The sequence below is a fragment of the Polyodon spathula genome, chromosome 1, assembly GCF_017654505.1.
Source record: "Polyodon spathula isolate WHYD16114869_AA chromosome 1, ASM1765450v1, whole genome shotgun sequence".
NCBI classification, from domain to species: Eukaryota; Metazoa; Chordata; class Actinopteri; order Acipenseriformes; family Polyodontidae; genus Polyodon; species Polyodon spathula.
The window spans coordinates 2,132,003-2,276,181 of NC_054534.1; the positions used below are offsets into that span (position 1 = coordinate 2,132,003).

Below are 144,179 nucleotides of genomic sequence, written 5' to 3' on the forward strand. Positions count from 1 at the left end.
ATTATTATTATTGTAGATTTTTTGCATTTAATGATTTCCGCCAACTATAATGCACAATTTACTTTTAAACGTACATGACAATGTGCATTATATATGCCAAAGATTTACGGTAATAGTTATACGGTATATATATATATATATATTATAATATGTTGTATATATTATATATAATATATATATATATATACTATATATATATATCATAATATATCATGAACATAATTTGATCTTTATTTAACACCATAATAATGGGTTTAAAAGACTTAGTTTTTGATGTGTGGCGTATCACAAAAAGTCTACCAGAAAGTCCTTCGGTATTGAACAGTTGTTAAAGTACAATGTACATTGTAATAAGTTGTACAAAGAACTAACACTTCGTTTTAATAATTTTCTATAGGGTGATGCAAAATGTTTGGCTATAGCTTTACAATAAATGCATAACATTTTATTTAAACTTTTTATGTACTTGATTGGTTGAATATTTTACATTTAGAATTTTGAATTATTTATTTATCTATTATATTTGAAAAAAAAAATATTGAAATAAAGAATTGTTTGTTCTGCCCTAGAATAAAGTTTTATAGCTTCTGGGTTCAAACATACTGTGTATGAAAGAAGCGCATTTAACACTGGGATTACACATGTACAAATGTAGTTACTATGCAACTAAATATGTAATCACAACATATGCAATTACTGTTCTTTAATTGGCATGCAATCTATGAAAACATTTTCCCGTTAACATGCCCATCTTTTACTATCTGTGTTTGGGAGCTGTTTCATGAATAAGACAAGCTATTGACAAATAAAAGCAGGCTGGCACGGGGAGCCTATTTTAATAATCTGCACAATGACGGCATTTACATCAACAGACCCCCATAGAGAGTTTCAACAATGTTTTAAATCTAGTGTACTGTCTGACAGTGAAAAGGAAACTTTTCTGAGAAACTTGAGCTGATGTGTAAAGGCAAATGTTCAGCACTTGCCCTACATAGAGTTTACCGCATTAAACCTGAAACTAGCAGGTGCACAGTACAGCTAGCAGGAGAGACCACCATGTGTAACCCCCACCACAGAGTGTAAAGAAACAAGGCAATGGGGTGTGTAACAATAGAGATCACACAGCTTCCTCTACAGTGTGTTCAGCACTCAGCTTGTTCAATGCATCAGCACTGCACACTGACAAATCCTCCATCACTTAGTTATTTAATAATGTTTCTGTAAAGTTTTGAAAACTTCCCTCCTGTTCTTTCAGGCAGCCATTGCTCTCCCCCCCTCCACACACACACCTAGTCATGCGGTGAAGGCTGCGGGTTTGATGCGGTCCCTTTGTTTGTGACAGAGCTGCATTCAACTGGAGCCTCGTGGGAAGGCAAGTTGAAAAAAACAAACATTACGTATGAATGCGATAATGAGGCAAAACCCGAGTGACGTGGGATGCCCCCTAGCCTGGAGGTCGCCGGTTCCTGTTCTGGTAATTTCCCTAATAAACAGCTGTTGCATTTTGATTGACCACCTATTTCCATCAACTTCAATGCAGGGCTCATCATGCAGTTGGCATTTTACAAACAACAATAATATAAGTTATATATTTATTTACATTCCCAGATATAGTGCTGAGGGATATTAACACTGGCTGAGGCACCTTAAAAGCAGCTTCTGGATGTGAAATATCACAGTTACTGATGTATTTTTGCTCATTTTAAGTTGACTTTCTACATCATCTTCTGGTTCAGTCACATCATGGTCTTTTTAAAACTCAGGAATGCCTCAATATAGCTGTGAAACATACCTTCTCTCTAAGTACAGCTGGTACAGCAGAGTGTATCCATTAGCCATGCTCACGCAACAGCCTGCCTCTGGTAGAGATAAGAAACACTTAATTAAGAGATACTACATGGAACAAATGGACTATTTCTCATAGAACAAATGGTCTATTTCTCACATCTGCTGTTGAAGACACAGGGGTACTTTGAACTACTGAATTTTAAAGGCACCAGGATGTGATGACTCAAAACAGAAAACAATATTCTAAGTGATTCTAAACAGCGAGAAAGATCCGTTAGTATTATGAGTGACATTTCAGATCAGTATCAAGTGCCTCTTTAACCTTTAATAGGGGTGTGCCGATACTAGTATTTCCCAAGTAAGTACCTTTAAAAGGTATTTGTCGCCAGGTATGAAATAAATCCAAACACAAATATTAATGAATGTGTTGATTTCAAAACAAGAAAAGCTGTCCTTCCCTCACTTTTACACCTGAGTACCAATCAATGGCAATTAAAAGTCAATTGGAAGCAAATTTTCCTCTCTCCGGGGTGCTGGCGTTTTTACTGCTGTACTGCCGTACTGAGGCCATGAACTGTCAATGAAAATATATTACAAAACTAGCAAAGGAAACTGATTCATCACACGAACGTGACCGTTCCTTAAACTCCTGAGCTATCATTGTGGAAACTGGGGCATGTATTTTTTGTCAAGTTTATTCAGAGATTTTGGCCAGGACTACAATCCCACAATTCACTACAGAGATGACGCATTTCTAAGGAAACTAAGAAAAGTGAAAATAAAAAAATATATATTTAATATCAAAAGGATAAATGACAGGTAAGACAAATAATCCCTTTTTATTAAAAACAGTTTTAGTTTGATCAAGACAGGTTCTATATCACATAACATTGATTGCTGATCAGTGATTGTGTAAACAGGCAAACCAAGGCACTGCATTGTTTTGTGCTGAGTAATTCATATGTTTTATTGCATGTAATTCATGGGAGGAAATTGAAAGTACAGCTCCCTGTCCTCTGAGCAGGGCTTGAACCCAGGCCTCCAGATCTCAACTAAACGAGAAGCTCCTAAAGCAGACACCTAGGGGACCCCAACCCAGCTGTTATTTGAACCAAAGATTGAGGTGGGATCTTCTTTGGAAAATGTTTTTTTTTACATTTACAAAAACCCAATGAAACCATCCTCCCACTTAGATGAGAAAGTCTTGCATTCAATCCCACCCACAAACTGGAAACAGGGTCTGTGCAGTTCTCTGTTTCAGTGTGAACAACACAGCTCCTTTCTTTGAAGCACAGGACCAGAAACTGGCCACCCAATGCAAACAGAGAGGAGCTTCCCCTTCAGGGTTACCATCTGAGGAGGAGGCATTGGCAGTGTGGCTCTTCACAGGCACATGTATACCACACTGTGGAAACTCCCCTCCACACCCCAGTCAGGGCTATTTGAATGATCTAAGCAGTAGTAGAAACAGCTGCACTCGTCACCTCTGCGTTAATCCTGCTGGTGTTCCCTTCCAGCCAGTACTACTGACCCTCTTATTGGCATCCAGAAACAGCACACAACTCCTGCGGAAAGAGGTCTGTGATGGAGCAGGCTTACAGGTGTTACTGTAGAGCCACTAGATCATTACAGCAGACCCCACTGCATGCAAGAGGACCAGGTCTATACAGAGACAATTTGGCTACAAATAAAATATGCAATATGGAAGCCCTTTCACATTGATAAAAGTTTACCATGGTATTTTTGCACAGTATTTTTGTAGTTTCGCCATGCTTTTACCCTGGTTATACTATTCATATACCATAGTTTACCCTGGTTATACTATTCTTTACCCAGGTTTGCCATGTTTTGAATATGCTTTACCATACCTCGCTATTCTTTACAATGCTCACCTGTGCTTTATTACGCTGTGTAATTCTTTTATAAAGGTATTTAAAGATGGCATTAAAAAGGGTGGGAAATTACCTTAAAATTAGCAGAAAGACATACAGGATACATGTAAAAAAATAAGAATATGTAACCGACAAGTTCATTTCTGCAAATGTAAACTCTATGGTAGTTCACTTTGTTTGTAAAATCTGTCTGTATTTTTCCCCGTGTCACTGAGCCCAGTTATTGCTGTTTTACATCTTTCATATTTGTTTGTTCATTTACATGGAGCAAAAGGAATGACTGTGAGGCCCCTCTTTGACATGTTACAGTATTCAGTGAAAAATATTTCATTAACATCACCATGCTTTCTTTTTTGTTCACTGTGATTGTGTTTCATGTGCAATATTCACAGTGCTTTCTTTTCTGTTCACTATGATTGTGTTACACGTGCAGTATTCACCGTGCTTTCATTTTCGTTCACTGTGATTGTGTTTCATGTGCAGTATTCACCGTGCTTTCTTTTCTGTTCACTATGATTGTGTTTCATGTGCAGTATTCACCGTGCTTTCTTTTTCATTCACTGTGATTGTGTTTCATGTGCAATATTCACCATGCTTTCTTTTTCATTCACTGTGATTGTGTTTCATGTGCAATATATTTTGTCTTGTGTGATGCAATGTGTAATTAAGTACCGTTGCCCGAGCTTTAAGAACATGGGAGGGCTTAACTAACCATACATAAAATGAATGTAGGTGTAAAACTAAGACCCAGGCTGTTGCAGAGGGACCACCCTGTTGTTTGAGAATACAGTACTGCTTTATTTTTTTTTATATTGTTTTCAGATGGTTTGGACATTTAAAAGCAGTTAGAACTCTAGCGAAGCTGCTGCAGACACCCATTGTAAACAGCTGCTCGTATTTGTTTAGCACTGCTGAAACCCAACTAAGTTGTTGTAAAGACCACCTGGTTATATATGTCAACCATGTCTCTGAACACATATGTAGTAAAAATTATAAGCTGAACTTACCATGACTAAAGCAATTGCTGAAACACGTGTGTAGTGGATGTTGTTTGCTTGTTATGTCTGAACAATTTCTTATGATAAACATCCTGAAGAGAAGCCCTCAGTCTGAAGCACCATGGAAGCAGGTTTGATTGTGTGAATTACTATATGTTTAATTCTGTGTAACACTCACTGCTTCTCCAGCTGCGGGAGTCTGCAAGCTGCATTAGACTAAAGTAACCCATCACCGCAATGTCAGTAGACCATTTCCAGGAAAGCCGCTGAGAGCACTGCATGTGTAGAATCCTGTCAGGGAGCCAGTGGCTGCCGTTCATCTTCATCACTGCCCGCTCTGTTTAACGTGCTGCACAGTTCAGAACTGTACTGACTTCATACAGCATGCTGAGTAAAATTCTACAATTCTAGAACTATAAAGAAACAAAAGGATCTCAATCATGAAACTTTAAGGCCTGCTTTTTGAAGTGTGTTTGTAAACTTCTTATCGTCATTAAAACAGTTATCAGTGGGTTTTGTGAACTCCATTTTTTATTTTATAAACAAAATGGGCTTTAAAAAATCATAACATTCAATTCCTTAAAACAGTTCTAAGTTTTGGCAGTTATTTCCACATGTGCCTCTTTCAGACATTGGAAAGGAGAAGACATTTCATCTCAACTTCGACTTGGAGCATTTCCAGTGTACACATACAAACTAAACACAAAAAAATGACAGCCTTCCATGCCCCGGGGTGAACCACCCTAAAGTTTAATAGATTTGTGGATGCTATCTTTAATAAGGTTCTGATGGAACATCATTCTGCTGTAATCACAAATACATTCAATGGTGAGAAACAACAGTAAAAAAATAAATAAAAAAGCATTTAAAAACATGTATTTATTTATTTATTAAAAAAACACAAGTATCATTTTCTGAAAACAATTTACAAGTAGTAAAATAAAGAAAAGCGCATTTTCTGAAAATCATTGGTAGCAGCAGCTATTTATAGATACACAACTGGAATGCTATGCATAGGTTAGTAAATGGAAAGCAATAAAGAGTATTTTTAAAGGAATACTGGTCACATTTTAGTTTAAGGACTTGCTCAAATGAAGAAATGTGTTATTAATACATTTAGATTATTAACAAGGAATAGCAGCTTATTGCAAAATACTGGCGTAAAGCTTTACTGAATGTGTTGTAAGCCTTTTTTTTTTTTTTTACAATGCTGTAATGCATTATCATGTTATGCATTTTAAACACAGCCAAGGGAATCTACAATGAAGCGTCACGATGGTGCTGAAACAGGAGTCCCAATCACGTGCTATCTTTGGGGGGCCACTACAGTGGGTATAGGCAGTGAAGAAGAGAGAGTGGTATTAATGAAGCTCTATGGAGGGTCTGAGGATCAGACTGCACGCTGGTATCTCATCACAGCCCTGTCTTCAAACGTAAATACCCAGGAGATGCTGTGCCACACGTGAAGCAAGGGCAAGCCATGGAAATGACACGAGCTATTGATAAGGTAACACTTTACAGTAAATGCCTCTAACTACAATGAAATTACCGGGAAATCTCTTTGTTAAAACACAACAGCTTCCGTAAATACATTGTAATTGAACAGTGCATAGTAACTACATGACTACAGTATGTGCCATTGCTGTGTTATTAAAGTGCAGATAAAGGCACAAAGTAAATTGTTACCATGTATATAATTTCTTTGAACTATCAGTATGCATTTCATTATTCATTAACAAGAAACTTGATAGTATTCTGTAAAGTTCTAAAAATTCAGAAGACAAGGTCTCAAGGGTTGTAAGTAGTATAGTCATCAGGACAGAGTGTCCTACCGTTTGTTCCCCCTGGACCTAATCCAAACAAAACTCCAAGGTTTTTTATATTTATATATATATATATATTATATATATATTATATATATATATATATGATATATATATTATAGTATATATATATATATATATATATATATAACCCTCTGAGAATCCAGCCAAACTGTCCCTAATAATGTATCATGCATGTAATAGCGTGGCTGTATTCACCAAGCTTCTATACACGGATACAGTGTGTTTACACCACGTTCTTTCTAAAAAGAGAACTAAATTAAACATTTTTTAAATTAAACTGCTGTGAATAAGAACCATCACTTCAAACATAATTACTGTTCTGGCATATAATATCCTTGCATGATATGCCTATTAAACAAACAGAAAGAAAAAGCTTGAATTTACACCGAAAATATAAACCCTTGGTGCCTGTTTATTACACTATTTGAGTTTGGACTTCTGTGTGTAGGAAAACAGTTGACAGTCCGGTCTGTTTACATTCCGTAAGCTTTTTATTCGAAATGAAATAGGATATAAAAGGGACATGAATACATATTGTCACGTATGTTTAAGTGTAAATCGGGCATTATAGTTCCCAGAAATGTAAAAATAATTAAAAATAATAAAAACTCAACAACAATAATAACAATACTAGTAATTCCATCTGTTCTCTCTTTATAGTAAGTAACAGTTTCTGGTGTGTATTATTCACCGTGCGGTGCTCCACAGAGGGACAGCATTTCTGTTCTACTTTGTTCTGACCTGGTGTTTTTTTTTTTTGTTTGTTTTTTTTTGCCATTTTTATTTATTTGAGCAAGAAAAACTAAGTAAATGAAAAAAAACACCCTGCAAAATCGCAATTTTGCAACTCCTGCTCTGCACTGCGCTGTGGTTCTAACTAATCCTCTCTGAGACGAAGCGGGGGAGGGGGGGCAGGGAGTGTTTCATGTTTCCGGAATTAAAAAAAACAACAACATATAACTCTGTTCTTTAAAATGCAGTACCATCAAATCCTTGTAAGATGTTTCTGCTTTAACTTTACATGCGTTGAATTGGAAGGTTATTGTCCTTTCTGTGCATTACTGAGCTCAGCATCTGCAGTGCAATATAACGTATGTAAAAACAGACTGAACTACTTTATATTATGCACATATCGATATAAATTAAAAAAAAAAAAAACTTGCCTTGATTGATGGCCCCCAGGAACCCCAGAAAAGAGATGATTCATTGCAACAGCTTCTTCCTGTTTAAAATAAAAAAAGCAGATGAATAAACTAGCAGACCATGTTACGGCAACAGAAATGAGGAAATGATGCAAAACTCAGCCTCCTCGCACTGTGTCTGCACTGTGGAGTAGTGAGCAAGGAGCAGTGGTCAGAACAATGCAGACTCCTCTCCAGCTGTAACCCAGCAGGTATGAAAAAATGTTGTAAAGTAAGAATGCTTTCAAAAATGGACATGTTAATAGTTTATATTGATCAATTAACAAAATGCAAAGTGAGTGAACAGAAGAAAAATCTACATCAAATCAATATTTGGTGTGACCACCTTTTGCCTTCAAAACAGCATCATTTCTTCTAGGTACACTTGCACACAGTTTTTGAAGGAACTCGATGGTAAGTTGGCCAAAACATCTTGGTGAACTAACCACAGTTCTTCTGTGGATTTAGGCAGCCTCAGTTGCTTCTCTCTCTTCATGTAATCCCAGACAGACTCGATGATGTTGAGATCAGGGCTCTGTGGGGGCCATACCATCACTTCCAGGACTCCTTGTTCTTCTTTACGCTGAAGATAGTACTTAATGACTTTCGCTGTATGTTTGGGGTCATTGCCATGCTGCAGAATACATTTGGGGAATCAGATGCCTCCCTGATGGTATTGCATGATGGATAAGTATCTGCCTGTACTTCTCAGCATTGAGGTGACCATTAATTCTGACCAAATCCCCAACTCCATTTGCAGAAATGTAGCCCCAAACTTGCAAGGAACCTCCACCATGCTTCACTGTTGCCTGCAGACACTCATTCTTGTACCGCTCTCCATTATACCTGTTTGGTATAATTGTTTAATCATACACCTGACTATATGCCTACAAAATCCCTGACTTTGTGCAAGTGTACCTAGAAGAATTGATGCTGTTTTGAAGGCAAAGGGTGGTCACACCAAATATTGATTTGATTTAGATTTGTCTTCTGTTCACTCACTTTGCATTTTGTTAATTGATAAATATAATCTATTAACATGTCTATTTTTTAAAGCATTCTTACTTTACAGCATTTTTTAACACCTGCCTAAAACTTTTGCACAGCACTGTATATATATATATATATATATATATATATATATATATATATATATATATATACGGTATTATATATACTCTCACGTAATATTTCCCCTCGGGAGCGCTGTTATATAATGTGGTGTCACTGTATGTGAGTTAATAGACTGTATATATATATATATGTATATATATATATATATATATATATATATATATATATATATATATATATATATATATATATATATATATATATATATATATATATATATATATATAGATAGATAGATAGATAGATAGATAGATAGATAGATAGATAGATAGAAAAAGTTTTAGGCAGGTGTGAAAAAAATGTTGTAAAGTAAGAATGCTTTCAATATATACAGTGCTCCCCCTTTATAATGCTGTAGTGAGGAGCCATAGTTAAGAGACCGTGCTGTTTGTGTTCCACCTTATAACAAGAATACTAGTGTTAGTGTAATGGCATTATGGGGCAAATGGGAGCCATGACCATACCGCCTTATAACCTGTTCTGCAGCACACTGTGTATATATATATATATATATATATAATATAAGATATATATATATAATATATGTATATATCGTTATACATTATATATGATATACAGTTATGACATACAATGAAATGTTATACATGTGTATAAACTGCATTTTCTGTTTTTATTTGTTTCTAACAGCTGGTTGTTTTAGTATAATTCACTCATCAGGTAGGTGTGTGCTCTCTCTTGTCAGTGAGCTGTCTTGTATTTGGTGCAGCCTGTTTAGCAGGTGATGTGCTGCAGGTTTGTCTTGGGTTCGACCCCTGATAGGACTGAGTAAGCTGAGCTCCTGACCCAGTAGTGTTTCCACAGTGCCCTTGCAGCTGCTGCTACAGCTGGGTTATCAGGTAGACTGGCTTTCCTGTTCAGCCTGTTCTTTCCTTTTCTTTCCTCCTCAGTCTGCTCTTTCTTTTGCTTTCCTCTTCAGCCTGCTTTCTTTCCTCCTCAGTCTGCTCTTTCTTTCCTCCTCAGTCTGCTCTTTCTTTCCTCCTCAGTCTGCTCTTTCTTTCTTTCCTCAGTCTGCTCTTTCTTTATTTCCTCAGTCTGCTCTTTCTTTCCTCCTCAGTCTGCTCTTTCTTTCTTTCCTCAGTCTGCTCTTTCTTTCCTCCTCAATCTGCTCTTTCTTTCTTTCCTCAGTCTGCTCTTTCTTTATTTCCTCAGTCTTCTCTTTCTTTCTTTCCTCAGCCTGCTCTTTCTTTCTTTCCTCAGTCTGCTCTTTCTTTCCTCAGTCTGCTCTTTCTTTCTTTCCTCAGTCTGCTCTTTCTTTATTTCCTCAGCCTGCTTTCTTTCCTCCTCAGTCTGCTCTTTCTTTCTTTCCTCAGTCTGCTCTTTCTTTCTTTCATCAGTCTGCTCTTTCTTTCCTCCTCAGTCTGCTCTTTCTTTCTTTCCTCAGTCTGCTCTTTCTTTCTTTCCTCAGTCTGCTCTTTCTTTTTCTTTCCTCCTCAGCTTGCTTTCTTTCCTCCTCAGCTTGCTCTTTCTTTTTCTTTCCTCCTCAGTCTGCTCTGTCTTTCCTCCTCAGCCTGCTCTTTCTTTCTTTCCTCAGTCTGCTCTTTCTTTCCTCCTCAGTCTGCTCTTTCTTTCTTTCCTCAGTCTGCTCTTTCTTTCCTCCTCAGTCTGCTCTGTCTTTCCTCCTCAGCCTGCTCTTTCTTTATTTCCTCAGTCTGCTCTTTCTTTCCTCCTCAGTCTGCTCTTTCTTTCCTCCTCAGTCTGCTCTGTCTTTCCTCCTCAGCCTGCTCTTTCTTTATTTCCTCAGTCTGCTCTTTCTTTCCTCCTCAGTCTGCTCTTTCTTTATTTCCTCAGTCTGCTCTTTCTTTCCTCCTCAGACTGCTCTCTCTTTCTTCCTCAGTCTGCTCTTTTCTTTCTTCCTCAGTCTGCTCTATTCTCCTCAGCCTGCTTTCTTTTTCTTTCCTCTTTCTTTTTTAACCAGCTTTACACAACTCACAGCTGCACAGGCTGGAGACACAACTGCCAGAAGAGATTTACCCTTTCTAGCAAAAAAACAATATACAAAATAAAATAAAAAATTCAAACATAACTATTTATAGTCACAAATATATACTATAGGGCTAGATTCACAAAGCTCTACTTTAAATCTTCATTAGCTCAAAGTGACAGAGAGAGCTGTGCTCTTTACTCACCTTCTAATTCTGTGACGACACTTCTTGGGCAGCCCTGGGTACAAAGACAAACAGGAGAGTTTAGACAAGCTTTTTATAACATCCTTCATAATTTCTACAACTATGAGACTGCCCCTCGAGTTCCACACTAATAGAGGAGAAGCCGTAGACCATACCAGCAGTGTTGTGTTGTGAACCACCTGAGCAGTGGGTTGTATCAGTACAACACATGCCCTGGAGTGATTTATTGAGATAATTATTTTGAAGCTGTGATCTGAACCACTGGCTGTACTCTTTTAACCATACTGGCAATGGAATGTTAACAGCCAATCAGGATGAAGGAATATCCAAGCCATTCTATAACCATGTACAGCACACATCGTAAATATGAAAATATGACTAGTGATTCACACATTGGCAGGTCCAACACGTTCCTCTGCAGCAGTGGTGCGCACACTTTTTACAATTTGTCGCGAGCCACCCCCACACGCATATTAAAACGTTAGAACTTACCTTTATATCTGAACAGGTGTTTTTTTTTTCATGATTTAATGTAAATCATATATTTTTTTCCTAGATTTAACCTCAAAAAGTCCAGATTTAACAAATTACTGAAGCATATCACAAACTCAACATTTAACATCAGTCTATCATTTTTTTTTTTTTTACACTTGGTGAGTCAACATTCAGCTGACATGTTAAATCTGGCTTTCTAATAAATAAATCAGTGATTTTTTTTTTTTTTTTTTTTACACTTGGTGAGTCAACATTTAGCTAACATTTCTAACAACTAAATCTGTGAAAAAATACATTTACCTAACAGATACCTCTGAAAAACTTTATCGTTCAGCAATTAAATCTATAAAAGATGATCTGAAAATATAAATCTGGGTTTTCACAAAAAATATATATATATATATATTTTGTTAGCTAAATCTGAAGCTAGCATGCAAGCCCACTCCCATGGACGTGATTGATTTGGCATTGTATGCTGCAGAGTTGCTGTTACACTCCGACTTTTAAGAATGTGTTTATTAACATTTATATATTTTGCTAAGTCGGGACTTTTTTGGTTAAATCTAGGAAGAAATACGCAATTTACAATAAATCTGCGCCCCCTTACTGACTCTCTGCGCCCCCACTTTGCATACCACAGCTCTGCAGTCTCAGTATGGCTTTCACTGCGTAATGAGAGGTGTACTGAATTCTACCCTGAACCTTAATGCAGTTATTCTATAAATGAGGATGACCGAAAAATGGACTCGTCCCTGAAAGGGGTGAAAGGCCATCCAAGTTCTGTTTTTTGCACTGCATGGAGAGGAAAGCATGTTTAAACCAAAATGACACATCTGAATCCGCTTAGCAATTACATATGTGTGTGAGTGTGTTAAATCCATGCAATTTAGGATTAATTTCACATTAATGAACTTTATTAATTGTTATTTTCATTAGCAATGCCCCTTGTCCCTAACGGACCATGTTAAATCACAGTCATCAGTAAGAATAAGCATCAAAGCAAACTCTGCATGAAGGCTTAAGCAGATCCAGATGCATGTATCTGATCCAGTAATAACAGCACTTACTGCTGAAATAGTACAGGGTGCTGACCACAGCAACAAGCAGGGCGGCAGCACCTCCAGCCAGGGGGCCCAAAACCAGAGAGCCACAGGAGAAGCCTGCAAGAAACAATAGAGAACCTGTTACAAGCACAGTGACTTCAACCCAGTGCAACACAAGCCCAGCTTCATTCCATCTGTCTACAACCCTTAACCCTTGAGGAGCTTGCTGTAACAATGAGAGTCCTTGCCTGACTCTGCAGGCAGGTTCGTTTGGGTTTTAAGTAATAATGGTCTACAAAGTTTTTAATAACTAAAGACCAATCTCTTTCTCTCTCGTTAGCCTGCAAACTCTATGCAATGTAAATTTTAAACATTGAGTTGGTAGGGATACAGAAAATACAGTGTTACGTTTAATCAGGCATGCCCTAGAAGGCTGGAAGGATGTCAACAAATTATGCCAGGAAAACAATAACTAGCTTGTGCTTTAAGATTTCAGAACAGTCAGAAGTGCACTTTGGGAAGAAGTAATTTGGTCACCTTGCCCACTTTTAGTCTTGGAACATCGTTCAAATTAAAATGAAGACCAATGAAAATAGTACGGTGCAAAAGAACCTGGACTAGCCAAGTTTACCCTTCGTCTTCAGATTCCCACTGGAACAGGGGCAGAGTTTTCTTGGCTTTGGCTTCGTGGGCTTGGTGGTTGGGGGTGGAGGTGGAGGTGGAGGAAGCTCTGAAAAGGAATACAAATATTGAAAAATACACAAACATAGTTATAAAACTAGATAGGATGTTTTACTGGTGTTTGTCAACATCTTTAGTGCAATAATAAAACCGGCCAAGACAAGGACTGTGTCAGTGACTGTAGCAGAAGATTTTGAACATATTAACATGTGTTGCTTCCCTGAGTTTGAAGAGAGCACAGTTAAAGCTCAATGCCCACACTTGACAAACGGGTGTGTAGAAATCATTGAGTTCTTGTTTATAAGCCTTAGCTGCGGAAGTCTAAAACTAAAGGGACCACAAGAGCCAACATTTCCTTTTGATTAAAGCCGGTTGAAACAAGTATCGTGTTTGGTACAGCAGAGATCTGTATAAGAACGAGTAGACCCTTCCTATAAGGATAGGAGGGGCCACCATTGCATCATTTCATTATTGAGCATCCGTTTGCTTGTAAACCATGATGAACAAAATACAGAATCATCAACTTTGTAAACCAGATTTAATGCAATGGCAACACTTTAAAATAATGACTGCAAATTCATAATGAATTCCGACTTAATACCACAGGAAGAACACTTGAGTATATTATGCACTTCCTCTGAGTTTATCATTCTGCCCTGGATTTCATTACCCGGATTCATTCCATGTTCCTTTGTAACAATGATGCTGCTCACATGTATAAGGCATGCATTATGCATGAATGAGCAGATCGTGAGACGTGTTCATTCGTGTGATCAGCATGACTTATTACAAAGAAACATGGAATGAACGTAGTGAGAGGCACACATTTCGAATCAACACACTTCAAACCCATAATTTCCCTGTCAGAATAGGAGAATTGGAGACGTTACTCGAATTGCCAGTAACCTGTCCTAATAAAACATCCTATTTCAGCACTGATTTTTGTTTTTTGTATTTTTTTGGTCCATCTCCTGAATCTTTAAAAAAACTGTAATTTCGTAAAAGCTTAAAGCGCTTCATTCATTGTGACGGTTTAAGGCAGAAAGGTGTTTATTTGGGGTTTCTTAGAGTTGCAGTGGTTACTGTTCTCCAGATCAGTACTTACTGACGGTAAACACCAGCAGAGGCAGTACCATATGTAACTAGTACAGCAATTCATACACTTCAAATCTAGATACACTACATTATAGTCACACTGTAATAATTGCCATATGCCCTCAGGCTAGGCAATTGTCATCTGATGAGGAATACTCTAGCAATATCTACACGGAAACAGCACAACCACGTGTACAGCCCTTCAGCACAAGAACCGATCGTACACATACATTCCCAGTATTTCCAACCCAGACACACATCTTGTGCTACACAACAGAAGCTCAGGGCACTACAGAAAACAACAAGCAAACAGCAACCTAAATCGGAAAGGTATGGACCCCGAGCCCTTAGTGAGGTTCAGTTTGTCTATGGACACCCCTGATATTCCAGGAATGGACCCCGAGCCCTTAGTGAGGTTTAGTTTGTCTATGGACACCCCTGATATTCCAGGAATGGACCCCGAGCCCTTAGTGAGGTTCAGTTTGTCTATGGACACCCCTGATATTCCAGGAATGGACCCCGAGCCCTTAGTGAGGTTCAGTTTGTCTATGGACACCCCTGATATTCCAGGAATGGACCCCGAGCCCTTAGTGAGGTTCAGTTTGTCTATGGACACCCCTGATATTCCAGGAATGGACCCCGAGCCCTTAGTGAGGTTCAGTTTGTCTATGGACACCCCTGATATTCCAGGAATGGGCCCCGAGCCCTTAGTGAGGTTCAGTTTGTCTATGGACACCCCTGATATTCCAGGAATGGACCCCGAGCCCTTAGTGAGGTTCAGTTTGTCTATAGACACCCCTGATATTCCAGAAATGGACCCCGAGCCCTTAGTGAGGTTCAGTTTGTCTATGGACACTCCTGATATTCCAGGAATGGACCCCGAACCCTTAGTGAGGTTCAGTTTGTCTATGGACACCCCTGATATTCCAGGAATGGACCCCAAGCCCTTAGCGAGGTTCAGTTTGTCTATGGACACTCCTGATATTCCAGGAATGAACCCTGAGCCCTTAGTGAGGTTTAGTTTGTCTATGGACACCCCTGATATTCCAGGAATGGACCCTGAGACCTAAGTGAGGTTCAGTTTGTTTATGGACACTCCTGATATTCCAGGAGCCTCTTCCACAGGACTAATCTACAACGTGCTTATGCTCACCTCCTACTGTCAGGTTGGTTCCATTGGCCACTGTGAATGTTCCACCATGTGAGACGGAGCAATAATACATCCCGCTGTCTTCCTTCTTGAGCAGACTGATCTTCAAGGTGCAGAGTTCGGGTCCAGTTCTCAGAGTAGTTTTGAACCGTTGATCAATGCCTTCTGCGTGCGTTTCTCTGCCGCTGGTGCTTATATGCACGAGGAACTGAAAGTCATATATTCCATTGGTCTGCCGGTACCAGAAAATTCCCTTTTGGGCGATTTGGGCTTCCCCTTTGCAAGTAATGGAAACAGACTTGTTTTCTGGGATAATTATGGAGTTTGGGATCTGAGTCAGGATTGAGCTGTTGGCGGCTGTTAGGATAAATACAGAAAATACAAATGAAAACATTTCATCAGAAACTTTTGCCTACCAGTTCCATTAATGGCACAGGTTCCATTCCATTATGTCCGGTCACAGACTTGCATGTTAAAAACTCTTCCCTACTTAAAAACAAAAAGTATTAATACGAAAAACTTTCCTCCTGCTGACAAAATATATATTGCCCTAAAATAAATCCTCCCTTGTTTAAGAAGCTCAATTTGAAAGTGAGAAATGCATCTAAATAGAATCTGCATGAATAAGAAGACGATATCATTTTCAAAAAAGAAAGATTTCTTCCGACTTACTGTAGATCAGATAAAGTCAAAGAAAAGTAAAGAACAGTTTATATAAAACAAGAAATGAGTGGGACATGTTAAAACGGTCTGGGTGAGCATCATTTCAAGGGGTTGCTTCTGCTCAGCTTCATCACTAAGCTTTGCTTTTCTTTGTTCTGGAACAAGCCATTTTATATTAACAATAAGAAAGCTGAAGATGTGTGTTGTTGTGTAATTACCACAAAATGTGTGCTTGCGATACTTGGCTTTGCCCTGCGCTAAACAACACATCCAGTAATGCGCTAATCAAGCTATAACACACCTTGTGTATCTTATTGCTGAAACATGTCATCTGTCTATGGAAGGCCGTTCAAGTCAAAAACGCGTTTTGGAGTACACCTTTCAAATATCTAGTTCTTGTTCTAATTTGACTTTAGTAAGTGCTGTAATTCTAATTATAACACATACTAATTTGGCCAATCAGATCACTGAAAGTGAAATGAGAACCAATAAATTTAAAGAAAATAGTATGTGTAATAAATTATCCAATTAAAAGTCACCTTACATCTGCCATTCCTGCCCAGTTCATGGTGGTACATGGACTTAGCATTGGGTAAAGACTCGTGAAAGATGGACAGACCTGGACCCTGCGGGAGGAGCATCAGTGGATGGTTCAGAGCCTCCGAAATCACTTTAATACAGTGCTAACCCCACTGGGACTAACATGCAATTTTAACAAGTGTTGAAAGATCTGACATTAATTCTAATATCAGCTATGGTAACTCAATATTTGAGTGTAAAACTGAAGTGAATATAATTAGAAAATAAAAAAACTGATTGTGTACATTGCTAATACAAACTGAACCGTGTCACAGTCAACACTGTCTGTCAAGAAGTCGGCAGCACTCAGCAAATCTATATTTTTCACAGCAGAAGAAAATGTCTCACAATCTGATTTGCAATTTTCCTTGTTTTTGATTTTTTTAAAATTGTATTTCATGTCTGAAATTAAAAAGATGTTATCTCGAAGGTAGTTGGCTACTGTGGTAATTACGCTGCATGACTGTAAAATGACCAGCCCCTGTGTAGACACTACTGTAAAATGACCAGCCCCTGTGTAGACACTGCTGTAAAATGACCAGCCTCTGTGTAGACACTGCTGTAAATGACCAGCCTCTGTGTAGACACTGCTGTAAAATGACCAGCCACTACATAGAAAATGCGCAGTTTGTATACATTTATTTAGAACACGTAGTATTTTATGTATTCTGATTGGTCCAAATGAATCTCTGTACTAAATATTTGAAACGCGTATTAAATAATGCGTTTTTGACCCGTCAGCGCTGTGAATGCGATCACTCACACTGATACATTAAAGTGTGAACATTAACTGTGCTACTGACGTTGAATTCGGAGAATAACATTCCCTCAATTAAAAAAAAAAAGAACTCGGGTTTATTGAAGAAGAAAAAGTCATTCAATGCTATAACATTTGTTGCATAAATTGTATTACCTGATCTCTAGCTATCTAATGCCCAGTATTTATATTGTGGTTGAATATGCATACTTCTACTACCACTAATAATATAATACTAATCTTTATTTTGTACAGTGACTTTCATGTACACACATCACCAAGCACTGTACCGTTCTTTGTATTGTAGGGGTCTGAAACATCACACACCATGTATATGTTACGGTAAAAGTCAGAATATCTTAAGATTTACTGGGAAATGTCGACATTTACCAAGTAAAGTGGTGAATCTCTGAAATAAACATGATAACACTTTACTGCGGACATGCACTGTTAAATGTCAAGAATAACCAAGTGCCTTTATCAATAAGCTTCCAGCAAACATCTAAACAGCAGTATCATTCTTCCTACTTCTCGACACTTGGCATCGTACTGGTGAATGTTCACAGTTCCCGGTACGGCTTTAGATTGACCAGTTTCTAGCTTACTGTAACATACACACTCCATTTTATTTGATTGTAAAAAAGCGATCCATCTCAAATTAAGGAAACTGGTTGTTTGTTTTCTAAAAGAGGATTTATTTTTTTTACATGCTGTATGTGAACTGCAAGTTATGAGTATGGAGTATACGTTTCAGAATGAGCCAGATTCTCAAAGCAAATTGTCATTATATATATATATATATATATATTATATATATATATATATATATATATATATATATATATATATATATATATATATATATATATATGGCAGCTTTTCGTATCCCAGCTCTCTGTTCATTTATTCAATTGTAGTACTCTTGTTTCGAATCTCATTCTCATGTTTGCATTTTATTTCTTGATTGATGTGTGAGTTAATCTAAGATGAACACTCATCATTATTTTGCTTTCTTTAGTCAGGGTCGTGTACCTGCAATGCAGTCATTGCGTTTGTTTAATTGATGTAACCAGCAAAATCATTCCGTCTGCCTCATTATTTATTTCCTTTTAATAACGATGTAATTACATATCAGCTAACTTGCGATTTCCTTTTAAAAACTATTGTTGAATTCAGCTTGAATTCATGATGTATTTGCTGTTCCTGTTCTCAAGGGATTTGTGTTAGGTTTGCTGACGTTTACTTCAATTGTTAATTGTTCTGCTATAATCAATGGAACTTGCAATAAATCAATTCCCTCCTTTTTATATAAAACTTATAGTGGCCTGGTAATTACTGAAGCACAGTTGAAATCCAGAAGACAACTCCTGCTGTCATTTTTACTTTTGTTTGCACTTTCACAACCTCTGATGAGTTTAATATTTAAGAACTGGAGCAATATCAATTGAAATAGATTAATATAGAAATAGAAACATCATTAATTACTCAAACATATTAGTAAACATAAATACATGCATACATATACACAGTGCATGCGTAGAGACATCTATACTGTTCTGGTTTTAACTTCTCAGGACACTTCTGACAACATTTGTAATAGTCTATCTTATTGTTTTGTTCATCTTTCTATGAGGCAGTCAAAAATCTATAGGGCACTGCTGTTGGTGTTGTTGTCATCGATGGAGACCATGTTTGATAGAACTAGTAAAAAAACTGAACAGTTACAGTCTTTACAGCTGGCGAACATACAAATAACAATAGGCAAACACTCATGCAAAGCCTTCCTAATATAAATTATGATTTATTACAGACAGATATGCACCCAAGACTCCCATGCACTGTTAGATATTTAATTTTCTTAACCTTGTCTCCCAGTTTCTAGATTTCATTCTGTAAAACACATGGGCAGTGTACAGAGACCACCAGCCTATGAAGACCGCTTTTGTAGGATCAGGTTTGACAGTATAAAAGGATCAAATAATCCTTCTGGGGATTATTTTGTCATTTTTATTTTTAATACAGATGTGATGTTATTTAAATAATGTGACTGATTCGGCATGTGTGTTTGGAATTAGTGGATATTGATTATTCTAGGAAACACCAGCCATGATTTAGTGCAATACGTTTCAATGGCTCCTGTTAATCACTATCCCTTCAAAGAACACTCTAAACCAAGCCTAGCCAAATGATGAATTCAGGTTTCTTGTTAGGAAGAAACCATATTTTTTACTAAAAGTTCTCTAGTATGTAAATAATGTTTTGTGCTTTCTGTATGTGTTGAAAACTGTACATATTAAATACACTATCATAAAAGCATATAAGCTACTCTGCAGTATAACAACATGTCTGTATTTCTTCATCATGACCAAACTAACTTTTTAACAAATGAAGCAAATATGAAGCGAATATTCAAATTACACCTGTAAAACAAAAGTATAATTTGTGCAAACTTGCAGTAAACTAAGCCCGGTTCCCTATGAAATGACCGATTTAAGAAACAACGCAGCGACTCTTGCACTGTCGAATGTGTGTTACGGGTGTTTATTTCGAATGTTGTTCTTGCATTGCTTTCCTCTGCAGAACATCTTTTCCATACAGGCGTTTCAAAATTCTGAGATATGAACGAATATGAATTCAGTTTTGCCACTGAACAGATGTCAAGCAGTGTTTGTTCAAACATTCGAATGTTTTTGTCCCAGCTCTAGAAATGATTTCAACTTCTTCACTAACACTGGAGTGATTATACAGTCAGGAGCCAGCAATGATAAAAAAGAATACACAGTGTTTGAACTACACACACACACACACACACACACACACACACACACACACACACACACACACACATATATATATATATATATATATATATATATATATATATATATATATATATATATATATATATATATATATATATATATATATATACATTAACTTGCCGGCCAGGCCTTGAAAAAAAAAGGAACATCTAAAAATAAGTGTGTTCAAACCAGTTAGTGTATTAGATGATCTGCCAATAAATAAATAAATAAATTCATAAATGTGGGGGAATGGCAAAGACATCTCCTCACCTGCCATCCATGAAGCAGCCACACAAAGCCAAGCCAGGAGCCTCATCTTAGTTGTGTTCAAGGAGTATTACAAGGCTGACACTGTGCTGCTTCTCTCCCAAGTTCGAATGCTGGTATCTCTATCCAGTCCCCCCTCTAGAGACAAGACCATGTCACCTTCGACCAATCAGAAGAGGCGACAACATTTCTACTGGTGTGGAACCTTCTGGCTGCTTTAAATTGTTAAACTAAACTAAGAGTTTAGAAAAAAAAGCTATAGACCTGATAAAAAAAATACAGTCACACACAAACCATGTCTTCTGTGCTGTCAGTGCAGCTGCTGTCTGTCTTGTGAACTAAAAGGTTCTCCACGAGCTCTGTGTAGGATGAATGTACATTGGATGCTGTGGTCTGTTTTGCTATGTGGTGGAATTCTATATGAAATGGCACTGTGCAGGTAATTCTATCATTATTATAATTGTATTATTACGATTATTATTGGTCTTGTTAATTATATATTGAAAATAAACTATTTACACATTAATATGAGAATGCTGAGATGAAACACTTCAACTCTATGCAGATCTGCAGCTGGAGTTTGTTGGTTGCAATTCAACACTTGAAAGGGGAGACCACAAAAATACTTGTATTGTTCGGTGCCAGCACAAGGTGCTGGGTGCACACGCTGAACTTATTGTATCCATGTTGCTTAATGAGTACCGAACCTTTAAAACGGTGTTGTAATACCCATAAACAATATATACACAGGTACCTCAAATGACATTTCTCAATACGTGAAACCGTCAGTTTATTGAGAAACAGACGGCACATTTCCCAGTGTTTTAACACAAGTGCTGTTTCCCTGCTGTATCATTTCTAAATAACATTTTGAGAAGCCAGTTACAGGTTCGTAGTTACAGTGCAGCACAAAGAGTCTGGTAGCAATGGAAACTATGGGCCCTGTTAATAAAATTAAATTGTGACGTATTTCAAATGAAAACGATAAATAAATAAAACCAACTGAATGGATTAAATAACACTTGATACACACTGACCCCTTACACACTGGTGTTGATGCCTTCATCTGCAGTCACTTGTTGGTGTCGTCCATGGAGAGAGTAGTTGATAGAACTTGTTTTAAAAAGTTAACAACTAATGGATTACATTTAACCCATCTAGAGGTAACCAATGGATTTACATTAATGTACATTCACTTTATTTAATTGATGAAAGCAGTCTCAGGAAACCAATGGGCTTGATTTCAAAGGGTTTCCAACACTGTGCAGTTTGCTCCTAATTTGAGAATGGAGATGGAATCTGAGTTAATGTTTCAAGATGAGAAACAAGCCACACTCAAAACTAACCAACTTGACAGAATGTGATGCTAAAATAAGTCATGCATTAGTTTCAGTGTCTTATGCTAAAAAATGATACAGTACTGTAGACATATACATATTAGTATATGAGATAAATGTACTGCTCTGCTGTGTTGAATGGTATTTGCTATACTATACTTCATAGAGCTGTTTACAATTATATATGATATAATATATCTATATATATATATATCTATATATATATATATATATATATATTAGATATATATATATATTATATATATATATATTATAATATACTCAGTCTCATATATATATATATAAAACAGATTTGTGTTCGGGAGTGAGACCTGATTTAACATTATTTGAGTAGTAACATTAATACAAACATAATAGATAAATATACTCAGGCAGCTGTTAAAGAGTTGATGGTATTCTTTGTTATACTAACAGAGCACTCAGCTGTTCAGTTTGAGAGGAGTGCAGACCTGTATTTATGTTGCTTGAGTTACTTGTGTAATTATTGTGTTATTAACATGATCCTCTTGTATAGCTCCAGAGCTGTATTACCTCAGTGTGGATAAAACAAACACTGTAGTAAACGGGCAGCAATTACAGAGTGTTTAATCAGGAAATGGCCTTATTAACATGTTAATAATTACTAGGTTATAGTTACAGCAATGTTAACTGACTTAATTGAAATCTTATAACAATGGGTATTACTGCTACTTGTTGTGCAGGTGATAGGGAGTGTTATTAAGTGGATTTGTCTTTCCTAGTGTCTGCATGAATATTCATCTGTGCAGCTCCAGGTTGTATTTAATCAACACATTGCAGGCTGCAGGAAGATTTAATAGTCTTGAATACAATCACCAATATATATATATGATATATATATTATAGTCTTATCATAAATATATATATATATATATATATATATATATAATAGTATATATATATATATGTCTTGTGTGTATATATATATATATATAATATATAATATATATGTGTGTCAGCTGCGATATATGTATAGATATATTATATATATATATATATATATATATATGTGTGTGTGTGTGTGTGTGTGTGTGTGTGTGTGTGTGTGTGCGTGTGTGTGTGTGTGTGTGTGTGTGTGTGTGCGCGCGTGCGTCAGTGTGCGTCAGTGTGCGCGTGCGTCAGTGTGCGCGTGCGTTTCTGTAAAGATGTTTTGGCATCTTGAATATCTTTCTCTTTGGGAAATGCATGCAGTACGTATCTCTTTGCATGTCTCTTCTCTGATCGTTTGCATCTGAGGTTTTTCAAACAGAAAGGCAGACAATAGCCAAGTGATGCTGGATTTTAACTGAAAAATCAAGCATTATCAATAAAATATATATTATATTATATATATATATATTATCTATATTATATATATTATATCATATATATTGCTATATAATATATATATATATATGATGGAAATGCATATTCAAACACATTACAATGTTTGGAAGTTTAAGACCTTCATTCATTTGGGTAGTATTGAATACTTGTGTTTTTTATTGGATTTGTATTAAATGCATCAATGTCACCTGTAATCAAACATTAATAAAAAAGAATATATATTGTACTTTTTTTTGTTTGTTTTTAGTGTAGTGTTAATTTTCATTATTATAATAGATAATCTCTTGTTTGTGAAAACTTTCAATGGTCAATTTTTTATGTTGTTTTTAAATCCAATTTAATTTATACAAAAAACAATCGCTAGTCAACTGGTTTATAGCTCATCGCGAGTTCATGTTTCATCTGTTTTATCACTTTATCATTAAACATGGTCATCAGTCTTATACATCTATTGCAGATTGAAGAAAGGAAACCAGTCTACCACACAATTCAGGTACCAGTGTTAAAACATGTTTTCACAAATTCTGTGAAAACAGGAGATTTTTGAGTTGTGTTATGCAGCCAGAAAGCACAAGAGGTTATCACATATACATGTGCTATAGTGAAAAATTATCATTTCAAATTGTATGTGTTATAAAAAATAAAATAAAAAAGTGAGCTGGCTTGTCGATGCCCACAATATACAAACATACTTTTGGAGTTCTTACTAATCTTCAGTGGTCCCAAGCAAACCAATTTAAATATTATGCCTACTTTGGATCATTAATACAATGTAAACAATGTCTTAAAGTTGCAAAAGACAGAACAGCAATTATAAAAATCGGGAGTACCAAGTATAAGCAGTCCAATTACTGCAACACCTGCTTCCTGTTTTACAACATTTCAGATTTAAAAAATGGAGCAAAGCTGGTGAAAACAAAATGAAACGCAGCCTCCTCCATCTTACACATATTTAAACAATCAAAGTTATTGTCATTGCCAGACTTCTCTGTACCATACCAGTGGATTCGTATTAGAAAGGGGGCAAGGCCGTGGGTTTGCAATGAGTCTCTACAGTGTGCATTCCTCCTCTAATGTGATCATCTCTTGAGAGTAAGAGGGGGGTCTCGTGTCTGACATGCCATGCCAAGCATACAGGGGAAGCCTTTGTTATGACAGCAATAGCCGACACAGTTTCTTAGAATTTAAAAATGTACATGTATTAGGCCCATGGAGTCCCCTTGATAGCGCCCTCTCCTGGTGGAAACTGAGCTCTTACCAGTGTGGTGCAGTTCCCCCTCCTCTCTGCTAGGAGGCACAGTGTTGCTCACTGTGGAACAGCCTGTGTCTACTCCTGCTCCAGCAGCTCTCCTTTGGGTTTCACAACCTCATCAAGAGGCTAACAGTCTTCCTACACAGTTATATTGTAACACATTAAGAAATCATTAATAAAACTTAAAACTCTTTAAATATTATGCCTACTTTGGATCATTAATACAATGTAAACAATGTCTTAAAGTTGCAAAAGACAGAACAGCAATTATAAAAATCGGGAGTACCAAGTATAAGCAGTCCAATTACTGCAACACCTGCTTCCTGTTTTACAACATTTCAGATTTAAAAAATGGAGCAAAGCTGGTGAAAACAAAATGAAACGCAGCCTCCTCCATCTTACACATATTTAAACAATCAAAGTTATTGTCATTGCCAGACTTCTCTGTACCATACCAGTGGATTCGTATTAGAAAGGGGGCAAGGCCGTGGGTTTGCAATGAGTCTCTACAGTGTGCATTCCTCCTCTAATGTGATCATCTCTTGAGAGTAAGAGGGGGGTCTCGTGTCTGACATGCCATGCCAAGCATACAGGGGAAGCCTTTGTTATGACAGCAATAGCCGACACAGTTTCTTAGAATTTAAAAATGTACATGTATTAGGCCCATGGAGTCCCCTTGATAGCGCCCTCTCCTGGTGGAAACTGAGCTCTTACCAGTGTGGTGCAGTTCCCCCTCCTCTCTGCTAGGAGGCACAGTGTTGCTCACTGTGGAACAGCCTGTGTCTACTCCTGCTCCAGCAGCTCTCCTTTGGGTTTCACAACCTCATCAAGAGGCTAACAGTCTTCCTACACAGTTATATTGTAACACATTAAGAAATCATTAATAAAACTTAAAACTCTGTGGCTCCACCTTTAGTACATCTCCATTACATGAACAGCTTAAAAGCTACCCTTAATAAAAGGCATCTGAAAGTACTATTAATGTCATTCTGTATTTCAAGTAGAGTTTGATCTTGTTTCTATTTAAATCATCCCTGTTAGTTTTTGGTTGTGTTTGGTGCATACACATGTTGTGGTGTCCTGAATTTTTTTAAGTATACATGTTTTATTGTTTTAGGCTCCTTGACTCCTAACAAAATACAAACATGAATTTGGATTCATGCTCAACCCTATTGTGATTTTTTATTTTCAGCACAACCACAAACTGAATCCCAATATAAAATGCAAAGGCAAACATCACCTAGCAATGCAAACATGTTAATATAAGTCAGCAAGTGAAACCATTCCAGTTCTCCCAGTGTGTACACTGGGATCCAGGAATCTGTGGGGAAAGATTACACTGTAAGTAATAGGACCTGAAACCTAAAATACCTTTGACATTCCTACTAATTTTATAGTGGAAGGCTAAGGCACTGAAGTGTTTTATATTCACTGGACACCATCTGTAATGGAACTTTGATTGAGAGAATCATAGAATACAGCTGTGTACCAACTATAAAGACCCATGTGTTAAAGCATGTGGTCTGTATCAATACCACTACCACAAATGGCAGTGAGGCTGACATAAGGCTTTGACACTGTGGCAGGGGGCGCTTTGCAAAGCAAAAACTCACAAAAGGGATCGAATCACAGAATATATATTTACGAATCCATTACCTCAAAGTGTTATGTCTTTATAATCCGGAAGCCAAAAAGTCACATGATCTCAATATGGGGGTCATCTTAGGTCTCAGATCAAAGTGAAACGTGCGGTTAGATATTGCCAGAGGAGTTTCCATAATGGTACTTAACAACAGGTTTAAGAGGGTTAATCTTAAACATAATGAATAGATCACAGATAATTGCTGTGCACAGGAGTGTCAAGAAAAGCGTTAAGCCATCAGAAATGATGTGCTTCTGTGACTGGGTACCCTGTCCCTGGGTGTATTTTTTGTTTATTTTGTGTAAGTTTAGGTTAAGTATCACAGGGGGGTCAATGTATATTGGTATGTGAGCTCAGGGATGTGGGTTTGTGTGTGCGTGTAGAATAGTGGGGACAGGGAGACAGTTAAAATCCTTCCTGTAAAAACACGTGGGAATGTGGCTGGAGCTGTGAATTGAATAAATGATTAAATATTTAATTAAGGCTCCAGCAGCAGGTGTATAAACAGGGTGATCATGGGTGAGAAAGTAGTAGAGTGTTCAGAGGTGGAACGAGAAAGCGAGACAGTAAGAACTAGAAACAAATAAGCAATTGCTACTCGAGCTGGCTTTAAACAGCTCGATACTTGATTTAGTGTTTGCTTTATTTTGTGTTTTGTCTGTTTGTAATGGCCAACATGCCTTTTGTTTTGTACAAGTGTTTTGTTCTGTTTTATTTAAAGTTTTTATTTATTCATTAAACCGCGCAAGCAGCACATTCATACCCCAATCTGCTGTTGATTTTCATTCATTTCCTGGCCTGACGTCATCCACAAAGCCAGCCGTCACGGCTTCCTAAAAAACAAATATACAGAATACTTCCATAATCTATTGTAAGCGATCTTGCTTGTGGGTGTGTGTATTCGCTGCTGAGTGACAGGCAGAAGATCCAGACAGAGGTTGACACGCCTCCCCTCAGAGGCGCAGGATTTATTTGCACAAACACACACAGTGAGAACAGCTCACGTGACATTACCAACCATGATAGCTCACTGAGTACATATGGCCAGCATCCAAAAACACAAAATAAACACAATACAAAAAACTATCAAATAAAAGGTGCCATAAAAACAGGACCTCTTTATACCTGACACCATGCTGGAACACACCTACCTGCTGATTATCCCCAGCTGGCAATCTAGGAGTGACAGGTACTCCATTAATTAATTACAACAATTACACACATTTACACAATACTATTTACAGTGTATACACAACCCACTCTTCATGGATGTACCGTGTATCATTACACTAAACGCGGATGTGCTTCCTCGAACCAGTTCTCTCGCCATCCAAGAGGTTATATATGACCTCCCCAGTGAAACGCACAGAGCCATGTGAACAAGAACAGATTTTTGGAATGGCTCATTGAGCAGTCTGGGCTGTATGACCAAACAAGAGGAACACACTGCAGAAAAGGAAGGTGGAATGGTTCAACAAATCAGATTGTTCAGGTCTGTTCGTATTCATAAAATGACATAGTTAAGAACATAAGAACATAAGAAAGTTTACAAACGAGAGGAGGCCATTTGGCCCATCTTGCTCGTTTGGTTGTTAGTAGCTTATTGATCCCAAAATCTCATCAAGCAGCTTCTTGAAGGATCCCAGGGTGTCAGCTTCAACAACATTACTGGGGAGTTGATTCCAGACCCTCACAATTCTCTGTGTAAAAAAGTGTCTCCTATTTTCTGTTCTGAATACCCCTTTTTCTAAACTCCATTTGTGACCCCTGGTCCTTGTTTCTTTTTTCAGGCTGAAAAAGTCCCTTGGGTCGACACTGTCAATACCTTTTAGAATTTTGAATGCTTGAATTAGGTCGCCACGTAGTCTTCTTTGTTCAAGACTGAACAGATTCAATTCTTTTAGCCTGTCTGCATATGACATGCCTTTTAAGCCCGGAATAATTCTGGTCGCTCTTCTTTGCACTCTTTCTAGAGCAGCAATAGACTTCTCCAGTCTTGATATTCCTCATCTCCTCCCCAATAAATAAGAAGCCAAGTTCTTAAAGCAGACAGACAGGAGTTCAAGTCATTTCCGCAAGCACATTAAAAGCCCACCTAATTCAGACACGGTTTAACGCAGAGCTGCTAAAAACAAAGGACTCAGAGCATACAAGCGTCATGCATGGCGTGGCCTATATAGCACCCTAACCACATGAACAGCTGGGAGGCCGTCAAGAGAAACCAGAGTGAGGGGGGTGCATGTTTGTGGTCTGCCTTCTGCCTTTGACATGAGATAACATCTTGCTTCCCTCATTCACTCAGTGACAGATACAGTGCACACAGATACCGATGCACACATGAAGCTGGAGCTTGGAATTCTGCTGTTCATTTTAAGGAATCTGGAAAGACTGCTGCAGCACTTGCTTGTAATGTAGAATAACTGAAAGGGTAGTTTAGTCTATAATTGCCAGTTGTGGTACCTCCATCCCACACACATTCAAACAGAGACAAGATGGCAGTACTCCACCCACCTTCCTTGCCTTACTGTTCTTCTATCGGTGCATGTGCCATTGGCTTACTGCTGGCACAAACCAGGGCACTGTTGAAACAGCCTTATGTTCTTGTGTTCCTATTGGTTTTACACCTACCGTATAATTGTGCAAACAGGAGCATGCTCTTATGCAACTGGAGTTTGCTAATATGCATGATAAGACATTGGGCTTGTATGCTGGACTATTCTAGAAAAGAACTGAAGAGAAAGTGAAAATCTATTAGAAATGCTATTACAAAGTCTTGAATGTGCTCTTGTGTCAATGTTGTCATCACAACTTATCTTGCTGATGTATAATAATAAAACAGATTTACAAACATCTTGGTCCCCATGCATTGCGTTTACATCTATCTTCAGTGGACAGGTGTATAGGTAACAAGCTCAGGTCATGCTAAGCATCTCCACTCCCCTCGAGTCACTACATGGAACTTGTAATGACTCTTACTGCAAAAGTATGTCAACTGAATTATTTCAACTTTACAAAATACTTTTACAGTCTACATAAATATATTTAATTGTAGGTTGTAATGCTTCTACAGTCTACATAAGAGGAAGATTACCTGTAATATGGTTTCTTCGTAGAAAAATAAACTCCACACAGAGTGAACTCCCAGTTTTGCTCGGGTCAGGAGAAAAACCAACCAAATTCTCCCAGATATCCTTGATATACTCATTTTTGGCACCAAAGTCAGTGTCCCTCCTCAATAAAACCTCCCACACCCCTTAGTACTGTTGTCCAAATTTCCAAGCAATTAATCCTGTGAACAGATTCCAGGTAATCTTTGTTTTCTTACCTCATATGATGAACTCCACACACAGAGTGGACTCTACCAAAGGCAGTAGATAAAGGGTTGCAGGGCAGATGAAGAAGCCACAGACAACACAAAGCGAGTAAAGGTGGGCTGAGAGCAAGACACATTTAAATTGTAATGTTTTAGAAATGTCTCGAAAGAGATATCAGGTCCTGGACTGGGATGGATTTTAATCTTGCCCAAGTGGTAGCCACTCCTCTTCCTGAGTGGGCTTTGATAGGTCCTGGTACAGGTTTTTATTTTATCAAGTTTATAAAACTCGATACGAGATGTAATCCCCATAGAAATGGTCTGTTTTGACACAGGTTTGCCCCGAGTTTGTGAATTAAACAAAAATCTGTGCTGATGCTCTTATTGCAGATTCTGTGAATGTAGAATTCAGCGCTCTCCATACACTAATTAGGTGGTGCCTAGTCTCCTCTTCTGATTGACGTGGTTTTGGGTAAAAATCATGGAAAGTTATGACCTGGTTAATATGCAAACTTGTTTCCACTTTAGGTAGGAATTGGGAATTTGGTCTACAGTCCTGCCCCTGAATGACTGGCAGTAGGGTGCATCAATCACTGCTGCTTGGAGCTCACTTACCCTCCTTGCTGACATCACTGGCACTAGGAACGCTGTTTTCCATGTCATGGCTCAAACGGTGGTCCCATGAGTTTATTCAGTACTAGACTGAGGCTCCACTGAGGAATGATCTGTTCCCTTGGGGGCCTTAGGTGGTTCATCCCTTTATGAAATCTGGATACCACAGGGTGGGAATCTACCAGGTGACCTTTCCACCCAGGTAAAATACTGGAGATTACCACGATATGCACCTTGACGGAGGATATTGAAAGAACAGGTGACTAAAGTAGGATGACAATGTAGATAGAGATATAGTTGTGTGGTGCAAATGCTTTGAGCTGCAGCAGAGAGCAAACTCTCTCCATTTTCCTGTATAGGCTTGAAAAGTGGAGGTTTTCTTTGACACAAGTAATATATTGACAATATTATTCAGATAGCCCTTGATATGTTAGTTTTTGACATTCAAATCACCAAGCAGCAAGCCATAACCATGAAGGATCGTTGTGCAATATCTTCCCCTTGTTCTGAGACAGCAAATCGCAGCTCACCATGACTGCATTGCAGGTACACGACCCTGACTAAAGAAAGCAAAATAATGATGAGTGTTCATCTTTGATTAACTCACATATCAATCAAGAAATAAAATGCAAATATGAGAATGAGATTCGAAACAAAAGTACTATAATTGAATAAATGAACAGAGATCGTATTTTTTTTTTGCATGTTTTTTTTTTTCAGAAAAGAAGAGCCCACCTTATTAAATTTACCAAATCAGAACATCAGAAAAATCATACATTTAGGGTCTTGTTTTTATTATGAATTTGTTTCTTATTTGTTATATATTTTATTAATTAATTTATTTTTGCTAATGACAATTTGCTTTGTGAATGTGGCCCATTCTAAAATGTATACTGCATACTCATAACTTGCAGCATGTAAAAAAATATAATCCTCTTTTACAAAAAAAACAAAAAAAACAACCAGTACCCTTAATTTGAGACTGATCACATTTTTACTATTTCCAAAGTTTCTAAGAACCAGAACCTCTTGACCCAGTAAGGGGCTGCTAGAATGAGAGTGGCTTTGTCTCTCTTTATCTTTGCATACATTAAGCTGCTTGACCATGAAATGGACAGCCCGTCTGTTGTCATGGCTACTCTTTCACACAAACGGAAGCAAAACAGTGGTAGCTCCTTGGTGGTTTATGTATTTTTACAGCCGTGGTATTGTCGGTAAGAACTAATACCACCTCTTGTTTTAAATATGGTGCAAAGTGTTTCAGTGCTAGGAAGACTGCTAACAGCTCCAGATGATTTATATGGAGGTGTCTTTGCCTTGGTGACCAGAAGCCTTGTACCTGGGTTTCTGAGAAGTGCGCTCCCCACCCTAGTTGGGAGGCATCTGTATAAAGGCAAAATGTCAGGGGTAATTGTGACAGTTGTAGCCCCATCTTCACCCGAGGTGAGACTCTCCACCACCTTGCCTCTGATGCAGCTCCTGGTGAAACCTTGATGTGGTGGGAATCTGGAAGGGTTGGGTTCCATGATGAAAGGCGACACCTCTGTCTGCCTCGTGTAGTTTTGCTCCCCTTACCAGGTAAACTGCTGCTGCCATGTGCCCCAGAAATTGTTGAAAAATGTGTGCTGTTGTTTTGGCTCCTTTGTTGTAGTGACTTGCCTTTTGACAAACGGTGGTCGCCTTCTCATCCGTGAGATACACTCTTCCTGAGATTGTGTTGAAGTGTGCCCCCAGGAACATTAACGACTGTGCCAGGAAGAGGGATGATTTTTCCTTGTTTACCAGCAGACCCAGGTCCTGAAAAAGGTGAAGAATCCTGTTGCTGTGTTCCAAAGCCTTTTCCTGAATGGAGCCTGTACTAACCAATCATCTATGTATGGGTGAACGTGGATGCCCCTACTCCAAAGATGTGCTGCTACTTTGTCCATCACCTTGGTGAATACCCTGGGGGTTGTGGAGATACAGAAAGGAAGTACTTTGAACTGGTACTGGCAGTCCTTGATGGCAAATGGTAGGTATTTCCTGTAATCCTTGTGTATAAGGATATGGAAGTAGGCAGAAACTAGCCAATCCCCTGCTTGAACTGTTTGGTGGTGGCTAGTGAACCATCTTGAAAATCCAACTCTTCTCCCTACTGGCAGATGTGAGGAGGTGGGAAGATACAGGTTTATGATCGGACAATGTCAGGAAGATGTAGATGACCTTTATTTAAGCCCCAAGAGGATCTGTATGGCCTGAAACCTTGGCTCCATTGAAACCGGTTTTGTCCTCCGGAGGATGATTGGTTTGGCTGCTGTCTAAATCTTTGCCTGTTGAAATAAGCCTTATTGAAGGATGCACCTCTCCCGGCTGCTGAGCAGGACCTGATAGCCTATCTTGCCTCCTACATCTGTGCCAGGGAGTCTGCGAGGCCAGTGTCGAATAGCAAGTTCCTTTGAAAGGGTAGCTCCAGTACTTTCAGGGGTTAAAGCCTCTGTTTTCACAAGCAGATGTCTTGCAGAGACAGCATTCGCACACAGTCCTAGCAATGGTATCCATGCTATCGCATGCCACCTGTAACTGGATTTTCACAGCATTTTTGCCCTCTTCTGCAATCTGCATGACCAGTTTGATGTTCACCAGGGTAGGGGTCTGTTAGGAAGCAGTCAGCTGGCTCCACATCTTGTGCTGGTATTTTGCAGCATGTATTTGGTAAGAACATAAGAACATAAGAAAGTTTACAAACAAGAGGAGGCCATTTGGCCCATCTTGCTCGTTTGGTTGTTAGTAGCTTATTGATCCCAAAATCTCATCAAGCAGCTTCTTGAAGGATCCCAGGGTGTCAGCTTCAACAACATTACTGGGGAGTTGATTCCAGACCCTCACAATTCTCTGTGTAAAAAAGTGCCTCCTATTTTCTGTTCTGAATGCCCCTTTGTCTAATCTCCATTTGTGACCCCTGGTCCTTGTTTCTTTTTTCAGGCTGAAAAAGTCCCTTGGGTCAACACTGTCAATACCTTTTAGAATTTTGAATGCTTGAATTAGGTCGCCACGTAGTCTTCTTTGTTCAAGACTGAACAGATTCAATTCTTTTAGCCTGTCTGCATATGACATGCCTTTTAAGCCCGGAATAATTCTGGTCGCTCTTCTTTGCACTCTTTCTAGAGCAGCAATATGTTTTTTATAGCGAGGTGACCAGAACTGCACACAATATTCAAGATGAGGTCTTACTAGTGCATTGTACAGTTTTAACATTACTTCCCTTGATTTAAATTCAACACTTTTCACAATGTATCCGAGCATCTTGTTAGCCTTTTTTATAGCTTCCCCACATTGTCTAGATGAAGACATTTCTGAGTCAACAAAAACTCTTAGGTCTTTTTCATAGATTCCTTCTCCAATTTCAGTATCTCCCATATGATATTTATAATGTACATTTTTATTTCCTGCGTGCAGTACCTTACACTTTTCTCTATTAAATGTCATTTGCCATGTGTCTGCCCAGTTCTGAATCTTGTCTAGATCATTTTGAATGACCTTTGCTGCTGCAACAGTGTTTGCCACTCCTCCTACTTTTGTGTCGTCTGCAAATTTAACAAGTTTGCTTACTATACCAGAATCTAAATCATTAATGTAGATTAGGAATAGCAGAGGACCTAATACTGATCCCTGTGGTACACCACTGGTAACCACACTAGGTTTTTCCTCTAATCAGTACTGTTTTCTACATGTTAACCACTCCATAATCCATGTACATGTGTTTCCTTGAATCTCAACTGCGTTCAGTTTGAGAATTAATCTTTTGTGCGGGTTGTCAAAAGCTTTCTGGAAATCTAAATAAACCATGTCATATGCTTTGCAATTATCCATTATCGATGTTGCATCCTCAAAAAAATCAAGCAAGTTAGTTAGACACGATCTCCCTTTCCTAAAACCATGTTGACTGTCTCCCAGGACCCTGTTACCATATAGGTAATTTTCCATTTTGAATCTTATTATAGTTTCCATAAGTTTGCATATAATAGAAGTCTTTCACTGCTAGGCTCCTGTACTCACCAGGGTGTGGAGTCAAAATAAACAAATACAAGAACACAATGGGAACTAATTCAGCCCACCCCATCTGTGAATTTATAAGCATTATAAGCATTAACAATCTTGTACTGCATCCAGACCTTGAGTGATATTCAAATATCGTATTGCACCTGCAAAACAAAGAATCATTCAGCTCACTGCCACAGAGCACACCAAGTTGCTACCCAAAACGCAGTAAAGTAACTTTGCTTTTTTTCATAGCATGTCACAGTATCTTTCTAATGTTACTGTTAAAAACTGCTTTTTAAACTTGTTATTAAATGTAAGAAAATAATGATAATAATTTGTCAGATAAACAGATCAGGATCTATGCAGGTTTAAATTAGTCTTTTGCAAGGTGTTAAAGTCCATCAAATGCATTCGACAGTAGAACGATTGCACTCTTGTGAGACTGATGCAACGGGATGCTTTACATTAACCCCATTATGGATTCATCCCAGAGCTTCTCTTCCTCAGTTCTCCCGTCCAATTCCTCTTTCTTCTTCTTATCTTTCTTGTGTTTCGGTTTGCCCTCCTTGCCCTTGTGCTTTGCCTTCTCCTCCTTCGCTGGCTTCTCCTCGGTCATCTCGCCCTCCTTCTCCTCTTTGTTCTTCCTCTCCTTCTTTGCTTTCTGTTTCTCCTCCCTCTCCTTCCCCGGCCCAGTGTGCTGGTGTCGCCTCCTCCTCTTGTGCCTGGCTCGTTCTTCCTCACTATCTGAATCCTCCCGCGGCCGCCTCTCTTTCCTGTGCTTCCTCTTCACCCTCCTGCTCGGGCTGCTTCCCGCATCCTCAGAGGTCCCGTGCCCATAGTCATCCTCCGAGTCATGGCTGGAGAGCTCCTGGATGCCCTCTTTGTAGAGGGCTGCTGGCTGAGGCTGCACGCCTGCGCTATAAGGGTAACATGGGATGTTCTCCTGTGGGGGTGGGTACATGGGACTCACTTGGAATACCCCACGTGGTTCCGCAAGAGGACCTGGTCTGTAGTCCATAGACGGAAATGAAGAACCATCCTCGCACTCTCCCGATGGGGTCACCTTCGCTTGTAATCTTTGGCTTCTCATATTCTTCCTGAGCAACCTGTTCTTTGGTGAAAAGCCAGGTCCCTTCGCTTCAAACTCGCCCTGTCTGAATCGGTTACCCTCCCACGATTGTGGAAAAGGTGGACCCCATGGTTGGGCTTGGAACTCAGGTTGCCCAAATGGAGGGAAACCAGGATTCTGCATGTCCTTACCAAACGGGCCTGGCCTGAACAGCATGTTCTGGGGTGCAAATTTGGGAATCATGGCATTTCCTGCAAAATTGTCTTTAATAAACCTTCTTTGGGTCTTTGGTGGAAATCCCTGAACGCTCTCCACACATTTGCTTCCTCTGAACCAGTTGTTTTCCTGCATTGGGAAGCTAGGGTACCCCTCCTCACCAGTCTCTTCTTGCCAAGGACCACCAGTGTCTTCCACGGAGAAGTTGCTGGCCTCATCATCCTCCGCGCACTCGCTGTCTTCAAACCCCTCCCTCCCTTTGTTGCTGGAAGTCTTTGGGGCCAGGCCCCTGGCTTTCTGAACCTGAATGTAGTCAGCCAGCTCATCCTGGAAGGAATCGTAGACCTTCTTCTTGGTGTTCTTCATAAGGTTAGCCACCTTTGTCTCTCTGTGGAAACACAAGAAGCCTAACTGATTATGTGAAGAAAGGCCTGCATGCAGTCTGAGGGACGTGAAATGTCAAGATGGAATGAGAGCGTGAAACAAGGAGGAGGATACCTGCATTGTCATTAGGAGGAAAACAAGAGTAGGAGACGAGTGTGAGTGAAACTGAGCAAAACCTGGAGAGATAACAGTTTCTCAATCACAGAATGCTTACTTGGTCTGATGTTTATTCCCCTGCATATGTGCCTGGTACATTTCTATGGAGTTCAGGGTAATGCTGCAGATAGGACAAATAAAGGTACTCACTCCAACATCTAAAAGACGTGGAAAGAGAGGAGGATAGATTATTATTTTTTATATGATATAGAATGTCACGCTCATAATTTCACAGTGTGGCGAAATTCAAAAACAATTGTGGCTGAGCTAATCTGTGCATCTACAGATCAAAGAAGTTATTCGGTGCTCGATGGTGTTGCAACTGCAGATATGCAAGACAGAACATTGCAAAACAAGCCATTACTGATGTTAAAATACATCAAAATACAGAAAATACCTGTATTATTCCTAATGAGCTTTAATAATACAAATAATACAAAACAACCGCTACAATGCAGTAGAGCAGAGATGGAAATAAGACTCCTACTGCACAGCAGTTTCACCCATTCCAGGTTTTATTATGAGCCTAGTTACGGTTAATAAGCTCAGGTGTGTCACCTTAAACTCACAGTAAAACCGGGAATGGGTCAAACTGTTATGCTTTTCCATCCCTGACTACAGCCAGCCCGTGCTTACCGTTGGAGTCGCTGTCAGCAGGCACAGCCTCCTCGCCCAGGTCCCGCAGCAGCTTCCTGCGCGTCTCGTTGCGGAGGTGCTTCTTTCCGCTGTAGTGCTGCTGCGCCATCTGGGAGTTGTTGAAGGATGCGGAGCACAGCTTGCAGTACTTATTGGAGTCGTTCAGGTCCACTCCCGAGGGGGCAGGCTCGCTACCCGGCTCCCCGCACCTCTCCTCTAGAGGCGCCGACTCATGCACGACCACTGGGGGGTCCATCGAAGGAGCAGCCTCAGTAGGAGCGTTATCTTAAAGAGAAAGGAGACTGTCAGAGTGTGACAAGAACAGGGTCAGGGTAAGTGAGGTTAAATGCTATGGAGTGCGAAGACCACCTCTCCACGATTAGTGCAGTTTGTGCTACCTGCTTGTGACTGTGTGGCCGGCGGGGTCAAGGCTGTGGACAGCTTCTCTCCTCCGAACTTCTTCAGATACTTAGCGTGCACTTTCCCTGTGTAGTGAGACTGCGCCACCACCGGGGAGCTGAACACCATGTTGCACAGGCTGCAGAAGCGGTTCTTATCCACAACACCCTCATTCTGAAAGGGAAACACACACAGCAGATTGCTACAATGCCAGTCAGTGCTGGGCAAAGCTAACTGGCTGCAATATGCATTATGCTCCAGTCGTTCCTGAGGTTTACAGAGACAGACCCCATGCTTCGTACATCCTTGTGACCTGAAAGATTTCTGTTGATTGGTTTTCATTCCTATTTAAAATACTGATAATCAGTGAACTTTTTTTATAATGCACACATGGTTGAAAAGGATAAATAAACAGTTAAGATGTTTGCAAGATGACTTCAGGTTTTACAGTGTCGTCACGCTGTTTCTTGAATAACTCAATGTTGATCTCTCTATTGAAATTTGCTGTAGATGTCTGGAGTGTTTAGTTATGAAGCCTGGTCAGCTGGAGTCCCACCAGAAATACTGAAATATATCAGACATCTATAATAATGAAACTCAAAACTGTACCTTTTCATTGATCAAGCTCACTGGATAATACTAAATGTGCAGTTATCACAGGGTCACTGTATCAATGAAGGGTACTAAGACTCTGACGATCTCAAAGTCACAGATTTGGGGTTGAGAGACCCCAGAAAATCCTTTCCTGGTGGTAGCTGTAGGTAAAATGAACCTTCTTTACCCTGAAGTTGCTCTGCTCATTCTTGGCATTCTTTTTATCTTTATCTTTCTGCATTTGAAAGAAGAGCTTGACCTTCTGGGCGTGCTTCTTACCCTGCAATACACAAAGCGAGCCAGATGTTTCTATAGACATGCCCAACTGGATTCACACATTACACATACAAATAAAGGAACCTTTAATAGAAAGTTGAATTATCACACTTCATAACAAACCTGGAAAGATTTAGTTTTATTGCACTGAACATGAAAGTAAACTGCTAATGATAACAGCATAATAATAAGATAAGTAGTAGTAGTACTTATAATACTACTACTACTGCTGCTGCTACTACTACTCATATTAATAATAATAATAATAATAATAATAATAAACAATGGCTGCACATTTCTAAAGAACGTCATTATTCACTAGGTACTCCTAAAGAGGTACTACACAATACCACTTTGAATCAATGAGTCACGCATGGAGGGCAAAGGAGGAATGATTCAATAGAACTATTTATACTGAAGTATAGTGATTTCACGGTTGTTTAACGTCACACAGTGGGATAACACCTTCACTAATAGTGTTTGATAAGGGGGGACACTGATTCTTATTGACATACCTCATAGTGGGAAATGCGCTGTGATTCGTACTGCAGCACAGCTCCACACACCTTGCAGAACGAGTCAGTGAATAGCTCACTGAAAAGCTCCTTGTGATTCTGATCATCTGAATACAAATAAAGAAACAATAACAATAACAATAATAATTAAAAAAAAAAATAATAATAATACAGAAAAGGGTCTGGTTCAACCAAAGCCAGGAAGGCATATATTTACAGTTGGCTGTGAGCAAGTCACTTAACCTCTTTGTGCTGCGTCTTTGAGGTGAGACGTTGTTGTAAGTGGCTCTGCAGCTGATGCATAGTTCACAAACCCTAGTCTTGTATCTTGTAAAGCGCTTTGCGATGGTGGTCCACTACGACAGGCACTATATAAAAATAAAGATTACACTATGGAATGCAATTTTTGTTCCTGGGTAGTAAGTGTTATTTCCTAATTGCTTATGCCTCAAAAGTATAGAAAATGGCTATTATTCCCCACGAACTTTGCTTTTGTGACCAGGACAGTGATATTTTGAAATTTACCTATTTCCAATGAGAAAACGTGCAAATTTGTGTCTTTTCGTTCACATAAAGTCAGAAAAAACAACATATGAATCCAAATTAACATGTATTTATACTAAAGTAATACAAAAATGACTACAAAAGATTTAGAAGTGAGTAGTTTTTCGAGATTTACGATTACACTGTAAATCACTTTCACGAATCAGCCCCCAAATGTAGTCTCCCATCATGTTCTCGTTATACTGTCCTTGGTAGCGGCGTTCAAAGTCCAGTATATCCTGGTGGAAGCGCTCGCCTTGCTCCTCCGAGTACGCTTCATGCTCTCCTGGAATTTATCAAGATGAGCATCAAGGATATGGACTTTGAGGGACATCCTACAGCCCATTGTGCCGTAGTTCTTCACCAGAGTCTCAACCAGCTCCACATAGTTTTCGGCCTTGTGATTGCCCAGGAAGCCCCGAACCACTGCAACAAAGCTGTTACAAGCCGCTTTCTCCTTACTAGTGAGCTTCTTGGGGAATTCATTGCACTCCAGGATCTTCTTTATCTGTGGTCCGACGACGACACCGGCTTTGACCTTTGCCTCAGACAACTTAGGGAAGAAGTCTTGAAGGTACTTGAAGGCTGCCGACTCCTTATCTAGAGCTCTGACAAATTGTTTCATAAGGCCCAATTTGATGTGCAGTGGTGGCATCAGCACCTTCCGGGGGTCCACCAGTGGCTCCCACTTGACGTTGTTCCTCCCCACAGAGAACTCGGTCCGCTGTGGACAGTCCCGCCTGTGGTTGTGCGCCTTGGTGTCCCTGCTGTCCCAAAGGTAAAGATAGCAGGGAAACTTGGCAAAACCGCCTTGGAGACCCATCAGGAATGCCACCATTTTGAAGTCTCCTATGACCTCCCAGCCATACTCATCATACTTCAAGGCGTCCAGCAAGGTCTTGATGCTGTTGTAATCCTCTTTGAGGTGCACCGAGTGAGCCAGGGGAAGAGACGGGTACTTGTTACCATTATGGAGCAGCACAGCTTTGAGGCTCCTGGATGAGCTGTCAATGAAGAGGCGCCACTCATTCTGGTTACAGGCGATACTGATTGCCTCGAACAGACTGGTCACATTGTGGCAGAAGCAGAGCCCATCTTGACGGGTGGAGAAGCTGGAAAAAGGTTGGTGACGCTTCCTCTGATCTGCGACTTGCGCACTTTCATCCAACAAGTTCCACTGCTTGAGCCTAGACGTCAAAAGCTCGGCATTGGACTTGGTGAGACCAAGATCTCTAATCAAGTCGTTGAGGTCTTTTTGGTTGGGGTAGTATGGGTTTCTCTCCTCAGCTCCACCTCTGAAATTGTCATCTGGATCTACAATGTCTTCCTCGCTCTCTGACTTGCTGCTCTCTTCTAAAGACGGCTGCTCTCTCTCTGGAGGAGTGGGTACGGGGAGCTCATGGCAGTGTGGCACCAGGGCGATGGATGAAAGAAGGTCCGGATACGGGATAGCAGGTGCATTCTTGCATATTTATACTACTATTTATATTACTGGAAAGTTCTAGAAAGTTCTAGAAGTTACTCCAAGTTTACTCAGCAATGAATCTATCTGGAATGTTCTGGAAAATAGGTACATTTCAAAATATCACTGTCCTGGTCACAAAAGCAAAGTTTGTGGGGAATAATAGCCATTTTCTATACTTTTGAGGAATAAGCAATTAGGAAATAACACTTACTACCCAGGAACCAAAAGAAAAAAAATAATTTGTTACACGGTGTTATTATTATTATTACTCACAGATGTCTCTTGATCTCCACAATATGATCCCATTTAATGGATTTGAAAAGACTGCAACATGCAGTCAGCATGCAATGAGCAGAAAACTGCTGGAGCTGTGTCTTAGTGTAGTTGCTACTATTTGTTTATTAAACTGCACATTTTTTCTGTTAAAATATAGGAGAGCCATTTATATAAGATCAAAAAAGAGATTCAAATTTAAATAAACAGAAATAGTTGCTATGCCATGCTGTTATCCTAAAGAAAACATCTAGTACCCTAGTACTACGCTGCTTGGTTTTCCACTAAACTGGCACCTCTTTACCTGGAAGCTACTCCTAGTGAACTTTATATGACAGCGTTGGGATAACCTGTCCCCTCTGGCCTGGTCATGGGATACAATGATACATAATTAAGTATTGTACTGATACTTCCTTATGACTAGAATATCTGGAAATATTAACAACAAAATAATAAAAATAACTGACAAACATTTTGATTACAAAGACACTGAAAAAGACTTCTAGTCAAAATGTTTAAAATACCAGGGAGTTATTTGAAGTATAGCTGTATGTAGATCTGCTGACTAGACCCCAGTTAAGCATACATTGTTGCAGTGTTTATATTACCCTGTAAATATGAAGTCACTACCTGAAATGGTGTCTTAAGATATCGAAGTTTTCAAACTGGTGGCAAAAGCTCTAAAATTACTGGAACCAAAAGGTTAACTTTTCTTACATGACACCCACAAGCAAACTTGACCTAGAGAATCACAAAACACAGTTGTGCATCCAGTATGAAGCCAGTATCTCAAAGCGCTATTTATCATCTGAATACCAAAAAGTCACCGTACCACATGTCAGTCATCTTAGATCACAGGTCAAAGGGTACCACTGGATTTTCTCTGAGGAGACTGAAAATATGAAGCTGGCATCTCAAATAATGTATGAGATATTGGCAGTCAAATCAGTGGAAGAATGATAAGTAAGTTTAACAGGGTGGAGGCTGGGTGTGATCTGGTGACCCCTGCAAGCAAGGGTCTTAACCACTATGCAAAGAGCCGGTGCATCTGTACTTGTGGTTATAGAGCTTTTAACCTCACCTCATTACATAGCACTGCCCTTCACCTAAATTACCCTTACTGAGACACCTGACAAGCAATGGCACTTTCTCATAAAGTAATTAACAGTCAATACATTATCCTAAGTGGATAAATCAGTAATCCCAGGGTCTGCAAGAAATGTCACAACCGCCATGCTTGCTTGAGATCATCCCTTTATCTGTTCAGGGCAGCTCTATACTGTCGTACCTTCGCAGATTTCATGACATTTAAAAACTTACTAGAAAAAACACAGCTTCATTTCAAAATGAAGGAAAAGGGATTTGAAAAACAGCCCAAAGTGTTGTTCAGATACTTAGGGATGCAGCTGCTACACTTCATAGTTGGAATTAAGATCACTGGTTTGATGAAACCCATGACAGATCCTAAAGATAAGAATACAGCCTTGGATCACCCTTGGTCAAGTTTCTCTGAAGACACTGTTATTTGCTTTTTGTACTATTGTGCTGTATACGAAGGCAAGGTTGTTTTTAAATAAATCTGTTGATTCTTAATGAAGAATGCTTGTTAAAGTGTTGTTGCTGTGTAATTATATATATATATATAATATATATATATATATATATATATATATATATATATATATATATATATATATATATATATATATATATCACACACACCCATTCAAAATCAAGACAGCCATCAGCTAATTGGACCACCTAACTAAATGATCCATTGGGTTCATTTGAACCAGTCACAAAGCATGATCATATACACATGATGTCCACTAGATGTCAGCACTGTATTTAGCCACATTTCAAGCTCTGCTACAGAGTAGCACATAACTATTAAAATAGGAAAAGCATGTTCTTTACACATGGGACTGCTTATATGTTATACAGGTCTGAGTCTGCTAAATCTTAAGTTTTACCAGTAATTGTCATCATTTACCAAGTAAGGTGTTCATGTCCGGAATTGCTTTTCGGACATTTACCAAAAGTTTATTGTTAAAGGCATTTGGTTATTCTTGAGATTTATCGGTATGTCCAAAGTAAAGTGTTATCATGTTACACATTCTTGTTGCATGGTGGAACATAATTTGCATGGTCTCGTAACTATGGCTCCCAACTATAACGTTAAACAAATAAACTAAATGTTTTAATATGTGAAATTATTACAAGTTTGTTTGTTTTTTAGTACTACTAGCTCCTGTAAATATTTTAAGTTATGGATAACATGTATACTTGCTCATCTTTTACTTATTATTTAAAAAATGCCTCTCCCTCCCCAACCTTTCTATAATTTTTTTTTGTTCATTTTGAAGTTTCTTTTCCCATGCAGTTACTTAATGTTGAAAGTTAACCTTGTTTCCCATAATCAAGGTTTTATTATTAGGATTATACTATTTACACGCCTGGCTGCTTTCAAGATTATTGCTTATCGGGGTCCTCGTTACTGTTTACAGCTATGGCCAAAAGTTTTTCATCACCCTATAGAAGCAAAATTAGTTAAGTTGTGTAGAATTTTGCAATATATATATATTTTTTTAAATTTTTTTATTTATTTTTTTAAACTGTCTCAATCCTAAAATTCTACTGATGCTAAACTTTTGGCCATAGTTGTGCATGCTAATCCTGTAGCAAAAAACAAGCACATGGTTTTGTCTGCGATGTCTTCATAGGTTTTCAACAAGTTACTTTATTATCCAGAACCTGATATTTTACCTGCAAACAAGCCAGACAGAGCTAACTCATACCAGCCTCAACTACTCCCTGCTGAAAACAGTGTTTTTGCTGGCTATTGCTACACAACTCAAACATAAATATCCATAATATTCTGAAATGACGCCACACAGTGCACACTTAATCCTGCAATGCCCACTGTGCATAATGACAGTACTGCTCTGTAGTGTATTGTGTTTACAGAGCAGTCTAAAACAACTAAATTGTCATTTGCAAAACATTATTTGCTCTTTTGTCAAATCAGCAACAATGAAAGCTGTCCAGCCAAAAATTCTCAGGGATTACAAAATATCTTGTAAAGCGCTTTGTGATGGTGGTCCACTATGAAAGGCTCTATATAAAAATAAAGATTATTATTATTATTATTATTATTATTATTATTATTATTATTATTATTATTATTATTATTATTATTATATGTGTATGTTGTAACAGGGGATTCTTCAACACAGGATAAAACAGCATTTGCTTTTTCCTCAGGGGATACTGTTAAAAATCAGATACTGCTGCTAACTTCTGCAGACCTGTAACTTAAGATAGTGACATAATGACACAAAGCCATAAGTACCTACAGACAAGCAAGCCAATTATAGGTTGCCATTTAAGAGGAAGAATCGCATTGTGTCATTTTGTGTCACTCCATCTCTCTAAACTGCACACAGGTCTTTAAATCATTAAGAGGGGCCTCCCTAGTGTCCTATGCACACACTCATCCCCTGTCAGAAATGCTGGTACTTTTCACCCAGTCTTTTGAAATGCTGGATTGAAAACCCACAACTTGTAATCTATTGTGGAAGCTGAAGTTAGACTCCCCTATATGAAACAGTGTCATCATCCTCAGCTCTGGGTTCATCCGAACCATCTCAGAAGATTCTCAAAGTTTCTGAAGCACCAGTAAAGGCAGGGGGTGGGAGCTAACTCTGAGAAATAGGGATGAATCTGTGCAAGTGTTGTGTGAGCCTTTGTTCTTGGTTTTCAGCCCTGAACATGAACTCTTTTTCAGAGGCAAAGATGAAGGTTATGCAGTGGAAGGCGAGCTGGTTATTGATGTCCTTCTCTTGGCCATGTCCAGTTTACAGTGGCAGAGATGGATGAAGCTGTACCATTTTTTTGTATGGGCAGTACAGTCATCACTGAAGTAATGTATTTTCCTCAGTTTTTCTTGCTTAGAGCTGTTGGATTAGGAAGAGTGCAGTTTATACAAAATCATGGTAAATTCTGAAACCCAGAACAAAGGACCAAGTCAGGATTGACAATTAAAATTATTGTAGCTAACAAAAATAATGCCACTGCCATTTATTATACAGGTCTTAAATGTGCTGCTCTGAAAGAAACACATGATAAAGTAAACATGTACTTTTGTTTTCAAACATGCCACCTGTTAAGTCCCGTTTTCAGTTTTGCACTTGCTTGGTCGTTTCACCTGGAATAAGAAATTGTCCCCACCCCTTCAACAGCTGTTTCCCCCATTGTCCATCATTCTTCCAGCCCCCTACTCTTGTGAAATGACCCAGGATATGAAAGTGTAACATAGTTCCTAAGAATAAGCATAGGAACTTCAACCTTTCTTTGACCTAACTTAATGTAGATATCAAAACGGTACGATTTTTGGAATTATTTGGATAGCTACAATCACTTCAGTCACACACTGTCTATACAGATTCATCCCTATTTCATAGACCTAGCTTTTCCCCCCTCTACTAGTGCATCAGAAACTTTGAAAATCGCCTGGGGTGGCTCAGATAAAACGAAACTTGAGGAAGATGATGCAGTTTCATATAGGGGAGGGAGATTTGTTTCTTGCATCTATACAGATACATTGTGGATGAGAATGACTGAAAACCTCTGAAGAACGTGGAGACTTATTTCAAATGCATGCACCGATGGGGAAATCACAGCGGGGACGCTGGCCAGAGGACGACAAAAGGATACCCCGAGAACATGCTATGCAGTGTTTAATGCCCAGGTCTCACCTCAGCTTCCACAAGAGGATACAAGAGACAAGCACCACTGAGCGGTATGACTTGTGATCTACTTACAGGTTGCGTCACATGAACAGTATTCCGATTTCCTTGTTGCGTCACATGAACAGTATTCCAATTTCCTTGTTGCGTCACATGAACAGTATTTCGATTTCCTTGGAACGGATTTTCATTTTTGGGGATTGACCAAACGGTCCAAGGTCAAACACTGTTAAGCTGTAACATTACTGGTTTGTTTTTAATATTTTTTGAATCCTCACGCAATTTGCAATAACGTACACTCTCTATAACTTCTGACCCCTTGACCCAATCAGGCAGTAAATGTAAATTCAGTTTTTTACTTGGAATGACCCTGAGCACCAAGTCTGGTGTAACTCGCCAGGGGTAGGGTGTTGCCTGTTGTGTGAATGGTCACAGAATGACACCGAAGCAGTTGTCTGAAGGATAAAAAGGACCTACCATAAATTATAAGTGGCCTCAGGCTAGACTAGCTACGCCCTGACAAAATACATAAGACTGCCTCAGAATTTGCAAGGGACATCCCCTTTGTTCATAAAAGATGCTTAGATTAGTCAGACGGAAAGCAAAATGAACAAACTGTAAAGCAATCTACACTGAAGACTCACAGAGCACAACACAGTGGGACAACTTCTGTCACTGACCTACTACCGTTATTTCTAAAGGACCATGATAATGTGCCATAGGAATTCGCCTACTCCCCATGTGAAACGGCGACGGTCAGGCAGTGGAGAACATGGGAACTCATGGAAATACAATATTCGATATGCCATCTGAACAAACAGGGGTGACACTGGCAGGGATGGAAATAAGACTCCGATTGCATACAAGTCTCAACCATTCCCGGTTTTAACACAAGCTTAATTAGCCATAGTCTATGTAACAAGCTCAGGTGTGTGGGTCACACCGCTATGCAATGGGAGTCTTATTTCCAGCCCTGCTTGATTAAAAGACTAACAGACTCTATGAATGGAAAGCATGGACTCAATAATAATTGCCAATATGATCCCTATGGGGCAACAAAGAGACTTCAGATATCAGAACTGAACCTACAGCAGACCAGGAGCTGTAGCACCACTCCCTGTGCAGAAGGGTGCGCCAGATGTCCAGCAAAGTATCAGAGTGATAGGCCTGCCACTCACTGCATGCTGCTGCTACGATGATGTATGTGTGGACATGCATCATACTTCAGCACCCACAATGGGCTAAAAATGCATTATATGCATTGAATTGCAGTCATGTAGCTCTCCATGCACTTTGCTGACCCTCCGAGACAGCCCTATATCTTGGACAGGGCTCTTCTCTGGCATGCGGCTGCCTTGTGTCCCTAAAGGTATCATGTATCAGAATGCATGTTGTGTGTGCACTGCACCTGCCTGCTTCACCCATGTCACCCCAATCAATTCACCTGAACTGCATACCCATTGTGCACCTCTCCTTATGGGCCTGTCCTGAGCCCGTCATTATTTCACATGGGGACAAATTCGCTATAGAAACTTTAACACAGTTATTGTGGGGTCTACATGGTGTAGGAAAGGGTTTGGACATGTCACTTAAACAAAACAATGTCTGTCCTATGCAACAAACAAACCAGTTAATATTAAGACTTTTCTTTCTTTAGTTAGCATTGTATATCCTCTTTAAACCTTCCTTCTAGTCACTGATGAATATTTTGTTTGTACGTTAACTGAATATTGTTATTCAGTGTCCATGGTGACTGGAAGGATTCATGGCAGAACAGCTAAATGGGAGACCAGATGAATGGAACATTAAAGAGAAAACAGATTCAAATTTTATTCTTGTTTTTTTATCCATCTATCTATGTGTATGTGTATATCTATATATCTATATCTATATATATACATATATATATATATATATATATATATATATATATATATATATATATATATATATATATATATATATATATATATACACACACACACACACACACACACACACACACACACACTTGTTCTTGTGTTTTTATGGTTTTCATCTATCAACTACTAAAAAACTATTTTGTGTTAAGGTCTGGGAGCTATTCAGTAAAAGTTTCCTGCCATATACATCTTTGGCCAAAAGTTCTGAATGACCATAGAATGAACTAATTTTGCTTCATGAAGTCGAACGAAACCTGCTGAACTGCTTAACATACTGAATCGCATACCGTTTTGTAGTCTTCCATTTACTTAACAAAAAACTGAAATTTTAAAACCCAACATGAAACACTTTTACTATTATGGTTTCCGGTAGACTTCTGCTTTGTCATTTTGTAGTTTCTTTGATTACATGATGCTATATAAAATATCTAAACTATGTTCATAGGTTTTTTATTTTTATTTATTTTTTTAAATTATTTTCTCAATTCTAAAATTTTAGGTGATGCAACACTTTGGGCCATAACTATACAGTGCATATGCAATGGAGGCTACATCAGTCAGTGTCTGCATATTAGCAAGCAACAGCACCATCTTGTGCAACAGCAGTGCATTACCAGTAATGAGAAATAAGAAAAGAAAAAGGAAGCTTGATCCAAAGCAGCAGATTAATAGATTGATCTGGCATTTCATGCTATAAAGACACTTGGGCTGAACAAGCCTACATACTATGGCAGAAAACTACAACTGAAGAGCAGCTCCTGAACTCCAGTGAAAGCACCGTAAGAGACATGTGCTCATTAATATTACCAAAAGAACGTATAAACAGAGTCTCTAATGCATCCAGCACCCACATCTAGAGAGAACACTTATCAAACAAAGCCTCTTATTCCTGAAGGCTTTATAATCCTGCATTTGAAGCTGGATTTTACTATGCCTCCATTTCCACCTGCCACGGGGATGGAGCTCAGGGATGGGAAACAAGTCTCCTGGTGCGTAGCAGTTTCACCCATTCCAGGTTTAAATACAAGCTTGATTAGCCACAATGTACAGGTAACAAGCTCAGGTGTCTCTTACTGAACTCATAGTAAAACCAGAAATGGATCCACCTGCTATGCCCACCCTTGGAGTTGAAAATATTTGCTTCCATCAGCAGCAGATCGATATCTGAACTGGAACATTGACAGTGCTGGTTTAAAATGTATATATATATACACACACATACAAATACATACACACAGTGCAGGAAAAAAATAAGAGACAACTGCAAAATTATCAGTTTCTCTGGTTTTACTATTTATAGGTATGTGTTTGGGTAAAATGAACATTTTTGTTTTATTCTAGAAACTACTGACAACATTTCTCCCAAATTCCAAATAAAAAGATTGTTATTTAAAGCATTTATTTGCAGAAAATGACAACTGGTTAAAATAACACAAAGATGCAGTGTTGTCAGACCTCGAATAATGCAAAGAAAATAAGTTCAGATTTTTTTTAAACAACACAATACTAATGTTTTAGCTTAGGAAGAGTTCAGAAATCAATATTTGGTGGAATAACCGTGATTTTCAATCACAGCTTTCATGCGTCTTGGCATGCTCTCCACCAGTCTTTCACACTGATGTTGGGTCATTGTTGGGGAACATTGTCAGAGCAGAAGGAAGCACGTTTTCTTCCAGGACAACCTTGTACTTGGCTTGATTCATGCCAAAGCTGCCCGATTCCAGCCTTCCTGAAGCACCCCTCTCCGACCACCGACCCTCCACCATAATTCACAGTGGGTGCGCGACACTGTGGCTTGTAGGCTTCTCCAGGTCTCCGTCTAACCATTAGACGACTAGGTGTCGGGCAAAGCTGAAAACTGGACTCATCTTGGGGTGCTTCAGCAAGGCAGGAATCGAGCAGATTTGTCTTTGTGAAGGACGCATGAATCAAGCCAAGTACAAGTCCTGTAAGAAAACTTGCTTCCTTCTGCTCTGACAATGTTCCCCAACTCTGAGGATTGGATTTTCCAGCAGGACAATGCTCCATACCACACAGCCAGGTCAATCAAGGTGTGGATGGAGGACACCAGATCAAGACCCTGTCATGGCCAGCCCAATCTCCAGACCTGAACCCCATTGAAAACCTCTGGAATGTGATCAAGAGGAAGATGGATGGTCACAAGCCATCAAACAAAGCCGAGCTGCTTGGATTTTTGCGCCAGGAGTGGCATAAAGTCACCCAACATCAATGTGAAAGACTGGTGGCCAGCATGCCAAGACGCATGAAAGCTGTGCTTAAAAATCAGGGTTATTCCATCAAATATATTTGTTTTTTTAAATACAGTATAATCGTAAATCTCGAAAAACTACTCACTTCTAAATCTTTTGCAGTCATTTTTGTATTACTTTAGTAAAATACATGTTAATTTGGATTCATATGTTGTTTTTTTCTGACTTTATATGAACGAAAAGACACAAATTCGCCCATTTTCTCATTGGAAATAGGTAAATTTCAAAATATCACTGTCCTGGTCACAAAAGCAAAGTTTGTGGGGAATAATAGCCATTTTCTATACTTTTGAGGCATAAGCAATTAGGAAATAACACTTACTACCCAGGAACAAAAATTGTGTTACATAGTGTTGGCAATGAGAGCAATCACCATATGCCTAACCCTTTTACACTGTCTAAGAATTTTCACCTACAATCCAGCATTTTGTAGACTTTTCTAGAATTAGGTTCTGCATTATCATATTGACATTTCTAGAACTTTGTGGACAATACTATCATAGCATCAAAGGGTATGAATATTTTTGTTTTGCTGAAATAAATAATTGTAGACATCTATTTCTTGCAAATCTATTTCTTTTCCTCATTCATAAAAGCAAAACTTTTGCTACAGAAGGCTTTCCTAAAATTATTTGTTTTGAAAATTTTTTAGATATGATAAATTTCCACTAAAATAATGGAGGTTGTGAATTTATTTATAAATGGCAATTATATGGACTATGATACAGAGAGGTGATCTTTGACCTTTGTGTAATATCCAGTTGCAGATTGGATTGCAGACTGAACGAGGTGAGATCGAGTCTTATGCACTGGTTTTGTGGTGCAGGAGGTAACATGGCAGTATTTCTGTTGTCTTTCGAATATGAATAGTGCTATTTGCTACCACATTCATGGACTAATTAGATAAGCTTCTTGCTCCAAAAAAATCTGCCCAGTTCTTCCTAAACAGAATCCTGAGGCAAAACCAAAAATGTACAATTGTCCCCTAGATGCATTTTAAGGCGGACTCCCTTCGCATCCCTTTTTAAATAAAAATACACAGATTCTTGTTCCTGTTGACAGTCTTCATATTTTTCAAATATTCTGTTAAATGTGAACTGTAGTGGTGGATCCCGATGGTTTATCTGTTCACTGTTCTTTTGTAATTCCTATATTGTGAACAAAGTTTGTTTATGGGATGAGAATAAATACATAAATAGTAAGATATAGTGTAATGTAAAGCCCCGAGCCAATGAAGCAGATTCACTAGCATTACAGTATAGAAACTACAGACAGCGAAATTCAAGGCAGATTGGCCACCTGTTTGTTTAAAACTAAATCTTTGAAAACTACCAGAAATGTCAACAGGTATAAAAAGCTCAGTATGTTTTATTTTAAAGTCATGTATAGGCTTGCTACTTTGATATTAAATCCCAAAAAGAGTTAGACAAATAGATTTATATAGGATAAACAGTTAAAACCACTCACTACTTTTTATTGTTGTACCAAAAATAACAATTTTGAAATCACCTATAGTTTGCTTAGTTTTTTTTATACTTGCTGTCTGTCCTGCCTCCGTTCCACTGTGAATGGTTAGGGGTTGCTGTCAATCATCTATGATCTGATAGTATAGTTTCACTATCAGTCATTTCACCCAGTTCTGACAGATCTCATTGACTGAAGCAGCACCAGAATGCTCCGATTCGTTTAAATGACTGTCAATCATCAAGACCTGTACCGACTGCACTTTCATTTGCCAGCTCTAGCCCGTCACTCAAAGCGCCTACTTTTGAAATTAGCGTGTTAAGGTATAGGTATGCTTATGCTAGGTATATGATGACAGTTACTAGTTTGACTTGAAAACAGGGCGGAAGAGGAAAACACTTAATGAGTACTGCGCACAATCCCCTGACAGACGTGCCCGTGGCAGGACGAAGAATAAGTGCAAGTTAGTTCTGCTCAGCTATCTAATATTTTGTTCTGTGCATAGTATTTTTACTCTTAAATTTGTGCTATAAAAGTCTGTGCAAAACACTTTCATATGCTGCATTTTCTATGGTTTATTTGAGACTTTAATTGATGTAGGATTTTTTTCTTTACAAGGTATAGCTCTGCTGTGACCAAACATTATTTCAATTAGAATGTTGCATGTGGAATATCATAAAGGGGCTTCGCTAAATGAGGCGTTTCTCAATGGCACAATATATATATATCTATATATATATATATATATATATATATATATATATATATATATATATATATATATATTTTTTAAGCATAAAGGTCGATTTCACCCATTCTCTGCTTGAACTGAAAAATAAAGGTCGAAAAAAACCTGGTAGATTCTAAAATAATCGTTGATTTGGCAAAAAAAAAAAAAAAATCTAATAGCAGAAAGCCTAGTCATGTATAAGACATCAACTTTAAATTATTTAACAGTATTGAGTGTACTACAGTGTTTAAAGTACTGTGTAGGGAGATTCCACAGCATTTGTTTGCCAGAAACATCTGCAACAGTCCAGCTGTACCATTTACAATGAAGTGTATTGTAAACCTTTACACTTTGCACTTATTTTAACTGATACAGCACCAGCACTGGTAAACTGTCGCAGACAAGCAAATATTGTGAAAGAACCACGTATTGATTATGAAAAAAACTCTGTGATTCCACTACAAATACATAAAAATGTTAAAAAAAATGATACTGCACACCATGGTAATCTACAGGCTGGAAACAAATGAGAAACGTAAAACCTGATTTAATTTACCTTCAACAAATCGCCTACAAAGGGGTATTTTCAGCATAATTTTAATTTTTACTTTCAAATGTTTATGTACGTTAGAACATATTTCTACAAATCTGCCCAGTTTTACTGTTGGGTCACTTAATTAGGGGGAAAGGGATAAACAAATCACATGATTCCTTCCTCTTAAGGGAACTAGATTCATACAGAGCATACTTAGAATCTGGCTGGAACGAAAACATGGACTGCATATTTCAGATATGATGTGAAAAACTGGTGCCCACAGTAGATTATATATTAGATAAAGCTGCAGGGCACATCTGAATGTGCACGTTTTTACACACACACGTTACTTCTACTAAATCACATTAAATATAAGGCACAGGTTAAGAAGAACCACTAACCAACACAAGTAAAATGTTCAAACTGTATTTGACAGTTAAGGCTTGTTAGTTACCGACTGGTGTGCTCCTTTAAGCCAATAAAACCCACTGCTATATATAAATACAATTTATAAAATACAAAACCAAGGCACGGCTACCGCAGATTAGGAACAATCTAGAAATAGTGTATTATTCCTTTTATTCTTTACTTTCTATTTTTCTCCTCCTCACCCGATTTAAAAATAAAGAAATTTACCCCCGGGGACTAAGGCCAGGTCGTGTACGTAAAACAAAAATAGTAATAAAGCTATACGGTTTTTTCTTTCCACTAAAATGAAAACAGTACTTTCCCTTTACTAAACAAAACCCAGTCATTCTATTTGAATTAACCAAGTTACGGCGGAATTTGTGAACAGAAACTACCGAAACCAAGTCGTTTCTGGTGAGCGGTGCCACCGCTACGACTAGTGCAGCACGCAGGCTACTCTGCTTTTTCAGGGTTAGAGAAGAAACTATTTCTTCCCATTTTTAAGGAAAATGAAAACAAATGTCGTAATAAGCGCTTCGATCTGAAAACCTTCGTGTAAACGTTGTTAAGGGGCATTCACTGTTCATTTTTATTTGTTGCGTACCTTAAAATGCCAGCCTGGAGTACATTTAAACCCCCTAGCAAAAACACACACATTATACCAGACAGTACAGGGCTCACATTGCAAAACTTCTATAACTACACCGAGGTAATCCATTACATCACAGGAGGAAAACAGGCCTTACCATCCCCGAGCAGATTTCATATCCTTAACACATTTGCAGCTTTATTTTTCTATTACTGTCTTGTCTTTTCCTCTGTTTTTTCTTTCCTAACTGAACTCACCTTTATTCTGGGAATTAATGGTGTTGTGTGTGTTTTTATTAGTCTCGGCCCCAGCTATAGAGCTAGCATGAAAGGCCGAAGTGTTGCTAGCGCTATGGTTAATTTGCTCTTTAATGCTCTCCACTAGCTGCGGGATGAAAGAAACGTCCGACTCCATCTTTGTTACTAAGGGGAGAAGAACGCTGGAACTCCAACCCGGATTATCTATAACAGGGGCGCTTGGATGGGAGGTGCTGCCATCAGGCGGCTGAAGGTATGAAATGCAGCTTTTTTTTTTTTTTTTGGTTAAGGTCCTGACATGAATCCCACCAGAAAGCATTCATCTGATTTCATCAGGAGGAGGCGGCGGCGGGTCACTCGGGAGTTTCTTGAACAGAGACCGATGCCTACATTATTTGAATATAGTCAGTAGTTTCGAGAAGCCCAATCTTATTCTGCAGAAGGTTCCCCAAACCCGCTCTGAACCTTCAAATTACCGCCGGTGTATGAAAACGGAAGTTAGGAGAATGAGCTGTTGCTATTGTTTAGCAGTAACGATACATGTCATGATATGCAGGTCCTGATACGATGTGGATCACGATATGCAGGTCCTGATACGATGTGGATCGTGATATGCAGGTCCTGATACGATGTGGATCGTGATATGCAGGTCCTGATACGATGTGGATCGTGATATGCAGGTCCTGATACGATGTGGATCGATGATATGCAGGTCCTGATACGATGTGGATCGTGATATGCAGGTCCTGATACGATGTGGATCACGATATGCAGGTCCTGATACGATGTGGATCACGATATGCAGGTCCTGATACGATGTGGATCACGATATGCAGGTCCTGATACGATGTGGATCACGATATGCAGGTCCTGATACGATGTGGAGTGATATGCAGGTCCTGATACGATGTGGATCACGATATGCAGGTCCTGATACGATGTGGATCACGATATGCAGGTCCTGATACGATGTGGATCACGATATGCAGGTCCTGATACGATGTGGATCACGATATGCAGGTCCTGATACGATGTGGATCACGATATGCAGGTCCTGATACGATGTGGATCACGATATGCAGGTCCTGATACGATGTGGATCGTGATATGCAGGTCCTGATACGATGTGGATCACGATATGCAGGTCCTGATACGATGTGGATCACGATATGCAGGTCCTGATACGATGTGGATCACGATATGCAGGTCCTGATACGATGTGGATCACGATATGCAGGTCCTGATACGATGTGGATCACGATATGCAGGTCCTGATACGATGTGGATCACGATATGCAGGTCCTGGTACGATATGGATCACGATACAGGGGATGGTCCTGATGGGCTACTTGTATGATGCTTAATAAGTTCAAATGATCATTATTTTGTTAGAGGACAAAAATGAAATGAGTCCAGGAGAGTATGTGTTCATTCCCACTCTAGAACAGAATCATTCTTCAGTCATGAAGCACTTGGTGAAGTACAATGAGCTCTGCAGTGCTTTTAGTCTTGTGTCATGATTCCATACATACCTCTATTATGATACAGGGGCTTATCATGTGAAGAAAGTATCGCGACTAGTTGATGCACAGTGAATCGTTGCACCCCTGTTTAGCAGGTAGTGAACTCTGTGGACAGGAGCCTGCAGTAACTCGGTCATGCCAGATACAGCACATGCTCTGGGTGATGATGGAACTGGTATTATTGACGCTGGTGTTATATTTGCATTATGTATTCTTTCCAATGAATTATTTCATGTAGCAAATATTTCAGGCACATGCCAGGAACACAATAGTACATATAGGCGTCGGCCAGACAAAAACACAGAAAAACCTGCTATAGCACTGTTACAAGGTCTGTTCCTAAGAGATAAGTGACAGTTCCTCAGTGATCACCGGCCTCTAATTCTGTCCTCATTTTTGAGACTGTTCCTGGTGCAGCTTCAGTAATTTGTGCAGACTTTGATACAGAAGCACCCGCCAACCGAACCCCTCCAATCAGCCTGTGATTGCAGTCAGTCAGATCTGCAGTTCTTTTCTTTTGAACCTGCATATTTCGGGTTCTTCTCATTTTGTGTCCATCCCCGCTGCAGTTTATGTGATTTATGGTGTGCAGCTGAAGCTTCAATCACCCCTTACCCCTTGAAGGTGATTTTTTTTTTATCTTTGATTCAGTATTTTATTATAAAGCTGTATTGTTTTAATGACGTTAGCCAGTGGTGTTCAGAATGTATCTCTGGGTGTGATTTCAGAACTGGTTCCTGTAAAGATCTGAATGATAAAGGACACATTGACCCTGCTCATTTCTCTCCTACTCTGTATCATGTTTGTGTAGATGACCAGAGCTGTCCAATTCTTTATTATATTTTTTTTCCCATGAGTTTTTATACAACTGTACAAAAGAAAGTTTAGTTTACTAAATACAATTGACTAAATAGAAGAGATGGAGCTACACTGAGACACCACTTTCCTGCTCATTAAAACACAACATCAGTATGCTGTGTTTTGTTCAGATCGCCTGTGCAGTCTTTCCATTAAACAAACTTTAAATTGGATACTTCAGAAGAGCTACGTTGAGTTTCAAGAGCCATCCGACATCCTGCTGCAGAGATTGAGCCTATTAAACTGTTCTGATACTGTGAGTGTGCATTATATTGATACATATCTGCAGATAGCAGGGTTGCAGCTCTGCAACTGCAGTTGGTGTGTCACTGGATTATCAAACAGTTATTCTGGTGCATGAATCAGGGTTCGGTTTAACCAAGTCATCCTTACTGTTGTCACAGATACACTGCACATGCCTGACATTTCAATCACACACAATAAATTGCATCCAAATGTCTCACCTGCATGGGCCAGTCTGGGGTGTGGGGTCCGATAATCCCAACATAACCCAGCCTGAGAAGACACCAGCATCTCTGCAATACTGAAAGTGGGAAGCACATCTTTCATTCATTCAGAGAATAATGTGGGCGGAGAGGTCTACTGGATGAAGCTAAACTATTCCAGAAGCAATGCCTCTCAGAGGGGGTTGGGGGAGTGTGAAGTTTGGAACGTTCAGACACTTCTTGTCGTTTCCAACATCCCTTGTGGTCTTAAATCACAAGACAATGATATTGCCTGACCTATCTGAAACTTCTGGATCCTTGAGGAACACTCAGACAGGCACAACAACAGGTTTCAGTGGAGCCGCATGTGTGACTGGCACACACATCTCTCTCCCAGCTGCTCTGCTCTTGACTGGCAGATGCATTTGGTTTCTAAAAATACACCCAGGAGAGCTTACCTCGTTCAATATAGAGGAGGCAGTAACAAAGTGTAACTTTGAAAGAAAAAAAAAAACTTGGGTTATTTCCAGTGGCTGCTGGATTAATCTGAAGCAGATTTACTTTCAGATAAAAAGCCACTTTTAAAGCCAGCCCCCGCACCCCTACCCCACTGAGCTGCAAAAGCGATTCATCTCACAAAGTTGTGGATACTCCTTTGAGAGGTGGTATGGCCCAATGGGTGTCAAATCCATCTATAGAGTTTGGGCTGGAGGAATGTTAAGGTGTTGAAGTGTCTCTGAGTTCTCCAGGGATAGCTCCCAAGGTTAGAGTGTGTGACTCCCCAGGCTTTCCTTTCTATTCCTCTCATTCTCCCTGCAATGGCTCTGGAAAATATGGAGAACGTTGAGGTGTTCAACTCTGAAGGCAAGGGCAGGGGGCTTCGAGCCACCAAAGAGATGTGGGCTGGGGACATCCTTTTTGCAGAGCCATCCTACTCCGCTGTGGTCTTTGACAGGTGGGTCCCCTTCATTCTTATTTCATATTGCCAGATCTGGCTCATGGTGGGCTTGAGTGCTGGGCTGCAGTGTGGAAGGCAGTGGGTTTGAGTAGCTCAGTGGTTAGAGTGCTGGGCTGCAGTGTGGAAGGCAGTGAGTTTGAGTAGCTCAGTGGTTAGATTGCTGGACTGCAGTGTGGAAGGTAGTGGGTTTGAGTAGCTCAGTAGTTAGAATGCTGGGCTGCAGTGTGGAAGGCAGTGGGTTTGAGTAGCTCAGTGGTTAGAGTGCTGGGCTGCAGTGTGGAAGGCAGTGGGTTTGAGTAGCTCAGTGGTTAGATTGCTGGACTGCAGTGTGGAAGGTAGTGGGTTTGAGTAGCTCAGTAGTTAGAATGCTGGGCTGCAGTGTGGAAGGCAGTGGGTTTGAGTAGCTCAGTGGTTAGATTGCTGGGCTGCAGTGTGGAAGGTAGTGGGTTTGAGTAGCTCAGTGGTTAGAGTGATGGGCTGCAGTGTCGGAGGCAGTGGGTTTGAGTGAGGCGATTACAGAACTGTTTTCTGAACCTGAACTCGTTGTTGGTAGTTACTGTAGGATACAAAGTCCAGGGTATTGTAATTGATGGTAGTCACACATTATGAGTTCACATACTGTAGCTTACTGGTTTTAAGCTCTGTGTTTTGGTTGTGATGGCTACCTGGCTTCTTGTGCATTTGTGTCTCGGGTTTATGTATTAAATTCACTGGTGGATTTCATTGCTACTACTGCTACTACTACCACTCCTACTGTTCCTGCTACTCCTACTACCACTCCTACTGCTCTGCTACTACTACTACCACTACTACTACTACTGCACTACTACTACTACTACTGCCTGCTACTACTGCTCCTGCTACTACTACTACCACTCCTACTGCTCCTGCTACTACTACTACCACTACTACTGCTCCTGCCACTACTACTACCACTACTACTGCTCCTGCCACTACTACTACCACTACTACTGCTCCTGCCTACTACCACTACTGCTCCTGCTACTACCACTACTACTACTACTACCACTCCTGCCACTACTACTACCACTACTACTGCTCCTGCTACTACACTACTGCTCCTGCCACTACTACTACCACTACTACTGCTCCTGCCACTACTACTACCACTACTACTGCTCCTGCCACTACTACTACCACTCCTACTGCTCCTGCTACTACTACTACCACTACTACTACTACTGCCTACTACTACTACCACTACTACTGTTCCTGCCACTACTACTACCACTACTACTGCTCCTGCCACTACTACTACCACTACTACTGCTCCTGCCACTACTACTACCACTACTACTGCTCCTGCCACTACTACTACCACTACTACTGCTCCTGCCACTACTACTACCACTACTACTGCTCCTGCCACTACTACTACCACTACTACTGCTCCTGCCACTACTACTACCACTACTACTGCTCCTGCTACTACTACTACCACTACTACTGCTCCTGCTACTACTACTACCACTACTACTGTTCCTGCCACTACTACTACCACTACTACTGTTCCTGCTACTCCTACTACCACTACTACTGCTCCAGCTACTACTACTACTACCACTACTACTGCTCCTGCAACTACTACTACCACTACTACTGCTCCTGCTACTACTACTACCACTACTACTGCTCCTGCCACTACTACTACCACTACTACTGCTCCTGCCACTACTACTACCACTACTACTGCTCCTGCCACTACTACTACCACTACTACTGCTCCTGCCACTACTACTACCACTACTACTGCTCCTGCTACTACTACTACCACTCCTACTGCTCCTGCTACTACTTCTACCACTACTACTATTCCTACCACTCCTACTCTATATCCAATACAGTAAAGCCTTCTGAAGATCAAACCTTGCTTGCCTCACTGATACAAATTCATCTAAACCAGGATACCGTCAGCACTGTAATCCTATCAGATGTTCAGTTGCCGACTGCTCATTTATTGAGTGTGTACAGTAAGGGTTTCAGTTCCGAAGCATTTTGCTCCTCCTGCTGCATTTCTGGTTCTCTGAGTCCCACACATGTTCAAGTCCATCTGAGTGCCACACATCATGAGAAATGAATGGTGACTTTAAACCCATTTGGATGTAAAAGAGAGAATTGCCAGTAACAGTGTGTTGATTATTGTGACAGCTGACTGTATTGTTACTCTTTTAACTGGTTTTGCAGTTTTTACATTTTAGGGTGGTATCATATAATGGGCTCTAACAACTCAGTCATAGGTTTGATCATCGTTTGGTTATCCATCAGATTTCCCATGCTTTTAATGAATTACACCCTACAGCCTTTCTTCTAGGTCATTAAATCTTGGGTTCGATTCACTCTGATAATCGCCCAGCCCTCCTTGCATAACCTCAGAGTGCTGTTGAAAGAAGATATTACTCTGAGGTGCTGTCAGTTTGCAAGACAGGCTGTCAGAGTCCATCAGTGCTTCTCTCTGCCTTCAGTACCTAACTAGCACATCTGATGAAGCGGGGGTGTTGTTTATTTAACTAGCTCAGCAAACAGAGCTATTGCTTGGAGTGATTTCCTGCTGGTCACTGATGGCTGCCCTTGTAAAAGTCTTTTTCATGGTATTTTTGCCATGCTGATACTATGCATTTACCACAGTTTACCATGTTTATTAATATGCTTTACCATGCCTTGCTGTTCTTTACAGTGCTTACCTATATTTCACACTATGGGAAACGTGTACAAGGCTGGTCACTGCAGTTGCTTCCTCCACAGTTCAGCAGCCCTCCTGTCTCGTGTGCTGGGCTGTCAATCAGTGAGACAGCAGCTGATAGGAACTCTAAGCTCTTATCCTTCCAGCACCCCCATGCCTGCTCTCTTGGGCTAAGCCACTGTATGTTATCAGTATAACAAAAACACCATTTAGAAAAAAAAAGGTTGCTGTTCAAGTAGTGTAACAGAGCTTAAATAGAATGTTGTAATCTCCTAGCAGCTGAAGAGTTAATAATACTGATATCAACATAAGAGACATACTCGCCTCTCGAGTTGAATGTTAAATCATCCATCTTTGGACCGTATGGTTTGCGGTTGGCATCCAGCCCTTGTCTTTCCATTCAATTCAGTGGGCTGAGATGTCAATTCTTTGTGCTTGGTCCTTCCAGCTTTAACCATTGTCCTTCAAACTTTCGACCATAAACAAAAGCAAAGCTTAAAGTGATTGTTACATCTTCCATAACTTGTTTCATTGGAATAATTTTGTTGCATTTGGAACAACATAAAATGAACAATAACTTTTATTCCATTTGATTTTCAGCAGTAGCTCATGTTAAAGAGAAGCTTCAAAATATGTAATCTGTACCAGTGCAGACGATTCTACACACACTACAGACTAGATGAACACCTCTGACTGTCAACATGCTTCTTAACTGGTTGTTTTCCCAGTTTGATGTCATAATTGTTTGTTTTAAAAGCTGACTCTCATTTCTCTGCTCTACTTTTTACTGCTGTCCCAAGGCCATGAACTGACGTCGACATTTTACAAGTACAACTATGAGTATCAGCACACCTCTAATATCCTGTCACACATGATACAATCCAATGTGGCATTTACTAAAACTCTTGCATCTTTAATACGCTTCACTGTGTTTTACCACTTGTGGTCAGAAGAACAACAGTGCAGCTGTCTGTGGGAGAGTGGAGGAGCAGCCTGGTCTAAAATTAGACTTATAGGGACAGACTAGCCACTTGAGAACGCAAACTAGATCCTTTTTGGGTAACAGAGAGTAAACATACTGGACTACTGTAGAGCCTGCTCGAAAGCCAAGCAGATCCAACGTTTTCAAAGCCATGTAACGCTTGAGTTAGTACTCTGATCCAGGAACTCCAATCTTAGATACACACTGACACAAATAAAAACGCTAGAGATTCAGGGCATGGCTACCGTACCTATGCTCACTCCCTTAGCCTCTCGCTGTTGGATTAGAGAGAGCTAACCCAGCTGTATCACCCCTATAGACACCTTGAGCAGAGTCAGACACTACTCCACAGAGCAATCTTACAATATTAACCCTCCTGAAAGGTAAGCTCCTTGAGTGTCAGTACAGTGTGCATGCAGTACAGACTCTTCTTGGAACGGAGTGATTTACCTGTTCCTGCAATCCTTGGATGCTGTTGGCAGACAAGTCGCTATAACTGAAGTGATTATCCCGGTGTGCTTTAACTCCTAAATACACAGTAGTCCCTCCCTGACCTACAGTACACTTCAGAAAATCATGAAAAAAATGTAAAATATTGTACTACATGTCAAATTTGTAATCATCAGGATGATGGTAGATGCCTCGTTCTGTATCGCTACATTATTCTCTCTGATGTTTGTTTACCCTGTACAGTGATTCTGAATACAATAAAACAAACGACAGTATTGTGAATTTTATTGCTCCTTTATTAAGATCTATCACTGTTTAGATCATTCAAGTCCAAACCGTGAATTAACTGAATTGCAATAAAAGCAGAGACTCCTGTAACCCAGTTATCCTGGTGTGACCTAACTCCTAAACACACAATAATCCCTCATTGTTTCTCTATCTGACTCACAGTACACATTCAAAAACCAGAAATCATTAGTGGAATTGTAAAATAAGGAGTGTGCACTGCCTCGTATCCTGTGCTCCAGTACCAATGTGATGAGATGCAGGCTCTTCAGGACATCTGTCTCTTCCTGTCACCACACCACCTTGTCACCTCTCCTCGTGGAACTTACTAGTAACAGCTGGCTCTGGTTCAAGCACTCAGCTGCCAAGGCAGCTGGCCTTTTCTTCAATGTTCAGACTGTTAAAATGCTGCTGAGGAGTGTTAATGAGGTCTAGGAAATACAACCACCCCGGTTTTGAGCTCATTACATGGGCTTCCGCTTTAGAGTTGATTTTAAGATCCTACTGCTTAACAATGTGATTCTCCATTATATCTCACTGAATTATTATCGCCATACCTCCCTGGCCATACACTATGCTCACAGGATGCCAGCTTGTTTAAAGTGCGTACAGGGGTGAAAGGACATTCTCTTACCTCTCCCCCAGCCTTCGGAATTCCTTACAACCTTTGGCCAGACGAGCAGAGTCTGTTCCTGTTTTTATATCTCATTTAAATCTATTTGAAAAGGCATTTCTCGATTCATTACCTGAAGGTTGTGAATTGATTTTAAATAGCCGACTAACAACTATAATGTTTAATATTTATTTTAAACTATCAGTTTTTAATTGTATTGCTCTGCTAAAATTTGTTCGGTGGACCTGGTCTTGAAATGTGCTATATAAGTCATCATTGTTGTCTTCAACATCTCCTTATTACATGAAATTCTACAATGAAGCCTCTAGAATGTGACACCTCTGGTTTAATACATAAAGTCAGAGATGCTACAGTTTTGCTGCACAGGCTTTCCCTTATAAAAAAATGCCCATAGTAAAAGCTTAGTAAAGGATAATAAAGCATAGTGAAAGCATGGTACATTGTGAGTAAGCATTGTAAAGCACAGAGAGCTATGGTAAAGCATTGTTATGCAATACATTACCTAGGGTAGCTTTTGAATAAAGGTACCTAAATATGTCTAAGATGTAGTTCTGTTAGCCTCAATGGTCAATGGAGAGAATTATTGGAAATACATGTAACTGGTGAAACTCTACCCATCTACCGTTATGGATTCTGTTTCCTGTCGGTGAGATGAGATGAGGTTAAAAGCTCTGAAACCATTGCATTGTGGTTTAGAAGCTCACTTGCATTGTGCCAGGTCACCAGTTTGCACCCAGCCTCTGCCTTCTCACATACAATAAGTAAAGACTTACAAAGAAGTAAGTGCCAGACCATTTGCAAGATCATTGTGCATGATGAATTCTGCAGTGCTTAGTGTTGCAAGGTCATTGTGCATGATGAATTCTCCAGTGCTTAGTGTTGCAAAATCATTGTGCATGATGAATTCTCCAGTGCTTAGTGTTGCGGGATCATTGTGCATGAGGAAATATCCAGTGCTTAGTGTTGCAAGTTCATTGTGCATGAGGAATTCTCCAGTGCTTAGTGTTGCAAGATCATTGTGCATGAGGAATTCTCCAGTGCTTAGTGTGCGTCTCCTTGTTTCTTCCAGCCTGACGCAGGGGGTGTGCCACACCTGCTTTAAGAAACAGCTGAAGCTCCAACGATGTGGGCACTGCAAGTTTGCCCACTACTGTGACCGTACCTGTCAGAAAGAGGGCTGGGCAGAACACAAGAGCGAGTGTAGTGCCATCAAGAAGAATGGCAGTGTACCGAACGAGAACATCAGGTGAGGAACCCAAGGAAACAGGTATTATTATTAAGTATTATTACTGTTTACTTAGTAAGGATAGCCTGGACCCTAGCATGGGGAGTGTATGGGGGTTGATAAGGATAGCCTGGACCCCAGCATGGGGAGTGTATGGGGGTTAGTAAGGATAGCCTGGACCCTAGCATGGGGAGTGTATGGGGGTTAGTAAGGATAGCCTGGACCCCAGCATGGGGAGTGTATGGGGGTTAGTAAGGATAGCCTGGACCCCTGCATAGGGAGTGTATCGGGGTTAGTAAGGATAGCCTGGACCCCAGCATGGGGAGTGTATGGGGGTTAGTAAGGATAGCCTGGACCCCAGCATGGGGAGTGTATGGGGGTTAGTAAGGATAGCCTGGACCCCTGCATAGGGAGTGTATCGGGGTTAGTAAGGATAGCCTGGACCCCTGCATGGGGAGTGTATCGGGGTTAGTAAGGATAGCCTGGACCCCAGCATGGGGAGTGCATGGGGGTTAGTAAGGATAGCCTGGACCCCAGCATGGGGAGTGTATGGGGGTTAGTAAGGATAGCCTGGACCCCAGCATGGGGAGTGTATGGGGGTTAGTAAGGATAGCCTGGACCCCAGCATGGGGAGTGTATGGGGGTTAGTAAGGATAGCCTGGACCCCTGCATGGGGAGTGTGTGGGGGTTAGTAAGGATAGCCTGGACCCCAGCATGGGGAGTGTATGGGGGTTAGTAAGGATAGCCTGGACCCCAGCATGGGGAGTGTATGGGGGTTAGTAAGGATAGCCTGGACCCCAGCATGGGGAGTGTATGGGGTTTAGTAAGGATAGCCTGGACCCCAGCATGGGGAGTGTATGGGGGTTAGTAAGGATAGCCTGGACCCCTGCATGGGGAGTGTATGGGGGTTAGTAAGGATAGCCTGGACCCCAGCATGGGGAGTGTATGGGGGTGATGTGCGCTAAGTAGTTTTCCAGAAAGCCTATCCAAGGGTTACAATAGCGTTCCTTATTGAAACATAACGCTGCACACTAAGTATAATAGCAGGACCATTGTGGTGCTGTATCAGGACAGCATTTTATTCCTGATTGACAATACATTGGCGTTTTAAGGCTCTGGATGAAGGTTATGCACACAAAATACTGTTTGCAATACTACTTTCCTTTTCAGAAATACCAAAAGAAAGTTAATAAATTCAGTGACAAACTATGCTATTCCTAAACTGAGCGCTGTTGAGTTTTGAATCGTTATGTGTGGTGTTTCCTTTTCAGAAGGTGTTTGTCTGACTGTGTCCCCCTCTCCCTCCCCAGGCTGGCGGCTCGTATCCTGTGGCGGATCGAGAAGGAAGGCAGCGCCCTGTCCGAGGGCCGGCTCACCTCCCTCGATGACCTGGAGAACCACTTGGATGACCTTGGGGAGGACGACATGAAGGAACTGAAGGTGGACGTCCATAACTTCCTGGACTTCTGGCCGAGTAACTGCCGCATGTTTGGTGTGCAGTACATCTCCCACATCTTCGGACTGGTACGTGGGTCCTGAGACTGGGCTCATGGACGAGGGATCACAGGTGCCTTTCATTAGGACAGCCTACCATTAATGAAACACTCAAGTCTTTTGAGATCAAATGAATTGAGCGTTGCAATTTATGATACTGTAATATATCAGACGTAAGGAATTTTGTGGATATATACTTTGGACAGAGGGTAGGAGACACTTTGTTATACAGAGAGTTGTGAAGGCAGGTAATAAGTTACCTAGCCATGTTGTTGATGCTGAATCATTGGGATCCTTGAAGACCCAGCTTGATGAAGTTTTGAGATCAAGCAGCTACGAGGAACGGGACGAATGGCCTCTTCCTTTGATAAATTTAGTATGTTTTTATGTTCTTACATATCCAACATCTACAATGCAAAATCTTCTGTTTCATTTTCTCATACACTAGCCTTCTCTCTCACACACTAGCCTCTCACACTCTCACCTGCTCTCTCTCATACACTAGCCTCCTCTCTCACGCGCTAGCCTCCTCTCTCACACACTAGCCTGCTCTCTTAAACACTAGCCTCTCTCATACACTAGCCTCACTCACACACTAGCCTGCTCTCTCATACACTAGCCTCCTCTCTCACACACTAGCCTGCTCTCACACACTAGCCCACTCTCACACACTAGCCTCCTCTCTCACTCCCTAGCCTGCTTTCTCACTCACAAGCCTGCTCTCTCATACACTAGCCTCCTTTCTCACACACCAGCCTGCTATCTCACACACTAGACTGCTCTCTCACACACTAGCCTGCTCTCACACACTAGCCTGCTCTCTCACTCACTAGCCTGCTCTCTCACACATTAGACTGCTCTCTCATACACTAGCCTGCTCTAGCCTGCTCTCTCACATACTAGCCTGTTCTCTTACACACTAGCCTCTCTCACACACTAGCCTCTCACACACTACCCTCTCTCACACACTAGCCTCTCACACACTAACCTCTCTCAAACACCAGCCTGCTCTCTCACACACTAGCCTGCTCTCTCACATACTAGCCTCCTCTCTCACACTAGCCTCTCTCAAACACCAGCCTGTTCTCTCACATACTAGCCTGCTCTTTCACACACTAGCCTGCTCTTTCACATACTAGCCTCTCTCACACACTAGACTGCTGTCTTACAGACCAGCCTGCTCTCTCACACACTAGCCTGCTCCCACCCTCATCTTCGTTTCTTCCTGGCAGATCAACTGTAATGGATTCACTCTGAGTGATCAGCGAGGGCTCCAGGCAGTGGGAGTGGGAATCTTCCCAAACCTGTGCCTGGTAAATCACAACTGCTGGCCCAACTGCACCGTCATCCTCAACAACGGCAAGTACGTAACCCTTTCAGGATCTCTGCACCCCAAGTACGTAACCCTATCAGGATCTCTGCACCCCAAGTACGTAACCCTTTCAGGATCTCTGCACCCCAAGTACGTAACCCTTTCAGGATCTCTGCACCCCAAGTACGTAACCCTTTCAGGATCTCTGCACCCCAAGTACGTAACCCTTTCAGGATCTCTGCACCCCAAGTACGTAACCCTTTCAGGATCTCTGCACCCCAAGTACGTAACCCTTTCAGGATCTCTGCACCCCCTCTTCACACTGTTTGCACCAGGCATCCTGAATAAAATGTTTAAAACATCTTGGAGATCCTACACCCAAACAGAAGGCATCCATATGAACATCTTTCCCCAGTTTTGCTGTTGATGGAATGGGGAATTGAAGTTGATGCACAAGGAACCATTGGGGTGTGCATGCCGATGGCTGTGCAAGATGAATATTGACATATTTATACAGGGTGCACATCTCTTTCCAGCCAGGGGCCCTGTCCTCACATTGGATGGGGGAAGTCAAACCCTTTAAAACAAGCAGACTGATTCTAAAGCTCCCCAGCTCAATGCTAATGAGTCCTCCTTTGCACAATCTAAGCAGCACCATTACAGTGTGGTACATGGCAATGAAAGTATTGTAACATATTGGCTGGTCTTTATAACAGAGGTTTTAAAAAATTGAAAACTAATAAGGCTGCTGTGCTTTGGCATCCAACTACTTCCCACTGAAACATTCCTAATTATTACACATATTGTATTCCTAATATTGGTACCAATCCACCCAAGCTGTTTCTGAAGAAGTGCTGTGTTCTATGGAGGTCTCTGTGATCAACATGCAATACAAATACAAAGTCTGCTTAGTTTGTGTCACACACTGGGTAAACAAAATAGCATTTACTAAATGGCTGTTGAAGCTGACTCTTTCCATGTTATGTAAACTGCCGATTTTCATTTTGTCTTTCAGTCACGAGGCAGTAAACTCAATGTTTCACACCCAGATGAGGTGGGTTGGTCTCGTGCACTGCCCCTTACTTTACACTGAACCCTTACCTGTCCATTACCTCCTTACCCTACCCCCTGAGCCACTGAGCCCTGAGCACACAGCTCCTTCCACGCATCAGCAAGAGCACCACTGGCCATATGATTTACTGTTGACATGTCATCATTTATTATTATTAGGAGTGCAACAATCCCATGCCATTTACATGATATAGCACAGTGTCATTGGGGTGTGTATCCTGAAACAAGTACAACAACATGGCTTTTTGTAGATCACCATAAATGTATAAGAATAAGCCTAATTTATAGTTGGTAAAAGCACATGCTCTCCCCATCTCAAATTAATTTTTGTCTTTAAACAAAATAGTCTATCATTAATCATCATTTGATCTTATTAAGGGTCATGCAAGTAGCTTGCCTGGGTCTGTGAAACTACACAATAAGGTTCTAAATCTTTCAGCAGACAGAGATTTAAAGGGTTAATGTAAGTGAACAGACTTGTGCTTTCTGAAGCAAGTGTATTTGTAACATACTCAGCGTACAATCACAATAGTACAGTGGCTCACTGAAGACATGGAAAAACGACACAAAAAAGAATTTCTTATATCGAGATCACAAGATAATTGGCTCAGGTTCTCTGCATTTCAATTCCGTTCTTTTATTTTTTTTTCAAGACCGCAATGAGCGACTGATGAAGGGCCACTCTTTTTACACGTTGACAGCATCACAGATATACCAAACCAAACGCTTTTCACATTCCCACCATCCTAGATTCACTAACGTTTCCCCCCACAAGTAGAAAGCCCCCTCCTGCCCAGACCACAGCATGGATCCCACAGTGCTTCTCCTCGGCCCAGGAGCTCCCAGCTCAGGAGCAAGTGTTTTATCACTTATCTTTGTAACGGAATGCGTTCTACTTCTTTAATGAGGTTTACGGTGGTTTTCATTACTTGACACAGAACGCTAATGCCATCCCATCTTCACCCATGAGAATGCTGCTTTTTTAGGAGTTTTGGAATTATTACAAGTCAACTGAGACAGGCTTTGTTCTGATAATCAGGTGGTTTGGATACTAAAATTCCATAATTCACATTTTTAATTAAAAATAACACCAGTCTTTCTTTCTTTCTTTCTTTCTTTCTTTCTTTCTTTCTTTCTTTCTTTCTTTCTTTCTTTCTTTCTTTCTTTCTTTCTTTCTTTCTTTTATTTCACACCCATGTTTTGTTCACCACCACCCTAAACCCATTTCCATCTGTACTGAAAGCTGAGAGGCGAAGCTGCCCTCGGCATGGGGGAAGGCTGGCACTTCTATGGCATGGTTAGCGCAGCCGGCAAGCTAATGAGGGCGGCCTGTGTACGACTTGAGGCAAGAACAGTCCAACACTGCCAAAGCACACCTCTGTGCTCTGTTACAAAGTGAAATACTCACAGAATCCGGGCTGCATAATCTCATTATTACCAGTGATACCTCTAGAATCTGTCCTGTTGCAAGCTCTAATTCATTCTGAGTGTCTGGATGAGCAGGAATGTGGTACAGCCGCACACTTACTGTAGAGTGATTAATGCATGAATGTATTATATTCTTAGAAAAATCACTTTAAAGTTTTGTGAAGTCTGCTCATTCGTTTTAATGCCCTCCTTTAATTTGAGCCCGTAGGTCAGTCTTATTACATCCCGGTCCTGGTCTGTACCAGCTCACTTGTTGGACTGCAGCAGTTTGCTTTGCGCTACATTTAACCCTTTAATTTTTGGACAATGTGCAGTGTTTACTGTAGCAGTATTACTTTCCACTGAACCCCAGGAGAATCAGCAGAGATGGAACAGAGCGACACTAGTAGGGTTCAGAGAAAGAATGTCGACTGATGCCTTCTGCAGCCAGCCTGTTTAAAAACACAGCAGCATTACAGGAAAAATGCAGCGTAATGTTACAGACTGGCTCATTCATTTGATTGATGCAAATTAAAATGAGCACCTCCTTCCATTGGAAACCTGCCCATACTAAATGCTTTAATGAGGCTGGACTGGCACCCCAGTTTGCATGATGAGGAGTGTTGGGTTATCTGGTTATAATTCCACATGTGGCATGACTATTAACGTGTGATCCTCCCTTTAAATATTAGAATCAAATGACTTATTGATTTAACACATGTATGAGGAGTTCTGGTTTCATTGCAGCCTGTAGCCCTCTCAGATCCACTCACTTCCAGCAGGAGGCGCTGCTACGCAGTGGCAGTTCAGCTGTGTGAGTGGGAGAGGGTGAACAATCCATGCAAAATGAGTTGAGAACAAAAACTACACTGTGAAAAATAAATAAGAAAATGTCAATTTGGCAGCCCTGCAAAAATATAAACCAATACATATTAATAATTTATAAAAGAAGAAATATTTAATAAATTCCAAGTAATATAAGCTCCAAATAAGCTTAGTTTCTTTTAACTTTTCTTAAAAAATTATAACAATGCATTTAGCTTGTTATGACTTTTTCATGGTCAACATTAATCATGCAAACCATCCTCCACGATTTGGATGCACATTTGCCTTTTATATGAAAGTCAATTTTTCCCACTCTAAATACGAGACTGCTTGCCAGCTTAGGCAAAGAGCTGTTCTGTGGCAGTATTCCTCAGCAATACTAGCATCATTTTAGAGAGCCCTATCCCTGCTCGCTGCCCCTGTCCCTCGCTCACTGCTGCCTGCTGTCTGTGTGTGCTTCCCAGGATCGAGCTGCGTGCCATCGGGAAGATCTCCCCAGGAGAGGAGCTCACTGTGTCCTACGTGGATTTCCTCTGCCTGAGTCAGGACCGCAGGAAGCAGCTGAAGCTGCAGTACCACTTCGACTGTACATGCGAGCACTGCACCAAGGGGATCAAGGACGACCTCATGGAGGCTGTCAAAGAGGAGGAAGGAAACAAGGTGAGGGGGTGAAGGATTGAAGACTCCCGTTGCTCAGCAGTTTGAGATGGGAAGAGGATTCAAAGTTTTGAATTCCAATTCAGACTAGAACGTGGATTTGGGAATCAGTTCCTCAAATAGGAAGCTTGAATCCGATTAGATTGTAATTGTAAGTTACTTGCACAAAGCAAGCGAGGTGCGTCTAATTAAGCTCAGACTAAAAACTATGTCTTAAATTGCTTTTGTTGTGGCATGGTCTCTATAAACATTTAAAGATTAGATTTTGAGGTTCAATACATGCTGATGTAGCCTAGACTATTACTGGTATAAACAAACATTTGTAATATTTGTTCCGCCAGGAGCAAATATCCATAAAATAATTGTACCCCCAGGGGAACGAATATTTGTTCCCACCTACATGTATGTTTGTTATTTATCGTATTTCTATGTGAATTCTGCATGTATAATGTTAGTAAATGTGATCAATGTTTGCAAGTTGTTCTCATGTATTATTGTAGGTGAGACTTGACCTGTCAGAGGGGACTAGATGGTACAAGCTTAGGGTTAGGGTTAGGAAAGGGGGTGCAAATATTTGGAAGGGGAACCACAATTCCCAAATACTCATTCCTAGGAAAAATTAATATTCGTTCCTGGGGGAACAAATATTCAAGGGGCATATATATTCTCTGACACCGGCACTCAAGTCTCAGTTATCTGCATAGGGGTTCACTGAAATAACAGAGTGAATGCCTTTTACCCAGTGGCTGTAAAGCTATCCATGTAAGGTCACTGGAAAGGAGAGGCCCTGTCCATTACAACAGCCCTGAAAGACCTTGACTTGAAAGCGTTCCATGTTTACTGTACTTTAGAAAACAGCTGTGTCTTATTACAGATTAATTTCTCAGTCCAGGCTTATCAAGCAGGCACTCTGTCCAGCTCTGGCCCAGGTGCCAGCTGATATCTTTATCAGCCACTCCAATCAATTGTGATCCGACAGTGGGGCCTGCTGGGAAAAATCCCCAGACTAGCAGCTCCACCAAGTTTGTCAGCAATGCTATGCGGTAATCCTTCATAAATAAACAGATGAGTCCATAGCATCTTTCATTCAGCACAAATACAATAAATCCAGCTGGTTGAAAGAGCTGGCCTGATCTCCGGTGGGGTCTGAGAGAAGGTCAAGCCCATGCAGATTAACATTGAATAAAAGACAGGACCATATTTGCAAAGTGTTTCTTCCGTTCTTTAATTATCTCATTTGAAAGGGAAAAAAATCCTGTTAGTGTTACAAAATGAAGAAGCAAACACAATTAAGAGGACTTGAAACATACACCTTAGCTGTTTGGTTCTAGTTTTGTAAAATGAACAGGTGATTTTACAGGTGGTGGAAGCACAACTCTGATATAAATCCCCCAAGCCGGATCTGAATATTTTAAATCTGTACAGATACAGTGGAAAGATGTCTGTGATGTATCAATAGGGTACTGTTAATTATATCATGAAAGCAAACTCTGAGGTTTTACCAGACTAAACCAAGACACTGCCGAAACAGATAGATCAGCTCATTATTAAGACCACTATCTGTCTCTCTGTCCCTAAATGTGTAAACAATGTGAAAATCATTTACCCTCTTTGTTGATGGGAGAAGAGAGATCCCCTGTAGAAATGTATAATGCTTGTTTCTGTATAACTTGGATGTTCTGGTGTGCAGCTCGTCCGTGAATGAGACCGATGTTTCTGCTGTGTTTTCCAGCCTTCAGCGGAGGTGGTGAAGGAGGTGATGAAGTTCAGCACTGACACCTTTCAAAAGATTGAGAAATCAAGATCAGAGGGCAACTATCACGAGGTATAGTCCTGCCTGCCTGCCTGCCCCTAGCAGCTCATAGGTTTTATTCAAAACTAATTTCAGCATAGCATGCAGTGCCTCCCAGTGGACATCTGTAGTAACTGATGCTTCTTTTAAGCATACTTTTCATAGCATACAGTGCCACCTCATGGCCGAATACTGTAGCTTTTTGAATATGTCCGTTTTGCTTGCGCCTCATAGTGCCGCTGTGGTTGCATGTTGTCCAGATCGGTGATCTGTGCCCTGCCCTTGTGTTGTGCCAGGTGGTGAAGTACTGTCGGGAGTGTCTGAAGAGGCAGGAGCCGGTCCTGGCCGAGACCAACATCCACATGCTGCGGGTCCTGAGCATCGCCTCCGAGGTGCTGTCCTACCTGCAGTGCTTCCAGGAGGCTTCTGACTACTCAAACAAGATGGTACAGGGATACCTGTGAGTGCAGCGCTTAATACACAAGAAACGACAACTTAATACACAAGGAAAGACGACTGTGATATCTCCTTCCCTCTGTCCTAACCCTAACACTAACCCTAAAACTAACCATAACCCTATCCTACCTGCAGTGCTTCCAGGAGGCTTCTGACTACTCAAACACAATGGTACAGGGATACCTGTGAGTGCAGTGCTTAATACACAAGAAAAGACAACTTAATACATAAGGAAAGACGACTGTGATATCTCCTTCCCTCTGTCCTAAGTTTGTCTCCATTTCATTTCCAATGGTGTGTCTTCTGGACCTGGTTTCTGTGCTGGGCTTGAAGTAGTTGGTTAGGGTTAACTTGTCAACTTTTTAAAAAAGATATTAAAGACTTCAATCAAGTCGTTGTGCCCACCCCCAAATGTCCCGGGCTAAGTAAAGCCAATTTGTATCTTCAACCTATCTTCATGTAGCTCATTCCTTTAAGTCCTCCTGAGATTAGTTTGGTTGTTCTCTTTTTCGTGCTCCACAATGTCCTTTTGGGGATCAGAACTAAACGTAGTGTTCTGAGGCAGGTTTCTTCTCCTCCCCCTCCAGGAAGCTGTACCACCCGAACAATGCACAGCTGGGCATGGCTACCATGAGGGCGGGTGTGACGCACTGGCACGCAGGGCTGATCGAGGTTGCGCACGGCATGATCTGCAAGGCCTATGCCATCCTAATGGTAACACATGGGCCCACACACCCCATCACCAAGGACCTGGAGGTGAGTCAACCCAGATCTGCCAACTGGCACTACAATACAGGGTCACCACAGCAATAAGAGTACAGAATACATAGTGTATTACCTACCATAACATGCATCCCCTCAATTTACAGCTCTTAATTCAAAATGAGAGCTGTCAGTAAGATGAAAAAGTTCACTATGGCTATGACAGCAGTATATCAACAGTACTGTATGAACAGAATAGAATAACAGATGCAATGAAATGCTTCATCACAGTCTGATAAGCGGCTCTCCAGATGTGCTACTTTAATTGCTTTATTTTCACATTTCCCTTACTGTTTATGGTGAGTGGTTCTGGGTTCTGTTGTTCCATCCATTTTCACAGTCTTTCATTATATACATCTCTCAAATATGCAGTATTATTTTAGCAAAAATGCATTTTCATTTAGAAACATGCTATCTAGTAGTACTGTAGATTAAAGAAATCTCTGTTTGCAAGCCATGCTTTCAGATTGCTCTTCCTAGGTCATTGCACCTGGAGGGTTAGATTGCCCCCAGCCCTTCACTGGCTTCTTTCCTGTCAATAACCAATCAGCTGCTGCCTCTGTTGACAGACATGCTTTCAGCCAATAACATTCTTTGACCCAGAAGACTGCTGAGGTGAAATGACCCAGGGTGTACAAGTACAAACAGATAACTCATGAATCAGGCATAGAAACAGAGAGCTTCCTTTAACCTAAATTAGTACCAGATATCATATTTCAAATACACAACTGCACATTTGAGACCTATTTAGCTAATGGAAGATGTATACAATTGTTTTGTAAGCTACAATTGCTGTGCTCAAGCCTTCTCTACCTAATGGTTTAGTGTGAGGTGCTGTGCTCAAGCCTTCCTTACCTGATGGTTTAGTGTGAGGTGCTGTGCTCAAGCCTTCTTTACCTAATGGTTTAGTGTGAGGTGCTGTGCACAAGCCTTCTTTACCTAATGGTTTAGTGTGAGGTGCTGTGCACAAGCCTTCTTTACCTAATGGTTTAGTGTGAGGTGCTGTGCACAAGCCTTCCTTACCTAATGGTTTAGTGTGAGGTGCTGTGCACAAGCCTTCCTTACCTGATGGTTTAGTGTGAGGTGCTGTGCTCAAGCCTTCTTTACCTAATGGTTTAGTGTGAGGTACTGTGCACAAGCCTTCTTTACCTAATGGTTTAGTGTGAGGTGCTGTGCTCAAGCCTTCCTTACCTGATGGTTTAGTGTGAGGTGCTGTGCACAAGCCTTCTTTACCTAATGGTTTAGTGTGAGGTGCTGTGCACAAGCCTTCTTTACCTAATGGTTTAGTGTGAGGTGCTGTGCTCAAGCCTTCTTTACCTAATGGTTTAGTGTGAGGTGTTGTGCTCAAGCCTTCTTTACCTAATGGTTTAGTGTGAGGAGGGTTGCCATCTGGCCCCATAATTCCAGAACACTACGAGACAGAACAGGATTTTGAAGTTGCCTTTGAACTGAATGAAATCAACATGTGAATTGAGCCCTAAACCTTTGCTAAATTGATTTTGTTGATTCATTATCTCAAGGCAGCATGACAATTCAATAATAGCTTTTAACAAAATAAATAAATAAATAAGTACCATCATCAATATTTATTTAGTTTATTAATAGTTTTAAATATATATATTTTAAAGTTTATTTATAGTTTCTAATAGTAGATCGCCTTCTCCCGCTCAAATCAATAATACTAAGCAGTTGTTCACTATTCCTGAAACCAGACAGCGTGAACACCTAATCAGTGTTATTATTGAATTGGGAGAGTCAGTGTAAATTAGTACTATAGAGTACTAATTAATAGGATATAAACAGCAACTTTTAAATATTGAGAACTGAAATACTAATTTTACAAAATAAAAAAGTGTCTTGGATAAACCTCCACACATGTTTATTCAAGATGTTTTTTTATTGTGTAATATTTGTATTATCACAATGATTCAGATAATTAAGAAGCAGTACAAATTAAGCATGTGTTTATTTCTCAGTTTATTTCTTTCAGTTTAAGGGCAGTTTAAAAACCCTGTCCCAGCCCAAAATGTTCTGGAGTTATGGGGCCAGGTGGCGCTCCTAAGTGTGAGGTATCCTAATGTGCTTCTTTCAAAACTGCACATGTGAGACCACTGGAGCGACAGGAAGTGCACAACAGGGGTTATTTAATTAGTCACAAGAGCCCATTTAATAGCCAACTGTAGTTTTGACATTTTCCAATGCTTTTCCCATGGTTATATTAGGCATTTCCCATAGTTTACCCTGGTTAGCCCTGTTTATTAATCTGATTTACCATGCCTCCACTATGCTCTATTTGAGCTCATCTATGCGGGCTGTACTCTGTGGTAGAGGACCGGGACTGGAGTTCATCTACCACACGGTTGAGCTTGCATCGAGAGGGCTCCATCGCTATTAGAAAACAATTTACATTTTTATTTTCTCTTACAAAAAAAGCTTTAAAACCTATATTTAAAGAGGATCCTATATAAAGGATCTCACAGGTGTGTGTGTGTGTGTGTGTGTGTGTGTGTGTGTGTGTGTGTGTGTGTGTGTGTGTGTGTGTGTGTGTGTGTGTGTGTGTGTGTGTGTTTGCGCTGCAGGCAATCCGGATGCAGACGGAGATGGAGCTGCGCATGTTCCAGCAGAACGAATATGTGTACTACAGCATGCGTGAGGCAGCGCTCAAGAACCAGCCCATGAAGATGATGGCTGAGCCGGGACAGGAGGCCATCCCCCCCCTCTTCCATAAGAAGTAACCCCCCCCCCCCCCCCCCCCCCCCCCCCCCACCCCCCACCCCCCACCCCCCCCCCCCCACCCCCCATCCCCCCCCCACCCCCCCCCCAGGCACTGGCTGAGTCAGCAAACACGCTAGTGCCACGCTGTTACCATGCAGCTCACACTGCTGATATCAGATCAGTTTAGAGACAGCTCTGGAAAAATAGGGATTAGAAGCACAGTCAAGATATCAATCTAAAAATAAAAATAAGAAACACTTTGTTTTTTGTTACGTTTTTGTTAGAGATCATTGCTGCATTTCATATTGATTTCATATTCATCCATATAGCCCTTTGTGTAATTGCGTAGTCACAAGCACGGACTGTGTATGGTGTGATGCAAACATTTCCCATAGAAAAAGGAATGCTTGTAATGGAAACTGAGAGAAGTGCAATTGAATGAACTGAAAATATGAAAAAGATGAAAGTTTAATAAATGTGCAAAATGATGTCAAGTCTGCAGGGAGCAGTGAAGCCCATTTAAATGCAAAGTGACAGCAGTAAGAGTCCGTTGTCATGGGGATGAGTAAAAAGGCACGCAGGCCAAGCCTGTGCACAGTACAGTCCCAGTAGTTGCTGGTTTAATGCCGGCTGTTCCCTGCTATAGGAATTCTGCTCTTTTTAATGCTGAGCCAGTCGGCTGCCTCCTGTGCAAAGTTGTGCTGCCCAGTCAATAAGCACAGTATTGCTGTTTACACTCGAGATCACAGGCCTGACTGAGAGCCAAACAGAAGAGTGTTTCTGAAGTGTAGTGTCTCTCTACACACTGTATATTAACCTGCAAAACTTCACCTTCAAGTTCCACTCCAAGGAGGCTCGCACAACAAGAAGTCACTGTGTAAACCCCACCTGCAGGTGAAAAAGCTTGTAATGCTTTTAATGCTGGTAACCTGAGGATTAATATATTGCAGCGCATTTCAAATCACTAAACAAGATGCCATGCCATTGCCTGTTATGCTTAAACACATAAATCAATTGCACCTTTAGGCACCAGAAGTAATTTCCTCAAACTTCCTTGGTTATTTGTTTATGTATATTTGGAAAGTCTGTTATTGATTAGGGCTTTTGAGATATGGGGCTCTGCAGTATGAGAATGGGTGGGTTCTGTGATTAATCCCTGCATTTAAAAACACAGATAGGAATAAAGATGCTTGACATTAAGTACATTGCTGTAGTCGTGTCATTTCATGCCTCTTTCTGATGCTGTGTTGTATATTTGTGTTTGAATGAAGAGGCTCCTGTGGTGTCTGTATGGTTTCCCAGGGAACGTTAGTGCGTGATGGTTAGAACGTGCTGGTGCTTCTACATGCTTCAACTCCACAAGAATCACAAGAATGGGGTACCGAATCCAGATTCAACAAACCACCAGACACTAAACCACAAGATAACAATCGTTTTATTAACAAATTCAAAATATTACAGGCGTAAAAAGAATACTGTCATTCTAAACTCGCTTGCTGATTCTCTTGTAAACAATTCCTCCAACGGTCATGGTCTGAAAAAGAAAAAAAGGCAAAAGAAATGGCTTGAATTGTATCACAATAGTGCGTTCCATGAAGAGAAAAACACAGCAGCCATCGGGACTGACTTCCCTTGGATTAAAGTCTCTTGCAGTCACGTCTCCAGGTGTCTGCATGCTTGCAGATCAGGTCATTTGAAGCCCTTATGTTAAATTCCACACAGTAGCTCTAATTATTATGTGAGCAGGCTGATAGGCAGTGCACAGACTGTTCCTATACGATTTTTGGTTTGGATGTTTTGATGTTTGTTCCTTTGAAAATGTGCAGGATGTAAACCTACTGAAAACCTTGTTGAGCTGAAAACATGTATACAGCTTCACAATGGCAGAGGACACTTACTGATATTATAACCTTAAAACACAGAAAACCTACACACCAGGTATTAATAGATCTGTGAGAATGATTCATTTGCATGCACACTGGTGTTGTTAGGCAAATTCCCTTTAACTTTGTATTGAAACCAGAACACTTCTAAGTCCCGAAGTGGAAACAAAATGCAAGATGCTGCCCAGGTTCAACAGTGTGCCAGCAGGAGAGCAGGAGAGCAAACCCCATGGGCTGAATGGCATCTTCTCACTCCCTCTTGCTTCAATAGGCTACCCTGCTCACACCCCGGGTATTCGCTAAGCTGTGTCTGATAGTTTTTCTTAAATTCCTAATTGTTTTCAGTTGTCATATTATGTGTGAATGTGTGAATGCTGTTGTTTTTTGGTACCAGTAATATCTATCCTGCTCTGTAATATACATCAGGGTTCCCTTCACTAAACCTTCCATTTATGGTTACTCATTATTTCTTGGCCTGAATCTAATTTTTCCATTTAGCAAGACTTTTCATCTTAATCCATTACTCTTCAGTACTGCACTCATATGCACAACTTTCTCAAGAAGGTTTTTTTTTGTCTAATTTTGTTTAGCCTGTTAACCTTAACCATAATCATTACATGCATTTGCACTTGACTTAAACGACTCTGTCACATTCTCTTTGACGCTGCACAGGACGACACTGTTACACCTGCACAACATACAACAGTAGAAACACAGGCTTGGTTTGGGGTAGGAGCATCTACTAGAAACCAGAGCAGCATTTCTGAGCCAAACAGTATCTTGTATTATTATTCATTCCCCAAAGCAACTGATACATTTTCTTGGTATTTTAGTTCAGCAGTTCAGGTGTCCTTGGTGTTTGTGTGCCCGGTTGGCAGCGGGTCTGTGATGGTGTGTGCCGCAGGAGGCCCCACTTCCCCGTGTTTAATCAATTCTGAATCCCTGGTGTGGTGCAGCACTTACATTGATGATCTTGTCTCCAGAGATTTCGGTCACAGACTCGATTCCCTTCAGCGACACTTTCAGCTTGTTACCCTCCATCGTCACCACCGTCTGGAAGAGGAAGGGTACCGCCAGTGGCAATCTGTGTTACACTGTGTTTCTCAAGTGCATTTTAAATAGCAAAAAAGCAGCACAAATGATTTTTTTATGTACTTTACTCTAACTGTTTTGAAGAAAGTGCAAGGATGACATTTCCGAGATGAATACAAAATAGTTTTTAAGGTAGAGAAACAATAGTGAGAGAAAAATAACTCCCTCGGCTGCATTGTGTCGTGTTAGTTGTATTCAGTCAAAACAGGACCAACGCGGTCAGAATTCAAAGACAACCTTTTTTTTTTTACAGAGGTCCCTGAAAACTTAACCTTTATTACATTGATTGTAACACACAGAAGTTTGATCGTCAGGAGACCCTGAGTCTATTTTATGACGTCTCTAATGGAATGGTCCAGCAGCAGCAGCTAGCTGAGAAGCACGAGTGCCGTGGCGGGTAGTCGGTTGTAACGGGCCGTGTTGTGTGATGCACCGCTGTTGCGCACCTCTATCGGTGAGATGATTTTATAAACTCTTGCAGAGTGCAGTGTTGCTGGTCCAAGTCCAGCTTTCGCCCCGTGGTGTGGTCACTCACCTTGACCTTCTCCCCTGTGATGGTCTCCAGCTCGGCCTCCTGTCCAATGGTGAATTCGTTGACCAGCACCTTGTTGCCCGTCGTCACGGTGACCTTGAAGGAGTTTCCATCCTGGACGATCTCGGAGACGCTCTTGATGTCCTTACCTTTCTGGATCAACTCGTCAGTGAGGCCTGGGAGATAGGGGGGTGAAGAGCACAGGTGAGATGAGAGCTGTCTTTAGCATGTCATGAACTCTAATTTGCCTTTCCTGTTATTCAAGCCAACAGGAAATCCATTAACAACCGGATGATGAGAAGGAATGAAATCGGAACAAGCTTTAGTACACTTATTTCTAAAGATGGATTTAGTATCCTGGTCCAAGCTCTGTCTCTTTCTCCTCTCTGCTGTCATGCACTTAGTTACTGGTGTGTCCTGCTTGTGTAATCTGGACATGCTTGTTTAGGAAACACTAGCTGCATTTGCAGCCCAGACCTGATTGCGTTGGTACACTGTATACTTTATATTTTAGTTGCTGTATAATTTTCTGTTGCTGTTTCTGCTTACTGTGTGCCATTATTTATAAGCTTTGCTGTCTAATGTCTTTTCTCTGCCTTCTGAAGTGAGGATGTGGTTTTAGAAATGACCACGGTGCAGTTGTAACTTCTGTCAGCCGTCATGGCAACTGTGAGATAGCAAATGGATAACAGGATATTAAACAGGTACATTTTCTGAAAATGAAAACTTGTGGTGCAAAAAAAAAGGTTAAGTTTATACAGCATTTTCCTTTTTCTGAAACGTCAGCATCTTGTTTCACAGACTCTGATTAAATCTATCTAAGGTAAGATTAGGTAGTCCAAGATCAGCACTGATCAATATGTGGATTCATTAAATGTAGCTTCTCAGAAGGCCCTGAATGTTCAAGCTTGCCCTTATTGAGTCTTTTACAGTATGAAAATAGGGCTGGAGTAAGACAACTCAATCTGTTAATCACTTGTTCCCTTATAAAAGTGTCCCACAGAAAAAAAATAGTTTAATTAATAAACATGGCAAACCAGGGTAAACTATGGTAAATGCATAGTATAACCCTGGGGAAAGCATGTGAAAACTGCAAAACTACCATGCAAAAATACTGTGGTAAACTTCTATAAGGATTATACCAACACAGGCAGTTTTAACATTAAAACCCAGCTAGCAGAACAACAAGGTTTTCAAAGGTAAGAAGCTGTTCCTAATGTAACAAGGCAGGGCTGTCCAATCTTCAGCTAAAAGAGCCAGACCTGGGACCAGTGACTTCTAATAGAGCCATACAAACACTGTAGCGGTAATGTAACTTACAGTAAGTTTGACTACGTACTGTAGAAGCAAGCAGTATAAAAAAGAGATTAAGCAGACTGCACTAGGACACAGCTTCAGTGCTTGTGCCCGTCATTTTATAAACACAGCATTTTGCATTTGAACTGTACCTGCCGCTAGAGTACCAAGGACTTGCTCTTGCAATCTGTAAAGAGTTGAGCTCAGTGAGGCATGCATGGCTCCAGAGTTGATTAGAAAAGTTAATTTCTATAATTGTGCACATGATTTTCCCATGGTTATACTGTGCATTATCTATAGTTTACTATGGTTTGCCATATTTGTTTTAAATATGCTTTACCATAGCTCCCGCTCTGCATTACAATGCTTACCTATGCCTTAGCATGCTTTCACTGTGTTTTATTAGACTTTGCTGTTCTTTTAGTATGAGACGCTCTGCCCAGCCCTGCAGTAAGGTAATGCGCTCCAGGGAGACTCACCAATAGCCTTCATGAAGGGCTCGAAGTTTTCATGGGTCTCCAGCTCAAACTTCCCGTTGAAAGCCATTGTGCAGAGCTTCAGGTGCAGGACAGTCAGGTGGGAGAGAAAGGAGATGGTGCCGAGGAGGGTCTGAGTGGATGATTTATAGCTGCTTTCCTGCCGGCTGTGTGATCATTAACAGACCTGGGGGAGGCATCCAGTCTGAGGGGGGGGTCGCGAGAGCTGGAGCTCATTGAGTAATGCCTCTTATCAGTCCAGACCCTGGAATAATACAGCATGCAATAACTCGAGGGAACTGGCCAAAAACCATTGCAAACTTTCCACATAGATAGACAGCAATCTGCATTTTTGTTATTTCACCATTTGATATTTCATTATTTTAGTTAATTCACATGCTGACACTCCATATATTGTAAAAGTCTCTATTGTTTTACAAATAAAAATAACATAAATCTTTCCAATTGTGCACCTCCGTTAGCTACATAGATCTCAAATGTGCAGCTTTTGAAAACATATATTAAATAGTAAATGTATTTTCATTTTAAACAGACATTCAGTACTACACTAATTAATAAAAAAAAAAAAAAAAAAAAACAAGTTCTCAGATTTGCTTGGCTTGTCTTTCAGCAAGTCTGCAGCCGCTTAATTTCCTGGGTCATTTCAAGTCAGCAGTGTCTTCTGGGCCAAAGCATGTTACTGGCTGGAAGCATCTCAGTCATTAGGGGGAGCAGCTGATTGGTTATTGACAGGAAAGAAGCCAAGAGAAAGGGTGGTCCCTACAGGCCAGGCGTGGGGATGCTCAGTGGAATATCACAGTGTGGAGTTCATATTGCTATCCCAGACCAACAGCGCGGGCTCTTCAAACATAACTGTCTTGCTATTTTTAACTTTTTTTCAGTTTACAGGTGGCGCTCAGAACTTCTGCACACCCACGTATTAATCCCTGGAGCTCACCTTGGAGACTCTGGTATTGGAAGGGTGGCAGACTGATTCGGTATGGTTCAGCATTCAGGCCTTGGCTCTGTGCACGGGACCTGTTATTTAAAAATATATATTTATTGGAAGTAAAAATATCAGTGCCCCAGATGAGAGGAAAGTAATCTTCTAATTGGAAAAGTTAATTGTTATTGATTGGTACTCAATTGTAAATGTGAGGAAAGGACAGCTTTTCTTGTTTTGAAATCAAGGTGTTAATGAATGGATTTATTGAATACAAAGCAATTCTGAGTACAAGTAACAAGTAACAGCACAGCCCTACTTTCTTTCTCTCCAATTCCGGCCTGTCTATGAGAATGAACCCCTTGATGGTTATATTTCAGATAAATATGATACCTAATAGTCTGCAATCAGCTGTCCTGTACATACTGTACAGCTGCAGCTTGGCCAGGTCAGCCTTCTTAATGAGATCTCCTTGTCAATGGTTTACTACCTGGGTAAACACAGAAACTGATGATCCACTTGCTTCCCAATGACAACATGCATACAAGGCAAAACTCTCCAAGGGTTTGTTAACTCAAAAATTAGCATGGGGAGCACACCAGCCTGGGGCAACAGACACGAGCCTGCAAAGAATGAACCACCGTGCGAAGTGTACACTTTTTATTTTCCAAAATCAAATCTACTCAGTATGTTCCACAGCTTCAAATAATGGCAACTATGCTGCAAAAGTAAACTGGGACCGACCTCACAGGTACGTGGATGCAGCGGTTTATCTGTTTGAAATAGTCGGTTAGCATGCCTTTAAAGGGGTAAGATCATCAAAATGTTTCTAATATATATACAGTATATAACACTGCCCGTTACATCTATTTCATGAAGTGCGCTGGGGAAGCATATTAGCGTTGCACTGTGTACTAAAGCTGATGCAACACAGAGCTAAAAGCGCGCAGTAGACACTATTCTGTTTCAGCTGGTAGGGACAGATGAAATTAGATCATAAACCATGTCGACTTTGCTCTGTAGTGTCACTGCAGGGTGATTATCAGTCAAAGGTCCTGCTGACAATCTGATTAAAGAGACCTGATAAAATATTTAGCTTCAGATAAGATGTGCTTTGATAAGAACTAAAACAAAGGTCATGGTAATCACATGCGACCTGGTGGGATCATGGATATCAACACCACAGTCTGGAAACAAACAGACACGCTCTCCACCAGACTGTGTGAAGCAATGCCTGTTCAATTTAAACACAAGGGCTGGCTTCACACACCCTGATCAGCACTAATCTTGGACTGCTTGATGTTATTTTAGGTGAGGTAGTCCAAGATTTGTGCTAATTGGGGTCTGTGAAAGATCTTATTGCATAACAAACCTTAGAATTAGCATCCACCAATCAGGAAGCTCCGTTAAACGGATGTATCTGCACCTTAAGGTCTGTTGCCTAATTGGCTCCATGCTGGAAGGCAGTCAGGTGACTTGAACTTATACTGAGCTTCATCTCAAATGACGCAATCAGCCATTGCAAATTAAAGATGATCTCCCTTAGAAATAATCTATTTTCAAATAAAAGTACATAGCTTTTTATTTTGTTTAAAATGTGTTAAACTTGAAAAACTATGGGTACTGTCATCATTTTTCAATGTTTATCCATAGATACCCTGTAGAAAAACCCTCAGTAGTACAATATGTAGCAGTACTAGAAGAAACCTGGTTAAACCCTTTGACACACTTTACACTGCAAGCCTTTCTCGATGTCTTCAATATCTCTCTGCTCCGACGCTCATTAGCTTGTGTTGCACACACGTTACAGTAGCAGCCACAACAATGCGCTTCCGCTACAGCCTAAATCAATGCAGAAAGAAGCATCAGCAAACTGGCATCCAATCAGATAGATTTTCCTATAAAATACAATGAAGCCAATATAAAAGTATCCAAAAATACTGTCCTAGTAAAACTATAAACACAATTGCAGTTGCTGATCCAATGTGTGTTGTGCACCCTTGTGGTCATAGCAAGCGTGTGTCACAGCACCCTCTCAAAACAATTATCTGGATTGTTCAATTTTATTAGTTTAAAATATATATATATATATATATATATATATATATATATATATATATATATATATATATATATATATATATATATATATATATATATATATATATACACACACACACACACACACACACACACACACACACACACACACACACAATCACAGACAAAAGTATCCAGGCAGTTAAAAAAAAGAAAACCACAAACAAAGTGATTTCTATCATTTCTAATTGTTCTATTGAAAGATATACATTAAAGTACAGATTCAGCTTTATAATAAAATAACAAATTATTACATAATATGCATAGAATGAAGAATAAAATGCAAAAACTAATTTCATACTTTGACAAAAGTCTTTGGGCAATCAACATATTTTGTATGAAACCCATTGGTCGCTAATTATTGGCAATTATCATAATTGAAAAACACACCTGATGATAATTACAGAATAAATAAATAAATACATATAATCAAGTGCTGAAAAATAAATTGGACATTTGTGATTCAAAAAAGCAACAAAAATGGTTAAAACTAAAGAGTACAGCAGCGATCTCAAAGTGGCAGCGACACAACTGAACACAAAAAGAGAAACTACCAGAAAAATAGTAGAAAGACTCGGTTTACTGAAGCTCTGTGTGGGTTATTATTGACAAACACAGGAGAACAGGAACTACTGCAACTAGCTCCAGGTGTGGAAGACCAAGAAAGATTACAGCCCTTCAAAATCCTTGGATTACTGCGAAAGATTTGAAACAAGAATTGAGAGAAGATGATCAAGAAATTCACGAGCAAAGATGAATGTCCATGGGCGAAAACCAACATGCAAACACAAAACAGAGCGATTGGAGTTTTCCATTGAATACTTGAAGGCGCCTGATGATTTCTTCAACCAAATTTTATGGTCAGATAAATCCAAAATATAACCTTTTTCATCAAGAAACCAACAATATGTTTGGAGGAAAAGAGAAGAAGAATTTAAAGAAAAGTTAACCATGCCCAGTGTTAAACATAGTGGAGGTGGTGTGATGGTATGGTCTTGTTTTTCTTCCTCAGGCACTGGCCACCTTTGTATTGTAGAAGGATCAATGAATTCTGTAAAATATCAAAACATTTTTCATTCTCATTTGTTATCCAGTGCTAGAAGGCTTATTGGACAGAAGTTTGTATTCAACAAAAGCATTTCTGAAAAAAAGGAAGATTATGGATTTGCCACCTTAATCCCTAGACTTGAATCCCATCAAAATGTTGTGGATTGACTTGAAGGCTGCTGTTGCAAAAAGGTGGGCACACAAAATACTAATGCAAGGAAGCCCAAAGACTTTTGTCAAAGTATGAAATGAGTTTTTGCGTGTTATTGTTCATGTTACGCATGTTATGTAATAATTTGTTGTTTTATTATAAAGCTGAATCTGTACTTCAATGTGTATCTTTCAATAGAACAATTTAAAATTACAGAAATCACTTTCTTTGTGTTTGTTTTTTGTTTTTTTTTAACTGCCCGGATACTTTTGTCTGTGACTGTATATATTTGTTTTTTACTTGTGGTCGATGTTGAAATTACAAGTTATATAATATTCACCATTCAAATTCATGGTTTGGGTTATTTAACCTTTTAAACAGTAGGAGACATAAAAATATATTGCATGTTCTACTACCACAGATTATTGCTGTATCTATTTTTAAATACTACAGGAATTTATGGTAATCATAGAAAAGTACATTTGGTCTCCTAAACTGTAAATAGTTTGTATGTTGTTCGTTTAATGCAATAATTTGGAGAGAAAGAAATCACAAATAATAACAATATTGGGGGGGGGGGGGGGGGGGGGTACTACTGAGCATCAAAGGACAGAACATGCCGCCCCCCCGTGTTAGTAACTTTGACACTGTTTAGCTAGGAGTGCACATGTCATGGCAACGCCCATTCTGAATTAGGCTGCTAACCTGCTACAGGTTTAAAGAGCTCAGTGAACTTTGTGATTTGCTCGAGTCATGGTAAGTAGTAAAAACTGAAGTTAGTCGGAGCTATTAGAAACAACATGTTATGACCGCTATGAAATAATAAAAAAGGTTGCGACACTGACTAGTGATCATACAGTGGCTTGCGAAAGTATTGACCCCCCTTGGCATTTTTCCTATTTTGTTGCCTTACAACCTGGAATTAAAATGGATTTTTATTTGGATTTCATGTAATGGACATACACAAAACAGTCCAAATTGGTGAAGTGAAATGAAAAAATTTACTTGTTTCAAAAAATTCAAAAAAATAAATAACGGAAAAGTGGTGCGTGCATATGTATTCACCCCCTTTGCTATTAAGCCTCTAAATAAAATCTGATGCAACCAATTACCTTCAGAAGTCACATAATTAGTTAAATACAGTCCACCTGTGTGTAATCTAAGTGTCACATGATCTCAGTACATATACACCTGTTCTGAAAGGCCCCAGAGTCTGCAACACCACTAAGCAAGGGGCACCACCAAGCAAGCAACACCATGAAGACCTAGGAGCTCTCCAAACAGGTCAGGGACAAAGTTGTGGAGAAGTACAGATCGGGGTTGGGTTATAAAAAAATATTCTAAACTTTGAACATCCCACGGAGCACCATTAAAGCCATTATTAAAAAATTGAAAGAATATGGCACCAAAACAAACCTAGCAAGAGAGGGCCGCCCACCAAAACTCACGGACCAGGCAAGAGGGCATTAATCAGAGAGGCAACAAAGAGACCAAAGATAACCCTGAAGGAGCTGCAAAGCTCCACAGCGGAGATTGGAGTATCTGTCCATAGGACCACTTTAAGCCGTACACTCCACAGAGCTGGGCTTTACGGAAGAGTGGCCAGAAAAAAGCCATTGCTTAAAGAAAAAAATAAGCAAACACGTTTGGTGTTGCCAAAAGGCATGTGGGAGACTCCCCAAACATATGGAAGAAGGTACTCTGGTCAGATGAGACTAAAATTGAGCTTTTTGGCCATCAAGGAAAACGTTATGTCTGGCGCAAACCCAACACCTCTCATCACCCCGAGAACACCACCCCCACAGTGAAGCATGGTGGTGGGATGTTTTTCATCGGCAGGGACTAGGAAACTGGTCAGAATTGAAGGAATGATGGATGGCGCTAAATACAGGGAAATTCTTGAGGGAAACCTGTTTCAGTCTTCCAGAGATTTGAGACTGGGACGGAGGTTCGCCTTCCAGCAGGACAATGACCCTAAGCATACTGCTAAAGCAACACTCGAGTGGTTTAAGGGGAAACATTTAAATGTCTTGGAATGATCTAGTCAAAGCCCAGACCTCAATCCAATTGAGAAGGGAAGGGCTGGACACACACGGATAACCTCGCGGATCAAAGACAAACATCGTACCATTCAACTGAAGAGCAAGCTCTGTATTGAGAGGGAAGGGCTGGACACACACTGATAACCTCACAGATCAAAGACAAACATCGTACCATTCAACTGAAGAGCAAGCTCTGTATCGAGAGGGAAGGGCTGGACACACACTGATAACCTCACAGATCAAAGACAAACATCGTACCATTCAACTGAACAGCAAGCTCTGTATTGAGAGGGAAGGGCTGGACACACACTGATAACCTCACAGATCAAAGACAAACATCGTACCATTCAACTGAACAGCAAGCTCTGTATCGAGAGGGAAGGGCTGGACACACACTGATAACCTCACAGATCAAAGACAAACATCATACCATTCAACTGAACAGCAAGCTCTGTATCGAGAGGGAAGGGCTGGACACACACTGATAACCTCACAGATCAAAGACAAACATCGTACCATTCAACTGAACAGCAAGCTCTGTATCGAGAGGGAAGGGCTGGACACACACTGATAACCTCACAGATCAAAGACAAACATCGTACCATTCAACTGAAGAGCAAGCTCTGTATCGAGAGGGAAGGGCTGGACACACACTGATAACCTCACAGATCAAAGACAAACATCGTACCATTCAACTGAAGAGCAAGCTCTGTATCGAGAGGGAAGGGCTGGACACACACTGATAACCTCACAGATCAAAGACAAACATCGTACCATTCAACTGAAGAGCAAGCTCTGTATTGAGAGGGAAGGGCTGGACACACACTGATAACCTCACAGATCAAAGACAAACATCGTACCATTCAACTGAAGAGCAAGCTCTGTATCGAGAGGGAAGGGCTGGACACACACTGATAACCTCACAGATCAAAGACAAACATCGTACCATTCAACTGAACAGCAAGCTCTGTATCGAGAGGGAAGGGCTGGACACACACTGATAACCTCACAGATCAAAGACAAACATCGTACCATTCAACTGAACAGCAAGCTCTGTATCGAGAGGGAAGGGCTGGACACACACTGATAACCTCACAGATCAAAGACAAACATCGTACCATTCAACTGAACAGCAAGCTCTGTATCGAGAGGGAAGGGCTGGACACACACTGATAACCTCACAGATCAAAGACAAACATCGTACCATTCAACTGAACAGCAAGCTCTGTATCGAGAGGGAAGGGCTGGACACACACTGATAACCTCACAGATCAAAGACAAACATCGTACCATTCAACTGAACAGCAAGCTCTGTATCGAGAGGGAAGGGCTGGACACACACTGATAACCTCACAGATCAAAGACAAACATCGTACCATTCAACTGAACAGCAAGCTCTGTATCGAGAGGGAAGGGCTGGACACACACTGATAACCTCACAGATCAAAGACAAACATCGTACCATTCAACTGAACAGCAAGCTCTGTATCGAGAGGGAAGGGCTGGACACACACTGATAACCTCACAGATCAAAGACAAACATCGTACCATTCAACTGAACAGCAAGCTCTGTATCGAGAGGGAAGGGCTGGACACACACTGATAACCTCACAGATCAAAGACAAACATCGTACCATTCAACTGAACAGCAAGCTCTGTATCGAGAGGGAAGGGCTGGACACACACTGATAACCTCACAGATCAAAGACAAACATCGTACCATTCAACTGAACAGCAAGCTCTGTATCGAGAGGGAAAGGCGGGTCAGTTTATTTTTTGAGACCCACCATCATCCAGTCTGATGAAAGGCTTCTCTGTCCTCTTTGTGTCTGTGCTCACACCCTGGGCACTGGGGAGAGTGGAGTCGGGCTCTTTTATGGAGAGGTTTTTTGCTGTCTCAGCTTTCGTTGTAGTTACAAATGCAGCTTCTGAAAATAAAAAAATGATAGGTTTAGATAAGACCAGGTAACCCTGTTTAGCTTGAATGCTACATCCAAACACTCCTTTGTCCAGACAAGCGTAGTTGCTGCTGAGTCGGTGTAGTGTTAAATTCCTAGAGTTTACTGGTTCCAGCAACCAAAAAAAAATAAACCATGAAAAGAAATACAAACAAGAAAATCTAGATGAGATGTCATGATATGAATTTACAACATAGGTCATGAAGCCACTCTCAGCCAATCAAAACGCCAGATTTCAGAACATTCCAGTACACCTTATTTTGCCAAAAGTGTCATCTCGTTCACAGTAGACTACCAGTTGACAAATGGATGCATCATATTTATTTATTAAATAAATATATGATTTATTAATGTTGGATACAGCTGGCCCTGTCTATTATGGTATAAAAGTGATGTCTCCCTGCCCACCCAAAGCGCTAAAGAAAAGGCTCTTCTACCATAACACACAGGGTTAGCTCTTGAGGTCAGCTCATGAACTAAGATCTTGCAATTTAACTGCCAAGGAAGCTGTGGGGTTGAGTTCATTTTCAGATCAAACATTCCACTATCTCGCACCTCAGAACACAACGGAGAGCCAATCTCACCCAACCATTCAGCCTCACTGACATTACTGGGAGCGAGAATCAATCTGTAGTGAAATGCATGCTGAAATATATCATGTTGAGTGTTTCTGGAAAAAAATGAACAGGTGAATGAATGAATGCATGATTACTAAAATGCATGATTACTGAGGTGAGTATTCTATGACACACTCTCCATGAGTGACGCTGCAGTGTTGACCACCCCTTCTGTCAGACCCTCATGCTTCCAGGTTGGGGGCTTGGCTGCCTCCACGCACACAGTCCCATTGTGCATCTTCCTCCACTTGCTAGGATTACCCTTTTCCTTGGAGAGAAAGACCTTGCAGGAGCCCTGCCTGGTGCTCAGGTGCAGCTCCTGCCCCTGGAGAGTAAGGTGACCCTTCTTCGAGCAGCTCCAGCCCTGGTTCCCCTCCCCGCCTGCAGGCCTGGAGCCTGACCATCTCGTGTTCCTTAGCACTGTGCGTTGGCTTGTCAGTCCCATTTTTGCAGCTCAGACTCAGGGCTGCACTCAGCCAAGGCCACCCTGCCCTTCCCTGGGATCAGCTGGATGCATTTGCCCAGGTGGTCATTTGTGATGCCAAAACTCAAACCGTCTGGCAGTTAAAAGGGAACCGAAAGTCAGTACGCGCCTTCTAAAAGTCTACCACTGTAAATTTGCACAGTAATGTTATAGTTTTCATAGTTATACTATGGATTTACCATAGTTTGCCATGTTTAATATGCTATACCTTACGTCTCCTGGTTTTACAATGCTTACCTATGCTTTATCATGTTTTCACTATGCTTTTGCCCAGGTCATTGTTCTTGCTGCCAAAGCTCAGCCCTTCAAGCAGTCAAAAGGGAATGAAACAACAGCTCCTTGAGTCGGAAGGGTGATTTACAGTAACCTGATACAGACGTTCAAAAGCTTGGTTATCCAAGCATGGGCTAAATGGAAGAGCTGAGAGAAAGAAGAACAATGTTTTCTTGGGTTTTTTCCGTATGTTTGTTTGATTCGAGATGCAACTTGTCCATCCAACCTGTGTTAAAACATGACTATACACTCCTGAAATACCTGCATCTCCCACTGTTCCAAGACATGGTATTTGCATACCCCAGTCATAACTCACAGGTAGTTAATTGCACTGTTTTCACCACAGGTTGTGGGTGCGTGCGTGTGTGCGTGCGTGCGTGCGTGCGTGCGTGTGTGTCAGAGATGTATTTGTTGGACATTATTTTGTGCATTATGGTAATAATAATAATAATAATAATAACAATAATAATAATAATAATAATATGGTAATAGCAGCAGCTGATAGCAAGGACACTATTTTTTTTTTTTTTAAATCAACATGTTTTTTTTAAATCAAGGTGTGTTTTTTTAAATAACACTGCTGCTTTTTGTTTTATATTTCATAAACATTTACGTACTTTTCAAATTAACAACAAACAGAAAAGCATTAAGCATGTACAGACAGAGCTCTTTCTGAACATTATTGGTAAATACTCCTCCGATCTATTATAAGTGTGTAAGGATACAGAGCACACAATTTCTTTAAAAAAGGAAACGACAGGAATTCAATCCCACTATTTTCCACCTCTCTATTTTATAGCTGGAGCTATAACTGAAGAATCTGATATGCATCAGCACATCCCTCTTACCAGAGCCTTGCACACTGAGGGTGCTGAAGCCTCATCAAATTCGATTGGACAACACCTTTATATTTCTAATATGATTATTTACGAATCTTTTATTGGTTAATCTGTAAAATAAATATTCCAGGCAATTTTGAAAAAAGCAACGGCCGAGCTGTCTTTATAAAAAGCACTGAAATGTTCCTTTACACTGAAACGATTGTTTAAATAAAACTGCTTGATATTGTATGCCAAAAGTGTATGAAACGTCACTATATAACACATTGCCTTCTCTGCGCATTAGTGCAATCATCCTCTTTACTAAAAGGCTTCTCTCTGGAGATAGGGGGCTGTCTACTCTCAATGTACTGAGTTGTGCAGATCTACCAAAAGATGGCGCTAAGAGCTCATGTGCTTAGCTTCAGCGAATCTCTTTGCAAGCCAAATGATTCAGTGGTTCAGGAGGCTTCATTTCCCAGCACTGAGAACCCTCTTGAGCTGGATCGATCAATATGGAAATGATCCAATTGAACACGTGCTTGCAATATTGTTTTACTAAAATTCACACACTACATTAAAGCAATTATAAAACAGATTAATAATTAATAATCGTGTGTATAAAGACCTTTATATTACTAAATGATTGTATTGAGGTTCTCTCTGTGTATTATTAGCACTGGTAGTTTAACATGTTATTGTTTTTTGTTTGTTTCATACTTGTCTGTGTAAACATGTGTTGTTTTGTCATTTTAAAAGAACATACACAACTACTGCGTCTAAGACATTGCACTGTATGCTGTAATAGTAGCTGTCACTTCTCACAGCACAAACATTGCAGAAGAAAAGCCTTTTTATTTTAGTTTAATAACTAAGTTAAATGCATACTAAATGTGTTTTCCTTAACTTACCTCTAATTACGAAAAGCTGCAGTAAGCAGACTTACAAGCTGCAGCTTACTCTCCATGGCTGCTTAAGCAGGTCTCCAGGCAACGGCAACAGAATAGAGCAAGAAACAGTAATGCGCAGGGAACGAATCAAACTATAAAACCTGCGCTGTAAACACGCAACGCAAGTAACTGAACAGTATTTAAAATAAGACGTTGGCTTACTTTAACGTTGTGTGTTTTTTGTTTTTCACGAACGTCTTGTTCAAGTCAGAGTTCTTTCTTTGCACTGCAGGAGGTCGCGTCACACAGCCCTCCCCTGCGTCCAGTCTTCAAGTGAGTACGCGTTCTAACAGGCAAAGAACAAAAGCGTTCTTGTGTAGCTTCTGGTAACTCAAATCAAACACATCATGCAGTCAGGGCGATGTGACAAACACGTTCATTTTTTTTTTTTTTTTTATGAGTAAAATGCTTTACATTTTTTTTTTTTTTTTTTATGTTTACATATAAAATAATAAAACAAATTTCCAGAAACCATCTTGTAAGGAAGAATGGATGCAAGGAGAATGTCAATTAAAACCTGACCGAGGCAAGGGTGTTTTTTTTTTTTTTTTTTTTCAAAGGGACTGAGTCTTGAGTGCTCCATCCCTTTACAAATTCAGACACGCTCAAATGTCTGGACGACCCACACAAACCGAAATTAGAAAATTACTATTTTCCCCTTTGAAATGCTTTTCCTTCCCCTTTTTTTCTTTAAGATGTAGAGCACTTAACTGTGCTTCTGAGGCTGGTGACGTAAACACACTGGACTATCAGCAAGGTCTCTGGCACTGAAGCCCTATGGAAATGCAATGTAGAGCCCCTTTCATACTGGCACTCCTACCCGGGTCCTGCCCCTAATATTATCTTAATATCGATTGAGACCCTGAGAGTAGCAAACAATTTCAAATAACAGTAATCAGGTTTTATTATTTCCATACTGGTAAAATTATAAAGAGAAATTAATTACTTCTAGAGTTTATGAATTAGCCCTAATACAGAGTGAAAAATAAAGTTAAATACTTAGCTATTACCTCTGGGCAGTTGACTTGTGTCAGCCACTCTCCTGCACTGTACTGAGATAAGGCATGCAAACACAGTAACTCAAAACTCCAGTCCACAATAGAGACAGTCTCCAGCCTGCACTCTCTGACAGGCAGATCAGGGGAGAGGGGGGAGGTGGGGGAGGGAGAGAGAGAGAGACAGGTAGAGGGAGGGAAAGAGAAAGGAAGAGAAAGAGACACACAGACACACACACACAAATTGTGATGCCACACACACAAAGATGGAAATAAGACTTCTATTGTACAGCCCTTTCACCCATTTCTAGCAACCATTACATGTATTGAACTAATTCAGTTATCAGCATGAAAAAGTTACGGTAATCAATTAAATGATAATTAAAAGAATATTACAAATACTAAAATTGTAAAAAGTACCAAATGTTACAGTGTCGACCCATATTCTGAGATGGGTCGCTGCGACGCAGGTCAGCCCAGGTATGACCAAGGTATGCGGTTTCACACTATGCAGGACTGACCCGGGTAGCCAGAACCTGGGTCAGGACCCGGATAGGAGTGCCAGTGTGAAAGGGGCTCTACATTGCATTTGTATAGGGCTTCAGTGCCAGAGACCTTGTTGACAGTCCAGTGTGTTTACATCACCAGTCTCAGAAGCACAGTTCAATACTGTGTATTCTGTGTCTTAAATAAAAAGTGTATTGTTCCACAGAGCTCAGCTCATACCTGTTATCTACAAGCCTCTATGGTATACTGCATATTTAAACAAACATAGCAGTGCTATTAGTCTGTCATGAGGCTTGATAGAAAGACACAAGAAATGTACCAGCAGGTGACAGTGGTGTCTGCAGTGTGATGAAGACACAAACCAGCAGGTGACAGTGGTGTCTGCAGTGTGATGAAGAGACAAACCAGCAGGTGACAGTGGTGTCTGCAGTGTGATGAAGACACAAACCAGCAGGTAACAGTGGTGTCTGCAGTGTGAAGACACAAACCAGCAGGTGACAGTGGTGTCTGCAGTGTGATGAAGACACAAACCAGCATTTATAAGCAATCATTCCAACACATGCAGATTACCTACCTACCTTCCTCCCTCCCCCTGCTATAAAGGAACAACAAAGACAATCCTATGTAATATTCAAAGAAAGTCCTGCAAAGTGAAGTGTTGGAAAACATGGATCGAGAATTGATTAGCAGTTTGCTATGCATGTGGACTGGCAGAGCTATACTGGTGTTCTTTTCTGAAAAGAGACTAATATTGCAGATAGCAGACTGTTTGGTTCAAATTGCATGTACTGCTAACAATTGATAGAGACCTTGTGTCTACAAGTTTCTTGCCCAACATTGACTGCAAGCTAAAAAGATAACAATGCTATGGACTACAATTAGCACAGGCTCTAAAGACTTCAGAGAGATCGAAAGACATAATGCCACTGGGATCAAAGGGGGTCGCAAGGAGATAACAAAAGGCAGATTTATGGACCTTTTGTCTCCAGGAGAGTTCAGAGGTTGTCACACTAGACACACACACACACACACACACACACACACACACACACACACACAATAAATTAAAGTACCTTTGCTATTGGTTAAGTGTCAGAGAAAGAGGAGGTGGACCATCTACACAGAAGGGTATTTAATGTCATGCAAACATTGTAATGATGAGTATTCTGTTTGTCCTGTACCTGGGACCAGACTCCCTGCATATTTCAATAAACCTGGCAACTGATTGAAGAAAAGGACTCTGTGCATTTTCTGAATCTACTTAATCACCATCATTTTTTTTAAGTTACTTCATGAAGGCAAGAGAAAGATTTAAAAACAATGACAGTACAAATTAACAATGGTATCATGTATTGTGTAGTAAGAAAGACACAGTCTATCTTTTGTCGAATTTTATTTTTCTTTTACAAGAGAAGGCCAATATGTTTCCACCTCATTTCCAGCTGTGTGCTCTGGCCATGGTCTCTGTGCTGCGCCAGGGCTTGGGTTAAATTTGTCAACTCCTTTAAATCTTTTTACATAAATCAGAAGACCTGTTTAAAAGTGAAATAATTCCAAACCTTTGTTGAATCTCTAGTGTATGTATTAAGTTGGAAATTCACTGTATGTTATAAACCAAAGTCATTTTCTTAATTAACTTCTGTCAGCAATGCTTTGGCCATCTGACAACACTTTCGTCACCCCTCTGGCAAAGAACAAACACTTTGAGACAGTTTGCACACTCAGGTGCGCATAAATGAACCTCTTGATTTATTCATTTGAAGCTTTTTCACATAAACATTTTGTTTTCTTGTTTGTAAAAAACAATCCCAATTCAAAGCCGAGTTACTAAATGCAAAACTGTACAATTCGGGCTTTGCAGATTTGATTTTACTCTAAACACTCACATTCCCAAGAAAATGCTTTAGCCCACACATAAATAACAACAAATAATATAAAATAATGGATGGGGTAGTGTGTGATATGAGAATGTAATGCCCACACAGGTCCAGCTCTGTTCATTGGTGAAAGTAGATTTCCACACCTTCTAGGTGGAGTTCCACTCCCAGTGGGCTGTTGTTTGATGAGTATGTTAATGCTTGTAATGGGTCTCTCATTGCTTGGGTTCCACCAGCTGAGACCTGTAAGTTTGCTTGCAGCTTTGTTGTTCAGATTCCACCAGCTGAGACCTGTAAGTTTGCTTGCAGCTCTGATGCTCAGATTCCACCAGCTGAGACCTGTGAGTTTGCTTGCAGCTCTGTTGTTCAGATTCTACCTGCTGAGACCTGTGAGTTTGCTTGCAGCTCTGTTGCTCAGATTCCACCAGCTGAGACCTGTGAGTTTGCTTGCAGCTCTGTTGCTCAGATTCTACCTGCTGAGACCTGTAAGTTTGCTTGCAGCTCTGTTGCTCAGATTCTACCTGCTGAGACCTGTGAGTTTGCTTGCAGCTCTGTTGCTCAGATTCTACCTGCTGAAACCTGTAAGTTTGCTTGCAGCTCTGTTGCTCAGATTCCACCAGCTGAGACCTGTGAGTTTGCTTGTAGCTCTGTTGTTCAGATTCTACCTGCTGAGACCTGTAAGTTTGCTTGCAGCTCTGTTGCTCAGATTCTACCTGCTGAGACCTGTGAGTTTGCTTGCAGCTCTGTTGCTCAGATTCTACCTGCTGAGACCTGTAAGTTTGCTTGCAGCTCTGTTGCTCAGATTCTACCTGCTGAGACCTGTAAGTTTGCTTGCAGCTCTGTTGCTCAGATTCTACCTGCTGAGACCTGTAAGTTTGCTTGCAGCTCTGTTGCTCAGATTCTACCTGCTGAGACCTGTTAGTTTGCTTGCAGCTCTGTTGCTCAGATTCTACCTGCTGAGACCTGTAAGTTTGCTTGTAGCTCTGATGCTCAGATTCTACCTGCTGAGACCTGTGAGTTTGCTTGCAGCTCTGTTGCTCAGATTCTACCTGCTGAGACCTGTAAGTTTGCTTGCAGCTCTGTTGCTCAGATTCTACCTGCTGAGACCTGTTAGTTTGCTTGCAGCTCTGTTGCTCAGATTCTACCTGCTGAGACCTGTTAGTTTGCTTGCAGCTCTGTTGCTCAGATTCTACCTGCTGAGACCTGTTAGTTTGCTTGCAGCTCTGTTGCTCAGATTCTACCTGCTGAGACCTGTTAGTTTGCTTGCAGCTCTGTTGCTCAGATTCTACCTGCTGGACCTGTTAGTTTGCTTGCAGCTCTGTTGCTCAGATTCTACCTGCTGAGACCTGTGAGTTTGCTTGCAGCTCTGTTGCTCAGATTCTACCTGCTGAGACCTGTGAGTTTGCTTGCAGCTCTGTTGCTCAGATTCTACCTGCTGAGACCTGTGAGTTTGCTTGCAGCTCTGTTGCTCAGATTCTACCTGCTGAGACCTGTTAGTTTGCTTGCAGCTCTGTTGCTCAGATTCTACCTGCTGAGACCTGTGAGTTTGCTTGCAGCTCTGTTGCTCAGATTCTACCTGCTGAGACCTGTGAGTTTGCTTGCAGCTCTGTTGCTCAGATTCTACCTGCTGAGACCTGTTAGTTTGCTTGCAGCTCTGTTGCTCAGATTCTACCTGCTGAGACCTGTTAGTTTGCTTGCAGCTCTGTTGCTCAGATTCTACCTGCTGGACCTGTTAGTTTGCTTGCAGCTCTGATGCTTGAGTTCTACCTGCTGAGACCTGTGAGTTTGCTTGCAGCTCTGTTGCTCAGATTCTACCTGCTGAGACCTGTAAGTTTGCTTGCAGCTCTGTTGCTCAGATTCTACCTGCTGAGACCTGTTAGTTTGCTTGCAGCTCTGTTGCTCAGATTCTACCTGCTGAGACCTGTGAGTTTGCTTGCAGCTCTGTTGCTCAGATTCTACCTGCTGAAACCTGTTAGTTTGCTTGCAGCTCTGTTGCTCAGATTGTTGCTCAGACTACCTGCTGAGACCTGTTCGTTTGCTTGCAGCTCTGTTGTTCAGATTCTACCTGCTGAGACCTGTGAGTTTGCTTGCAGCTCTGTTGCTTTTCTACCTGCTGAGACCTGTGAGTTTGCTTGCAGCTCTGTTGCTGTTCTACCCTATAATACTCTTTTGATTTAACTCACCTGAAGATACCAGATTATTTTGAAGAAAACTAACCTTACCCTATTCTTATAATTACTATCAATACCAAAAAAATGTCCATGTTTAGGGTTATTTTAATTTTAAAAATCTACAAATTTGATCTCTTCAACATAGATGGCAAGTAATGAAACAGAAATTAATTATGCAAATAATACTGTCATTAGGTGAGAAGTAAAAAAAGTTTTTCTGATGTCATTGGGAAACAAAATCAGCATTGCAGTGTTTGCAGTTTTGTAATAAGTATATTGTAAAGACAGAATATCCCTTTAGTAGCAATTCATTATATGCCCAGTTATATCAGGTTAAATGCCTTGTGAAGAAGTAACAAGATTAATCTCAAAAATAAGAGATGCATACTTTTTAGATAATAAAGAAACTTATGCATGCAAAGCGTGTCAGTCCCTTTCACAGGGCTAGTTTGGAGGATGTGTTGGTCAATTCATTTTACACTAATGCACGCAAAGCATGTCAATCCCTTTCACAGGGTTAGTTTGGAGGATGTGTTGGTCAATTCATTTTACACTAATGCATGTCAATCCCTTTCACAGGGTTAGTTTGGAGGATGTGTTGGTCAATTCATTTTACACTAATGCATGCAAAGCATGTCAATCCCTTTCACAGGGCTAGTTTGGAGGATGTGTTGGTCAATTCATTTTACACTAATGCATGCAAAGCATGTCAATCCCTTTCACAGGGTTAGTTTGGAGGATGTGTTGGTCAATTCATTTTACACTAATGCATTGTCAATCCCTTTCACAGGGCTAGTTTGGAGGATGTGTTGGTCAATTCATTTTACACTAATGCATGCAAAGCATGTCAAAGCATGTCAATCCCTTTCACAGGGTTAGTTTGGAGGATGTGTTGGTCAATTCATTTTACACTAATGCACGCAAAGCATGTCAATCCCTTTCACAAGGTTAGTTTGCACGATGTGTTGGTCAATTCATTTTACACAATGACTGAAAGCAAATTAACCGCAGTCCATTTGGAGTTTGAACTCAAGTTCACTAGCAGGTCCACCTCCCCTTACATGCAATGGGAGTACTTGAAACTTCTCTCCATGCACTTAATAGCTCATGTCATGGGACTCTATTTTGTCCTTTAAGATTTCAGGGCAAAACCCAGAGCATACTAACATCCAACCTTTGTAGGATAAAAAGGGCACTGTAATGGGTTCACTGAACACATGGTAAGGGACTAAAAGATTACATCACAATGCATCTTTTACACACGGCTTACTGTACTAAGTACTAGTAATGTACTCATTGAATGTACTTTACCAGCAATTTGAATGTAGGCTGGTGGACTGTTGGATGAGACAGAGGATTGTTATGTACAGTACACATGTTTACGCAAGTCTTTATTGAATACCAACTGTTTCAAATAATAGGACATGCCCTTCAGAATATTTGGAATCATCTGCCTACCATAAACATTTATTACATGCACATGTTTTCCAAAAACAAGAGAATAACATTAATAACATTGATAAGGCTTCCAGCACCATAGAATTGGGATTTTAATTCCAAATTCCATTTTTCCATCACATAGTTTGGTTAAAGTTAGACTAAAAACTCAAGTGACCTGATGCCACCACCCATGCTATGACAACAGCATTGCTAAGCACCTTTTTAAAATGATATATATATATATATATATATGAGAGAGAGAGAGACACACACACATTTTAGAAGTATTTTTTTGCATTTACAGGAGTTTTCTTATGTTATGGGGGTTCAAAATGTTGGTGATTAATCTATATAAACATAATTCACCCCAGCAATTCTTTTGTCAAAAATTGCTATAAACTGAAAACATAGGGCCAACAGTAGAGGGACAGAATACATAGTGCACAATACCATATTTATAGTAATTTATGTATTTGTTTAATTGCAAATCAAATGATTAACAATTTAAAAGGAAAAGCTTAATTAAAAAATCTAGTCCCGACACACATCAACAATTGTAATACAAACACACTTTAAACTACTCTAGGCATAGAACTAGACGACAGTTTAGATTTTGTTCACAGTGCATGTTTTTGATTAACTTGAATTAAATATTGTCAGCAATGGAAGCACAAGTATAATATTAAACAGATTAATTATCTTTTTAGTGCAAATGTTTTTCTTGTTTCCCCCCCATTACAAAAGAAAGTTACCTGCAGGATGCGAAATATGTATATAAATTACAAATGTACGCAAGATGTATGAATAACAAGTACCTTGTCTAGTATATATTTTAATCACAACATTTTAAAGACATTTTAGATGACATTAAGCTGCTCTGGCCAGTATCCACTGCATGTTACATGGCGGCTTCTTAACATGCACTGGCGTAACTTGAGACATTTGACCTGATTCACAGTACTTCTGTTGTGAGCATTTCTGCTAAATTAATTATTTAGAAGAGGATTCAATGAAAACAAAACACAGCGCTGATTTAGCACTCCTGCAATCTTAGTAAGAAGTACTATAGAAGGAGAAGCACACTGCTGCACAATACAACCAGTGCAGCACATCAGAGCTGCACAATACAACCAGTGCAGCACATCAGAGCTGCACAATACAACCAGTGCAACACATCAGAGCTGCACAAAACAACCAGTGCAACACAGAGCTGCACAAAACACTTCTTCAAATCAAGCTCTACACAGGTGAGGGTCACTGATGCTGACTAGGCTAATTCAACATTCCAGTTTTAACAAGTGAAGTAACATCTGCTTTTATCTGACTCTGTGGAAAACAGCAAACGATACAAACCCAAGCAGCTGTTTCTTCACTTTTTTTTTTTTTTTACTTGGATTGCTAAATTAACCCAGTCAACACAAATGACCCTCAGCTGAAGAGAGCTTATCTGAATAATTGAATAATTGTTTAGTGCAGCACTCAGGCACATGTTGTGGGTACTCAATCACTTCAAGATATTTTAAAGTATGTCTATAGGAGGCTAGGATAGGTGTGTGAAAAAAGTTTTGTTAAGATTGAGGTGCAAAATTGTTATTGCTTTCACCATGCAAAGCGAGACAGACAGAGATGGACAGACAGACACTCAGCAAATAAGGAACCTTTTTTTAAGGGCTTCTAGAATGATGTCAACATTCTAGAAGCCTGTGATTTCCAACACATATGCTGTGATACCTGAGAGTCTGATTGGATGTCTCCAATGAACAGCTGAAGAACAGGCTCTTTTTTATTAAATCCATTCCCTGGTAGCTGAGACAGCCACGCATGCCGAGACTAATCTAGTAAAAGCTCGTGGGCCACATTTTATTTTAGTATGTTAGAATTTATTTTCCTGATTTACTGTAATATTGTTATACGTTTACGATGAAGTGTTTTATAGCTTTTTGCTTTTCAACCTTCCATACTTTATCTATCTTACAAGAAATAAATCCAGAAAGTGTTAAATCACATAAAAAAATAAATACATATCTTCGTTATCTTCTCAAGCAAACAATACATAACAGATAACACCGTTTAACGTAACTTCTATGGTCATAAACAACTGACATAAATGCGGTTGTTCACAGCCCCTAATATAATGTTACCATTAACGTGGCTAGTAAAACAGACAATGATGCGTGACGCACTAACGTTCCGGATTCTGTCCCGTCAGTGAGATGAGACGAGGTTAAAAGCTCTATAACTACACATGCAGTTGAGCCCAGCTCTTTTGTACAGTGTTTAAGATGGTCGCTTACAGTTTGTGTGGTTGCCGGCTCGCACCCAGCCTCCTCCCTGATACAGTAGCTAACAAAATAATACAATAAATACATTTCATAACTACACAAATAAATCTGTGTTTTAACAAACATATTTTTAATTTTTTTTTTTACATGTTTAAGAAACGCCCAGCTGCAGGCTTGCTTTCAGATGCTGCTTTGAGCAGCAACATGCTTGGAATGCAGGAGACATCGCTGCAATGACCCAGGCAGTGCAAGTGTAACATACTGCTGAAAGGAAGTTAAGCAAACCGAGAAATTAGTTTCACCTGGTCAACTACCAAATGTGACGTTTTAAAACACAGGTCTGTGATGTCCGGTTTCTTTCCAACAAAGGAAGGGCATGACAGGGAAGATTTATTTTGTTAGCTACTCTTTAAAACAAAGTTATGCTTCAAATAGTTTACTGAGCAGTCCACCTCACCCCCACACCATGACATTCTTAAGGCTGTAAATCTGTGTGGAGCAGATTAAACGTTCAAACCTTTTGTTTAAACAGCTGTTTACCCAGCGTACAGGTAACAAACTCACATGTGTTTTATTGAATTGAAACCAATACTGACATCCTCAACGATATACATTTTCTGACAAAAGTACTTGATTTACTATTTATAGTTCTCTCTATTTTTATTTTGTGTTTACTTCTCATTTTACATTGATTTCCGCACGCTGTATCCAATTGTAGTGTTCTACAGTGCATCAAGATGAAACATCTGAATCAATGCAATATTCCCATTAGACAGTACATATCTGGGTAAATGTTTAGTAAAGTACCATATGCCTTTTAAGATTCATATTTCTGCTTTATCATTTAAACCTTTACAGCCTTAGTTATTCTGGTATCCAGGGCGATGGAAGAGAGCAAAGCCGGGTTCAAAAGTGAATTAAAAAAACTAGACAAACCAGATCAAAAGACAGAATCAGTGCACTCCTGCATCAACCAACCCCAGCATTCTTTACAAAGACACATTACAATATTTGGTATTCTGTTACTCCCTTATTGAATCCTGCTGTAAAGTCCATTTGACAACTTATTTCCACAAAACTATATACTTACAATCTGTAAATCATTACTCAAAAGAAAAAAGGCATTTCCCTCCACCCCAACCCGCCCCCATTATCCATCCTTACCTCCTCCCCATAAAGGATTACAAGTCTTGGTAGGTGAGGAGGCACAAGGAAGAAATTATAAGTTAAACAACCAGGGTCATAAAACACAGCAAAAGAACCCTGAGAAACAATGGCACTGCACAAACCTTCCACAGAACTTAGCATTCAGCAACATGATGGTGATGCTGAATGCTTACAGGCGACGGCACTATGTGACTGTGTATTGTAATGTATGGTATGGTATGGTTATAAAGACAGCTTATAATAGTTATTTTTATTCACAGTATAAAAAGGATAAATATAGGTGCAATTTGGGCAAAAATGTTAGTATCTGAAATATACAACCACACTTTAGATTTTTTCTTTTATTCATTTTTACGTGCATGTTTTGTAATTTTATTATTTTTTTTTTAACTAAACTTTCCCTCTCTCAGAGTTTTACATATTTAGTGAAGATTTAAATTTCAATCTTTCTTAAAAGGGTAATTATTTACATTAACAAACTCAGGAGAGAGACAAAGTCCAGCTGGAGCTTTTCTACAACAGAGATCTGCTCTGTGATGCAGCTAGCGTAGTGCGACAACTTTTTTGTCCAGTGGATACAGGGAAAACCAAATTCCCCATCCAAACACAACACAACACCCATCTCCTACTGCAAGGCAGGTCAAGGACCATAGGTAATTTGATCTAGTGCTTTAAGCTTAAATAAAGTCTCCTACCTGAACACAGTCACACAACCTGTTATGCCAATGCAGATATTATACCCCCAGGTAGAAGTACAAGAAATAATATCCCCGTTATTACACAGGTCTGAAATAATCTGTAACAGTAACAATTCTATAACTACTTAGATGAGTTCTGTGAATAAAACAATCAGCTGTCAGCAATCCCGCTCTTCTGAGAATCTGCTATGAACTGATCACTTATTACAGTGGGTGGTGTTTTAAGTAATTGCTGACAGGAAAAGATTGAATAATAATAGATAGATATATAATAAAATACTATTTCAGTAAGCATGATTGAGGTATAACCAGTGCAAGTTATGGGAAGTTCAGCATCATAATGCATTCAATTGTTCTCAATGACTGCTGTATGAAAAGTGTTTAAGAAAAAGGTAAAGCAAAACAAACACACACATACTATGGGTTACAGACTGGACCTCAGGGCTAAAGATATTTCACTAACAAAAATAAGGAACTTCAACTAGATTGTTAATGAAGACACAGTAGGCCTGCCAGTAAACAGAAACACTGACCTTTGCTCTGTGTGTTTGTGCGTTTCTCTTTTCAGTACTTTTTGACTCCAATAAAAACAGTCAGCAAAAACTCCCTACGACATCCACGTGAAATAAGCAATCTCATCCAGATCGATGGGGTAATCAGTGAGCAGCTGGGGCGTCTTATCAAAATGCTCCCCTTTGTAACTCCGCCACCTGCCTTTGGGGAGGTATATGTCCCTCTCTTGCTTGCCAGGCTCCAGCACGGGAGCCACCATGAGGGTGTCCCCAATGAGGAACTGCGAGTCGACTACGTGGGCATTCTCATCGTTGGGGGCGATCCACCAGAGGGGCCGGATGATGGGGTCCCCGGTATCCAACACCTCCCCCGCCAGCTCCAGAACCAGGGGGGCCACCAGGGTCTCGTGCAAAGCTGTGAACTTCTGTGCAATCTCGATGACCTCCTTGTCGTAGTGCCAGGGTGGGATGGAGAACTGCATGGAGGGCATGAATGCAGACAGCTCCAGCCAGCGGATATAGAGCTCCCGGTCCGGCAGCTCACCAGAGCCGTCGGTGCGGTTGGGGTAGACGTTGCCCCCGATCATGTCCGGCAGGATGAACTGGTACCCCAGGATGCTTATGGTGAGCACTGTAGGGATGAGGGACTTGAGGCCCAGCTCAAATCCCCAGACGGAGTCCCGGTCAATGATGCGGAACAAGCAGGAGATATTCTGCGATTGGTAACCCACTCGCAGCTCAGCACGTTCGTAAAAAGGCATGGCCATCTCTGTGTAGCGCCGCGTGAAGTAGCTGGGGTCGGGCAGCGGGGTGAAAGTACTGAACTGCTCAGGGAGGTAACTGGTTTCGCCGGCATCGAACTTGAAGGAAGATACCCCGTACTTGGACTTGAGGTCCTTCAAATTGGACAGGTACCAGTCACGTGCAGCCGGGTTGGTGAAATCCAGGATGGCCCCAATGCCGTTCCACCAGCGCACCATGGCGGGCAGCTGGCCCGTGGGCTCCCTGACAAAAAGGCCCCTCTCAATCCCCACGCCGAAGTTGGACGAGTTGTAATTGATGAACGGGTGCGTCCACAGGGAGACGTGGAAGCCGTCGTCCCTAAGCTTCTGGAACATCTCCGTGGCATTGGGGAACTTGACAGGGTCGAACTCGAAGTCACCGTAGTAAGTGGTGTACCGGTCGTCAAGCTCTAGGTGGCTGCAGTTGAAGTTGTTCTTCTTGATGTTCTCCGCGTATCTCAGGAGCTTCTCCCTGTCGATCCCAGACTTGTAGATGGCCCAGGTGGACCAGATGGGGTATTTGAAAGTGTTTTCCGCGGGCACCTTGGTGGGCTTGTTGAAGTACCTCCTAACCATGTACTTGTGGATGGAGGTCACATCAGACCCGACACAGACACGGTAACTCAGCTCTGGGAATGGTTCCTGCCCAGGGGCAGGCTTGTAGGGGGTGTTCTGGTATCTGGCTTGGAAGTAGAGGGTCTCCTCTGTAGCGTTCCAGCCCAGGTGGAAGGGCACAGAGTCATTGATCTTGATTGCGGTCGCGCTGGAGGAGAGCCAGTACCTCTCCAGGATTCCCCCAAAAGCATCACGGCTAGAGTAGATGTCGCTCGTCAGAAACGGTTTAGGAGGCTGCAACCCAGAGATCAAGATGGGCCAGTGTTGGGTGCTGGTTTCAGCACCCCCATACCAGTGCGCCCCCTTATAGGACATGGCGTGCTCCACCTCACGCTCTGAAAACTCCTCCCAGCGCACGCGGTAGCACATCACAGTCTCTTTGGGCTTCACAGTCTGGATGAAAAAGTTCAGCTTCCCAGCATCAGATTGGGTGCAGCTCAGGATCTTACCTTCCTTCGAACACGAGTCCAGGTCCAGGGCCCCTGACCTAAAAAAGTACAAAGTTTTAATTTAGCAAAAAACAACTTGTGATGGGGTTAGAGGTTAGAGGTGGGGGGTGTGAATAAGTGCATGGCAGTTACCTTACTGTGGTATTTTTACTGTGGTAGTTTTAAAATGCATTTCCCATGGTTATACAATGCACTTAGCATAGTTCACCCTGGTTTTCCATGTTTATTAAAATGTTTTACCATACATTGCTATTCTTTACAGTTCTTACCTATGTTTTGCCTTGGTTTTTTTCGCTATGCTTTTTACACTTTGCTTTGATTTTGCTGTGGTAGTTTTATAAGGTTATATATGGAATAATCAAGTAGCCTTCGACATGCTGGCCACATGTAAACATTTCCTCACTAACAAGGCACTGATTCTTGACCATTTCATCTATGCAACGCTTTGTGCATGAAAGTACAGTGGCAGCAGGAGTCCTATTTCCATCACTGTAAGGAGTAAGAAGCAAGGAAAAAAAGTGTGTGGGGTGGGGCCAGGGAGGTCCCCTGACAAGTATTACAAAAAAACACTGAAAAATGAAAAAAGTATGGAAAACATTCAACAAGACAATGCAATACTCCCTGCAAAGCTCAGCTATGACGAGAACCCTGCACACTATGCCAGCCAACAGGCCATGTGTTTTTATTTAAATAAAATGTACAAACTAATAATACTAACCTGAAGTCCATGCGGAAGACAATCTTCCCTCCCGGGCGGTTCCAGATGACGAAGCCATCGCGGTTGAGATCCAGCAGCTCGGTCTTGAGCAGGTCCGCCTTGCGCAGCGAGGCAGTGTAGTAGCTCCAGGCCACGACCGCAGCGAGCACCAGCAGCACTCCCAGGACGCTCGCCCCCACCAGAGGCCGCATTTCCTTGGTCTGCTTCAGCTTGGGGTTGACAGGGCTGGCGGCGACATTCCCCTGAACCATCTGATACATGACGTGCAATACCCTTGGCCTGCCACCTCTCTGCAGGGTATGGTATAGTGCTTGGATACGGGCGAGTTTGGGAGACAGACAGCTGTAATAAAAGCTCAGCTTTGAAGGGTGTGTGTAAGTGGGGTGGGAGAGGAGGTCTTTTCCTTCTACTAGCAAGGAGGAAGAGGAGAGATGCTGCTTGCCTGTCTCGTTTATTCTTTGGATTAACCTGAAAGGAAGAAGAATTTGGGAAATGCCAGATTTTTTTATTTTGCATTTAATTTAATCTAAACTCACTGTGTACAAGTACAAGGGAGCTGATATTTATACTGTAGCAAAATACGTTTTTTAAAGCAGGTGTCAAAAGTGTACCAAACTGTACCTAAAGAGACACACTGCTGTTCTTCGACGAACCCTGTTGTATGTAAACCTGCAACTCTCACAGCGTACCTCTGTTTGTAAAATGATATTAGCATGACATGACTGCCAATATCAAAAGACATTGGTGCAGAGACCGCGCTGTGGGATTAAAAATACACGGGAGGCGCAGGGACACAGCTATCAGCCAAGTGCCTTATTACAGATCTCCGAGCAGATGTCTTTAAAAGCAACACCAGCCTCTGCTCGACTCACTCAAAATACCTCGTCAATAATGAAAAACAAAACAAACAAACAGTAACTTATTCAAAATACTCCGTGATCAAGTTCACAGGCCTATTAAATGGATCTAAACATCGCTGTAGAAAGAACTGCCGTAAAAAGTCAGCAAATACACCCCTGTGACTTTTAGGATGACTGCATTAATGTGTGCCTTTGTTTATTTTAAATAAATCACAGTACTGGGCGTTTGCATTGAACGTAACTAACAACACCACTCCTAATTGCTGCGGAAATAAAAACGCTACTGGTGCAGTGGTAGAGGTGCATTTAATAACTCAAGTTCAAAATGACTTGGCTGAAAATTGAAGGGTTTACTTTAAAATGTGAACGTTTGGGAACTTTCTCTCGTCTGACCCCCTTGCTCGTGTACAGTGTCTGCAAAGTTCCTCGCCCGCTCGCCTTTCCGGCAAACAGGATACTGCAATACCTAAAAAACCCTGACTGACAGAGTTGCTGAATCTCCATTTCCTTTACTTATTGTAGACTACCAAACTATTCGTGACTATTTTTCAACGACTTTTATTATTATTATTATTTTTATTATTATTATTACTAAAACGTCGTGTCTCTTTAAAAAAATAAAAAAATGAAATACAACATAAAGCATTATTAAATGACACGATACAAACAACAAACCGTGTCTGTGCATACGAACTAACTCACCTCTGTACCACGCAGCGACTTCCAATAAACAACACACGGTTACGATGAGCAATGTTAAACAAAATGAAACACTCTATGTATGTACATATAAAAGCAACCATACGTTTTTGTCAGAAACTAAGAAAGTAAACACTCTTACTCCCAACCGAATCCCGCCTCCTGCTCGGAAAAATCAGGCAAACACGTGACGTAACATTTAGGACGTTAAGGATTGGAGTAGAAAACAATCAATCAAATACAAATAAGAAAGCTGACTGAATAGTTCTGGGAATTGTGGTATTTTCAGCTATTCCGCTCTGTTTGTAAGAGCAAGCTACACACCTGGTTTCTTAATAGGTATCCGGCAGGTTAGCTGTATAAAACATGCCGCACACTCCAGTTGAGACTTTAAATTGTCTGTTTTCAAAGTTTGCTTTAACCGAAAATAAGCTATTTGCGTTTCCGATTGTGCTTTGTGTAAACATGTTTAGGCAGAAGGTGATTTGAATAAAACTGTTAAAAAAATCTTTCCATTTGTGAGATGATTCTCTTTCGCGGCTTTGAGCTTGTGAACAGGTATGGAGGAAGACACTGGCGTTCATTCAGGGAGCACCAATTTGAGTTCAGTTCAATTTCTATGTGAACATCAGTACATCAGTATTCACAATACGAGTATTCAGATAAGCCTCTGAATTCAGTGAGATTGTACGGTGATATTTACTGACTCATATTCACGCAAACAGATATCCTGCATGCATACACGATTTGCTGATTTAGGAGTATCACTACCGCTATAGAAAAGACCAATTATAGACAGTTGCTGAATAATGCTTGCTCTTACATGCAGAGTAATTGATATTTACACTGAAGCTGAGATATTAACTGAATATGTTTGATTGCTGAATCTTAATGTGCTGCTTTATGCTATTTTGATATTGGTCTGCTTTTCTACTTTAGTACTGTACATCTTTTCTAACTTATTGAGAACATTCATAAAATATAACGTGGTTTACTGTGCAGCTGTTTATCCCTACAATCTTGAACTTGAAATAGACATGTATAATTAAGTGCTGCTTAAATTCCAAGGCAGTGATTATGGGAACAGGTTATAATTTAGTGAAATGGAGGACAGAGCAGCCTGAGCATGATATAAAGAGTATAAATTAAGCCATTATTCTATATAACTAAAGTGGCCCCTGCCTTCACTGTATACAAGAGCGCTCATTCAGACTGTTGTACAGCAGTGTTCCTGTTTGTGCTGTTGTTCGCGATTGAGCTGCAGTGAACTTTGAACTGGAGGGTGTCACGATTGATGTATTCTTAGAAATGGTCTGCTTAGTTTGGAATTTTTGCGTGGTCATGTGTTAACATGTACAAGGAAAGGTGTCTGATTTGTGTTCAATATAATCAAACGCGTTTGAGTCTATTTAGTTGATATAAATGGTGTTACATTAAATATTAATAATAACTGCCATCGTTTAAATCGTTCAAACAGATTCCTTGCTGGTGTTTTACTGGTGCTAGTGAGATGAACATGGGTTTTTCAAGTTTGAATATTTTTAAAACATTTAAATAAATATTCAGTTATTTTAAAATTTAAGTTTGAATTAGCTGGGAAATAAAAGTATGATTTGAATCATATAATAAAGAAACATATTAGAAGTAAAATATACCCAGTGCCCACTTAAATGTTTTTCCCATGATTATACTGTGCATTTACTATAGTTTACCATGTTTTAATAAGCTTGCTATACTACCCTGGGCTTTACAAAGATGCTTTCCCGTGCTTTCACTTTGCTTTATCACACTTTGCTATGCTTTTAGGGAGTCATTTATAAATTGAACGAATACAAACATGGTAATTTTTTTGCCACAACTACATTTGCAGCCGTGTTAGTTCAGATATTCATCCCAGAACATATTTTATAAAGTATTGTATTTATTTATTTTATTTTTTTACATATTTTGAGAGGAAGAAAACAACTCTTTCACGCTTTCTGCTAACTCCATAGTTCCCAGCTAACTCCATACTGTGTACAAGTCCACCCTGACATATGTGGGCCCCCAGTTTAGAATATCCAAGTATGTACCCTCACTGTATCAATCCCCACTCAGCTCAGGAGAAATGAAGGCTCAGTGGGGGTCCTCTGAACCCACGACCAAGCCAGCTTCCTCTTTCACACGCAGGAACTTGAGAGCGGATGTCAGTGTGATGGAAGTTTATACTTCAAACTCCTGTAGGCAGAGATTCAGCAGAACAAACAAGATTGAGTAAACAAGTTTAATAGTTTGCAAACCTGAGAACACTGTCAACACACGCAGGTGTTAGGAAACCGAGCAATGTTCTGACTACGCAGAGCCAGTAAGCATAATATATACCTTGTAACCTACAGCTATTGCGAGCCAACCACAGAAGCTTAACTCAATATTAGCGGATAGCAACAACTTGGAAGATTAAGATGAGACCAATCATAACAACGTATTTAAATTGCAAGCACCCTAAAATAAAAGTAAGTTGGTGACATTTCTGTGAAGTGCCACGGAAGCAGCTTGCGGTTGCTATAAAATAGAACTTCCTCTGTCTAGCTAGTAGTCAGTACCTTTCCATCCCTTATAAGGGCCACCTGTCCTTCAGCAAGAAAGAGGAAGTGTGTTCACAAACAACTACCGATAATAACACATTATTATTATTATGTTATACCTAAATCTTATAACCCGTAATAGCATTTAAACCTGAGCATGGAATCCCTAAACAATCATAGCAGTACAACATTAAAGTGGCCTATCAAATTATACAATAACAACACATCATATAACTAATATCATAACTACTTATAATTAACTTATTATGACTTTAGCGAGCATGTCTTGTTCCTCCTGGCACCATGACAATCTCTGTCTTGTCACGTAGGCTTTCTTGCAGTTACTTTAAAGCATGACTATATATGGGCATTTTCAGTCTACCTTAAACCCTCGTCACTTAGCAATAACAAGATGTGTGGTGAAGGCTGAAAGAGGAAGAGAAACATCTAGACTCTAAAAGTTTATTCTAAACATTATAAAAAATAAACTTCAAACTTCTTATTACATTGGTATGATCCCTTTTTAAGTCACACAGGCTAAGAAAACACATGACAAACAGCTCAGAGATTAGTACAGAAATTGCATGAGATGTAATTTTCCCACCACATCAGCAAGCTACCGGCCTCTGGAGGACAAAGGCCAGCCCTGCAGGAGTCCATATGAGCTCACTGGCCGCCTGGCCGGTATGGACTGCCTGCTTCACACAGCCAGGACGCGAACCTGAGCTCCCCTGATTGTATGACTCAACCTGCTCTCTGGGACCCTTAGTTTTCCTATTCTAGCATATGCTCTTCCTATGCTTACATATAATCTCACAAACAGGTGAGTAATGGGAGTGCGCTTGTACAACAGATGTGCTCATTGTCATAACTTGCCATGACAGTGTACAGGAAAGCAGATTTCTAAACATATATTGCCCCACATCTTGAATGTTAGATCACATTCAATCATGGGGGTGCTTATATTCCCAAATGGACACAATGGGCCATATGTGAAACTCAAGTAAATGCATTGTAAATAGTGTTTGCCCAAGTATCTGCCCATTTACACGATTATACAATACACAATGGATCATTTGTAGTGAAGTTGTTTAAAGATGGCACACATAGAAAGAATTACCTTAAAATTGAAACGTATCTGTGCACAGCTAGGTATGAGGTGTGGTATTATTATCACTGAGTTATTTCTACATGTCTTATTGGTTTTTCACCATGTGCTTGAGCTTATCAATAAGTTTGTAAAATATATGCTGGTGAATTGCAGTCCCAAGTATACTCCCAGTAATGCATGCACTCATGAGATGATTTAGTATGTGGTTGAGAACACCCTAAAACTCCCTCTTTCTAACAGTGACTTTCTGTTGTATAGGGGCTTCTAAAAAAGAGGGTGATACAATGTATCAAACAAAACAGAATCAGTGCTTTGGACCTCAGAAACCAGGACCAGAGGACAGCTGGAAGTGGAGACAGACTTTGACTAGAGGGAAGGAGACACTTCTTCACATAGAGTGGTGAGGGTATGCAATGGCTTACCTAGCCTTGCTGTTGAGGCAGGATCTCTTGGATCCTTTAAGATTAAAAGGGTCTGAGATCAGGTCAGCTACTAGGAACCTGACCAGCATAGATGTGCCAAATGGCCTCCTCTTGTTTGTAAATCTTCTTACATTCTTATGAAAGGCAAGGAGAGCCCTCCGGAATCAGAAGTAGAGTTTTGTACACAGGGGTGTAGAGAAAACTAAGTAGCAGCTCAGCACATTGTGGAGAGATGTTAATAAGTTCCCAGCAGTTTGTGAATGATTCCTCCTCACCTGCTTTTAGCAGCGACCAGGAGGAATGCTACCAGGCCTGCTTTCAAAGAAAATGTTATCATGAACTATAGCTATAGTACTGTGGTGCCCACAAGCCAGGCATCAAGTGGCAATACTACCAGAGTCATAGGACATTCAACAATAATGTTTTTTCGACCAGTGAAGTGTCTATAGTGATTTTGTATTAGATGCTAACCCTGCACTGGTGTGAATAGCGCTTGTGACACTTTACCACCCAGTGGTGGAGCTCGCACTACAGAAATGAAACGAAGCTCATTGAAGAAATAGAGAACCTTTTAGTCGAGACGTTTGTAATGGAATTCATTAAGTTTCTTTCAGTGTATTTTTAAGTTCAGCACCACTGAGTGTTTAACTATACCCCAGTCAGTCTTTCCTAAATAACTTTCACAAGCATGCATTCCATTTTTCAATGGCTGTTTCTCTTCATGGAAGGATGAAAAAGGAAAGTGTGGAGCATCCTCTGGTAAATGACTTGGTGCTATGATTAATAAAGAGGACAGTTGCATATGTGTCGCTTCCACTTTGGGAGTTCTACTGAACCAGCTGTATCAGGCCCTGCTGTGACTAGGAGCCCTGGTGATGTTTATTTATTGAAACTTGACCATGTCGTTTTAAAGCAGGAATTTTGAATCTCAGTGAAAGTGAAAGGCAAAGAGAGTCACCTTGTCATGTAATGTATGCAATGTGACCTACAGTGGTTTCCTCAATACCACGTGCTGTCCAACAGAAATGACAAGAAGTGCAGGATAAATACAGACACTGATCCCAGCTCACATTTACATCACTTTGTGTTTAGTTTTGAATAAAAGCTCCACATGACAGGAGCTCCGGAGGAAGAGAACGGAAGAGGCAGGACATGCCAGCCTTCAAGTTATTCTCTCGGAAACAAACTCAGGGTGGATTATGTAGTGGCCTGGCTGGGATTTTTTAACAACCTGGAAGCAGCTGTATTCACACCTGCAGGAAAAGACAAGAAGAAAACAGCCCTGTACTTTCACACCTGCTTCATTTCCTCACATGCTATTTCTTACTTGTTTAATACTCCATTGAGACTGCCTGCTTCTGTTATTTAAACACCACCTTCCCCTACTACAAAGATACACAGACACACTTCCTAGATGCAAACAGATGTCTCATCTCTGCACTCTGCAATTTGAACAGCACTTGAAACAATGCTGTGACAGCTACATCTTCATTCTAGCACCCTGAATGAGTGTGTCAGCCCAATTAGAGGCTGCTGTCTGCTCCGGCAAGTATCAGGGACTGGGAGGCAGTGTGATGTAGTGATTGGAGTGGAGGGACTGGGAGGCAGTGTGGTGTAGTGAGTGGAGCTGAGGGACTGGGAGGCAGTGTGGTGTAGTGATTGGAGCTGAGGGACTGGGAGGCAGTGTGGTGTAGTGATTGGAGCTGAGGGACTGGGAGGCAGTGTGGCGTAGAGGTGTGAGCTGAGGGACTGGGAGGCAGTGTGGTGTAGTGAGTGGAGCTGAGGGGCTGGGAGGCAGTGTGGTGCAGTGGTTAGAGCTGAGGGACTGGGAGGCAGTGTGGTGCAGTGATTAGAGCTGAGGGACTGGGAGGCAGTGTGGTCTAGTGGTTAGAGCTGAGGGACTGGGAGGCAGTGTGGTCTAGTGGTTAGAGCTGAGGGACTGGGAGGCAGTGTGGTCTAGTGGTTAGAGCTGAGGGACTGGGAGGCAGTGTGGTGTAGAGGTTAGAGCTGAGGGACTGGGAGGCAGTGTGGTGTAGTGAGTGGAGCTGAGGGACTGGGAGGCAGTGTGGTGTAGTGATTGGAGCTGAGGGACTGGGAGGCAGTGTGGTGTAGAGGTGAGAGCTGAGGGACTGGGAGGCAGTGTGGTGTAGAGGTGAGAGCTGAGGGACTGGGAGGCAGTGTGGTGTAGTGATTGGAGCTGAGAGACTGGGAGGCAGTGTGGTGTAGAGGTGAGAGCTGAGGGACTGGGAGGCAGTGTGGTGTAGTGAGTGGAGCTGAGGGACTGGGAGGCAGTGTGGTGTAGTGGTTGGAGCTGAGGGACTGGGAGGCAGTGTGGTGTAGTGAGTGGAGCTGAGGGACTGGGAGGCAGTGTGGTGTAGTGATTGGAGCTGAGGGACTGGGAGGCAGTGTGGTGTAGAGGTGAGAGCTGAGGGACTGGGAGGCAGTGTGGTCTAGTGATTGTGATTAGAGCTGAGGGACTGGGAGGCAGTGTGGTGTAGTGGTTAGAGCTGAGGGACTGGGTAGTGGTTAGAGTTGAGTGTGGTGTAGTGTTTGGAGCTGAGAGACTGGGAGGCAGTGTGGTGTAGAGGTGAGAGCGGAGGGACTGGGAGGCAGTGTGGTGTAGAGGTGAGTGCTGAGGGACTGGGAGGCAGTGTGGTGTAGTGATTGGAGCTGAGAGACTGGGAGGCAGTGTGGTGTAGAGGTGAGAGCTGAGAGATTGGGAGGAAGTGTGGTCTAGAGGTTAGAGCTGTGGGATTGGGAGGCAGTGTGGTGTAGTGGTTTGAGCTGAGAGACTGGGAGACAGTGTGGTGTAGAAGTGAGAGCACCTTCTGGCAGGGAGGCAGTGTGGTCTAATCATTAGAGATGAGGGACAGTTTAATCAGAGGGACTGGTAGAAGTGTATTTAAAGATAAAAGAGTAGAAAAGCAAGCTCTAACTTTGCAGCTTTAATATTTCTGCTCAACACACCACTTACCTAAAGTCCACGGCTGTCTTTGGGCGGAACCTGTTCTGGTAGGCGAGCGGTACCGGCTGGGGGCTGGAGGAACTGTACTTTGTGTACTCTGGGCAGGAATCATGCACCTTCGGGGGTTCATAATTGGGGATTGCTCTGGAAGGAATATTTAAAGGTTTGAGTGTACATAGGGTATGAGTATTCTGCAAATTGAAGTCTCCCAGGAATACTAAATCACAACATAGTTCACTATCTTTAAAATATCTAACTAGACCAAATTAAATATATTAAAAAAAACAAAGAACCAAAAACATGGGGCATTTTTTTCCAGAAAATAGTTTTTTTTGGTAATATTAAGCAAAAAGCGGTGAACAAGAAACTGTGGCATATTGTGCTTTTCCAGGACACCCCTGTGGTTAGTGAGACTACCCTGGCTGTAACCTGTCATCGACAGGACCTCTCTATCCACTCCTGCATTTTCAGCCAGTGCAGTCCCACTGATCTGAGCAATCCTGCTCCTGCTAAACCTGCTATATGGGGTTCAGATGTATTACAGTAATCACCAAACCAGTACTAAGTCTCACCACCATCTCATCCAGGTAAACTTGGAGGGAGCAGTGCAGTTTCCAGCACCCAGTACAGAGCAGATTTATCTGCTCAGTCGAGACTGCCTGTGTTGCTTGACCCCTGATTATTGTAGTAGCTGGTGTCAGGATGGCTGTTCTAATACAGAGGGGCAGGTGGAGAGCTAGTCCACCCCCACTCAGCCTGGGGAATGTTAGCAACTGTGTTGTGATTGAGTAAAAAAACAAATAAACGACTACAGTGTAGAAATTACAAGTAGGAAATACCAGTACACTGGTAAATGTAGTCACTGAGATCATTCTGCATTCTCATATTGTTGCTTAATAGTTGCACACTACTCTTAAACAGTGTACATGAGACATTTAAAAGCTTCTTAACATGGTCATTTAATTGATCTTTATTTATTTACATCTTGAGTGCTAACACACCACCCACCTGAAGTCCAGGGCTGTCTTGAAACGCAATGTTTTGGGGCAGGGGTGTGGCCTGGGGTTGGCATGAGGGGAATCTTGTGTTTTGGAAACATGCATTGTTCTGAAAAACAGAATGTGGGCATGTGTGTTTAAGCATGGATCACACCCTAGACCTGCACTATGGAATAAAATACTATTTACTAATCATGATTTACAAATGGTACACCATTACTGAAACTGAAATTTGCTGAATCACTGTGTATTAGCAAAGGTATACCATTATGTTTAAACTGTACCTTTTTGCAAAGTGCAATAAAGTAAAGTGAAAGCATGATAAAGATAGGTAAGCACTGATAGTTAGTAAGGCATGACAATCATGCTAAACTATGGTAAATGTGTAGTAAAACCATGATCAAACTGCAGTATTAGCATGGTAATATTTTATACGGGGAGGGGCCTTGCAAAGCACTCTTTTCAGACAGTTTCCCTTACCTCTCTATGTTGTGTAGAATTGTTTGGAGCTTCTTCTCGTTGGCTGGGGAACCACACACCCTGGGGTCCAGGCCCTGCAGTCTGTTCAGCTGACCAGCAGTGGGAGCCCTAAACACACTGCCTGAGTGAGAGCCCAGCCTGTGAAAGTCTGGTCCGGGGAGAGTCAGAGGGGATAATAGGAGCTGGACACGGTCTGTCTCCTTGGGTTGGGTTTTCTGCATAAGCAAGGCAAGTCTGCCCTCTGGTGGGAAAAGTGAGAAGGTAAACCAAGCAATATTTACACAGCTTCTTGACACAGCTGTACTGAGGAGGATAATTGTTTGGTTAAATTAATAAAACATGAACTGAAACAATCAATGGGCAGAACCTCTAGTAAGTCTATTAGTACTATATACTAGCATGTGGGGAGCTGAACAGAGGCCAGTTTGCATATATTTGTGATGATCAATCGAAGAACAATCAGGGCAAAGTGAAAGCCTTCCTTTATAAAGGTTAAACATGAACAAAGTTCCCTTTGCATCCACAATACACATCACTGGAACAGAGAAACTAAATTAAAGTACAAACAGGAAAGTTATTCCTAAATATAAAATGCGAGCATTTTAGTGTGTAAGCAAAAACTAGAAGGGTGTTTGCCCATCGTGGAACAACCATGGAAGAGACAGAACATTTCTAGATATTGTCTTCATATTTGGTACACATCTGTATTCTATGATTCTCACTTCATTGGACTGTATTGATTGCTGGTTTGAGACCAGCCCCTGCCCTGTTACAGCAGCAGGCTTTCTGGGTTATTAAAGGTCAGTATTACCAAGACCAACAGGTCCATACAGGAGGTACCTTTCTGGGGGGCAGCGACACCTTTAACTGGAGGGAAGAGGTCGGCAGTGCAGGAAGGAAGGTGGTAGCAGCTGTAGGGTGACAGTGTCGATATATAATTATCAACCAGCTGTCGGACTCTGTCCTGAATGACACCATGCTCACATGGTAATCTTTTGGGAAACAGGAAGCCCTGCAGAAACAAAATAGCCATGAGCAAGCACACTTGAGCTCCTTACTGATACACTGTGGCTAATCAGGCTTCTATTAAAATCTGGAATGAGTGAAACTGCTATGCAATAGGAGTCTTATTGCCATCCCTGTACTGTAATGATATGTGTATGATTTAATTTTAAAAAAATGGTCACAGTGCTTTTCAAGACCAGATATGTGGATATACTAATAATACAAACAATGGTGCTAGCAATGAGAAGAACGTTTTTTAAACCACAAAACCTGCAGTGAATGCTAATCTTCAGCACTGTATTGTACCCCTATAGTAAAGGAACCCCAATCATGCTTTGGTACGCAGCCGTGTCCCTACCGGTTTGGGGTGGGGATTGTTCCTTCTGGTCACTGATGAAGGTCTTCCCTTAGCTGGCCTCCCCAAGCCTGGGGCTTTGTAGTCGTCTGTGTAGGTGCTGTTATTGGCTCGGGAGCCGTGGAGAGCTGCAACGAGCATTTCCAACCAGGGCATTCGCTCCCGAGGCAGCAGCTTCACTCTCTACCAGAGGAACTCCACTGCAGGCTTTATATGGAGACAGTCCCTCCGGTGCACAGGACTCCGCCCCCTGACATCCATTGGAAACTCAGAGTAAATATCCATTGGAAACTCAGAGTAAATATCCATTGAAAACTCAGAGTAAATACCCTTTAGTTTATAGACTTCTAAAGAAGAATTCATATCTGTTGCTATTAGCATTTAGTTGCCTAGGGCACTGGACTGTATGCATTATTTTTCTGTGCTCCCTTGAAGTGGACCATACTGTAACAAGCGTTGAAATAACAATAGGACTGGCAGAAGGCACGGGTGTCGTTGTCCATCCATCAACAGTCCAAAGCCCTTTGACCATTGTTCCATAGTTCAATTTCCATAGTCCAGTGTTCTTGTGCATATTTTAGCCTTTCAGTCTTGTTCCCTTTTCTTAACAGAGGTATTCTTACTGCAACATATCCTTTAAGTCCTGATTTCAAGAGTGACCTTCTGGATATTATCAAGTATTGCTCATCCTTGTTAGACAGCTTTTTGGGTCTTCCAGTCCTGTGTTTGTCAATCACAGATGATGTTTCTCTGTACTTGTTGAATTATGCTTCGGATACCACACCTTGAAAATCGAGTGATGCGAGCTATTGCACTCAATGTTTTTCCATCTTTATGCAAGTCAAGGTTGTTATAATAGTAGAAAACACTAGTGGAGGCTTTGAGTAAATTGTTGATGCTCATAATGCATCAGAGCAGAACAATGCAACATGTCTAAGACATTCGCACAGCAGTGTGTGTGTGTGTGTGTGTGTGTGTGTGTGTGTATGTATATATATATATATATATATATATATATATTAGATAGATAGATAGATAGAGAGATAGTAAAATGTGAATGCTTCTATTACGTACATTCAGTATTAAGGACGCACTCTGTTGGTCCCTTATCTGGCCTTACTATTAGGGTTTTACTGTACTGTATTATAATTCAAACTGTCACTTCTCTATAAGGGCAGCAAGAGGATCCTTTAAAGAAACAGAACCCGGGGACTGGGAAGAATTGAAAGCCCACAACAGCCAGTCGGAAAGATACAATCTGTGTCCTCCAAAGGCTTTGTGAAGCACACAGAGGAGCAGCTTGTTTACCCTGTCCCTGATTAATCCTCCTCCTCGTCATCCTGCCTCTGTTCTAGCATCGCACCCTGTCAGCAAGCCCGCCCCACGCCGCTGCTCCCCCCCAGACACCGGCACACTTTATTAAATAAATAATTCAAGCGCTGTGAGAGATGGGATCTTCAAAGGCCTTTTCAGGTCAGACACGGTGTTTGCACTTCATTGACTTGCAGAGTAAAGGCTGGGTCAATACGAGATGAAAGAAGCACAATGGGAGCCTGCCGCAGTGAAAGTCCCGTGTTTCACCAGCCCCACGTTCGCTTCACAAAGGAGGCCGGGCTCACTCCTGTACTGCTAGGACTTCAGTTGGTTTTGCGTTTTCAGGTTTTCAGACTTGACCGAGTATACAGGACTGGAGAATGAATATATAAATATTGTGCCAAGACAAACAGTTGAATCATTTATAAATGACTGTACCAATAATCATGACGATAATTATACTAATTAAACCAATGCATAAATGATGTCAGAAATAAATAAATAAACAGCCATTCATTCTGCTATACAGGGTGTGGGGTAAAGGTACTTGACAATGCATAGCACTGTAAACTTTGAAAAGGAGGTTATTCCAAACAGTCTTGTTTAATTCATGAAATGCATAAGCACAGTATTAATTAATTAACTAATTAATGTATTATTTTGTAGGGCTTTATCATCACTGGAGATAGGGGAAACACATACACAGTACCTAAAAAGGGTACTGTAAAAAAGACTTTAGTGTTTTAAATGAATACACTATTCTAAATATTATTGCAAACATAACAAAAGATATGTATATACATAGTGAGGTACTAAACTATGAGACCACCTGCCAAATACAAGTCAAAGAGCCACCATTCAGTATTCAGCTGTGGCCAGATCATCTCCATAGTCGAATCAGCACACCTTGATATGAAGGGTCTGGATCATTGTGGTACCTTATTGGACAGGAGGTCATAGTCAAGGTCTCTGAACAAATACCTCATTGGTGGATGTCAGACCCTCTAAGTTTCCAAGATACAGCGACTTCCTTTCTGAAGCCCCACCCTGGAGACCTTTCTTGTATTGGCTGTTTGTTGCTCTGTCCCTGTGCAGCTCAGTGTTGTGTTAGTTACTGGCTACTCCATGGATTCTTACAGGTGGGTTCTTCATTTTTTGCCATACCCCCTATAAAAGGTTACCATTACACTACAAAGTGAAATTAAGCATAGTGAAAGCATGGAAAAGCACATGTACTGTAAGCACAAAGAGGTATGGTAAAACATATTAAAAAACCATGGTAAACCATGGTAAACGCCAAAAAGTATAACTATGGGAAAACTGTACAGTTACTGTGATAAACTTTTATAAGGGACTCTAGTCTTAAAAAAAAAAAGTATATGCAATTCAATTCAAACTTTTATTGCATTTAAAGCAGTCCTCCGGAACAGCATGGGGCAGTGTCCCGGGTTGGGCTCTGCTGCCTTTCCTTTGCTGGTTGTCTGTGGTGGAGGTTCAGCTCACTGCTGCTTCGGCTTCACCATCAGTCTGGTGACCCTGGTGTACAGGGACCCAAAACTCTGGAAAACGACACAGATAAGATTGAAATCAACTCTGTATTTATATTTATGAATTTATTTAATTACTAAAATACATTTTAAGTGCCCCATTACTTTACCCTAATTCCATTCTTCAATTTAGCATGTCCAATTACTCACTGTGACAGCTCAGGAGAATTAAAGGCTCAGTGACTGCCTCCGATCCCACCACCAAACCAATACTTACTTTAGATTTGTTTGTGTCATTTTCTGTTTCAGTCATCCAAGCAGAAGCACCCCTGTGAGCTCTCAGAATCATGTCTAACCTCCAGGTTCACCTGGTACACCTCAGTGTAACCATTAACCTGTCCCCCTGCAACACTGCCAGCTCCACCAACTCAAACACAATTCCTGAACTAGAGGAGGACATTCAGCCCATCTAACATAACCTGGTCCCAGATTGATCTCAGAAATTTGTCAAGCTGGTTCTTAAAGGATCCAAGTGATTCTGCCTCAACAACATGACTAGGCAGCCCATTCCATACCCTCACCACTCCCTGTGTGAAGAAGTGTCTCCTTCCCTCTGTCCCGAGTCTATCTTTACTTAATTTCCAACTGTGTCCTTGGTTTCTGTATTGTGTTTAAAGTGATGTTCTGGTAAACTATGTCAACGATTTTAAAGACTTCAGTCATGTCCCCCCTGATTCTTCTTTGTTCCAGCTCAATTAAAAATACAGCTGACACCATGGAAATGTAGATTATATGAAGCATCCCTATGAGGCTGCACATTACACCACAGATGGTTGGAACAAGGATCTGGAGCTGTCTATTACAGTGCTAGTGTGAACCAGCACAGCTCTCATGATGTGAGGAATACCAGTGCAGTAGACCTCCCTGTGCACTTGGTTTATGCCTGCAAATCACCATGGTTTAGTGTTACTGCCGCAAGACAACACAGATTACAGCTATAGGACCATTTGAAAGAAGTTGTTTGAAAAGGCAAGAACTGACTTGCATGCACTTGAACAAAAAGGCTCAGAGACAGACTGGGTTGGGTCCTTTTATAAGAGTGAAGAGCACATTACCTCCTGCAATGCCTGGCACTGCAGTGAAGGAGGCCAGGGCACTGCCTTTCAGATTAATCACTTCACACATGCTGAACAATCGCATGAATCGTTGTGTTTATAGGCTGGAGGGCTCGTCTGCAGGACTTTTTACAGTTGAAGGAAAAGCAAAAAATGAAAATCTGCTAGAAATCCGATCACAAAGCTTTAATCTTGTACCACTGCTGCTGTCACATCTTATCTTTCTCAAGTATAATCCCCCAGGATGTAGACAGAGGAGACGCTCACCTGTATTGCATGGTAAACCACTCCCAGATATGCTGCTATACATCCCACCAAGAACAGGTCAAACACTGTCGGCTTCACCCTGTGGTAAAGAGAATAAGAGATGAAACAAAACATTCACTGAACCTCTATCTAAACCTGAGTTCAGTGGATTAAACCCCCCTGTCCTGCTCAAGCAGCAGGAAGTGTTGAGCGATGCACTGACAGGATGGAGTCTGACCCCTGGCTGGCTGGTTTGTACAGTGGTTAAGATGCACGCTTGGGTAGTGTGTGGTGCTTACCACTGAGACTGGATGGGTAAGTGGGTGTTATGGTCATTTAGTAAAAAAAAAAAAAAATTAAAAAATTAAACACTTACCTGTATGCTGTCATGGTGTGTTTGGTCTGGTCAAAAAACACATAGTCTGGGTCTCTGAAATTGTAATCTATCTATTAGCACTGGCAACATTATCAAAGGTGCCCCTGTAAGATTATTTTATAGTCTTTATTAAAGAGCCATTTTCGTATACTGCACAACATAGGGTTTACATAAAACCCTGACTGAGTGTCCTTGCTGGCAGGGAGATGGGCAGCACTAGCATGAACCCAGCCTGCCCGCTGTTACAAGCCGCTGTGTGTTCTCTTGCTGGCGTGGCGGGGAGATGGGCAGGACTAGCATGAACCCAGCCTGCCCGCTGTTACAAGTCGCTGTGTGCTCTCTTGCTGGTGTGGCGGGGAGATGGGCAGGATTAGCATGAACCCAGCCTGCCCGCTGTTACAAGTCGCTGTGTGCTCTCTTGCTGGTGTGGCGGGGAGATGGGCAGGATTTGTGTGAACCCAGCCTGCCCGCTGTTACAAGTTGCTGTGTGTTCTCTTGCCGGTGTGGCGGGGAGATAGGCAGGGGCTTGTTTCCTCTTGTCAGTGTGGAAGGTGTGCCGCTGGACCTGGTGCAGGTATTGACTGAGCTGCAGCTCCAGGGTGCGGAAGAGGCCAGGCTCTCGCTCCGGGAGCTGGGCAGCCCTGGACTGGGAGGACATCCAGTGAACCAACAAGGACAGACAGCTCTCCTGGACCTCCTGAAGAGAGACAGAGACACAGGATCACTCAGGAAACAACAGGAAAAACAGCCACTTGTCTTAATCAGCTGCATGCGTTCAGCCCCTTGGCCATTCACTGTCCCATTTGGAACAGCATTATAATAATACTATTATTACTCTAAAGAAACCCTGTCACCACAGCATTCCCAGCAAAGGCAAAGGCATGGATTTAAAGGTATTGAAATGAGAGTGTTCTACCAATGGCAGCCTCAGTGCACTGTACTGTACCTTAGGTGTCCTTATACAACCATTGCCTTTGAGTCCAGATCAATCGCATTAGTATTGCACTGCACTGCTCCCAGTCACAACCACTTTACTAATGAATGCTTTCTTGTTAATGGTTAGTTAATATATAATGGTTAGTAGCTATTTAAAAACTAATTTAAAAAAGCCAGCTAAAACTGTCCACCAAAGAGCAGTTCCTAAATGTACCAACCTCAAGTTCATTAATTGAATGTAATAGAAACTTAGGAGACCAATGGAGAGAGAGAGAGAGAGAGAGAGAGAGAGAGAGAGAGAGAGAGAGAGAGAGAGAGAGAGAGAGAGAGAGAGAGATCACTGATTCTGTTCCTCTCTTGACCTCTCGGGGGCCTGTGTGATTGGTATGTGTTTATCTGAACAGTGTTTGTTTTTTCACTAAAGTACTCTCCAGTTGGCTTATTAGGCAGCCTGCTATCTAATTATTTTACTGAAATTTCAATGAATCCCCTTTTAGATGGGAAGCCACACAAACAGAACCCAGACTGTGCTTACACACTGCTATTGCAGGGATGGGAATAAGACTCCCATTGCATAGCAGTTAGATCCATTCCTGGTCTCACTAGGAGTTTAATAAGACACACCTGAACCTGTTACCTATACACTGGGGCTAGTCAAGCTCATATTAAAACCTGGAATAGGTGAAACTGCTATGGAATAGGAGTCTTATCTCCATCCTCATTTGTTTTGCAAGAAATAGAACACATGTACCAGTACTGAAGTGAATGTAGGATCCTACTCCGTCCCTTACAGTCTTGCTGTGTTGTATCTCACTGAATTTTATCACAGACACTCCTGTCCGTACACTACGCTCACAGGATGCCAGATTTCTGTGACTTCCATGATTAAAAAGTGTACCAGCAGTGAAAGACATTCTCTCGCTTCTTTGATCGGACAAGCAGAGTTTGTCCCTTTTTAAATCTCATATAAAAGGCATTTCTTGGTGCATTACATTAAGGTTGTGAATTGATTTTAAATAGCTGACTAATAACTCAAATGTTCCTAATTCATTTTAATCTATTGTTTTTTAATCATATTGCTTTTCTAAAATGTGTTCGGTGCTTTCAGACGACCTGGTCTTCAAAGCTGCTGTATAGTGCAACTCTGCTGTTGTCGTAGCTATGCTCAAGAAGACTTCTTCCCTTGATCTACCTTGCTATATTATAAATTATATTTCAAACTTTTTTAACAAATAATCAATATTTGCGCAGTGTTGCTTGTTGCACCGTTGTGTTATTTTATTGGGATGGGTTTGGCTCTCGTTTGGGAGTGAACTGAACTCACACAGCACAGCTGGCAGTGTTGCAATTGAACTGGTCGGCTATTACGTGAAGGGCATTCACACAACAGCTAGGCTACCTGATAATGTGACACGCATACTTCATGTATGGAACCCAGTCTGTAATCTGCAGTTGATATTTGATATTTTACATAATAATGAATATTAGGTAACACACCAGAGTAATTACATTGTAACAACACTGTCATTACATACATTGGGGTTTATTTATAATGCAACATGCTTAATTACAATATGAACAATAGTAGCAGTTTAGTAATTACACTTTATCTTTATCTTTGCAAAAAAGTATTTGCTATTTTCACTTTGAAATACATTTTTGACAACCAATGTTCTATTTGTATTTTAGATAGATTTGTTGACCTCTATGTTCTGCTTTCCATTTAAATAGTGTCCTTGACTTTTCTGTCCAGCCCTGGTATTTACAATGTAAAATTACTATGTTATCAAACATGGCATTCCAGTGTTATTACAGTGTAGTTGGATATAATGTATGCAGTTACAGAGCTCTATAATGTTGATCTAATTGTTAAAATGACAAGAGGCACCGGTCCTTCGATCACTTTGACAGGGATTCCAAGTTCTGCTCTCCTTTTATTATCGCAGGACAAACAGTTTCAATAAACTAAAATCACAGAGCATCAATCAAAATAGAGGCTCAGAGTGACAACGCCACAGCCGTCTTTTATTTTAAAAACCTGTGGTCTCGGATTGCATCTACCTTTGTTTTAAATGTGATGTGCTTGTCCTGCTGGTATTTGAATAGACAGATCTACACCTCACACTGATTAAATATCAACAGTCTGAAATATGAACAAATATAAAACTGTACAGAGCTTAACTAACTAACCTGTGTTGATGTGTTCCTAAGGTACAGTGAAGCTCAAGAACTGTTCATTCTATATATGGTGACACAGTTATGTCCAATGTCACTGTCATCTACACCTAAGCAAGCACTGAAACACTGGCCTCTATTCACAAAACATTAAGGACTGTTTTAAATTTGTTTTCTAAAATACTGTTTTTTTTAAAGCACATTTTGATAATTCAATCAAACTTGCAGTTGATGTAGTTTTCAACTGTTTCAGTTTTAAAGAGGGGTTCTAATTAGTTTAAAGCACTTTTTGACCTAAGGAAATGTTTAGAAACACTCATTAAAAAACAGTCCTTAAAAATACCCTTTAAACCAGAGAGCTCGATCCATTTGCTGTATTTATTCTTATGATATGGTATCTGTTTACAGTGGTGATGTTTTTTAAACTTAATGAATTTCCACTGATAAAGGTCTGTCTAGTTTACTGAGAAGTTCCTCTGATGCTGTTCAGACTGCACTGAATCATCCACAGCTAGTCCCTCATTGGTTGCATCCTGCAACTCACACTCTTCCACACAGACAAGCTACCCGTTCAACACACAGTGTGTGCCCTTTAAAACACAGTGATTATTTAGCTCTGACCTTCCCTGCTGCTGCAGCCAAGAGCTTACCTTTTCAGTGAAATTATACATGAAGTGCACCAAGGCCTCTGCAATAATGACAGTGTTTCAGCTGAGCTTCCTGAAGTCCATCTGAGACCTGGGCAATGGCAACACACATGGGCAACAAGAGGAGCGTTTACAAGCTCCTTCTCACCCGCTCCTCCTCCTAAAGCACCACGAGGCGAGCCGTGAGGGTCCACAGACGGTACAACATGTATGTGTGATGTTGGTGATGAAGAATGTTCTTTTTCAAAGTATTTGATCTGATGTTTTGGGTTGACTCGCGTCCCGACAGAACTTCTGTGGTCTTGAAAGCTAATTTACATATAACCTTTCGAACTTAAACAACATCAGTCTAGCGTGCCATTTCTGCCATGCCATCTGAAGAAGGAGAAGCTGAATCATCACTAAATAATACAACAGTGAGTTTCCACATACATACATACATACATACATACATACAGTACCAGTCAAAAGTTTGAGTACACTTGCTGGAAACTAGTTTTTTTTCCCATAATTGACAATTGATGTTTTACATCATATACATTTCTGTAAATACTTGAAAATGAAGACACATGTTACAATATACAAAACAAAATGAGTATCAAAGCAATGTTCAAGAAAATTGAGTCTAAATCGTGGATTCCTCAAGATAGCCAAAATGCCTTAATAACAGCCTCACAAACACGAGGCATTCGGTTAAGTTTCAGCAGGAAATCACCCAACATGTCTTCCCAGCTGGACATGTCTTCCTGGGGGTTCTGGAGACGTGCAGGTGGAGCCCCTCCCCATTCCCCAGGGTGTCCAGACACAGGACGAACGCCACGTTGTCATGGAGAAGACTGGACTCTGATCACACAGACACAGGGGAGAGATAAGGACGAACAGAGATTAATCTTAAGACCCCCCACCCTGAAACTCAGATCCTTGCTCTTTTAACGTATCTAGGGATGCAAATAAGGCAACTGATAAATCAGTAGTACTATAAAAGAGACCAAGGTATTGCTTTAATCATACTGGGCAGGATCAGCCACAGGTTTACAGCACTGTGGAATTTGCCTGAATTGCTTCAACCAACTATCCACGGTTATCCAGAGATTTCCCCTAAAATATGTGGTTGATGCAATCTAAAAATAGGACTCCCCAGTGCTGTAAAATGCTCTAATTAAATCCAGTTGGGGCTGATCCCAGAACCCTGCCGAATGCTGCCATCGCAATCTCTGAGAAACACAGTGCTGCTTGGGCTTGACACTCCATCCGCGTTAAATTCAGTTTCACAAACCACAGGCACTTGCACACAAGGACACACAAGTACCAAAGACAAGACCATTACACCTGGAGTAACTTCCAGCATTGCCACCCTCTTGGTCTCGTTACATCACAATTCTGCTGCACTGTACACTGCCCAGCCCACGAAACCAACACCTTCCCTCCTCCAGACTGTACCTGAATGATCCAGGTGCTCCTCGATCCGGCGCTTAGTGCCCTGGTAGTTAAACTTCCCTCCTCCAGTCAGGGAGAACAGAATGTTGTACCTCAGAGAAAAAAAAAAAGCAAAAACAAAATCCATCAACAATTGCACACACGTATAAAAGCGTAGGGGCTTAAAACAATGAAGTTTACTGTTGCTGAATGGAAATGCAGCAGTGTGCTGTTTATTAGGTATCTTAACTAAGGGTTCAAATTATCTCACTGTACAGCACCCCCCCTCCCCAGGCTCATCTTCAGGAGAGCTGCAGGACACAGAGAATATTGAACACTAGGTTCAGTAGCTCAACTTCATTCAACAGGTAACTGCTTGCCAATGTATGCCTGCGAGGTGCTGTATTTTGTGTAGTGCTCAGTCTCACTCACCCAGCCCGGGTCCTCCGGTCGCTGTAGAGTTTGTCGAAGAGCCGGGCCAGCTCCAAGGGGGACTGCTACCCCACTTCCATTGGAGTCTGCACCATAGGAGAGCCACTGCCAGAGGAACAGAAACTCAATCTCAACACAGACAAGCGATGCAGCACTCACAGAATCCCATTACATCTTAGCCTGTGTACAGATGTCATCCCATTCATAGAACACCACACCTGGTTCCAATGTTCAAGAAGCAAAGCAAAACACCTATAGGGTACATTTTGAAAATTGATCATATTCACTTCACTCTACATTTTATCAAAGTTGACACTAGTTTCTCTGGCTGCACTTTTGTTTTTAATAAATATGTACTGCACAGCACCAGTAGGCCTGCCTGTAGATCTCTAATTGAATAAGAGATGGAGCAGGCAGAACCACTCTGCATGCTGCATGTTCCTCTCGTCCAAACTGCAGGAGATGACATCTCTTATACAATAAGAGACACCCTACACACAATTAGAGCACGAGGGGCGAAGCATGGAAATGCTAGGAAAGCATACTAAAAGAGCAAGAACAGCTTAGAATGTAAATGTTACACCTTTCACCTGATGAGTGGTTCTGGGTTCTGATGCTCAAATGGAATTATCACTTTTCTCCATCTCTGTCTTTACCTGGCTTTGAACTTGCTTTTAGTTTTTGAGACTAGAGGATTCTAGCTGCCAAGGACTGCAGGCCTTTCAACGTGGCCGCCCCTACATTAATCCCCCTGTCTATACAGTATATGTAGAGTATGTTCAGCCAGCAGAGTGGAAAGGTCACATTGTCACATGACTTGCATGCAATGGGGTAGTCTGTTCAGTGCTAGGCAGTTAGGATTCTCCAGACAAGCTCAAAGCGAAGCTCAAAACCAGGTGAAGACAGACATAGAGAAAAACGATAATAGCTCAATATTGGAGCAATCCGGAACCCAGAACCACTCTCAGTGACTGCAAACATCACACAATGACAAAAGGGTAAGCATTGTAAAGAATAGAGAGGCATGGTAAAGCATATTAGTAAACATGGAAAACCAGGGTAAGCTATGATAAATGCATAGTGTAACCATGGGAAATGCATGGGGGGAGGGGGGGGGGGGCTGCAAAATGGTAAACTTTAAGGGTTACAACAGCACAGGAGACCAGATGCTTGAGGAGCCTGCAGACCCAGACATGAAATCTCTTAATCTGCTTAAGTATCTTGAGCACAGCAATGGGGGGCTCTGCAGGCGACAGGGTCAGTTACACCAAACACTCACGAGTCCAGAACAGCACTGTAGTGTGAGAGACAATTAAGCAGGTGCATTATGATGGAATAATTCATACTGAAAGGATCTGAACCTAGATTGACTGTGCTGTAGAAGATTAGCTGTTAGTCAGTCTGCAGTGAAATGAATGGGGGCGTAGGTTTTAGGTGTGCTGATATTTGTAACTGTCTTTATTAAGTATTTATTGGCAGGTATTAAATGAATTCATTCATTAACATGTTGATTTCAAAACAAAATATGTCCTTCCCTCACCTTTACAACTGAGTACCAATCAATGTCAATTAAGTTTGGCACTGAATGTTTTAAAAGCAGATTGGAAGTGGGTTTTTCTCTCATCTGGAGCGCTGACAATTTTACTGCCATACTGCTGCACCGAGACTAAACTGACAATGAATGGATGTATTTAATATCTGCCAATAAACACTTCTTAAAGGCAACAGCAAGCATGAGTAGGAGTATCAGCACACCCCTAGTTTGAAAGGAACAGGATGCAGCTGTGTGCTTCACAGCTTGAACGCTTAAGTACATGTCCCAAAAGATAACTACTGATTTATGTCAGTATCATTGGAGAGAAGACAAATAACCTGGATATAATTCAATCAAGTGTAAAGAAACTGGTAATTAGTATGTAATGATGGCATAAACCTACCGTTTCAATGACTGGGGAACATTTTATTGCTTTTTGTTGGATGCTAAAAATTGTTAGGAATTTATGAACAGAGACATTGTTTAAGCTTTAACTGACAGCTCCTTTCTGTCTGTTTGTGAGTGTAGGTTGTTTGTTATATTTTGCAGTCTGCTCAGTGTAACGGACAGAGCTGTGTGATACACTGCGTTCCGGATTCTGTCCCCTGTCTGCGAGATGAGACGAGGTTACAAGCTTTAAAAGCACACATGTTGGCGAGCTCGTCTCTTTTGCATAGTGGTTAGGATGCTTGCTTGCGATGGGCAGGGTCGTTGGTTCACAAACAGCCTCCACCCTGCTACACCATCACCAGAGCACTAATACTTAGACCTACTTTATATACTTTTACATTCTTAACAATATGTTGATATAGATCTTCTATGTTCGATATAGATCTTCTAAACTATTTTAAACAGTGACTCGATCATCTTTTATCACAGTTACAACAAACTAAACCAGAAGATTTCAGCAAGGCCTTTTCTCTTAGTATTTATTTTATTTTTAAAAAGTCCTGGAAATGTATTAGTGCTTATTAAAATAAAAGGTGCAAGTAAGTGATTTCACTGGAAACAGTAATATTGGAAGTTATACTAATACAGATTCATTATTTACATACATGTAAATAACAAAGGCATGGCCATAGCTTTCTTTGTATAAATCAAAATACAATTCTGAGCCAATTTTAAAGAAAAAGTCAATAAAAAACTAAACAAAACAAAGCTTTTGTAAATAAACATGGGAATATTTGCGTAAAAAACTGTAAAAACAGATATGAGGTGCCCAACCTTGACTCTTTCCACGTACGTCCATTAAAGTCTGTACAGGTAGCTGACTTTGGTTTTGTTTGACGTTTTCTAGAAGTGAGACTTACGGGTGCAACTCCAGTGGAGTTGTAATGAGCCACAATGACGATGGTAGGCAGGTCTTCCCCTAGCCCAGGCAGCATTCCCTGTGTAGCAGTGAGGAGAGGAGGAGAGGCAAGGTAACACAAGAGAGATCACAGTGCATTCCCTGTGTAGCAATGAGGAGAGGCAGGATAACACAAGAGACAACACAAGGTAACACAAGGTGACACACACACACACAGGCAGTTTGAGTGAACTCACCTCCAGAGTGACGATGGCTGGGTCACTGATGGGTTTGATCTGGACGTCACTGCCAGCCACCATTTGGAACCTATTGGCCGTTATCATGGATATCATTGTGTGGAGAAACGAAGAGCATGTGAGGGGAGGTGCTTGAACAGGGAAGCCTAAGAGCTGAACAAACTGACACAACAAAGGGAGAGACTCCAGGTTTTTTTGTTTGTTTTGCCATGATTAGATTGCAAACAGAATTTATGGGGAAACTGTGATTCTGTTAATGGAGTAAACTCATTCGGGAGATAACATCCCCTACAGAAAGCGTAACAGTCCAGCTTTTGTGGAATCTGACTAAACCAAATTCAAGGAGGGTTAGTGACAGAAACATTGTAAATCCAGGTATTCCTGAAGGGCTCCTGACTCCCTGGTTCTTACCGTGCAGCACAGTGGAGGAGCGCAGAGCAAGGGATGCAGACTTCGTCTGCTCATAGATGGACAGCAGCTCTGAATCCTCGTGAGCCACGTACACAGGGATCAGCATCTCAGAGAGCAGGGCCTCTGACTCACTCACCATGAAGGGCTGCCAGGGTACAAGGGGCTCATTAACCATTATTCTTTCTTAAATTCAATATCCAGATCTACCCCCGGATTTCGACCTGATTTAAATCGTTTTTCCACTACAACCCACTTAAAGTTCAACAGACAACCTCTGTTCCCATTGTTGAGCCAATGTCCTCTTTCCTCCCGTCGTACAAATGTTACTAAACTTCTGGATACAGGAGGCAAGTCCAGTATGGGGTTGCTGAGGAGAACTATCAATGGCCAAATTTCCTCCCCAACCTGCTGGAGTGCAACAGTTCAATGCGGGGATTCTTGTGGTCACCCAGGCAAGATCGGCAACTCGGTGCAAACAGGATTCAAACTAGCGGGCTCCTGAATACATGACTCACCCTGCACTGCACATGGAAGTGCATATAATAGGTGAGACACACCAAGAGCTAAGCATTCATTTTCACTCCTGCTTCTGATTTTGCAAAGATCAGTCAATGTCTCAAATACCACCAGTTTGTGGTTACATTAGTGTTGGTCATTTCTATCCGACATTCCTGCACAGAAAAAAACGTAAGCTTTCCATGCTTGTTTTGCAAATCCCTCATTATGACTGGCTCATGCTCCTTTAGGTAAAGGACAACATGTTCGTGTGCAGAGACAGGTGATAGAGAGGCGGGGTACCTGTGCGACGTGTTGAGGGACAGATGATGATGACAGGGATCAATATTAGATTGGCTGCTGCAGTCTGCAGAGTGAAGTCCGGGAGCCACATGATCACAACACGCCAAGTCAGGACTTCCTCCTCCACTGTCTGTGCCTCCCCCTGAACGAAGACACCCCTGCAGCCCGGAGAGCACAAAGCACAGCTCCACACACACACACACACACCGCAGCCCGGAGAGCACAGATCCACACACCCTGCAGCCCGGAGAGCACAGAGCACAGCTCCACACACCCTGCAGCCCGGAGAGCACAGAGCACAGCTCCACACACCCTGCAGCCCGGAGAGCACAGAGCAGCCCGGAGAGCACAGCTCCACACACCCTGCAGCCCGGAGAGCACAGAGCACAGCTCCACACACCCTGCAGCCTGGAGAGCACAGAGCACAGCTCCACACACCCTGCAGCCCGGGGAACACAGAGCACAGCTTCACACACCCTGCAGCCCGGGGAACACAGCTTCACACACCCTGCAGCCCGGGGAACACAGAGCACAGCTTCAAATGCCTTGCAACTAGGAGAACACAGAGCACAGCTTCACACACCCTGCAGCCTGGTGAACACAGAACACAGCTTCACACACCCTGCAGCCTGGGGAACACAGAGCACAGCCTCACACACCCTGCAGCCTGGGGAACACAGAGCACAGCCTCACACACCCTGCAACTAGGAGAACACAGCTTCACACACCCTGCAACTAGGCAAACACAGAGCACAGCTTCACACACCCTGCAGCCTGGAGAACACAGAACACAGCTTCACACACCCTGCAGCCTGGGGAACATAGAACACAGCTTCACACACCCTGCAACTAGGAGAACACAGAGCACAGCTTCACTGTGGCAGGCTGGCGAGTGGAAAGAGGCCCAGAGACAGACTGCAGTTCAAAAAAAATAACTATTTTGTTATAAATAAACACAAAAATGAAAGGGCACAAGGGCCAAAACAAAGCAATTTCAACACAAAGAAAGACAAAAAGCAAAACTTACAAAAATAACAATTTCCAGGCTGGGCAATGCCTTTACTGGATTCAAACTGTCCAAGCAACCAAAAAACCCCAACCTGCTTCCTCAGCTCCCTCTCTCCAAATGAGAAGCAGAGGCCTCCTTTTATATCAGGTGGCTGGCTGCTGATTGATCATTAATCAACCTAATCAACTAATCAACCCCAGCCACCTGAACATAATAAACCCAGGCAGGTAGGGGAAGTTAACCCCATCCCTGCCAATTTAAAGGGCAGAGCTTTGCTCTGCCACATTCACATACCCTGCAGCCTGGAGAACACAGAGCACAGCTTCACACACAGCACTAACCACTATACCACACTATCTCCCAGTCCCTCAGCTCTAACCTCTACACAGCCTCCCAGTTGCTTCCACCTGCAGGTAATTATTTAAAAACTATCAGGCTGGCGTCAGTTGGGATAAAGATACTCTGACAAATTTGGCACCCACTATGGCCAAATCACTGACAGCTAAGTACCACAGGCCTTATATACTTCAAGGTCAATATATAAGGTTCAGCTCCATTGTCCATTGCATACCATTCTCACATGCTACTCCTGTTTACTCTAATCAAAGCAGCGAGCCTCTGCACTGTATATTCCAGCTGCTCTTACTGTATTTGTCCCTCTGCAGGTTGTACTGCTGCATCCTGTACATAGTGAACTCGTGGCTCTAGACGGGCCCTGGGGAGATCAGCAGCAGCAGCACGGGCACACAGAGCAGCAGAGCCAGAGCTGCCCCAGGGCCTTTAAACATCGTCTCCACCTCCATCTCCAGCATGGCTCCGGCTCCCTCCCTCCCCGTGGGACCTCAGACACAAGGCTTCAGAACCTGTAGTGAGACCTCAATCAGCTCCACCAGTCACCCCTCAGATCACAGAACTACAATATTCCATGAGAGCACAGTGAAGGCTCTGCAACCTTGCTGCTGCCGGGAGAAATCCACATTGGTCAAGCTGACCCTGCCATCTGGATTACACAGATGCATGCTAAGCCCAGCATGCACCCTGCTCTGATCTTATTGGAGGTGGGGGTATTATCCTATTGGAAAGATAATTACACAGTTCTGTTACGTGAGATGGCTGTGTAATGATCCTGCAGTGCAGACAGGACTCTGTAACTTTAAGAAGATGTGTAAGGTTGAGTCCCCTCGGCCCTCTGCTTGTAAATGGCCCAAAAGCCAGAGGTCCAGAGTAGAGGAGAGTTTGAGAAAATGATGCCATTGTTTGGGCTTGTCTGGACCGTGTGAGGATCCTTTACTGAATAGTTACTGTACTTTGTATACAGTTCAAACTAGAAAACAAAAACTCATTGTGATTATCATGATCATTTTTACCTGATAAATAACAATTACAATTGTCATGAATTTTCATTATCTGTCAATAGAAAAGTGACAGTGCAGACGTGTAGGGAAAGGCACTTTAATAAACTGCCATTTCCATCACACATTCACCTCTATGTTTTCCACAACTCACTTCTGGAACAAACTGACAATCACTATTATTATTATTATTATTATTATTATTATTATTATTATAAAAAGAAAAAAGGCAGTTTAACCACATGTGCACCTGTCCTGTTTACCTGCATATTTGTAATCCTTATAAATCACGTTTCTGTTTTACTAGACTTTTGCCATATTGCCAGTGGCTCCAGCTCATAGATAGTGGTCTCTGCAGTGATGCAGCTCACAGTATCATACAAAAGCATATTACTCCTCATATAGCCCCATCTTTTGAAGATTCATTAGCACAGTGAGCTGAGCTCTGTGCATCCCTATACCAGGAGATCACTCCAATCGCCTCAGTGCACTGGCTTGCACAGTGCAGATCGATCCCTGCAGCAGGGGAAGAGCCCATCCTCATTAAAGCACCCCGTGGGAATCTTCATTTTGACGGCTGTAGACACTTAGTTCATCATGATACACAAACTGAAATACAAAAAGAAAATTCTCACTAATTCAGGAGAAAAAGCTCAAATTGATCATTAATATTGGGTTTATATTTCTTTGCAACTCTGGAACTAGCTATGCTTTACTTTCCGACACTGAAGAATCCCAGAGCAGTGCCTCCTATGTATTTATAGTACTGCTATTATTATTCATGGGTCTGGCCTTTTTTGTTGTTAGCTTCAAACACTACTTAACTACGTAAACAGTGGCCCAGAACTTTATTCAAATTTTGTAAGCAGTTACAATTGTATATATTTCATCCACTTGTACACATATACATACAAGTTCTCAGCCAATAAGAGATCAGAATTTCTCCCCATTGTGACTGAATTTAAATCTTTCCCTTTAGAACAAAAAAATGTATGAATGAAGGGAGGCCACTTGGCCCACCTCAGTTCACCTGGTTCAATGCAGGACTTTGTGAAGTTGGGTCTTAAAGGATCCAATTGATTCTGCCTCAGCAACATGACTAGGTATCCCATTTCATACTCTCACCACTCTTTGTGTGAAGAAGTGTCTCCTTCCCTTCTGTCAACTCCAACTTCAAATCTTGTCCCACAAAAAGATCGTACAAGCAAGTGTATATAATGGATGAGACCACAAGTATTGTAATAAAGTTATTGAGAGTAGCAAGAGTGTGTCCAGTATCTACTCATACAGTCTTGGATGTGCTTTCTTATTCATAATATTGTCAGCATGGTCCTCATTATAAGAAGTAAATCAAGCTAAATGGTGTGCGTACCTGCACTGTTTGTCTGTACATGTGCAGGTATGTTCGAATCCTTTTAAATCATTTTTCTGTTTCAGACCATCTCCGGCACATAGCCAAATGCACCAGATCACCACTTATCCACAGAGGTTAATGTTTAAGTCAAGAGAGAGAGACTTTAATGAAGGACTCTACAATAGCTTATCTATCAGCCTAAACTGAGCGATGCAAGGATACCTAACCTGCCTGTGACCAGGGTCTTTGCCACTGGGGGCTCCAGATGGTCTTCGTAACATCTACGACCTGATCGGGTTAAAGTACAGTACATCCCTGAGCTTAGTTATCAACAGAGTCTCAGAGGTCCACAGCTCTCGCTAGACTGGCAGAATAAATAATGACCTGGTTTAAGAGGGTATCAGTTATTTGTTATTTTATAATTGGTCGCTCTCCAGCTTCGTCCTAGGCGTGGGCTGTGGGATCATTTGCAGGTTCAAGATAATGTGAACCTTACTGCCACGTGGCTTTATTACAGTGCATAATACACCTGACTGGAGCTTGTGGGGATTTTCAATAGGTTAGGCTTCAGGATCGAGAACACTTACCTGGATATTCACAAGTGTAACAGATCCCTTAGTAAAGTATTCTTGCAGTTTTCCCATGCTTATACTATACATGTACTATAGTTTGTCCTTGTTTATTAATATGATTTACCATACCTCACTTTTCTTTACAATGCTTATGCTTAGTGTTCTGCATTTGCAGTTTATTTAGAATTTTACCAAAAAATAACAGGATTTTTTTTTTTTTTAACTGGACGTCAGTTTTTACTGCTTTATACCCGATTTTTGTCTATTATTCAATATTATCCCGGTACTATTTTCTAGGAAATACACAATAATTTGATTAAGATTCTGTTTTATTTTGACTCTGATATTGTAATAAGCAGACCTACACTGTACCCTAGGATGCAGCAGACGTTCAGACGTCAGAGGATCATTTAACGTTCAATCGTGGTTCTCTGTCACCTCACCTGATTATGTTGGTCTGATTATTGTGGTAATTGCTGGGTGTAGTAACTATTAGCTTGATCAAAACCTAAATTGAAATACTTCCACTAAAATATAATATTTTTAGTAGATGAGGAATGGGGAGAAAACAGTTTATGAATCAGTTTATGAATATTCAGAAGAAAATGAATGTTTGGAAGAATACAAAAAGCAACAATAGCAGAAGTGGGTTAGATGAGGCACAGGGATGCACAGCGCTGCAAATACTAATGCTTTGAGGTACATGTTCACACTGACAATAAGAACATAATGAAAAATAAGCGACACCTTAAACCAAAACAAGAAAGTGAACTGAGAGACAAGCAATCCATTATGCGGCTTTTACACGCGTTTAATAAAAGAGAGCGCAGAATGTGTTAATGAGTTTGTCAGAGCGCTGTGCTTTGCTGGACAGCCACTGTTTTATTGCAGAGAGGTGTGTATTGGTGACTTTGTGCGACAGTACTGTCTGTCCATCAGCTAAAACACTGCCTAATGCCGACAGTCATAATCGTAAATATTTGACAGTAAATGGTGATGCTTTAATTGGTAAACTTATGGAACGCATTGATGGAAATGTCCAGTGTGGTTTTTCACGCGTCTCCCGATGGCTTGCACCGCCCAGTTCTGTCAATTTTATAAAATTCTTATGATTTCAAGGCAAATAAACCTGGTTTTTGTTGCAGCTGTCGTGTCCATACCTTCTGTAGATTTCCGTGAACTCAGCGATTGCCCAAACGTTCGCAAAGTACCAGTTAACTTGGGAAAACGTGGCTTAGACTTGCACAGATTCTGCTTCATCATACATGCCAGGGACATTATTAATCAGAAACCAGAACTGTTACGCGTCATATTCCACATGTAAAGTGTGTATACTGAGATTTTTTCCCACCAATTTTTACAGATGTTTCAATGATTATTATGATATATTTGTTAACAGATTTTATCCGTATTTTAATATATGTAAAATAAACTGATAAATCTTTTTTTAAAGATAAAAACCGAAAACGTGGCACGTTACTTATTCTTTATTACACTTTGCTTTTACCACGTGGCATTTTTCTAAGGGGCCGTTTGTTTTTTGCCATATCATAAACTTAATTCTGTAATACCACCTTCGCAGATGCACAGGGATGCAACATAACAAAAATATATACTTATAATTATAACACCGCAGAGGCTGAAAAATGATTCCAGGTACAAATAAACATGCAATGAGACGAAAGTTCACATGTCCACTTGTCGTGTCTTTATTGATATGTCACACTACACAGAACAATAACAATGTTAAATACTGGCTTGGAAATGTTCACGTAATAAAAACAACCTATAATACGATGTGTTCCTATGTTACAAAATGCATACTTTCAATAAATTAAAAACATGACACCGGCAATAAACATAAGTTCTATGAAACGTATCACTTAAGGCATACTCTAATTGCAGATGTTTTCAGAGCCACGAGTGGGTGCTATATTCAGTTTACAGTAAAACACATCTTTTTTTTTCTTAAGGTTCCTTCAGAATCCGGTTCAGGTAACAGATACAGTGGCTACTTGAGGTCAAGGGGAGGTCAGAGCAGGAGGCACTGCTTACCTTACAGAGACTCGGGCCTCTATGTGGGTTAAGGACACAATAAAAATCTGTTTGGTAACTTTTGGGAGTTCTGGGTAAATCTACAAATAAATGTTCCTGTACCTGTCACTGTGTGACACCTAATGGTGTAGGTATAAAGCAGCATGGAAGACACGGGGCCAGATTCTCAAAGCTGAACCCCCTTGCTGTGTGTAGAAGTGTCCTGCACTGAACTCCTCCCCCCCAACCCAACTCAAAAGGTGGCCATTCTTTGACAACAGTTAGTGCAGGCTATTTTTAATGCTTTGATTAATAAATACACACACATACACAAACAGAAAGATTAAAAAAAAGGAAGAGGAAGAAATTCAATTAAGTTTAGCCCCTTTCACACTGGCATTCCTTCCCGGGTCAGAATCCCGCGCAGTGTGAAACCTCGTACCTGGGTCCGCACTTTCACCCGGGTTGAGCGAGACAAAACGCATGACAGCCGTTCCTGAGCCGACGAAATAACAAAGAGGCACGCCTGAGTGAAGGTTTCTCTTCTGCAAACAACGTTTTTGTTAATTATGTTTAGCTGATTTTTGTTGCGATACACTCATTGTGTGCTTGCGTCTGTCACCCAGGTCAAGCTGCTTTATCAAAGGCAGTGTGAAATCACGCAGCCGACCCGCATGACACCGGGTCCTGACCCAGGTAGGTGCCGACACGGCCAGTGTGAAAGGGGCTTTAGCCACTGCTGAAAGGAAAGGGGTCGCTCTGGTTATCAGCAACACTGAACCCCACATTTTAATAGCAAACACCACTTTGTTGTAGAAAGTGTCTTTCTATCTGAGATCCTTAATAATGTGTGAACTGCTGATACTGTGGCGATAAAAATGTCAGCGCCCTGGATGAGAAGAATTTGCTTCAAATTAGCTTTTAAAACAGTCAATGCAGAAGTTAATTGCCACTGACTGGTACGCAACTGTTAATTGAGGGAAGGAAAGTTTTTCTTGTTTTGAAATCGGCACATTAATGAATGGATTGATTTAATAGCTGCTGATAAATTCTTCTCAAATATCAGCACATCCCTAGCAGCTAGCAGCTAGCACTACCATGTGCCAAGTGCTTTTTTCTAGATAAGTGAGATTCAGATACAGGGTGAGAAACATGGAAGCAGATATCGAGGGTTCCGTTCAATGAAGTCCAAATACTGTTTTTATGACTGTTTTATTTGTAATAATTTTAATGCTCGTAAAAAAATAATGGGTGGCTCCCCAAGTGGCTCCTCCGGTACGGCGTTCCGCGTGGAGCACAGGATGCACCCTATAGTTCCGCGTGGAGCGCAGGATGCACCCTATAGTTCCGCGTGGAGCGCAGGATGCACCCTATAGTTCCGCGTGGAGCACAGGATGCACCCTATAGTTCCGCGAGCAGGATGCACCCTATAGTTCCGCGTGGAGCACAGGATGCACCCTATAGTTCCGCGTGGAGCGCAGGATGCACCCTATAGTTCCGCGTGGAGCACAGGATGCACCCTATAGTTCCGCGTGGAGCGCAGGATGCACCCTATAGTTCCGCGTGGAGCGCAGGATGCACCCTATAGTTCCACGTGGAGCACAGGATGCACCCTATAGTTCCGCGTGGAGCGCAGGATGCACCCTATAGTTCCGCGTGGAGCAGGATGCACCCTATAGTTCCGCGTGGAGCGCAGTATGCACCCTATAGTTCCGCGTGGAGCACAGGATGCACCCTATAGTTCCGCGTGGAGCGCAGGATGCACCCTATAGTTCCGCGTGGAGCACAGGATGCACCCTATAGTTCCGCGTGGAGCACAGGATGCACCCTATAGTTCCGCGTGGAGCGCAGGATGCACCCTATAGTTCCGCGTGGAGCGCAGGATGCACCCTATAGTTCCGCGTGGAGCGCAGGATGCACCCTATAGTTCCGCGTGGATGCACCCTATAGTTCCGCGTGGAGCGCAGGATGCACCCTATAGTTCCGCATGGAGCGCAGGATGCACCCTACAGTTCCGCATGGAGCGCAGGATGCACCCTATAGTTCCGCGTGGAGCGCAGGATGCACCCTATAGTTCCGCCTGGAGCCCAGGGGGCGGCGCACAATTGGTCGAGTGCCGTCCAGAAGGGGAAGCGTTTAGGTCGGCCAGGGTGTCTTTAGCTCACCTCGCACCAGCGACCCTTGTAGTCTGGCCGGGCACTTGCAGGCTTGCCTGTAAGCTGCCTGGAGCTGCGTTGTCCTCCAACGCTGTAGCTCCGAGATGGATGCATGGTGAGTCTGCAGTGTGAAAAGAAGTGGTCGGCTGATGGCACGCGCTTCAGTGGACAGCGTTCGTCGCCCCTGAGTCAGCGCAGGGGTGGTAGCAGTGAGCCGAGCAGAAAAATAATAATTGGATATTCTAAATTGGGAGAAAATAAAAAATAACAAAAATTGGCGACTACTAAATAAAAAAAAAAAAAATAAAAAAAAATACAATAATGGGTGCTGGACTCCTGTGCAGTTTGCTTTTTATTTGTATAAGTGGGGATACTTAGCCCTCTATTCTTCCAGGCACTTTATTTGATTAAAAATGGCCTTTGTGATAACAAAACCATTTGTGACCAATTCCAGAAGAACAAAGCCACATATGAGGTCAGGATTGACATAGCCAATGAAAAGAGGAGGTGCTTATTGAGTTGCTCAGGTTGAAATGGGGTTTGAATCGGAGCTCTTGCTTCCTATAGCATATCAAATACAGACACAAGCTGACTCTAGTCTTGCTGAACCCCAGAGCGACACCCAAACTGGACAGCCCTCTGAATCACACTGAAAGAAAGGGTTTTCTGGCTTTCAAAATGTCGCATTGTTTATGCTGCACAGCACGGGCCATTGCTGTGCTCAGCACAGACACAGACTCAGGGCCCAGCTGTGCTAATCAGTGTTACTGTAGTTGGGTTATTTTCATCACAGTGTTTGCTGTCTAGCCAGTGCTCCCGAGTGGCTGGCTTGGCACAAACGATACAGACATTTCACTGTTTAGGAGTCTCAGTGCCTTTTAGTTCATAGCAGCAAAAAAGAAGCGGAATCATAAACCTCGTATTAACATTCTTACAAATCCATTCAAGTCACACTGGATGGAAGTGCATCAAAACAAGCACTATTTTTGCTGCAGTTACCGCAGAAACAACACACACTCCAGCCATTTTGAGAGCTTGCATAACTTAGACAATGATGTCACAGTATATTTAGATGTTGTTATTCCTCTTCCTTAATACTGCTACTACTGATACTGATCATACTTATAATAGCATTAAGAAAACATTGAGAAAATCAGGAAGGCTCACCCAATTACTGGTATGAAGTTTCAAAAGACAGAAACATGAAAGCCAAAAACATACAATCATTTCAAAAATGAAAACGCATCGAAGCTCCATTAACAGGTACATTACTTCAGACACAAGGAAAACGCTTGATCACGGAGTGAATGAACCCCAGGGATCTACACACCAGTTAGTTACAACACAGACAGTGACAGTAAGCGCAGAATGAATGACTTCTGAAGGACTCCGCTCGCATCCCCAGACAGCAGCGGCTGCATGGTTTCACTCTGACCTACAATATATAATCTATGTCTATGTACACATTGTGAGTTGGATTGTTGGTCGACCACTGCACAGAATGACGCCACATGCACAATGACCCTTGAAAAACCCTTTGGCCGGGGGGTTTGGATTATCTTTCAGTTTGCTCACGTTCTAGTTTCTACCCTAATCTAGCAGGTGCTGTATTCTCTTTATGGTCAGTCCCCACCCCACGTTATCCCTTCTCAAGTCGGAAAGGGTTTTATCAATGCTGCCCTGCAGCGCCCAGTAGCTTGCTGGGTATTGGAGAGATTGCATGCTCCCCCACACTGCTGCCTATAGCATTCTGCTCTGTTATCAGCAGTGCGTGAGAGTGTCATTTAACTGGTTTAAGGTGAAATTTCTCACAACCAATTAAGACAACCCCCTACCATTCCACCCAAAGCAAAGCCTGAGCTGTAGGTACGTATCCAGATAGCATTTGTGTTTATGATTTTAATGCCCCCTATATCCCACTTTCCCTATACATATATAAAAAAAACACGATTAAAACATAAAAAAACTAAAAAGGGAAAAAAAAACTAATATTGCATAAAAAAAACTCAAACCGAACACAAAAAAGTTTTTTTTTTTTTTTTTTCATTTCCAAACAAAAAGTACTTTTCTACTTCTTGTATAAATCTGTATTTTAAAGTATAAAAATATATTGCAGTAGACATACAGTCACAGGTTCATGACTTTAACTATCGAAGCCTAGCAGTTATTTAAGAGGACCCCCTCCCCTTTTTTTTTTAAAGTGGATACAGCACCTTTAACATTGTTTCTGTTTCCTACAGGTTCACTGCTGGGAGCAGCAGTCCTATCAAACTAAACTCCTATTGCTCTTCAAAACTAATGCTTGGTTATGCTTTTGTTTGCAATTGGCTGGCTATGTACAATGCACTGCAGTGTGTCGGGTCTCCAGCACAATGCATTTCTCATGTTATACAAAACATCACTGACTTACACAGAAGCGACCCCTATGTGTACCACATGTTCAGTCTCCTAAGCAGTGTGTTATATCCAATTTGCAATACCGTATATTATTTTTAATTATCAATAACCCTAATGCAGCAGTTTATGTAAAAAGACGAAGATTACCTGTAATATGGTTTCTTTGTAGAATGATGAACTCCCCACAGAGTGAACTCCCAGTCTCCATGTTGCTCGGGTCAGGAGTTAAACCAAACGATCTCTTTCCCAGAGATCCTTGATATAAACTTGTTTTGGCACCATAGTAGTATCCCTCCTCTATAAAACCTCCCACATCCTTTAGTGTTATTGTCCCAATTAAAAAATAAAAAAACATAAGTCAAAAAATGGGGTAAGGAGTGTGGGATATAGGTGTGTGGAGTTCATCATCCTACAAAGAAACCATAATGCAGGTAATCTTTGTCTTCTTACCTCCTATGATGAACTTCACACAGAG

At 41.1% G+C, this 144,179-nt stretch overlaps 6 protein-coding genes, 1 pseudogene and 1 gene segment (V, D, J or C); 1 reads left to right on the forward strand and 7 right to left on the reverse strand.

The window, feature by feature from the left end:
- Positions 1-7,357: 7,357 nt before the first annotated feature.
- LOC121329326 lies at positions 7,358-20,624 on the reverse strand. The segment is given in 6 exon segments: positions 7,358-7,747; positions 10,988-11,021; positions 12,550-12,642; positions 13,157-13,255; positions 15,455-15,808; positions 20,525-20,624. Coding segments are annotated over 6 exon segments (645 nt in total).
- Positions 20,625-33,999: 13,375 nt separating this feature from the next.
- Positions 34,000-53,681, reverse strand: LOC121308415 (zinc finger matrin-type protein 1-like). The gene is made up of 7 exons (XM_041240837.1): positions 53,512-53,681; positions 38,308-38,414; positions 37,704-37,796; positions 36,922-37,096; positions 36,524-36,808; positions 35,946-36,045; positions 34,000-35,735 (listed from the first exon to the last, which is right to left on the reverse strand). The coding sequence occupies exons 1-7, from the start codon at positions 53,666-53,668 to the stop codon at positions 34,523-34,525; spliced, it is 2,130 nt and encodes a 709-aa protein (XP_041096771.1). The 5' UTR covers positions 53,669-53,681; the 3' UTR covers positions 34,000-34,522.
- A 3,373-nt stretch (positions 53,682-57,054) lies between these two features.
- Positions 57,055-76,105, forward strand: LOC121308488 (histone-lysine N-methyltransferase Smyd1-like). Of its 2 annotated transcripts, XM_041240956.1 has the most exons (10): positions 57,055-57,293; positions 63,418-63,594; positions 64,884-65,097; positions 66,300-66,430; positions 67,395-67,433; positions 70,147-70,342; positions 72,072-72,164; positions 72,428-72,591; positions 73,175-73,343; positions 75,929-76,105. In XM_041240956.1, the coding sequence occupies exons 1-10, from the start codon at positions 57,157-57,159 to the stop codon at positions 76,082-76,084; spliced, it is 1,476 nt and encodes a 491-aa protein (XP_041096890.1). In that variant the 5' UTR covers positions 57,055-57,156; the 3' UTR covers positions 76,085-76,105. The 2 variants fall into 2 exon arrangements, with proteins under 2 accessions (XP_041096890.1, XP_041096973.1); XM_041241039.1 differs by lacking the exon at positions 67,395-67,433 and having other exon boundaries at positions 57,056-57,293.
- A 1,378-nt stretch (positions 76,106-77,483) lies between these two features.
- Positions 77,484-93,873, reverse strand: LOC121308625 (fatty acid-binding protein 1, liver-like). 6 transcript variants are annotated; one of them, XM_041241317.1, is made up of 8 exons: positions 93,737-93,872; positions 92,889-93,012; positions 89,414-89,554; positions 82,302-82,381; positions 81,347-81,608; positions 79,575-79,747; positions 78,911-79,000; positions 77,484-77,598 (listed from the first exon to the last, which is right to left on the reverse strand). In XM_041241317.1, exons 5-8 carry the CDS (start codon positions 81,411-81,413, stop codon positions 77,548-77,550), a joined length of 381 nt encoding a protein of 126 aa, XP_041097251.1. In that variant the 5' UTR covers positions 81,414-81,608; positions 82,302-82,381; positions 89,414-89,554; positions 92,889-93,012; positions 93,737-93,872; the 3' UTR covers positions 77,484-77,547. The 6 variants fall into 6 exon arrangements, with proteins under 6 accessions (XP_041097251.1, XP_041097419.1, XP_041097092.1 ...); XM_041241485.1 differs by lacking the exon at positions 82,302-82,381 and having other exon boundaries at positions 89,347-89,554; positions 93,737-93,873; XM_041241158.1 differs by lacking the exon at positions 82,302-82,381 and having other exon boundaries at positions 93,737-93,864.
- Positions 93,874-99,650: 5,777 nt separating this feature from the next.
- Positions 99,651-108,685, reverse strand: LOC121308921 (myogenesis-regulating glycosidase-like). Of its 2 annotated transcripts, none has more exons than XM_041241771.1 (3): positions 108,641-108,685; positions 106,940-107,407; positions 99,651-106,259 (listed from the first exon to the last, which is right to left on the reverse strand). In XM_041241771.1, exons 2-3 carry the CDS (start codon positions 107,197-107,199, stop codon positions 104,471-104,473), a joined length of 2,049 nt encoding a protein of 682 aa, XP_041097705.1. In that variant the 5' UTR covers positions 107,200-107,407; positions 108,641-108,685; the 3' UTR covers positions 99,651-104,470. The 2 variants fall into 2 exon arrangements, with proteins under 2 accessions (XP_041097705.1, XP_041097616.1); XM_041241682.1 differs by lacking the exon at positions 108,641-108,685 and adding an exon at positions 108,502-108,634.
- A 5,013-nt stretch (positions 108,686-113,698) lies between these two features.
- Positions 113,699-118,539, reverse strand: LOC121303503. Its single transcript, XM_041234266.1, has 6 exons — positions 118,402-118,539; positions 117,879-118,050; positions 117,039-117,279; positions 116,569-116,667; positions 115,570-115,704; positions 113,699-113,848 (listed from the first exon to the last, which is right to left on the reverse strand). Exons 1-6 carry the CDS (start codon positions 118,537-118,539, stop codon positions 113,758-113,760), a joined length of 876 nt encoding a protein of 291 aa, XP_041090200.1. The 3' UTR covers positions 113,699-113,757.
- A 2,672-nt stretch (positions 118,540-121,211) lies between these two features.
- On the reverse strand, positions 121,212-136,826 carry LOC121303565 (annotated as a pseudogene).
- A 6,666-nt stretch (positions 136,827-143,492) lies between these two features.
- LOC121303648 (protein FAM219A-like) overlaps positions 143,493-144,179 on the reverse strand; it is a 35,304-nt gene continuing 34,617 nt past the window's right edge. Inside the window, exon 7 of the mRNA XM_041234460.1 lies at positions 143,493-144,179. This exon is cut by the window's right edge and continues 4,748 nt beyond it. The gene's annotated coding sequence lies outside the window, so the exon portion shown is untranslated.

Bases quoted from the DNA above. Each gene is read 5' to 3' on its own strand.
- LOC121308415 (XM_041240837.1), bottom strand. From the start codon at position 53,668: ATGGAGTCGGACGTTTCTTTCATCCCGCAGCTAGTGGAGAGCATTAAA. The intron at 37,797-38,307 runs GTATGTCAATAA...TGTGTATTGCAG, and splicing joins AGCGCATTTCCCACTATGAG to GGTAAGAAGCACGCCCAGAA. The intron at 37,097-37,703 runs GTAAAGAAGGTT...TTTCCCTTTCAG, and splicing joins ATGAGCAGAGCAACTTCAGG to AATGAGGGTGTTGTGGATAA.
- LOC121308488 (XM_041240956.1), top strand. From the start codon at position 57,157: ATGGCTCTGGAAAATATGGAGAACGTTGAGGTGTTCAACTCTGAAGGC. The intron at 72,165-72,427 runs GTATAGTCCTGC...GTGTTGTGCCAG, and splicing joins CAGAGGGCAACTATCACGAG to GTGGTGAAGTACTGTCGGGA. The intron at 72,592-73,174 runs GTGAGTGCAGCG...CTCCCCCTCCAG, and splicing joins AAGATGGTACAGGGATACCT to GAAGCTGTACCACCCGAACA.
- LOC121308625 (XM_041241485.1), bottom strand. From the start codon at position 81,413: ATGGCTTTCAACGGGAAGTTTGAGCTGGAGACCCATGAAAACTTCGAG. The intron at 79,748-81,346 runs GTGAGTCTCCCT...CCTATCTCCCAG, and splicing joins GCCCTTCATGAAGGCTATTG to GCCTCACTGACGAGTTGATC. The intron at 79,001-79,574 runs GTGAGTGACCAC...TTCCTCTTCCAG, and splicing joins TCACAGGGGAGAAGGTCAAG to ACGGTGGTGACGATGGAGGG.
- LOC121308921 (XM_041241682.1), bottom strand. From the start codon at position 108,602: ATGGTTGCTTTTATATGTACATACATAGAGTGTTTCATTTTGTTTAAC. The intron at 107,408-108,501 runs GTGAGTTAGTTC...TCTTCCTTTCAG, and splicing joins AGTCGCTGCGTGGTACAGAG to GTTAATCCAAAGAATAAACG. The intron at 106,260-106,939 runs GTTAGTATTATT...GTACTTTTTTAG, and splicing joins GTCTTCCGCATGGACTTCAG to GTCAGGGGCCCTGGACCTGG.
- LOC121303503 (XM_041234266.1), bottom strand. From the start codon at position 118,539: ATGCTCGTTGCAGCTCTCCACGGCTCCCGAGCCAATAACAGCACCTAC. The intron at 117,280-117,878 runs GTACCTCCTGTA...TTTTCCCACCAG, and splicing joins TGTCGCTGCCCCCCAGAAAG to AGGGCAGACTTGCCTTGCTT. The intron at 115,705-116,568 runs GTGGGTGGTGTG...TATTCCTTCCAG, and splicing joins AAGACAGCCCTGGACTTCAG to AGCAATCCCCAATTATGAAC.